General features: G+C 41.9%; 2 protein-coding genes across 2 annotated transcripts; one reads left to right on the top strand and one right to left on the bottom strand.

The window, feature by feature from the left end:
• Window positions 1–26,927: 26,927 nt before the first annotated feature.
• GSX2 (GS homeobox 2) lies at window positions 26,928–27,929 on the bottom strand (the record flags this gene model as incomplete). Its single annotated transcript, XM_082050977.1, has 2 exons — window positions 26,928–27,268; window positions 27,476–27,929. The coding sequence occupies 2 exons, from the start codon at window positions 27,927–27,929 to the stop codon at window positions 26,928–26,930; spliced, it is 795 nt and encodes a 264-aa protein (XP_081907103.1).
• A 16,083-nt stretch (window positions 27,930–44,012) lies between these two features.
• CHIC2 (cysteine rich hydrophobic domain 2) lies at window positions 44,013–76,129 on the top strand. Its single transcript, XM_082051495.1, has 6 exons — window positions 44,013–44,332; window positions 52,444–52,498; window positions 52,636–52,791; window positions 66,333–66,389; window positions 66,556–66,615; window positions 68,885–76,129. The coding sequence occupies exons 1-6, from the start codon at window positions 44,214–44,216 to the stop codon at window positions 68,933–68,935; spliced, it is 498 nt and encodes a 165-aa protein (XP_081907621.1). The 5' UTR covers window positions 44,013–44,213; the 3' UTR covers window positions 68,936–76,129.
• Window positions 76,130–144,179: the final 68,050 nt, after the last annotated feature.

The raw sequence follows: 144,179 nt of genomic DNA on the forward strand, positions 1-144,179 counted from the left end.
AACCTGGGCTCTGTCAGACCACCAGAGAGATTGGGTTTCTCAGCTGAAATCACTCAAACATGTGGCCCTGCACTGAAAAACACCCTTGCTCCAGCCTCCAGGAATGTGTATCTGCCACGGTTAGTAAAAGCGTCCCAGAATATCTCAGCGTTGCAGTGTTACACAAGAAGAGAGCCAGACTCTGAGGGAGACGCATTCAAAATGGGATTAGAATCAACTGCTGGCTTTCCACCCAGAAGCAAAAATAAAACAAGTGGCATCTGTGAGCACAGGCACCACAGGCTCCCACCACCCAGCTCCACAGCTCCACCAGCTCTGCAACTCCTGTGGTGTCTCCAGGAGCTGCAGCAGAAAGGAGACACCACAAAATCAATCCGTGGTGAGGTGTTCTTCAGGGACAAAAGCTTTCAACCTCTACAGAGGGTAAAACATGCGAGAAGTGTCTCTTTTGAGCTTGTTTGAATTCTGAGAGCAGGAGGTGAGCCCAAAAGATCCCAGCACTGTGGCTTTCCTTGGCAAGGAGTCAGCGCTGAGAAATCTGATGTCACCCTGATGTCAGAACTTGAATGTGATACATTAATATGGCAATGTATTGACTATATCCAAGTGGACTTGGGTCTCTACCATTTGCTGGGAACGCCTGAGGACCAGTCCCACCACACAATAAGCCTGCAGATGAGGCCTGGGGGCAGGACAGTAATACATTTGAGGACATGCTTGCTGGCATGCCCAGGTAGCACCCTGGCTGTCCTTGAGACAGAACAGAGATGGAAGGTGTGCAGCCACCAACCACACAGGTCTTGGGCTGCTCAGGAGGCCACTCTTTCCTCGTCATGTCTTCATGGCTTTGGAGCACGTAAAAGACCATCCCTGTGGCTCCAGCCCTAGAGCACCAGGAGGGTTCAGCTCTGGGGACCACAGAAAGGAGAGATAAAAGAAGAGGGATCTACAGAAGCTCTAACCTAGCCAAAAAGCAATTTTATATTTATGCTTTATGTCATTCTTCAGGTTAACAGTGGAGGCAGAGCTGAGACAGGGTAAGTTACAATGAGCAAAGAACTGGACCAAGAGGTTGAGCCTGTTTTCTTTGAAGTCACAGTGATCACCTGTGATGTTTTTCAGTTTTGGAAAACTGAAATGGTAATACAAAATATCTGAGAGTATAATATTATATGTAACAAACTGTGTCTACAGGGGTCTCCTAGATGTGTCTCAAAAAAAACGAGTGTTCTAAAGGTAGGGTTCTAAGAAAAGTTTTTAGTGTTTTCATTTGACTTGTTCGATCTATATTAAGAATACCAACAAAATGACTTTGTTTTGGAAACACATAAAAATCAGAGCCAACTTTCCACTTCCAGCATCTCCCATTCAGAAAGAATGTGCAGAAGACCTTGATATGATATGAATTAAAAGGATTCTGTTTTTGCCAGCCCTAAATTCCAGGAAGTGAAACACAGCATCCTCATCTGCTCTTGCAGGGAACATTTGTTTTTACTCTAGCCTAAATACCAGACTGTTTCCTAAATCTCAAGAAGTTGACCATTTGCTTAGATTCCTCAACCCCTCACAGCAGAGCAACAGGCTCTACACAGGCATGTCATGTGCTCTTGTAAGCCATCCAAAATCAGCTTCTGCCCCTGGGGATGTACAGGCGCCTCTGGAAGAAACGCAGTGGGATTCCACCTCACACAGAGCTGGTGGGACAGAGCTGGTGAGACACACAGGCTGCCCAGGGACCCCTCAGTGGCAATGCACAGAGTGGTGGGGCAGGGAGATCCCTTGCTATCTGAAGCCAGGTTAACCTGCCAGCTAATGATGCTGCAAGGGAGTAGATTTCATAAAGTAGATTCAGAGTTTCATTAAATCCTTCCATAGGCCTGCAAGGGCTGCTTTCAACTATTGCTTCTTTCATTCTTCTCCGTAGTGTCTTCCATTGTTCTACGTTCTGTGCACAGGCAGTGGGCATCCTACCTGCCTAGCACATACTCTCAAAAACGTGCAGAAATTCTCTGGCCCTGGCTTCTGAACTGGTGGATATCACTGAGCCAGTCCCTTGCTCTCTGACGAGCAACTGGGCTGACGCTCTCCAAGTGTGGCGAGCGTCATGCTAGCAACATCTGACACTCTTCAAAGAGGCTGTACACTGTATCTGACGGAGACGCTGGATTTGCTGCTATCATGTAGAGGAAGGATGCAGATAAAGAGGCTTCTGCAATCACCAGACAGATATGAAAATTTAGAGGTCCTGATCCTGAGGACAATTGCGACAATAAAAATCTTAAATTTGTCAGGACGCCTATGCCTGCTGTAGGCTGGTAAACCACATCCCTGCCTGATTCCCTCTCCTCTCACCAAATTCTGCTGATGGTGGCATCCCAGAAGCACAGCACTGGTGCAGCAGAGCAAATAGTTAAGCATGCTGAAGTGTGTGGGGTTTCTCTTGAAAAATAATTAATTAGACCCAATAGCATATTTTGGCAAGCATTGATATTTCCCAAACATAAAAAAAAAAAATTATCATTGTACTAACTACATAAGAATTAATCAGGGACTTTACAAGCATTTAGTCAAAACGTGTACCTCTGGATATCATACATAAAAAGTCTTTCTGCTTGGCTATACTACCTGGGACCTGGGTTGAGATCAATGTTCCCAAAACTCACTATAAGGTGTCTAAGAAACTTCAGCGTGCTACACCCATATATACATCACCTGATGTCAGAGGTTCTCTTTCAGCATCACTATGGAAGAAACTTGAGACAGTGAGTGTAGCTCAGTAGGGCATTTTCCATCCAAAATGCTTCTATGGCTAGCAGTGCAAAATCACTGCTTCAAATGGCCTTCTGGCAGCTAACATAAATGAAAAAGCTTCAACTAGCCAAAACAGGTCACTGCTTTTTTACTGGAAATTTTTAATAGACATTTGTGGGAGGGTTTTTTTTTTTTAATTTTCTCAAATAAATCTCTTCTTTTTTTGACAATATTAAAAAGGCTCAAATTGTAAACAAGAAAAATCCATTTAAACAGTCAGGCTCCCATCTTCCACATTTCTTTATTAATCTGTTTTTTCACTTTGTTCCCAGGGCATATGGGGGGGGGGGGGGGGGGGGGGGATGAGGAGAAAGAGAGAGAGAAAGAGAAAAGAGAGAAGAATGAAACCATCTCTGCTGTATAGTGACTTTCCCCAGCTCAAGAGCTGACACTGAACACCCGACATATCTCAACTCCATACTCCAGTTGGGCTTGTTTACTACTTTGTGCAATGGTGCAGTTGTGCTGGCTCACTTTCAAGCTGTTGCAACAGACAGACACATCCTGAGGCTCTTCCTCCATCTGTCTGTCTTCAGACTGAAGCACATTCCCATTTACTGGACTGGGGTCAGAGAAAAATTGGATCAAGAGAAAGATAGGTCGATGTTTGCTCCTCTGCGGCTAAACCAGTGCTGAGGCTATGAGCTGTGCTGGTGGCACAGGCAGAGTGGATACTGCAGTTCTGGACTGAATCAGGAGAAACACACCTGAGAGAGAAGGAAATTGTGGTGGGATTGGTGCATCTAGGGATCCAAGACTTCTCTAAACATTCTGAGAATAGACAGTGGTGAAGAACACGGACCAACAAAATGCAGACAGTTCCTTCCCAGCTCCTTCTCCTTCTGCCACCAGTATCATCTGAGTAGAGCTGATGTGACTGGGCATGGGTTCAACAGACAGAGTGACTGTCATCATAAATGTTTGTATAGCACATCAGAAAACAGGAGAGTTTGAAAAAATACTTAATTTTATGAAAATATTGATGAGCGTAATGGTATGCTGCCTCATGAAAATGAGATATGCAGTATTTTCAGTAATGTAGATAACATTCATACAAGAAATCTTAGAGGAATGTGACTACACACAATATTTAGGCTGATTTGGCTGATTTTTACTTAATTTGACAACTGCTTTGAAGAAAATAACATTTTAGATTGATTTTTCATTTTCTATACTCGTATCAAAGGATTTTGATGTGCAAAGGTCACTCATTTTACCAAAGGGTGTGGTGACATAGATCAAAAAGTTATATCATGACATTAAATTTGCTTCATTACAAACTTTGTTCACTATCAGGTTGTTATGATTTCTGTTGGAGGAAAACTTTGAAAAAAATCAAGTTCTGATAGCACAGTTTTGAAATGCTATCTCTAGCATTTCTTTTGAAATCCCTTTGAAATATTTTTGTCACATTATTTGTTCTTACTGGTTTGTTTTCCTAATCTTTGGGTTTTACATTTCACAAGGGTCTTCTTAGTGGAAAAAAAATATAATCTGAATAGTTCCCTCATAAAAGAGAAAAGATATGCCAAGTTTGTTTATTGTATTATATATTGCTTGTCACTTTGATAATAACCTAATTTGCAGACATGGGCATAATTTCAAGTTGGCAGCATCACCTTAAACTTTTATTTCAATAATATTATTTTATTAACATGGCTTGACAGATTCCCATAAGCCAGCAAAGCTGTACAATGCTGCTTCTGTGTTTTCATCCTTTAGCACACATCTTTTTTTTCTCAGAAGAGAAGGGCATTGCTACATTTCCAGAACAATGTAGATAAGTTTACAAGATGCCTCTGCTAGAGAAAGATTTCCATAATCCATTGTTTCCTCCTCTAGCTCATCCAGGAATGTATCAGCTGAGTAAATACGAGAAGGGAGAAGACTCATTTAAGGAAAAGCAAAAGAATATAAATGTGTTAACAGATATTGATAAACAAAATAACAGTAAATAAGTAAATATCAACCATGCACGTATTTAGGCTGGTGATCAAAATGTTTCCAAGCACCAGAGTGATGAGATTAGAGATGGTCCTCTAAAATGGTTGTGTGGTCACCAAGTGGCCTGCAGCAGCTTGAGAGCAATGAGGATAGAACTGTTCCTAGCTTCACCTGGGAGGCAAAAGACGCCTTATGGCCCTTGTCTCAGAGGACCAGGCTCTGTATAATCCTGAAGAGTATTTGTTTTGCCAGAAGAATGGGACCGCAAAGGCAAGTGGGCATCAAAACTGCTGTATCTCATTCCCAGCTTGGAGAACCAAGCCGTATGGCAATGGTTCCTGTTATGGGGAGGAGGCATCTCCCTCATCAGTAACCTCCCTTATATACACACCGGTTCTTCCCTTGCTGGTGGCTGCAGTAACTGCAGTCTGATTTTCCAGAGCTTTTAGTTACACAGAAGAGGCTAAGATATGCCCATGCTGAGAATTAGTGCTGAATTACGACAGTGCACAAACCACTGCAGTGCAGAGAGCGATACATTTATTAATTATGATATTTAAAGGTCCTAAATAAAAGGAAATAATTAATTGCCCTGATAGTTCATGAGTTGACTTGTTAGAAGCTCAGTGTTTTCTCAGGATTTCCTGAGTTACTGGGAAGATTACACTTTCCTGAAGCGTGCACTAATTAGCTGGTAGCTACAGTTTCTCCCCAGTATTGAATTAAAATTCTAGGGTGGGAGACAGAAAAAAGAACGGGAATGGAACCAAGACTGCAACCTGTTAACCCCACTGACACCTGGCACACTCCTCTGAGAGCAGCTCAGCACGTTGTTAGTGCATCAGCTTGTGAAGTTCCCTTCTCACCACACAACCCTTCAGAAGTTGGCTGGAGATGACAGAGTACCGCAAAATACCTTGACAATGTGTTGAATTGTCTTATTACACTGCCACAAGTAAAGGAACACTGTTAAGTCAGGCATAGCTGGAAGCTGTATTTGCAGAGTGATCTGGACCTCATGTTATTTATATCTGTAAAATGATTAACCCTTGCACTCTCCTTTCAACACATTGGTTCTATTTTCTTTTTGAAAATATAAAAGGAATGAAGTTTGTGGGTATATCCTAAGTAATTCTGCACACAGCTGCCATCATCTCTTGTTCTCAGGGGCTCTTTTCTCTTCAGCACTCACATCTAAGTTTCTTCAAATAATTGTATATAGGGGTTGGTACTGTGCCAGCCTCTTCTCACTTGCGTATAGTTGTTGCCTCTTGGTTGCTGAGAGACACAGAACAGAGATTTCCCCAAGGTGGAGGGAAATATTTCCTTCTGCCTGCTCAGGCTCACAGTGCAAATGCCACCCTTGCTTCATGAGTTTACCCTGTCATCTCTCATCTCCCCTTCTTCTCTGCTGCTTCCAGAAATGAAAACATTTTGCCTTGGACCAAACTTTCAGCTTTCCACTCGTTTTTGTGAATGGTGTAAGGGAAATTCCTGCTTTTCTTTACTCTAGCAATCAGTCAGATTTTTTTTTTCACAAAGCTTTGAGAGTATATACCTGAATAGGGATACTGGTTTACCCCTATGGGTGTGTGACTCACCTTCCACCCCTGGGGACATAACCTGTGACTCAGGGGGCAGAGACATGTATTTTGAAGCTGAAGGATGATAATTCCATTTCTATGCTTACAGTTGACTGAATTTTAGAAATAATTAATGTCAACCGTGTCCTGAGTTTGTGCCACATGGCTCACTAATATACCCACAAAATCTATTAGAAAAATACACTGGTTGACTGCATTGATTTAAAATGTAGCATGTTTCCTGCAGAGTGACAAATTCCAGTATTAACCAATGGAAAATGAGGTCTCTGTATCAGCACACATGGAGGCAGGAGGGGATTAGAGTCCTTTCAATAATCAAAAATGTATAAAGTTAAGGCTTGATTCAGAGCCTGAATCAGAATCCATTGAATTTGCTGGAATAAGTCCAAAGGCAGTAGGCTTTGGATTAGTTCCAGCCTGCAGAAAACAAATAGGTGAAATTTAATATCCTGAGATATATGAGAGCCCACATTAGATGAACTAATAATTTCATTTTGGATTTCAAGTCTGTGCATCTTGTCAAGTCTGAGGCTCTTTTTGCCTCATAAAAACAGTCGTTGCATGAATGGTCTGAAGAAAACACAGAGTAGACATCTACAGTACACAGCAGGAGATGTTACAGAGATCCCGGAGCCACTGCTGACTGCATGTTGCCCCTCAGCTGCATGGCACCATGCCCAGGCTAATATGACCTGCTGAGCAACTGAGCTTGCTAGCATCATAGCAGTTTGGATTTTAGAGCATCTCATCTCCTCTGCTCCTTTCACCCATCCTCACATGGAAACCCCATCAGTTCCTGTACTGTCTGCTCAGCTGCTCATGAATTGTTCCCTGATATATTTCTGATAAAACAGGTCAGGTTAGCAAAAATCCCCTCTTTAAACCAATTAAGTTAATCTGGACCATCTCTGTTGACTATAAAAAGGGAAGGGCTCTATGGGAGCTGCTCCACAGGCAGATGCAAGTGGTAGGGAGGTGGTGGGAGGATAAGGACAAACAGCTGTGCAAGGACATCTTCTGCCACCCAGCTGCCACCAAAGAACTTAAACCAAGGAATTTATCCCTAAGAGTTTACCCCAGAAGTAGTACCATGACCTGTCATCTAAAAATGGCTGCACCTTTTTCTCTCTTAAAAACAGCACACCAAGTCCTAAACATCTTATTTTAGGCAATGTTTGCAGCCTTCTGTAACCCAGACTCTCAGGCACTGACACAACTGTTTCATTTTTGAGCAAAGCTGCAGCTTAGCTTCAGGTCAGGGATTTGGGATTCAGTGTGATATTGATAAATAGGTATCAAGTGCACGTAGAACAAATACAAACAGAAAACTCCTTTACTGATTTATTTTAATACACTTCAATTCTTACAGGAGAGAAAGCCAATGTAGAAAAATCATTATATTGCTCCACCTGCTCTTAGTTTCAAAGCAGAAAAACTTTCCTGTCATCATAAACACAACCACCAACATGGTAGCATAACATTTTTCCCAGAGTTCAGTTTCATGAAGTCTCATTCCCTCCTGAGACAGTTGATTATGCTTCTATGCAAGAATAAAAACTGATTGCAGGATTCTTGCTAGTGTTGTTCTTTCTAAATATTAAAAGGCAGCAGTGGTGATTTCACTGAAAGGAGGTCTGGTATGTAACATTTTCCCATCATGCTTTAGAGCTGCTTTTAAAATGGAGCAAATCAGCACTCTTTTGCAAATTATGCCAGGAAGAGGCCGTAACTCTTAAGAACTCTGGAGGAATGGAAATAGCAGTTGGTCCTTTTACTGCAAAAAGCAGTATTACTCAAACAATTAATCATTTGAAACCTTTGCACAGCCCATTATAACAATATTTTAAATCAAACTGTAAGGGAGTTAACCCCATAAATCTGAAAATGGGCTGAGCCCTCTGGGAATGACAGTACTTGCTTGATAGGCCAGGTTCTGCGTGACTGAAATAAAGAAAAAAATTTGACTTTCCAGAGAAAACTTGTGAGAAATTTATGTTGTCAAATTTCACCCCATTGTTAAATGACAGCAACACCAACTGAACATATTGAATGCTGTATTATAGGCATTTTTTCTCATCTGTCAAAATATTTTCCTGAGCAGTTTAACAAAATGTTCATCAGCTCAGCATAAAGAGGTAGCGCTCTTGCCTACATAGGTCCAAATCAGGAGGAGTCGTCCCATTGCACTAGCAACACATCGCTGCACACCTCATGTATGAAAGGAGAATCAGGTAGGACAACAAAGCAGGTGTATGTTACCTACCATTTAATATAAACCGCTCCAGGAAATTTGTACTGAATTGAGAGTCTTCTCAAACTGAACACTTGTTCATATTAATTTTATTCATCCATACTATGTGTACTTGAAAAATAAAATCTGTGTATATATATGTGTTTGACATCTCAAAATACCATTTCCTTTCCATTTGAAAAAGGCATCGGTATTTTTCACCCATGACATGAAAGGTTCTTTTATCATCCCAGCCCTGATTTTGAGTGTGCAGTATGAGTTTCCAAACCTTGTGGTACTGCAGAAGTGCTCCATGAGTTAGCAGTGTTGAGGAAAAGGAAGCAAAGAATGCCAAGAAATCCGCCCAGTTTGGAAAATATACCAGCAGAGTAACTCTGGGGCCCAATAGGAAAACTTATAAAGATGACTTGAAACTGAGGTCAATATTAATATAAAGAAGTAATGTCATTAATAAAAGCACATTTATCATTTTATGCCGTGTGTGCTACCTTCATCTAGAACTGCTCTATATCATGTGTGAAGGTGCTTCTAGATAAAACCTCACAGAATCACAGTTTATGTGTGGTTACCTATATTATACCATTTTCTACTTCCTTCTCATTTTTCCTTATAAAGCTGTCAAAATAGTATTGCAGATATAAATCAGACCTCTTTGGTTTTTGCCCAATCTTTGCCTCTTCACCAAGGCTGCATGAGCTGTGTTCCCTCAACAGCTCTCAGCTCCATGATGGGGAGAGCAGAAATTCCCATCCTTTACACTGGCATCACATACCCGCCATATAGCAACCGAGCACGAGCTGCTCTATGAGCTCACTCTGAATCTCACCCCATGCTCTCACAGCCATGGTACAGGTTGGATGGGGATGGGTAACTAGGATGACCAAGGGGTTTGACCCACCTATCCCCTGTTTTCTCCCTAGGGGGTTTCATTTCTTGCCTGCCAAAGGGCTAATGTCGAATTACTAGCCCAGGCTGCCTATGCATCTGCCTATAATTTCTATTCCTAAGTCAAAGCTATTTCAGATTTCCTCTGTTAGATCCCCTAATTCAAAATAAAGCCTCTTTGAAAGGCTACTACTCACTCTAAGGAATAATCTTCCCCAGGAAGAACTGTAGAAAGTTCACAAGCTGAGATGAAGATGAAGATATGGAGTGAGGAGAGGGCAGGGCTGGAAATTAGACCTCATATATACATTAAAAAAAAATGCGAACTTGAAAATCCTCCCACTTCTTACTACATCACCACCTTGTGTGCAAATGAAAAAGGAAAAATCTAGGAAAAGTAGAAAAAATTCATCTATGCTTTTGTATGTCCCTGTAAAGACAGGAAATTTTCTGAGTTGGCGGGGAATACATCCACAACGGTTTTTCTCCCAGACATTAAGGGTTAACATTTAGTATTAAGAAAACAAATGGGGGGCCAGACAAACTTAGGAGCAGAAGGCACATGCTGAAGAAGCCTTCTGCAACCTTCAGAGCTCTGACATAAAGAGCAGCAGAACTTGCCCAGTAGAGTCCAATGCCAGCTTGAAGGAGTTTTTTTATGCTGAGAGTCAGAGCTGGAGGGAAAAACACTGGCTGATGGAGCTTGTCATATGGGATGGGGAAATGGGAAACTGTCCAACCTTATTTCAGAGCTATATCCACTGAGAAGGAACTTGGAGCAGGCAGCTCTGGCCATCTCCATGCAGGTACCCAGGCTGAGCTGGTTGCCTCTGCATTCAGTGGAAAGAGGGAGGTGTCTCCAGGGAGTGATTCAGGAAAACACTTCATCACATACTTAACCTTTGAAGTGTGCTTAAACGATATTGAATTCTCTAATTAAAAGCCTGGATACATTTCCAGTGTACAGCCATAGTGATGAGATTAATCAAGGGAAATGAAATACTAAAAGCACCAACCCACCGTTACCTCATGTTAGAAACTATTTGCAAGATTTCTCTTTAGAGCACGTATGTGCAATGTCTTTTGCTCATCCAGCAGAAGTGGGAGCAGGATCAGGTCTGTAAAGAAGTCATTAAATAAGAAAGTCTTCTGATTCAAAGGCTTGTTGGACTTCGTTCCCAAGGGGAAATCCCTGTACACTGATGAGTGAGATTAACAATAGCACTGTTGACTCCTCTTGTAAAACCTCTGCAGTACCTCTGAAATGGTTTGCTTGAAACACTATAAACAAGACAGCTCTTTGTGCTCCAAACAAGGGAACTGTTTGCTTCTAGTAAAGTATCTATCTCTCTCTGACACTCTTCTGAGTCTTTCAAGCTGAAATCCTCTATGCAGTTTAATGATTATGTTTCTCGAAAAATTTGAACACACTGCTGGGTATTCTAGGTACCTTAAAAATAAAATCAATCTTTTGACAATGTTGACATTATTTCATTACTAAAAAAAAAAGAGTGCTTAAATGCTGAGGCATACTTACAACACTTTACAAACATTACGTAGAGCAAAGGGTGAGAGGTTGTCTTGTCTTTAACAGTTCTCACATTTCTGAAGTCCAAATAAATGGGAAACAACAGGAAGCTCTGACACCCTGTAAAATATATAGCATGGCCAATTCCCATACTTCAGTTTTCTTCTGGCCAATGAGGGTTCATTTTGCCTTGCTTCAGGCATTCAGGCATCTAAGCTATTTATTTAAGCAGATTGGGATACTGTCCATGGAGGAAAATAATTGTGCTGAAGTGGCCCAAGCCTGTATTTTAGAAATGTTATTTCACTTTTCCTTAGGTTGTTATGCTTACAGTAAAATTGTTTTCAAATGTTTTCTTTGATTATTACTATTATTTATTAACATAAAATAATATGAGTGTACATTTCATCTTGAGAAAAAAAAAAAAGGAAAAAAAAAAAAAGAATTTCTTCCCAAGGTGCCTTACAACCTGAAAGTGTATTTGTGTTTTCTTTTTTGTAACAAATACCCCCTTCTTGTAGTGTCTTACCATCTTAAGACTGAAGACTGCAAGTTTTCACCCTGAATACCAGAAGTATGTTTATCTTTCTGAATCTGCGCTAAGGCTTTGGTAGTGTTCCTGAATCTCAAAGTCAACATTCTGATGGCCACAAAATGACAGAAAAACCTAACGTGTGCTGTAATTCAACATAAAAATTATCTCACTGAACATTTAATAAAGCACATTAATTTTTGCTGTTTGAAAATGTCTGAAATATTTGAAAATGTGTTTGAAGAATAATGTATGATTGAATGCATAGGAGAGTATCATAGAAGTAGCTGTCTTGTGTTATACTATTATAGAATCTAGGTTTTATACATTAAAAGTTCTTATGTCCGTCCATATTACCTTAGGAACTGACTTCGCAGTCCATGAAATCAAATAGTACTTTGTCACTGATTTCAGACAAACATACTCTAAAAGTGTAGGCCTTTCTCGAAATCGGACACCTTTTTCTTCCAAAATTTCAGGTAACTGATTGGAAGATGCAAAAGACTGGAATGGCAACTTGTTGAATGCAAAAGTGGGTATAGAGAAATTCAACAGCCTTCGCCAACATTCCTTCTTGTTGAGCTGATTTTGAGTTGTAACTAATATAGCCAACAGCATTTCCAAAATTTGGTCTTTGGTCAACAAGCTGTACTCAGTGGTACATTATTTTCATCCTCCTCACTCAACATAAGGAGGAATGTCAATAACTCTTCTCTAAGAAACAGATCAGGGAAAGATCCAACAAGTCATACTTTCTACTATTTCAGGAAACCAAGTATATTAAATAAATACATAAAATAATCTAAAGCAGCATAAAGGCAGTGATAGCTTTCCATTCATTTTTATCAGAGAACTATTTTGAATCAAGGTGCAGTACAGTCCTGCAGTTTTTTTCTGCATTGTGAATGCAGGAAAGTAGATTGGTTCCTTGAGGATAAACATTGGGCTAATAAAACCTTAGAAGAGTAGAAAGAAGAAAGCTGATGGAAAGCATCCCACATCACTTTTACTTTTGGGTTGCCCACAGCATGGCTGATGACGTGCTGCAATGGCTCTGTGAAAGTGTTAGCTCCAGATATCCTGCAGATGCCTAAAAGCAGTGCAAGCATCAGTCTCTTCATATTTACATTTGAACATAAACCTTTAGAAAGAACCCATTTCATTCAGACAACAGCCTTGCACCTCCTGCCATTTTATAAGCTGCGTATCTGGAAAATTATTTTGCTGTAGTGTTACTGAGATGCATGAATGCATTATGATCCATTCAAATAAACAGTTGTATTTCTTTCAGTGCACAGAACTTCAAGACTATTCCTTTTGTTCAAAATCTATCCCTTTTACTCAGAATACTGATTATAAATTTAAGATGAGATCACTGACTATACATACATGGTGAATGCTTTCCAAATACCAGAATAGCAGAAGGACAATAGGGTTCTAAAAAAGACAGCATTTTTAGATTATTAAGTACCAGAAAGTATTGAAAAATGTAAATGAGTGAAAATAATTAATTCCTCTGGGATAGATAATTAAAACAGAATTCTAGAAATAACTTTTGTGTTAGATGGAAAACCTAAATAAACCCTGAATTTGAAGCCATCACCCATCCCATCTTCTCATCTGTACTATGATTTTTTTATTAAAAACAATGCAAAGTAATTTAGAAACTTAGCCTGGGTGTATTTTCCCCCATCAGTACCTCTCAAAGCTGTCATTTGTTTGCTAAAGACACATAATGTTGAGATTTCCTGACTGTTCTGGTAAGGTGCCAAGAGTACATAGAGCGGTCATACATCTTCTAATCAGATTTGAAAAAATTCTGTTAACAAATATGAGTGTTCTACAAGACTATACCATAAAGAGTTAGAGGATCACCTAACTGGAGAGACTTGGCTTTCATCCTGACCATATTTACTCCCAGTCCTGCTATGACTTTGGCTTTAAGAATTAGCAGCTCTCTAACAGTTTCCAGGAACTTTTTCCATAAGGATTTGTCTGATCCTCACTGTCATTCACTCCTGAATTCCAGTTCTGCTTCTCTTCTAACTGGATACAACCCAGCAAGCTGAGTCTACAAACCAGCAAGATCTTCCCAGTGCTTTCCCAGGAGAGTGGGAAATAGCTAACAGCATGGAGTGGCCCAGGCAAATATCACCACCCTGCTCCACTTTCCAAAACAATTAAAGCAACATTTTCACAGTTTTCTGCTCCAGGTAGTGAGTTTGTGTGAGCAAACTCCCTTTTACGTGTACATCCTGCTTTGCATGTGCAAACACGTGCCTGCACAGACACTTCAAGGTTTGTTTGTAGGTCCAGTTGTGTTGCACATATCTGAGCCATGCACACAGCTTGAAATGTTTGTCTCTTGACCTTTTCTGCTGAGAATAAGTGCAGCCCATCTTAGACAAAAATCTAACTTTTGGAGTGTTCTAAGTGACTGGAATAGACTGATATAGAAAGTATTGCCTTAGTCACCGTAACATCACTTTCACTATACTCTAGAGCAGTTCAAAAACATTTATTGATTGGCATTAATGTAGTTAAACTGGAAGTTTCTGTTCTTCAAAGATGAAAAAGTATTTGCTAATGCACTGCTCCAGGGCTATGAGCATGCAGTTGTTCTAGCAAAGAAACTGGCAAATTGTAGAAAATAAAGAGACAAAGGGTTTTAGGACCACACAAGTGTACCTTGTTAGGACTGGAACGGGTTAGCTTTGTGCCATTCCCATTCTCATTTACAATCATTGCCCCTCGAATGGATTCATGTTGTGCCATTTTCTCCTCTGGCTACAGTAAGAATGAAGTTTTCAAATCCACGTCCTCTCTTTGATTTGATGGTCATTCCTGTTCCCCCTTTTATAGAGGCTGGCAGCTCAAACAGTAAAATTGCCAATGAATCAAAACACTCCCTTTTGCAGGGAATAATCTTGTTCTCTACTTTCCCTTTTCAGTTTTCACCTTTTGCCTTCAACATGCACTCCAAAGAGGGCCCAGATGGGAACCACCACCCTGCTCCCCTGAACTGACCCCAAATTTCAATTCTCTCTTTGGCTGCAGTGGTTTTCCTTCTCTATGAGATGGCAACAGTTCAAATTCCCTCTTGGACCAAATTGCTCCAAGGACTGTACTCCCCACCAAAGTCCCTCCTGGAGCTGGCCAAACCACATCTTCTTTCACTCCTTGTCTCAGGTCTGGATGTCACCCATCCCCAGCACTGTTAATTCTGTAGGCTTGCCAGCATCCCCTGCCAAAAACTTGCCTTTTACAAATGTCTACGATTTTAATGTGTAAATAGTCTTTTTAAATGCACAATTTCCTATGAGTTTCTATAGCTCCTTTCATTGTGTAAAAAGAACTGTGCATGCACTCTACGTGTCTAATAGAAAGTATGTGTATAAAACCAACAAATTAATTATAAACCAGTGTCCAATATTATTCCACTTGTTTTCAAAAGGCAAAGATGTTGGAAGGTGAAAGGGACCTCCAAAACAGCAAAAAGGGAATAAAATAAATCCAGGAAAAAAAAAAGAAATTTGTTTCTGCGTTGTTAGTTCTGTGCTCTGGTAGAAAACCTGGGGTAGAATACACGCTGCTTTCCCATTAAAAAAAAATAAAAAAATCTTTCTGCAAAGTATCACCTGGAAGGAGATTCCCAAGCTCCCTCAAAATAAGCTAAGCTTAATAAGATTAAATGGGAAGGTCCAGGTGAAGACAGAGGGGGAACATGCTGGCTGAGGACTATGGCTTGCTGCAGAACCTGGGGAAGCTGGAGCTGGATGTTCTAAATTATGGTAAAACAGAAATAGCTTTCAAACATTTGTATCACCTGTTTACTCTTTACACAGAAATTTCTCCTCAGTTTCAAATGTCAAATTTCTTCATATGCCCCTGAGCTTGTCTCAGAGTGCTGGGGGAACACTAACATAACAGTAGATCTCTTCCATTTCCCTTTAGAATTATGGGAAGAACTAAACAGAAGACTAACAAGGGAAAAAACAGTTATGAAAACAACAGATCTGTGCTGTCCTTTGCTCTAAACATGGATTATGTTTACTCACTCCTCTTCCTGCAGTTTTATGCAACTATTTTCTTTGCCGCTCAGAATCCCCTAGTTCTAGGGGCAAAGGACCACCAAAGCTTTATGACTGCAGGCTCGACATGTTCCTGTTGACATTCCTGTACCTCAAGCATTGTAGAAGTTTTCCTCTGGAAAAACTTCTTTCAAAGGCTGCATTTACATTGAAGGTTTTTCAAATCATCTCAACTTTGACCTAGCAACTAGGGAGTGTATTTTCTGCCAGCAGCTGATACTATAAACCTCATTTTTTAAAGAGATTAAATTTACGAGGGTAATCTGCCTGTCCCTCCTTCTGTCTGTCTCTCAAACTTGTCCCACCCACTCAGCTCCTCTGTAATTTTGAGATCTATTAGCTAATGTCCACAAGGAAGGGAGTAGAAATCTTAAAGATATATTGATCCTCTCTCCTCCCATGTAGGTCCAGTGCTGTAAACAGAATGACCTGATCATTTTCTGTCGTTTCGTGTACTTCTCAAGAAATGGGATGGAGGCAAAGGCAGAAGTTTCCACAGGAAAGAAACAAGTGCAAAGGCTGGGACGGCTCAGAGAAGAGGCAGGGAATGACAGGAGGCAAAGGCCGCCTTTTCCAGCAACAGCACTGGCTTCTTTCATGAGACTCCAGCATAAACAAGGGTGATACATATTGTGCTGGCTGCCTGTGCTTCTCATGATTCACTTTCATTTACTTTCACAGGATTTCCCTCAACATCAAAAGTAACATCATCCCCTTTGTTTTTCGGATGGACACAATGGCTGGTGCCCTCAGGATGGTGAGCTCCAGGACCGATGCTCCAATCTCAGCAGCATGGGTGCAGTCACAGAGCTCAGCACTGTGGCAGGAGATGCACGCTCTCCTACCCCATGGAGATGTGCATCTGCTGCCCCTACTACCTATACTGGTAGTATATGCCATACAGATGCACTCCAAGTATCAAGGTAATGATTTCAGTCTCTTCCAAAATGTTTCCAAAAGCATCAAGTCCTGAATCAAGATGTTTGAAGGACTCCACCTGTTTTGTAAAAGGTCTTCAACTAACTGGGGTGTTCTTTCTTCTCATGCTCACCTGTAACAACAGGTGACCCTGCTGGTCACCTGCAAGGCCTGAATTGTTTCCCTAAAACAAATTTCTAGCTTAAATTTATTCTGAAAGTTGGTTCTGAAGAGAAAAAAGATCTGCTCATTTTATCACAATGTGGGAGATTGCCTCAAGAGGCAATCTGTTGCTGAGGCAGCCTAGCCTGCGTAGACTTATGTTTGGAACTCACTGAATTTTATCTTTGCCTATGAAACAGCAAAAACTTGAAAGCTACTTTCTGTGCATGCAATCACTTGCTCACATTAAATAGCCGTTGAGAAAGAGAAAAAATTTAGACAACTGTACTGCAATTTGACAACTTTTGCTGAAAACCCAGTAGACTGAACTGCCACAATCTATTAAATTGTACATTGCCTAAGCACACTCGGTCTTACATTAAATACAAAAGACAAATCAGATCCTGAAATATGTTTTATGAAGAGGAAACAGGCAATACAAAAGCAAGCAAGCAAACCAACCAACCACCTCTGTTTTGTGAACTTTTAATGGCATCAGCATTTTAATATAATGACTTCAGAGCTGGTATGTTTTGCCTGTAAAAAATTGTCAGGTCCTCAAAACAAACGAACAAACAACAACAAAACACCACTTCCTGATGGCTCTTCTTTAATTCGTTAAAATCCAGCTTTCCTTTAACTGAGTAAAAAAAATGCAATCTCAAAACAAAACTGTGGGAGCAGGTGAAAATGATGATAGCAACGTGAAAATTGATGCTGTTGGCATCGAGTAGCATTTTTTTCTGCCAGTATCCCAGCTCTACCTCAGAGGTATTGCATTTTTTACACAAGCAAGATTGACTCACCAACCCAGTTCTCCTGTACTCAGTTGAATCACTCACATGTCTAAAGGCTTTGTGGTGTCTACTATTACTAGTTTAGTAAAAGCCAGCATAGGATCCATGTCTATCTTCTCCAGAATATGCATCAAAAGCCAGGACCAGCCTTTCAGGGGAATTGAAGCAAAAAGCAAAGTATCCCTCCTTTATAGTACCTAAACTGGGGGTGTCTACTTGGTTTTCTGTAGCAACATCGAGAATATGAGGCCACAACTGATTTGACAACTGTTATAGAAGAATGGGATAATAGTGGTAGGTTAATTAAAATCTAAGTCCACTGGGGAAAAATTAGAATACCAAATTTTTGTTCAAATGCATTGCACATGTCATATGCCAAGTATACTTCTTGGCTCATTACTATTTGCATCTTCTGCATGTATAGTTGACCACATTCTGGCCTAAGCTTCATCCTCTTTTGAGATGCACAGTTCTGTGGGCAGTGGCACTAGTTCTGAATGAAAACTCATCTGTTATTACAAGAGTTGAATTATTTAGAGTAAGATGACTACGTCATGTAAGGTATTTCTCAGACACCTTGAATTTTGGAGTCTGAAAAGGTATTTTCCGTGTAGCCATGCATATATTATGGCCCACTGGCTTCGAAAGGTAAAAATTAAGAGGAAACAGTATGTCTGGGTCAATCTTAACCTGAGGTCTCCAGTATTTTCTCTTCTTTGGCTGGCCTTCAGTCTGTCCTAGGGTTTGGTGCTCCTCAGTCTGTGAAAGCCCTTTGGCAGGCTTACAGTTGACCCCTGTTGAGTGACAATTAAAAAATAAAGAGAATTCTTAGGGAAAACCGACAACTTTGCTAGTGTATTAAACTGCAGTTTTACCAGAGCCTGTAGCCCTTTCCTGCAGCGTGGCAGGCAGCCTCCTTTGCTCCGCTATGCAAACACCCCGAGGCTGGCGGGGGATGCTCCTGGGGGACTGTGAGACAGGCCTGGGGCTGAGGGTTGTGCCCCCCGGGGCAGCGCCGCGCCCCGCCCAACCCCGCCCCTCCTCCTCCCACCGCCCCTGCCACCAAATCCATGCATAAATAACGGGACTGACACGTAAAAAAACAAACAAACATACCCAACACCCAACCCAGAACCGCGGTTGTTGGTATTTTTTTCACCGCCCCTTCGCATAATTAATATATTCGCGTTTCCTCCCACTTTCCCAATGGGCTACCAGCTGCAGAGGTCCTGAATAGCGAGCTTAATTGGGCTTTGTCATGCAGAATACCTCCATTTTCTATAGCAGGTTACAAAGGGGCCCTTGGCAGACGTGGCGGGCTGCCCTGGCTGCGGGCCCTGCCCGCCTGCGCCCACCGCCTCTCCGCACGTCGCGCAGGTAGCGCTGCCCCTCCCGGTGCGCGCTGCGGGGTCACCGCCAGCCCGCAGCTCCCCGGTGCAGAGTCACCTCCAACCCGCCGCTCCCGGTGTCCGGTGCAAGGTCACCTCCAGCCCGTCACTCCCACGGTGCCCGGTGCAGTCTCCACCCACACGCTGCTCCCGGTGCGGGCCACCCCCGAACGCCTCTTCCCGGAGCTGCCAGCCGCACGGTCACCTCCAGCCAGTCGCTCCGCGGAGCTGTTCCGTGCAGGGTCACGGCTCCTGTCCCGCTGCTCGCCGCGCGGCTCCCGAATGCCGCCAGGACACGCCGATCCGGCTGAGCCCTTTTCCCTTGCGAGCACAGCAAGGGTCTCAGCCAGGGTTTATTCCCGACGCTATCTAATGTTTTATTAAAACTCGGACTTCATGAACAAATGTTCACGTTTATATAGCAAATCGGGGTGATTAGGGTTAAGTGGCAAACCACGGACTCAAAACAGATTTGCCATTATAGGTTAATCATACATTGTCTATGTGATATAAATAGTATAGACGTAGGGTGTGGATATTGACAGCGAATTACAGCTAATTATTATTTATGTATCAAGCTACTACTTCTGCCCGTTGATTGGCACTGTTGCCTTCGGAGTATCTTTTTTCCACCTCTTGTTTCTTGTTTTGACAGTTTAAATCCAGGTCTATGTGACATAGAAAGCTAATAAAATTCTCGTTTCATTGTTAATCTGATTTAATCGCAATATAGGTTTTTACCCTCACACCTGCGTAGCAGGGTGTAATTCCATTAATAATAATAAAAAAAACCAACATATTCATTGCATGTCTTTTCCCTGATGATATATTGTGAGCAGTGTGAGTTGAAAAAGAGCCATTTATTCTCACCGTGAATGAGTCTGCCTGGAACTGAAGACTTCACCTGCCTCCTCAGTCAATTAGGAATGTATCGAAAATTCTACCAGAAAACGAGTTAAATTAACCGTTAGCTAATTTCCTTGTGTCCCTCCTACATAATCCCCCCTTTTCAGCTTGCCCCAGAAATTACCACATGTTGCAAGGTTCAAATAGTGCCTAATGAAACAGTGACTAAATGGTTCGCTCAAATCCACAGTGAAGCCCTTTAGCTGTGCCTTCAAAGACTGGGGGGCTGCAGCGGTCGGGGGTCCCCATCTTTTTTTAAAAAAAATAAAAATAAAATAATAATAATAAATCCTAGGGTTTGGCAAAAATGATAAGCCGGCGGGGCTGCGCCCTACTTCCCTCCCCGCCGCACGCACACGGGGGCTGCGGCAGTTCGGCTGCCCCCTGGGCAGGGGAGAGGTGTCCTCTCACCCAGAGCAACGCGCCCGGGGACCGGGGAGGGCCGGGGACCTGGGGGGACAAGAGCCTGGCCTTGCGCGGGTGAGGACACCCGTGAGCTGCCGGGGGGGTTACATACAACTTTATTTTCAACGTATCGCGTTGGTGTTTTCTCGGAGGGCGTAGAAAGTGGTTTTTAAAAAGCGTCCTCGGTATTGTCGGGGTCTGCCGGGAAGCAGCGTCTCCCCCCGGCATTTCGATATCTCCCCTTGCTTTCTTTACATCCACGGAGCCGAAGAGTTTTCTCGCTTTTTCACAGTGGTTCCATGTAAATTGTAAACCTTGCTTTTACCAACGTTACTCAGTTTGAGGACGAAAGAGCAGGCCCCGGTCGGCAATCTTCTTTGCAAAACCCGCCCTAAGAGGAGTTTTGCCCCGCAGTTACAAGCTCTTGTTCCTGTCTAAAGTGGCTTCACTGAAGTGTCATCTACTAAAACTCGGTGAATTCCGCAAAGAGAGTAGAGTCACTTATTTGAAACGGTGAGGCTAATACAAAGTCATCAAAGCACTATGGTTCTTGTCTTTAAGTGACAACCCTCTTTATTGAACTGTTTGAAATACGCCTCCTGCTTTTCAATGTCTCTCTATCCATCTTTGTCTGCTCTTCAGAAAAGTAGACAATATAAAGCAAAGCCTGGCGAGCTCCCCACGCTCTGGCATGGGCAGTGCCAACTTGAGCCTTGAAATTGTCACTCCTTCATTAATCTGAAACTAGTTGTTTTTCCAGAGCACACACCACACGCTTCCGATCTCTTCGTGTTCGCTTCCAACAGCTTAAATCCCCCCGGACACGCTGGCTGGGGTCGGGGCCGGGGGGCGGTGCATGGCCCGGAGCGGAGCCGGCTGGAAGGCGCGCAGCGGGGCGGAGAAGGGCGCGGAGCAGATCCTGCGTGAAATCGGGGCTTTCATGGCCAGAGCTGAGGGCCCTGCAGCACGGACACACGCCCCGAGGTTTCCCGAGTGGCACATTGCATTCAGGCTGTTTGTTATTCCGCTGTCATGCGGGACGCTCCGGCAGCTGCCCAGCGCACGGGTTTCGGCTCCGCGGAACGGCCCAGCCACCGGCGGGGGCCTGGCGGGGCGAGCGCACCTTCCCAGCGCCGGGGTCCCGCCGGGCACCCCCGGGCCCGGGCTGCAAACCCTTCCTGGTGTTTCTCCCCCAGACCGAAACCCAGAGCAAGATCCGCAGAGGCTGCGGGGTTCGGTTGCCGTTGAGTCTGGCGCTGAGTGAAAGAAAACCCGACCCGTCGGGCTGAACCGTGCGAGAGGGGAAGAGAGCCGAGCGCTGCCCGCGGAACACCCCAGTCCCGGGCAGCAGCCCAGCCCCGGGCATCGCTGCCGACGCTTCGCCCATCCGTGCCCGCAGGGCCAGCGCCAGGCAGCAGTGAGCCGCTCCCGGGCAATGTCCCAGCGGGGTCGAGTCAGCGGGAGGGGCGGGAGTAGGAAATTAGGACAAACTAAAGATGAAAGCAGAGGGATTAGATAAATCGTCCCCTCTCTTTTCCAGCTCCAAAATCGGAGCTGTTTGAGGAAGGAGAGTTTCCCGCAGTCCCCTGACCTGGATATCAGGATCCCTACGTTGTGAGCCCTCCTCTCCGTGAGCTCAGACTCTGGCTGGCGGACCCGAGCCCGCTCCATTCACCCCTGGGTGGACCCGCAGCCGGCCGAGACCGCTGAGCCCTTCGATCTGGGGATCCCTGGCCCTGAGGCACGGGAGCAGGACGGACGGATCCTGCCACGGTGCCCCGGCCACACCGCGGGTGAGAAGCAAGGAGCTGCCACCAAGGGCTGCGCTCCCCCAAGTTCAGGTCGGAGGTGCGAGACGGTCGGTGATGGGCGAGGCGGCCAGAGCTCCCGCAGTGGGGGAAGGTTTCAGCCGCGCCCGAGGAGACCCAAGGGTGGCACAATTGGAGAGAACAGCCGAGAGAGCGATGCACTCAGCACTGCGAGGTGCCGGCAGCCCGCTGCCAGCTCTGCCCTTGGGCAAACAGGTGCGAACGAAGCATGGCAGTGTGTTGAAACAGGGGATTCAGAACCAGGGAGGTACGTGCCGTGGATCTGATCTCGGCCGTGCAGACCAAGGGCAGGGAGACTCTTAAAGACCGACGTTTTCCTGCCCCGATTTTTGTAATAGGAAAGAGTTAAATCGAATTAAAGGAAGTAAATAAATTTCCAAAGGGAGAAGCTGTGTTGGAGGAATGCTATGTTTGCTCATTCAAGCCCCGAAAGGTTACAGAAGGTCGATAGCGGGGTCACTCACACAAACATAACTCGTATCCTCGTGCAAATGCAGGGGTTTAATTGCTGCCCTTCGTCTTGCAGCTCCCTGCCTGAGGGGCGGGAGTGGCCGCTGCGGCGGGCTCAGCACGGTGGGTTCTCGGGGGCCTGGAGGGGTGGCCGGGGCCTCGCCTTTGGGGCTGTCCCATACCTGAAAACCACCTGGGAAACACACGGCCGTATGAAACCGTCACCCTGGGGAACAGGCAACTCCTCTGCCGTCAAGTTATGTCAAGATGAGCGGCTCTAGCAGCAGCGGCCGCAGATAGCCGCTACATGCTCATCTTTGATCGCCCAGAGTGGGGCACATCTGGTGGATGATGCACAGTAAGTGCAGTGACTGCAGCTGGAGTATGTCGGGACCATGCCTGGGACATATCCGGTGCTAAAAACGGGAATAAGGCTGAGAAGTTGCATGGAGCCTCACGATGCGAGGGCAGTGCCGCAACGGCGATCTGAAACTCTCCAAGGCTTCGTTCTCGACCTCTAAGCAGAAGCGAGTGTATTGCTCCCACGGGACCGATAAAGATAAATACAGCCATGTTTCTAATGCTCTCAAGATTGTCGTGACAAGTACCAAAGGAAAATAAGAGGGTAAGATTTGTTTCTTGTTCACTGCACTTTAAACAAACATGCCTTGGGATCACACTGAATGGTAAAAGGAAAAATCGGTTACCTGGATGCTGTCTTAGGTCCCCCAGGTCCTCCAGCATCCTCTATAGCTTCTGTTCCCAGCCCTTTTGCTGACCATACCCTCTGCCTCAAGGTCTGCCTCCGTTATACCATCTTGTTCCCCCAGAAGACATCCTCCTCCAGCAGGCTGCTGGGCAAAAGACATGCCGCTGCCTCCAAGTTGAGGGTTGCCTGATTCCTGCCAGACTGGATGGGTGGCAGTTGAGGCCTCTCCCGGGTCTGATCCCCTAGCTGGGCTCTGCAGAACTCGTAGGAACTCGACGTCTTGGAGACCCTCGCAGAGCTATCATGTCAGCCGACTGGTTGGCATTGATCACAGGTTTTAAGAGGTATGAAGGAATGAGGGTTAAGTGCCAGACAGATAAGTAGAGTGCCTGTATAATCCGTATTTCCTTAGAAAACAAATGATAACAGGAATATTAAATAGGGAGCTGAACACTGACTTTCTTGGGTATTGAATGAGTAGGAGGAAAAACCTGCACCTTGTTGGGGGGGCGGGGGGAAAGAATAAGTAGAATTAGGAGAAAAAAAAAAAAAGAGGCAGAAAAAAAACCCCAACACATTATTATGCCAGGGCACAAGGTAGATTAATTTAATTTGCCTAGGTTTTTTGTTTTTTTTTTTTTTTTTTCTCCTAGCTGTTGAATGCTAGACTTTGAAATCCTACAATATGTTTACTGCAAGTTAGGGTACATACAACTTACAGCAGTGCTCCTGTCACACTGGCCTGGAGTTCCCAGTGCTAGGTTCAGGTTAAGCATGGTACTAGCCTTCTGAAATATGTTGGAAATATGAAAATGACCATCACGTCATTTCTCTTTTCCAAATTTTTTAACACAAAAAGTCTACTTTGAAATAAAAAGAAATCTGGTGATGACAGCAACTGTCTTGACAGGATAACTTGCATGTGATAATATGCCATTATTTCCTTTCAGCCCTTGAAAGATACGTTAAAACATTGATTACTACAAGAAATAGCAACTAATGTATTTTTATTTTATTTTCAAGAAATTGTTAAATACTGCCATTAAAACATTCCTTCTCACATATCTCTGGAGGAGGTTAATTCTAGAGGCAGAGGGAAATAGTCATTTATTCACTGAGCCTCATACTTCCACTGACTTAAACTGAGAACAGACACACTACCAAGAAATATCTTTGCAGTTTTAAAACATCTTTGAGTTCTGTAGTACCACCCATATTAGATTTGAAAGACCATGGTTCTTTTTCTCCCCCAGCATAGCTTTGCCTTCCCAGGCTGCTGCAGGCCTGTTGCCTCTCTCCTGTAAGAGGATGACATTGTCAAGAGGTTGGGCAGGACTTTCTGTGGTGAAAACTCCTCCTCCAGACCTTCTAGGTTGGAAAGGACCTCATGGGTTTATAGGAGCTGGGTAGACACAGGGGAACTGAATCAGAGGAACAACAGTTTCCAGATCAGATTTTAGGGCAAGAGCAGGTAGCCTCCTCAGCCAGGCCCTCCATGAGGTCCCCTGGAAGAAAGTCACTAGGCTCATGAGCCTTTGGACATCTGGTCTCCCCAGCCTGGCAAGCGAGGGTGCTGCCACTTGGGTGAACAAAATCCTCACCTGCTCAGCTGGGATGTGGGCTGCTGGGCTCTGTACAGGCCCTCAGCTGAGGCAAAGAGGTCATTGTGAAATGGAAGAGTGAGAGTTTGTATTTGTTTTCCAAATCCAGGCTAGAAACTTGGGTCCTTCTGCTCCTTCCCCCTCCTGTCACACTGCAGGTGTGCTGGGCACTGTCTCTGCCCCAAGCCCTGAAGCTGGTCCCAGGCTGTGGGGCAGTGGACATGCCAGGCCCCCTCCATCCTAACCCAGGCCTGGCCATGTACCTGATCTCTCCTCCAAATGTGAGCAGTGTGTTGCTGTGCTGTGGCTGCTCTCAGCAGCTCTTCTCAACTAACATCTCCCTCTAGCATCCAGGGCACTGGGATTACTCACTTTGCAATGGCAACAACAGTCAGGCTTATTGCTTGTTTTCTGATTAGAAGCACAGCAGGAAAGTGAAATTGGAGACCTACCCCTGAAGACGAAGGTGAGGCATCAAACACAAGAAATGTAGGGACTGTTCAGGGAATTATTTACCTAAAAGTTTTTGCAATAGTTTCAGACACCCAAGTCAAAAGTGCAGGTGGGGTTGGTGAAAAACCCACACAAGGAAAAGGTGTGAGTGGGGAATAGCACAGTGTGCAAGAGGCACTTCTGATCTGCTCATATGCTGTCTGCCAGGACTCAGGAACCAGGAAAGAAGGTTATAAAGAGGCTCATTTGAGACTGACTTGCTCCAGCCTCACCCTACTGGGCACCAGCCCCCTGCAAGGAGCTCAGGACGGACCACTCAAGGCAGAGGCAGGACAGAACCCACGGCCGGTTCTCCCCAGCGCAGAATGCAGAGGGATTCAGCCCTGTCTCAGCCTGACCCCACGGAGAAGGTCGGCTCTCGGATCTGCTCTGTGAGCCCGGCCAAGGCATCTGAACGACAACACCACCCAAAAGCCTGGATACTGTCCCGCCACCTGAGGAAAAAAAATGTGATTAAAACTGATTTCTGGTTAACACTATCCCGGGATAAGAGAAGCGAAGTTTCAGCCTAGCAAAAGGCTGATGTAAGCAGGCAGCCCCCTCAGTGGGGAAGAGCCGAACGGTGCCAGCCTTAGTGTCCGGGCGCGCAGCCCCTCGCTTGGCTCCGCTGTCGGGAGCGGCGGTCCCGGGCCAGCGGCAGCCGGGTGTCCTCGGCGCTGTGCCGCCGGGCGAGCAGACGGGAGAAAGCTGTCAGCCGCGGCGGGGGCGTGCGCTGGCTCCGGCTGTGAATTAACACAAAGCTGCACGGCTCAGAAAAGCGGGCTCATTTGCATCCCGCTCGGCCGAAGCGGGATCCCCCACCCTCCTCCGCCCCTCGGCCGGCCCGAGTCACAGGGGAAGAGAAAACATAGTCGGGTTAGTAGCCGGTGGCATTTATTTCTAGTTTTTAGGGAGGTCTGACACGTACACACCGATGCTTCCACTGTACAAAGGATTGTGAAGAAACGCACCCTGCCCCAACCAGCCCACCTTGGCTGCTTGGACTAGAGTGGCACTTGGAATTAGGGAGGACAAGAAAAAAAAAAATGAACTCTCGTCTGATCTCATTTATTTAAATAAATATAAATATAAATTTTATATAAAACTATTCACAAACAACCTGCCGTCCCAAACCCAAACGACTGATCTTTATTTCTTTTCTTATCTTTTCTTATTTTTGTTCATCCAGGAGGTTCGCAGCCTTACAAATTTTTGTTTGCTTTTCAGTTTTTTAATGTCTCGGTTTGTGGTTTTTCTTTTTTGTTTTTCTTTTTCTTTTTTTTTTTTTTTTTCATTCACATTCCTTGGGGAAAAGGCGGGGGGGAGGCAGCCTGGGCCATGCGAGTCCAGTCCTGTGTTACACGTTAGGAAGAGCAGGTGCCCGCTCCTGGGGTTACATAAATAACGTTTTAGTTGAACTCTTACGACTAAAACATTTACATTCCAAAAATATATTTTCATATATCTCTCTATTACTGCGAAGGGATGAAATGAACCTCCCGGCCGGCGAGGGCCAGCCCACTCCGGGTCGGCGGGCTGCTGTCTCCGGGGCAGCGGTGCCAGGTGAGCCACCGCCCCGCTCCGGGCTGGCATTCGGCGGCGGGAGTGGAGCTCCGGACCGGGCTCATAACGGGGAGATCTCTTTATCCTCGGTAGCCGACGAGGGGGATAGAGACTCTTCATCCTCCGACCTGGGGTAGTGCCCCTGGCTGGTGCTGCACTTGCAGCCCCCGTGCGCGTTGCGCTGGGTGCCTTTGCCTTCTTTCTTGTGCTTCACTCTCCTGTTTTGGAACCAGATTTTCACTTGCTTCTCGGACAGGTTCAGGTACGTGGCTATCTCGATCCTCCGCAGGCGGGACAAGTACATGTTGGAGGAGAATTCCCTCTCCAGTTCCAAGAGCTGGGTGCTGGTGAAAGCTGTCCTCATCCTTTTCCCGTTTTGAATTTGGCTGGAGTCGGACCCTCCTGGACGGGAGAGAAGCAAGATCTTCAGTGGGACGGGGAAAAGAAAAGGGGGGAAAAAAAAAAAAAAAAAAGAGAGAGAGAGAGAAAAGACGTTCTCCCACGTTCTCCCACAGCTTTCCGCCTCGGGGCAGCCGCTCCCCCTCGGGCACCCTCGGGGGAACCCCTTCTCCCGCTGCCCCCACTCCCCGGCAGCCGCAGGGCTCCTACCCATGCCGAGGCAGTGAAACCTCCGGGGGTCGCTGACGCTGTAGGTGGTGGCGGCGCAGGCAGGTGGGTGATGCGCCGGGTGGCCCAGGGCGGCGGCGGCGGCGGCGGGCACGGAGGCAGCGGGCGGCGGGTGCTGCGGCGGGTGGTGAGCGTGGCCGGGCCGCGGGCAGCACTGGGCCTCGCCGGCGGCGGCGGGGAACTGGCTCTTGAGCAGGGGGATGGCCCCGCCGCCGGGGCGGGAGGAGTGCAGGTGCGAGGTGACACAGAGCGGGCAGACGCAGAAAGCTCCGCTCTTGCGGGACGGGCAGCCCGGGCCCGACACCGACATGACGAGGGGGGAAGGCATGCTGAGGGGGATGAAGAAGTCCTGGCCGTGATGATGCTCAGGCAGGGACGGAGCCGGCCTCGAGGAGTCTTTGATGATTAAGGAGTCGACATAGAAAGAGCGGGACATTTCGGAGGGCTGCCGAAGCCGGGGGCGGCTCTCCCAAAGTCGTGTTTTTCCTGCTTGGCCAAGTTGCCACTGAAGTCCTGGCGAGGCGAGAAGGTGCTTATGTTTGAGAGCTGAACAAAAGGGTCCCTGGAGAGGGCTGGTCTTAAAGTCCCCCCGCCTGGATCCCCTGCGCCGGGGTTTTATATCAACTATTTAAACACGTGATGGCTGAAAGCCTCGCAGATCTAAATCTCCCCGGCTTCCCAGGCCAGCAGGAGAGGCTGCTGGGGGGGGGGGGGGGGGGTGCGCAAAGCGGGGGCCCCCCCAAAGTGTGCGTGTTCGCTCGCTGGGCGATGACTTCAGTCCTTCGCCTCCGCCCCAGATAAATTATAGGAGCGGGGAAGCCGGGGAGGGGCGGCTGCGCCGCGGTCCCGTAACGCGCCGCGCTCACAGGCACATCCCCCTGTCAACACATCCGAGGGGGTAAAATCAGTCGGAGAAAGTTTGTGGTTGGGTATTTTTCCCCCGAGGAGTTCTCTCCTTTCCCCTCAGGGAAAGAAGGAGAGAGGGGACAAGGTGATGCGCTGAAACAAGCGGGTCAACACCGACCCCCATCCCGGGTAAAGTGTGGTGCAAAGGGTCCTGACTTCCACGAAGGCGCGGGACCAACACCTTTCGCCGGTCCGATCCACATCCTGCATGCAGGACTCCTTCAGGAGGCCATTTCCACTACAGAGGAGCCAGGATCACAGATACAGACATAAAATTAGGGATCGCGGGGTGTTTGTACACACAGGTGCATGCAGGGTGGCTCGGGGTTTTTTGGTGGTGTGGGTTTTTTTTTCTTGTTTTCTTTTTTTTTTTTTTTGTTTATTTTTTACCTTTTTCACCCCGGGTGAATCTTGCCAAATTGGTAGTTGCTCCAACGGACAAAGCCTTCAAATATCTGGACACTTCTCAGCCGAACGGTATCAAAACGGAAAACTTCCAAGCGAACTTCCCCGCCCGCCTCAGGACTGCAGCGCGCAGCGCTAATGAAAGGCGAACGTGTCAGGGGGGGATTCTTTGATCTCCACCAAGTTTGCTGAAGCAATCATTCAAAGTAAAATTGGATAAACAGCTAAATACGGTCGGTGGCTCCGGAGTATTTCAGATTGTATTAAAAAGCCAAGGTATTCGCAGCATATTACACGATTTTCCAATGACCTGTTTTATGGGAGTTTAAGAAGAGACTTATCGTTAATAGAAGGGCGATCGCGTTCTTGTTTGGCAGATGCGAAGCGGCGTTTAAAACTGACCACGGATCCCATCCCACTTGACTCGGGAAAAGGAAGCGACAATTGTGCTCTAAAGCAGAAAACACAGGCTACGCCTGATTACCAGAGGCTGAGCAAAGCCTAGGGAATGAATCAATAGCCGTAACGTGTTTAGAGAGGGTTATCATGCACAAAAGCCGGATCGGAACGCGGACATTCTACAAGCACTCCCGCACACCCACTTTCCTTCTGTTAAAACGCAGCAAAATAAAACTGCTGCTCGCCTTCCGATGGATACGGCATTTCCTCGACCCCGGGACCAGTAAGGCTCAGAGGTGCAGCTCGAGCCCTGTGAAGAGAGGGGCCAGGTCTCGCCGTGCGGTCCGATCCTTGTCCCCAGCCTGCCGCGAGCCGTGTAGGGACCCCTCCGAGCAGGGGTTGGCTGGACCCCGCTCCTGCTCTTCGTCCCCGCCACTTCCCCGAGGGCCCTGAGCAGGCACGATGCAACGGTGTTTTTAGGGACAGTCCGCACTCGGCGATCTGAGGATTTATGGATGGCAATTAAAGTTTTATGAATTGCAGCTGAGGCTGGTTATGGAGCTATTTGAATGTGATTAGAATTCAATTAGAAAGTGTTTACCGGCCGGCGGGGCTGCGGAGTGTAAACAGACAGCTATTCCAGCAATGCGCTAATCCTGCGTCTTGTGACAACAATTAGGGACTCGCGGGGTTTAGGCGGGTCGGCTCCGACCTCACCTACTTTTCCCCAAACTGCTGCCCAGGGCTCAGCCGAGGCCCCGCAGCCCCGGGCCCCAGGAGCGCTGCCCGCGCCACCGCCGAGGCCCTGGGGGCCGCGGCCCCCGGGATGTCGATAGGTGCCCCTCCAGGAGGTTCTGCTTCCTGAGCTCCGGTGGGGCTGGAGAGATTTAATCATGGTGACAGTGCACAGGCATAGGATTTTGTCCAGCTCTCCCCGTTTGAAACATAGTTCATCTGGCAGAGATTTGAATTAATCTCTGCGTTTCCTCTCCCCCCTTTTTTTTCTTACTCCTTGCAAGAAGCTATTAAAAAACCCCATCGACCTCAGTGGAAAAAACTGTCTGCAGTGATAGAGCGGATCTGGGGAGGGGGCTGTCGTAAGTGAAGGCAGACAGAGCAAGAGTCGGATCAAAATTGCAATTTGTAATTGTTATAATAAACCAAGTGCAGTGATAAAAGAGAGGAGGGGAAAAAATAACCACATAGAAAAACCCACCCCTGAAAGCCAGAGCAAGAAAATAAGTCATTTGAAAGCAAAGATATCCCAAACCAGGCGGAATGATGTAAGGCGTGCGCCCACATCACATCGGCCTCGTTACAATTTTATTTTTCAATAATTCTGTCCGATAAAATTTCATTGTCCATTAAGTAATCCCCGAAATGAGAGCTCTTATGAGCCTATAATGAGCTCTAATTGCTACGACTGGGAGAGCCACGTGGAAGGATTTAGAAGGTATTAAGCAGTTGGGTACAGAGCACAGGCTGTTACCTAGCCATTACTTTCATAATTCAAGGAGAAAATTAGTCCTTTTAAGGGAAAATCCTTTGATTCCCTTCATTCTGCTCGGGGTGACAGAGTATAGCTTTGTCTGCCTTTAGTTCAAGACAGTGTAACAAATGAGAATGTAACGAAATTGCCCCCTTTTGAAAGTGGAGCAGTTCAAAAAGAACATCAGAGCCGCTCCCCTGGTCCGCCGAGAGCAGGACTGGGTGCTGGTCCCTCTTTTCTTCCAGATGTCTCTAACACCTTTATGTAGAAGAGATTCACAGCTTAAATCACAAAAGCAACTCTTTCCCTTCCCTCCCCCAAACCCCGCAGCTCCCGGCAGAAGAAAAAGCCATGGCCGCCCGCAGAAAGGGCCGGCTTTCAGGCGCACATCTCCGCCGAGTTCACGGGAGTAGCTGCCTCCGTGGAAAGCGTCGCAGCCCGGGGACGCGTTTCGATCAGAAAACAACAACAACAAATCCCACAACAACAACAACAAAAAAACCCAACACCCCACAAAACCCAAACCACAAAAAACAACCTCCTGCAGAGCCTGGTGGCAAACATCAGGCCAGGGTGATATGCGGTGGCGCTGGGCAGGATGCGCCCCGGGCAGGGTCAGTTCCCAGGCGGGAAAGCCCAGCTCAAAATAAAGCCCTGCTTGGGTAAACGACGGGGCGCAGGCTCCTGCGCTGTAATCGCATTTATTCGCTCATCTAACATCGATTTCTTATTAGTTTCCAAAGCGATCGGCGATCTAGAAGCTGGGTTTTGTGAAGGGAAGGCAAGCAAAAGACAGGACTTGCCCCCAGTTCCCTTTAAGGGGGTCATTATAAAAGCGTGAACAAGTCTATTAATGTTTTATTGAAAGCGCATCGTTAACTTGTATCCATCCTTTTCTGAAAGTGGCATTGTGATATTGCTGTCTGTGGCACATCTTACCCAATATAGCCCGAGATTTCTCCATTATCTGTAACCAAGCAACACTTTCTGAATACCAAAAATTGAAAAGAACCGCTTAGTCTTCAAGAAAGTCCTCAATAATAGTGGAAAAGAACAAAGATCCAGGAGACAACAAAATGCCACAGGGGTGACTTTTCATGAGCAATTATCTCTCATTAATCAGAAGAACAGCTGCAATATTAATTTTCCCTCTTTCTTCCTCTCTTTTCACAGTCCCCAACATTTGAATAATCATAAATTTTGATTTCATGGAGCAGCAACATTGCCAGCGACTTCGAGACACAAGCTACCTACGCAGGGCGCACGCTTTGCACATAGCTCTTATTTTAAGTCTGCCAAATAATAAAGAGAGGAAAAGTTTGGCCTGGGTTGCTTCCCCCCCCCGCCCCGCTCCCCGCTTTGCCTCGGAGCACGGATTAAACCAGGAGCCCCTTCCCTCCACCCCTGCCTTTCACTCATGGAAAGTAACGGGCAAATGTACCGAGTGTCTGCACTAGCCTAAAGCGTGGGAGTTTCAACAACCTCGCTGTCCATTTAACTTCCAAACATGAAGCCAAGCGTTGTAGATCTGTCCAAAGAGACAATCTTTGGGCGTAACACGCATTGTGAGACATCAAAAGGCCCTGGCGTTATATGCACTAAGAAGTGCATTCAGCAAGAAGGGTGCAATGCCTCTCTTTTCAGGGGCTCAGCCACTGATTGTTTAACAAGCGACGTCGCCGCGGCAAGAAATCCGCGCGCCTCCAGAGATAAGGATGCAACTTTAAAACTCGCTTTTTTTTGGATTTCAAAGAATCTCATTAAGGGCAGGGGCCGGCGACCGCCAGGCCGGGGATGGAAGCCGTGCCCCGGGGACGGGAGCGCGCAGAGCCGCTGGCCCAGCTCCGCGCTACCCGGGGGGCAGACCAGAACCCCTCTTAAACTCTGCAGCCCCACTTCCCGGGGAAACTGGACCATTTCCGAGGAAATGGAGGAGTTGACTGAGAGACCTGCGAAGCCTCGCTGCAAGAAAGGAGGACAGGTCACCGGCTTCCCTTCCCCGGGACACCCGAGCCCCTCTTGCCCATCCCGCAGCCCGCCGCGTCTGCCACCGGCGGGGCGGGGCTGCTGGCGGAGCCCCGGGTCCCGCCGCGCCGTGAGCGGCCGCTTCTTGCTGGGGAGAAGTCCGCCCGCTTTTTCACTCCCTCGCAGCCCTTGGAGAGGTGGTGCTGCTCCCGCTTCACCTTGTTGGTGCTTATCACTCATTTTTTTTGCACGCGATCAGATCTAATATTCCACGCGAGTCCTTCAGGGCAGCTGCGATCCCTCGAGTTTGAGTGAGTGCTTCCAAAAGACCCAGCAGCAGCCTTTGGGCCGCCCTCTCCCTTCACGGCCTGACTCTGTGTCTTCTACCTTCACCTGCGGGTCTACCACGACTACTGTCTTCAATGTAATAGAAAACCAGCAGGTCTTATTCTGCTTTCACTTTTTATTTGGAGTGGGAACTTTCATTAACTTTGCAAGATCCTTCCTAAATGAATCAGGTCTGAACTTAAACACATGGTTGGAAGCCTTAATTCTCTCCCTCTTCAACCCTCTTAAAAAGAGTGTTTGCTCCTTGATGGGTTCCCCTCAGTGTCTGGATGGAAAAGAAGCTTCTTGTTTGTGCCTTCTCACCCTAGTGAAGTCTACAACAGTGTTCCTGCATGGTCCTCCTACAAGAGGTCATGTGGAGAAGCCAGAGGAGGAAATGACCAGTGAGATTATTGTTACCTGCAGTCTTGCCTGATATTTCTGAACCTGGCTTTGCCATGTCCTTAGTACTCTTCAGATACGGGTCAACAATGGGCCAGACACTCCAGGCAGTCTGGGCCCTGGCTCAGTTAATGACCTTTGTCTAGAGCTCTAGCAGCTAAAATTGTTAGCTGCTACAGATGACGTGTATGAGGGAAAGTTGTGATGGTGAATCTTTAAATGGGATAAAGCTAAACCCCTGCAACAGCCTCAGTGGAGGTTTATGATGGGAGATGGAGTCAAAGCCACAGGCTCATGTGAGTCAGAACAAGGATACAAAATGCTGCTGTGGACTCCGGAACATGCCAACCATGGCCAGTTTTGGTTTTACATCGATGTATCACAAATCAACACGAGAGTGACACTTTGTAGTAATACAGGACCCAATCCAGCAAAGAACATCAGACTCTGTATAATAGTAAGTATCCCGTCTTCAAAATTCAACCCTCACACATTTTGATCCTCAGCAGTCATGCTTAGGCTGAAGCATTCTGTTTGAAAGTGACCAAAAAGCAATTTTCTGAATTAGCTGCCAGAGGAAATGCTGCCTGTTTTTTGTTTGTTTGTTTGTTTTAGTTTGATTTCGTTGGTTGGTTTGGTTGTTTTAAGCCAGATTAACAGAAATGGACATTAAATGCTGGGTATGAGAAACATGAAGCAGTCATCGGGCACATCATCTTATTATAGGAGCTGCCTATTTCACAGTTTGAAATTGTATACATTTGGATTTTGCTTCATCAAGCCTAAACTAACAAAATTATTATAATTTCTTTCTTTTTTTTTCCGTAATAAATGTATGGATGTAGGGTAGTTCAAGAACTGAAAAGTGGTGAAGGAACTACCTAAAGAAGAGATTATACCATTCCTGCAGATCCAGGAAGCAGAGGGGAATACAGTTAATGATGGAATTCCTTAGGGTAAGTCTCAGAAGCAGTTGAATTTCTCAGTTTAATTTGTTTTCTTGGCATAGCCAGAAGGACTTCACTATTCACAGGAAAGCAATGAAATCAGCATCTGTGGAGACTGGAGAGCCATACTGGAAGAACTGGATTCTCTGAGAAGAGGAGTGATAGAAGTGCAACGATGAAGTCAATACAAGCTAGGGGCTCCATGGCTGAACACGACATTGTGACTGAGGCACCTGGGAACATTAATCCATGTTTACAAAGCACCACTGTGGCATGGTCTGGTGACAGGTATGACAGAGCCTAACAGGCAAGGCCATTCCACTAAAGAGATGAAATACTAAAGCAACCATGCATAGGAAAACCTTGTCTAGGATAGCAGATAGTTTTCCATGTCCATCTCAGAAAAGGCTAAATCAGAGCAGGTCCAGAGAACAGTTTCAGGAGTACACTGTCAGAGGAACATGGACCCTCATGAGAAGACTCAAAGAGAGGAGACATGACTACTGCTTATACCAGTGAAGTAAATATCCAGAGGAGAGAAGAGCTATTCCATCTAAAGAAGAGTATCACCACAAGAACAGATGCATATACTCTGGCCACATAGAAGCTTAGCCTGAAAATAATAAAAAGCTTCCAAGAGAAATGAAGTTCCAAAATTTCCAAACTTGTGGAATTAACCATTGGGAAGATGAAATGGAAGCAGTTTTAAGAGAAAACTTGACACATTTCTGTTATATAACAGTTCCTGAAACCTGGGATATTTTTCTGGAGTGAAGACACACCAAGACTGCTTAATATCCATTTTGGCATAGTACTGACTTAAAATTAAGTTGTTGATTATTTGAGGGAATGTATTTTACAATAAAAATGCTGGATTAGTATTTCTAGAAACTAAGGTCCATGGATCAGCTAGAGCATGGCTGGAAGCAGCACTCTACTGTGTCTTCCCTGTCCTCTATCCTGTACCATCCAAGTTTGTTGCCTGGTTAGTGTTCTGGATACTGCCTCTGCTCCAATAGGAACTGTTGTGTTTTTTTGTTTTTGTTTTTGTTTTCGTTTTCCTTTTTACATTTGCTATTAGGATAATGGAAGACAAAAGCCACATGTGCCTAAATGGTAGTTTTGTGGGTTTGTTTGTTTGTTTTGGTTTGGTTGGTTGGTTGTGTTTTTGTTTTGTTTTTTGTCTTCTTTCTTTCCCCAGAACAAACATTGGTCTGATTGTGATATGATCTGGAAACCCCTACGAGAAATTAACCTACCATCTCATTTCTTCAGCTCCCTATTCACAACATAGTCTTAGCTTTGTCCAAGTAGCTGTTATGTGAAAACAAATCTCTAATGCATGTGGCTGGAAGCAGCTGCTTTTCAGTTTCATACTTTTATATGTATTTGTATCCTCAATTTAAAATAAAGGAACACATCCAAAAGTTTCAGAAAGCAGAGTTTCAGTGAAGTACAAGCTAGAGCAGGGGTGTCAAACTCATTTTCACTGGGGGACACATCAGCCTCGTGGTTGCCTTCAAAGAACAGAATGTAATTTTAGGAAGGTAAAAATGTAACTACTTCTACAGTACTAAAATTACATTCATCCCTTTCAAAGCAATCGCGAGGCTGATGTGGTCCCCGGTGAAAATGAGTTTGACACCCCTGGGCTAGAGGTGTCTTATTTCTTGCTTTGCTGCAAAGAAAGTAACGTATTAAAGAAGCACACAATATGAGCATATCAAAATATAACCAAAATGAGGGCGTGTATTAAAACAATACAAAAAATAGTTTTGCATAGCCTTCCTCTTCCTATTTATAATGAATACACTGTCCAAGCTTATATTCAAAGTTTGCTCTTTGAAAAATCATAGAAACAAAGTACTTTCACATATTTTACAATCTTGTGTAAGTATATTAGCTCAAACCTTATTCAGTCTGCTACAGTGTTGAGGCTATGTCAAAATCTAATGGAAAAAGAATGACAGAAGTCCTGTAAATTAGTTTATAAGGTTTAGAACACTATTCTAGTGAAAAGACATTAAAATGAAAAAAAAATACAGTATGAAGCTTCTGAAAAAGGAAGAAGTATTGTAACTTAAATGACCAGAAGACATAACCAGGAAGATATAAGCCACAATTTTAAAGTGCAAACAAAATATAGTAAGTATTATACATTGACCAGATGAAAAAACACCAGCCAAGAAAGAGTCCAGTGCTTGAAGAGCAACTCAGACTCAAGTATCTCCACTTCAGCAGTCTGGATTCTCTGTGTTACACTGCAGCTGAGCCAAAGAACTAATATTCTTATTAAGACAGCTATACATCTAGAATACAATTAATACTACAGTGTATAAGAGGTATGACTGTCTACACATTCGGACATACTGAGATAGACTTGTTACAGCTCAGAAGATCGAAAGGTTTGGGTAAAATACTACTTTCAGTTACAGAGCCATAAGACAGAGTTACTCTGCAGCTATTCTGAATGGTGCAGTGGGAGTAGAATTTGGCCCGGTGTTTTCAAAGGTTAGTTAAACAAAATATGACCTTTTTCAGGCTAGGGGAACAAAAGAGGTCAGCTCATTCTCCAGAGCTACAAAAGGTCTTTCAAGGGTACCAAAGAAATAAAAATAAAAGCCATGATCACACTTCCCAGATTCACACATAGAAACAACAATTGTATGTTGAGGTATCACCCAGTAAGGAAAACCCTGTGAGCTTCTCAATCAATGAGAGTCCTGCCAGTAGCTCACCCACTATGGGAAAGATGTACAGATTCAAACAATCCATTTTGTCCAGGGTCTCCCAGCAAGGTAGTTGCAGAACTGGGGTTTGACCCAATCTCCTATCTTTCAGCATCTTGCAGTAAATAACAGTGCTTCATCAGGGATCTTGCAGAATTGCAAAGAGTCTGCTGACTCTGATTTCACCTTAATAACTCCTTGGGCAAAGGAAGCCTAATGAAGCTTCCCCATTTCTTCGTGGGTAGCACTTTATACAAGTTATCCTCCTGCTTGCAAGGACATTCTGGTACAAGTTGTCCATTGTGAACAAACAGATCAGTTACCCAAACTTCACTGATTTTATTCTCTGTTGCAGGTCGCAATTGTTACTCTAGTCTCTTTCAGGAGAGAAAACAACTCTACTCTAACATCTTAACCAAGCTGCAACGAGATTTACAAATCTGATCACAGAGTGCCTTTGAATCACATACGCAATTCTTTCCTCTGCTGCTTCTTCACACATGCGTCAAGAATTGGTAGCATTCATATGGTGATGGGATAAAGCACAGATTTTCACTCTGCTATGTCAGGCCTGATGCTCAGGGTGAGACTGCCAGCAGCCAAAAATTAACTGAAAGAAGTAACTGGATCACAAAGAGAAGCAATTTCTAATTCTCTAAAGGCATTGTCTAATTCTCTAAAACATGTTATATGAAGGCATTTTATCTTAACAACAGATTAGTAAATCTGATTTTAACACATTCTTCATATGAAAGGTACTTCTTTTTATAGTGACCCTGAGATTCACAGTTCAGTTGCAATAGTTAATCTCTCTTGCTTTGAAAGGAAAGTAAGTTTATTTTCAGGTTGCAAATTATTCCCATCTCTCATGCTTTACCAGAGAGTTGTTGTTTGTTCTTTACCTTACTTGAGGACCTCATGCTCTAGGAATGTAACGTATTCCACTGTAAGTACTTTTTTCACACTTTAAGCAACTTCTTGGAATAAGAGCCTCTATTTTATTCGTGCTGATAAACCAACTGTGGATCATGCCTCATGCTATCAGAGAGAAAAATATATCCTTGGAAGCAGAAAAGATGTTATTTTAAAGGTGTTCAAAAGGAAACAAAATTGTCATATCTGAAAGAGACAGCTGCTAGAAATCTCTCTTTGCTTATATGCAATAGCAATGAACATGTTAACATGCCCAAATATTAATGAACATTCAAGCGTTCAGAGGAAATCTCAGTTGTTCATGTTTTGATGATTTTAAATGAAAGACATCCTTCTCTGTTCTCTTTAGATCAACATTTGTCACGGTAATTAATGAGGAAGTAATTATAATGTAATTTGTCAGAATAATCTGACAGGCAAAGAATTATGTTCTCAGTCCTAAAGGAATACATAGTTCTAGTTTTCCAACAGATTGGGTACATGTGGGTGGCATAGCAGAGAGTATTTGCCTTTAAGCAGAATAAAAACTTTGGTACTTTCTGCTTTCAAGCAAAAATGGACAGAGGCATTGTCTAATTCTCTAAAACAAGTTATATGAAGGCATTTTATCTTAACAACAGATTAGTAAATCTGATTTTAACACATTCTTCATATGAAAGGTACTTCTTTTTATAGTGACTCTGAGATTCACAGTTCAGTTGCAATAGTTAAGTAGTCACTCATTGTTTCTTTAAAAGATGCTGAGTAAACAACTTAGTAATTCAGTCATATTTATTCAGAGACAAATAACTGTCCTTAAAATAAACTATGAGGTGAGGCACCAAAGGATGTAAAAACAAAGAAACAACAAAAAATAAAGACAGTAAATGAAAATCCTTGCTGATGTTGAGGGGAGTATGATTATTAATTTCAACAGCAGCTGAAAGAGCCCCACATTTGTCACTGGCTTTTTGTTTGTTTTGTGTTTGTTTTTTTTTTTTTTTAGCACAGAAGATGACCACAGCTTTACCAAACTAACAGCATCTGTACCGCTAACAGATACAGCAGAGGATTCAGCCCACAGTATTCCTTGATACTTGTTTTCAACACTTCCAATAGATATGGTTCCTAAAGGTGATCTTCTGAAGAAAGGTTTGATACTGTGCATTTGCCATTTTAAGAATGTCTTAAAAAACCTAGAACTTGCTGTTCCATTTGTATGTTTATGTGACTTCGTTTATATTTGGTTTTAGTTATATTTGGTTATATATTGTACTTGCAGCATTGAAAACCCCTGTTGATTTCAGTGCTACATTTGTCTCACATAAAATTAGGAACAGAGACTTTTAGTGTGTTTCTGTTTAATTGATGTGATTATAGGAAAACAAAGCAAAACAAACCCAAACTCAGGAAGGATTCTGCTATATTAGATTCTTGTATTGATGGGAAGGGAAGAAACAAGTGACCATACATATTTCCTGTATCAGTGAGTTCTACAAGAAAACAAACAAACAAACAAACAAACAAAACAAACAAAACAAACAAACAAACAAACAATGTCATGTCTAAAAACAGCCAAGAATTTATCCTGGCTGTAGTTATGTGGAACGCAAGTAGGTTTTTAAGTCAAGCATATTGCAAATTCTTTTTGGATTAGGAGATTCTCTCTTCAATAATGTGTTGTCACGTGGTCCTTGAAAGAGCAGGAGTATCCAACTGCACCCATTCACAGTTTTAACAGACTCAATACTACAAGGACTCTATCTTTCATTTTGTTGTAAGTCAAGAAAATTATGAAAAGGAAGAGTCTGCTTTTCTCTTTACATGAGATCTATGCTTTTGGTACTTTGTGAGTTATAAAGAGTCTCTTTTAGAAATACTATTTTCTATATAGAGGTACCTTTTGAGCTTTCATTAGCCTCATATAAATGCAACATAGGAAGCTAGAGTGAAAGGAAAACAAAATAAAATGCTTGAAAAGGAAAAAAGGCTAATAAAAAAGTGAACTGGAGCTATTCAACATATCTTTTTGCTCTAAGAGCTCAATCAATTCTGCATCATAAAGTCGGCAACAAAAGTCTGACTTATTTTAATGGTTTGTTGTCAAGACATCCCTTTGCTTTTCACACAGAAAACCTTGGTTAGTTTACCTGTGGTTTTACAGAGATTTTGCAAAATAATCAGTTAATCAGCAAGAAACAACCCAACAAAAGTGGTCAGAGAAACGAATGAAGTCCTATGGCTCTAACAGTAAGTTCTGCTGTGTTACTTGTATCTGCCTGCTCCTTCCCGACTTTGCCTTTCTGCATTTCTGCAATATCGTAACTAAAATCTCATTTTCAGGTTTTGTTTTGTTGAAACTCGAGGGGTGATGGTGACTGATACCATTAGCAGGAACATTTACATTATGGACAGCACATTAGCCAGGCTTGTCGAGAGCAATGGGACATTGAAGCAGGACAGAAGAGCCAACCCAGAGATGAGAGGCTTTGTGTCATGGGAAGGGACCAACATGAGAGGAGGTCTTGGGGCAGAAAAAGCAAGGCACATCCTGAAGTGAGTATCCTTGGAGGCTTGCTACAGTCCCGTAGCTTTGCTAAACTCCCTCTGTGGTGTCAACGAATGGAAGCTAATAGTCCACTACCTTCCTGTCTCTTGTTTCTCTACTCTCCTATCCCCTCCCCTGCTTGCCCTCTTCCCTTGCTATCACCACCCACTCTTGTTTTCCTTTTTACTACCTCGCTTCTCTTAATTAATCAGGGAAAGAAAAACAGAAGCTGTTCCTGCCAGCTTTGCTTTGCTGTCAAGTAGTGGTAGGAGTTCAAAGAACAAGGTTACTCCTGCACCTGCTGCTTGTTCTTTGATGCCCTGTTGCATGAAACAGTTTCCCTCAGAAGTTCAACAACATACTAATTAACAAAGGAAAAGACAGGGAGAAACAAGCCAAAGAGTGTGGGAGGAATGAGGCCAGTGACAATGGAAAAGATGTGAGAGGGGAGCAGAGGAAAGAAGCAATGGCAAATGCCGATATGGGAAAGAAACACACAGAAAAAGGAGAGGGACAAATCATGAAGGAGAGGAAAATAAATAAAGCAGGTGGCAAATGAGAAAGAGAGGGAACTGGAATAAAGAGAGACAGAAAAATAAATGTGACAATGATTTAGACTCCCCTTCAGATTACAGTACGCAGCCTTTACAGAGCAACTCTGAGGACAGTGAATACCTTGGTCAGAGAGAACTGTGTGTGGCATCAGTTCTGCCCCCCTGAACTGCTAGGTGTGGTGACCCAATCCACTGGGTCCCTGAAACAACAGTACAGGGCTCTTCCAGGTAGACTTTAGGCCCACCCTCTTTTATTTAGATATAAAGAGAGTAGGTGGCTTTAAAAAGATGATCAGTACAAGCCTGGTGTTACTCTCACTGTTCCCAGAGAAAGGACAATGCACTGTAAATAGGTGTCCCACCATTTCCGGTCAGGGTACACACCAAAACAGTCACCAGCAAACACTGTGATGTGAAAGCACGGACCACGGAAGTGTATGGCTGGTGGGGGGTTCAGCACATGACAGTGAGGTGACAGAAGTGGAGAAGGAGTGACTACTCAAGTGATACTTCTTGAAATAGAGAGGCTGATGGTAAGATCTTATTTAGTGTGTGGCAGGACGCCAGCTGCACAAAACGGGGAGTTCTCTTACTGCCTGCAACAGTGGCCCAGTATTGCTGAGACCAGTACTCAATGTGTCAGCAAACGAGAAACAGCAATCTCAAGATTAAGGCAGTTAATTTCTGCATGACAAACAACACACTAACAGTGCTCATGTGAGATGATGGAAATGTTACTTAAACCGAGTTTTTTGTAGGTGGCTGCTGGCTGCATATACTTCGGTTTGAGTGCCTGTCCCAGAATTCCCTTCACTCAGCCCAGAAACATGGCACTTCCACTAAATACCTGCCACAGCTGTTTGTCTGTTAAAGGTCACCACATACTGAACATCTGGAAACAGCAGATGACAGGACAGGTACTTGTTGCGAAAGTAATGTACTCCTAATGCAATGAACTAGCCCAGGACCCTGGGACTTTCTTTCTCCCTGTCTTAGCTCAAACCCACCAGGCGAGCCAACCAAGCCACACAGCACAGGGATGTGGACCTCCAGCAGGACAGCTGGGCCCCACCACTGCCACCCGGACTCACCTGTGATGTGGGCAAGCCTGCCCCTTCAACATCATTTCCAAGAATTCCAGTGTGGCGTTGCACAGCAGTAACTCTGTCACCTGGCGGCTGCTGTGAAACGGCCATTTGGAAACCAACAGGTTATCAAATCCGTGAGCAGAGAGGGCCAGCACCAGGAGGCAGAGCTTCACTGGAACCTGCGGGTTTCCTCTTCCTTTGCCAGTACTAAATTTGGGCCATTTTCTCAATTTCGGGACTGTTAGGCAGAAGCAATGAGTCATCAGTCCCGCTAAATCCAATTTCCGTGTGTGACACAACTGCAAGAACAGAAACTAGGTAAACCCCCCCCCCAAAAAAACCAACCAACCAACCAACCAAACAAAGAAAACAAAACAAAAACCCAACGAAACAGTAAACACATAAACATGCTAGCATGAAAGCAAACTATTACTCAGGGGAATTCTGTGTTATTCTGTAGAAATCTGTTATTTTGGAAATGAAACCTGTTACAAGTAGCTCATAACACAAAAATACTTAGTTTTCCAATGTGACAGTAAAAGATGCTGCTTTTCTCCTTTACAGCAAAGAGAGTGTCACGGACTATCACACAACCATCACATCTTTGTATAGACTTTATTTCTGAGAAATACACCACCAAGATCTTTATAAGTAAAGGAGATTAAGTGGCAACGTAGTCTTTCAGAAAACAGCTGATCAGTATATGCACTGTAAGAAGACAGGAAAAAAGAATTGCCCGTTTCAGAATTAAAATGATCTAGCAGTGAAGATCTTAAATATGAAAAAGGTGTTATTGTAATTAAGATATATGGAGTGAAGCACTGAGGAAAGGGTAATGTAGGGTAATTCTTTTCACACTCACGAAAAGCAGGTTTAGCTCCAAATGGTTTCTTGAGAAGTCTTCCATGTTCCTTGAACTGCCATATCTATACAGTAAACACCGCGTAATACGTGACACACCAGTTCACTCTGTCAAATACAAAAGATCTACTCTCCCTTTTCAAAATGTCATCCTGCTACTGCTAAATTCCACCTCAATGCCGCCTTCCCCTGTTGTCACAACAGCCAATGGCCTACTCGTTGCTAAGACCATTATGCTCACACTGTCATTTTCCAGCCTTTACTTTAGGTTTTGGTTATGACAAATACCAAAACTGGAGAGAGAGAACAAGAGTCTCATCTATTTTTAGGGTTTTCTGGTTAGCTTTCATGTATATAGTCCTAAAAGTAGCTGTGCCTCTGCAAATTCACCATGTTTGTTTCCTCTAGACTCCATGCAAATGGTCTCAGCATGGTGCTTTTCATGGAGGTGTGAAAGGCTCCTGGAGGTACGGCAGACTAGGACACAGAAGGCACCGAGAGACATGCGAACATTTGGCATCAGCCCTCATCTGAGTTGGCCAGCCTTGATTACGTGCCGCTTCCCTCACATTCCCAAAAGCTAAGAACCCCTCAGCTAACAGTCCCAGGAATCCCTTGGTTACCCTCACGGACACCCGAACAGGGGCTCAAAGGAAGGGAAAGCAAACACCCGGCTCACACACACCAAACGAGCCGCACGCAGAGCGCCCCGAGGCTCCCGGCGGCGCAGGCCCCCTGGAGGGTACCGCTCGCGCCCGCTGCCCAACCACCGCCCAGCCACCGCCCAACCGCCAACTGCCGCCCAACCGCCGCCCAACCGCCGCCCAACCGCCACCCAACCGCCGCCCGCGCGCCCCCCCGCCGCCAGCTGAAGCGAGCGCTCGTCCCGCCCCGCGCGACCGGTGGGCGGGGCGGAGGCGGGGCGGAGGCGGGGCGGGCCCCGCGGCCGGATGTTGTTGTTGTTGTTCCTGCCCCGCCCCTCGCCCCCTCCCCCCGCGGAGGGTGACGGGCGCTTCCTTGCCCGGAGCCGCCGCCGCCTCAGCCACCGCCACTGCCGCTTCGTCGCGGCTCCGCCGCCACCCGCGCCGGTATCGGGGCGTCCCTGCCGGCCCTCTCCCGCCGGCCTCCGCGGCCGGCCTCGTCGCGTCGTCCCCGCTGCTCTCTCCCACCGGACGCGCGGGCCCGGCCATGGCGGACTTTGACGAGATCTACGAGGAGGAGGAGGACGAGGAGCGGGCGCTGGAGGAGCAACTCCTCAAGTACTCCCCCGACCCGGTGGTGGTGCGCGGCTCCGGCCATGTCACCGTGTAAGGGCTGCGCCGGGGCCTGCGCGGCCGGGGAGGGCGGCGGAGGCCCGGGCGGCGGGACGGGGGCGGCTCCGTGCCGGGCCTGGGGGCGGCGGGGCCGGGGGCAGCCCGGGGCGCGTAGCCGGCGGTTACAGTTAGGGGTACGTCGGGCAGGTGGGCGAGGAGCACCGGTCCCGTACCGCACCCCCCGCTTGCCCCGGTGTCCGTGGGATTGCGGGAGGGCTCTCCTCGGCCCCGCCGGGCGGCCGGTGCCGCCTCGGACGCGCAAACGGTGCAGAGCTCCAGCGAGGCGCCGAGGAAACAAGCCTGACTTGGGCTGCGACTGGTAGAGGAATGTGAAGTATTTGTCCAAAGTGATGAGTTGTCAGGAAGTAAGGTGCATGTGTTCCTGTGTGTAACAGGTATGTGCCAGTGCGTGACTGGCTGAACTGTTGCTTAGGGTTGTTTATGTATTTGATACCCACTCCCAGTTAAGAGGTGGCCTGAGGACTTTTAAGAAAGAAAAGGCATCCGTGAGTCAGACAGGTATATGAAAAATCATGTGAAGTTGTGATTGATAAACGTTGTTTCACTGCGTTTGACACAGGAGTAATTGAGTTTTGAGCTGTGAATGTTTGGCGTCCTGGACAATCTAGCAGTGAGTGACCATGCGTTAGTGTAGTACTTCTCAATAATGTGACAGATGAAAGTATCTTTTTTTCAGTCAGTTGTCAGGCTCACTCTACTGAAGTGTAGTGGTTGTCAGTTATGATGCACAGTTTCAGAGGCTGAAATATCAGTCTGGAGACAAAACTCAGCAGTGTGAACTTTTTTAACATTCGCTGTTTAACAGGACTAGGAATATCTTGCAATAGAAACATAAAAGTTGAAGGTATTGTGGTCTGTTGCTCTGAGTCCTGTGAACTCTACTGATTTTTGGAGACTGACCTATTCATAATCTGGCATTAAATTTAGAGTAGTTTTGTGAAGCTTTGGTGCATTCTTACCTTAATATTTGGTTGACATTATGTAATACTAACAACTGGGCAGTGCAGTCTGCTGTCTGGTTAGAAACAGGAGGTCAGACATGACTGACTGAGAGATTTGGAGGGTTAGAAGGACATGCATGGATGGCAAGAGGCTGAGAAGGCCCTGTAAAGGAACAGAGTCATGTAGGTGAAGTGTTCTGTGTATAACTCTGTCTATTGTGAACAAAGGTTGTTACTGTCCGGTGACTTATCTGAAAACAAGCTGGTAGCTTTAGTCTGTTTCTGGTAAGCAGATCAAAACCACAATTAGATTGTTGTCATATTGGCCAATGCAAAAGTATAAAGAACTGAAATGGAGGCAAGCGCTTGTTTCTTCTATACCGGAAGGTGAGTTGTGTGAGACAAGATCAAGGCCTGTTGGTGGAATCTAGAGGAAGCTTGTGTAGCATGTCTATGACTAGTAAGGGCATTGTGGTTGAAGAAGGATGTTTGCCTCATTAATTGTTCATTAATGGTCATTACCTCATTATTACTTTAAATACTACCTCAAATTATTTATTCTTTAGGTTTTGGGTGAGCAATGAAATATGAACATGTACATCAAAAATTAAGCAATTGATCTTCATCTACTTTCTTTATTGTGCTGTGAGCAGTTCTCTAAATAGCATCATCCACTCTTACCTTTGTACAGCCTATAACTTTTTTTGTCATTTATTGAAAAGCTTGTTACTAAAAGTTAGATCACTGTCAGAACATTCACTTGGTGGATTTAAGGAATAGGTCAAGTCCTATGTATATAATGAATTAGTCTTTCCTGGTATAAAACTACATATACATTTTTAAGGTCTGGCAAAATTATCAGCAGTTAAGTAAATACTGGATTGATCTGTCCCTGGCCCTGCAGTTGAAAGAGTTGCTGACTGCTTCTGCCATGTATATATTTAAACAGAAGCTCTCTTTTTGTTGTCTGTTGTCATATCCTCTCTGATCTTACATAGGAGTCATAATGTTAAGTTTGAAATATGTAATTTCCATGATTACAGATTAATGTCAGAAAGACATTTGGTATTACTTGATTTCATCCAACAGACAATGGAAGTGTGTGACAGTCCTTTCTAAACTGAGTAGTTAAAAGCAATTAAAGGAAAGCAGGTAAATATCCAAATAAAATGTACAAAGGCCTTGCCTTTCCTTGGAAAGTGGGCCTTTTGATTAGCACTAAGAGTTTTCTTCTCAAACTCACTGTTTGGAGCATGCTGCCCACAATTCTAAAACTTTTTTTTTTTTTTTTAACATTGCTTTTCAAATATTCAGTGAAAGTGTTTTTGCACCAGCAGAGTTTAGATAGCTCTGTAGTCAGGAGTAATATTTGACCTGGTTTCTCATAACTTGAGATAATCACTTCTAATGACAAGAAACTTGAAAGCTGAGAAAATATAGAACTTTACTTACAATTGAAATGGAACTCCAAGTTATTTCCTACCTTTTCCTGAAATCTTATTAACATGGAAAGAGTTTGAAATTGCATGAGACATATGTGCTTTATATATACCAGACTGTATTTATTAGTAATATTGGATTTATTAGTCTTTTTCAGTGCTGGAATGATGGAGAGCCATTGAGATGTGCTAATGAAGTCTTTCTGTGCTGTTTGTCATTGTAGCCTATTGTGTGTTGATGCAGTATGACTATGGAGGGGGAAAAAACTGACAAAATATATTTTCATCCAAGTCAGTTTCTTTAATATTAAACTTAAGTTTGCTTATATATTTTTGGACCTCATACTGTATCAAGGATATATGAGTGAAAACAGGGCTATATAAGAATTATGGATGGAGACTGTGAAGATCTGTGGAATATATTTTTATTTTGTAAGGATTGTGAACATGTGGAACTGAAGAGTGTGGTTGAGAGCAATGAAGAAATGGTTTAGTGTCCTCATAAGGAGAGGCCAAAGAGGAAGAGGATAAACATATGTCAGTTTTGTGTGTTAGGAAGGTCTGAGCTGCAGGCTGAGAAAAGGTGGTAGATTGGCTGTGTCCTGTACTGTAAACTTCTGTACCCTGAAGTTTCCACCTCAGTATTTCTTTATCCACTGGACACAAAGGCAGGAACTCAGCTGAATCTTTCAAACAGAGTCATGTTCAAGAAACACTTTTTCAGGTTGCAGGAAGGTTAAAGAAAGTACTCATGCATGAGGTGAGCATGGATCTGTGGAAACATGATGTAGAATGGGAAAGGCAAAGAGCAAGCAGAGAAAAGTACGTGTCACTGAAGATGGAGTATTGTGTAAAAGAAATCTAGTACTCTGTGAGGACAGCTGTCTGAGAAAATGCATCTCCAAAATATTGATTTCCAGTGTTTGATTTTAACTTTTTGCTGCTTTTTTGTCAGAGCTGTTATGTCTTTACAGTGAACATATAGTAGTGTTCTGTGGAGTTTCTAATATTTTAATTTCCAAATTGCAGCATGCAGTCAAGGGTGATAGTAGTGAGATCACATAATTGTTTACCAAAGCTTTTAATGTATGGAGTCACCCTTTTTTACTACCTGCATATGGTAACGAAACTGTAATATGGAAAGCTCAGAATGATGTTGGTAGCTTGTTGAGCTAGCTTTGATGTTTCAGTTTCGCTACCCCACTATGTATTAAACATTGCCACAAGCCGTGAGTATGGAGTCTCAGTCTCATTTGTTTATAACTTCACCAAAGTGTAACTGTATTGGTCAGAAGTTTCTGTGCCTCACTCTGCTTCAGCATGTTTGTAGGTTGAGATACCTCTAGAGCTTTGTCAGTAGGGTTCTCTTTGTCAGGCATGGCTTTTGCAATCTCTGTGAATATGTGCGTGTGTCTGAAGCTGTCAGCATTTGAATACTTGTAGATTGTGCATTCTCAAAAAAAGCCTTCTGTCTGTCCTTCTCCTTTCCGGCCAACCTTCAGCATGAGACTGAACAGTACTTTCCCTGCAATTACATATTTTTGTAACTTAAATGAGAGCAGGAAGATTTTCTTCTGCCTTTGCCTTATGTGCTCATGCATCAGAGCAAAGGACTTCCTCAGTATTCTGGGTAGAGGGACAGCTGAAATTCCGTCTCATCTCTTGGTCTGAGGCACAGCTTTCTTTTAGTTTGTGCAACTAGAGCTGCTTTACACTGAATTATCCTTGTAGTTGGCCATTTCTTTATTGTTCAAATTTATATTTAATTCCATTTTTCATAGTAAATCTCTTCTGGATGTTGAAGCATCAGGTACATGAAGATGATTCTTTGAAGAGACATCTCTTTAGACATCTGTCTCTGATGTTGATTTGATGAATTAATTATATAGTAAAGTGATGCTTAATTTTGAGCCTTCTTATGGCAGCTGTGTATCTTGAGCTTGGAGTGTTTCTCCAGGCTTGGCTGCTTATGAAATGTATATGGATCCAAGGGATTTTTTTTGGGCTTTGCTTTCCACTTCAACCTACTGGCAATTTTAAGTAGCTTAACTGATAGGGCATGACACTTGTTTCTGACATTTACATAACTTTTGCCTCAGCACTTGGTTTCACTCAGGATTTTGGAGAAAGGGTGGATGGTCCTCTTGTCATAGGGTATTCAACAGGATTTTCAATGGTAGAGGTATGTTTCCAGTAAGTATGGATTTTCTTTGTTTTTTGTTGAAGTGGTAAATTTGCCGTGTATTTCTCTGGTTAACAATTTTAATTTGTTACTTCACCAGTTTTGAGGGATTTGTAGGAGTTGCCTGATCTAATGACAGGTGGGTTGGACTAGGTGATCTTTGACGGTCCCTTCCAACCCAGATCATTCTATGTTTCTATGATTCTACTGCCTGCAGGCAGTGATAAGGGGGTGACATGTTTACTTAAGACCATAGGTACAAATCACCTACAGCATCAAATTCATAAACTCTCTAGCCCAGCATGCTGTTGCAAACTGTGGCAACAAGCATTGCTACTTATGGGTTGCATGCAAGTCTAGCTGTTCTTGGTGTCCATTCTCCTTGTACTGCCTGGCATCTGCGGTTGCATAGGGTGATGTATCCTTCAACAACATCTTCCCTTTAGTGTCTGTTTGTCAGGGAACTTGTGTAATCTTTCTTCAAATCTGTTGGCACAGCCTGTGTTGCTAACCTCAAGTGGAAACAAACACAAAAGTTTGCTACTTGCAGCTTAAAGAAGCACTTTCTTTTATGTGTTCTAAAACCAATCTCCTGCTAGTTTCAGTGAGTGTGGGATTTGGTGATTAACAGTTAATCACTCACCTTATGCACAGCCTTCCTGCGTCTTTGCACTTTGATCATACACCCCCTCAGCCTTCTTTCCCAAGTTAGAGTCAGCTGTGTTAGTTTCCTAAGGCAACTGCTTTGTTCCCTTACTTATATGAGTCTTCCTTCTCTCTGCTTTCTCTGAACTCCACCAAGTCCTCCATGAAATGTGGATGCCAGAACCACATCCAGTACTGATTATGCTGGATAAAAAACTGGTTGGATGACCAGGCCACAGGAGTGGTGGTGAATGAAGTTAAGTCCAGTTGATGGTCAGTCGCAACTGGTGTTCCCCAGGGCTCAGTTTTGGGGCTAGTTCTGTTTAATCTCTTTATCAAAGATCTGGATGAGGGGATTGAGTGTACCCTCAGTAAGTTTGCAGATGACACTAAGTTGGGTGGGAGTGTTGATCTGCTGGAGGGTAGGATGGCCATACAGAGGGATCTGGACTGACTAGATTGATGGGCTGAGGCCAATTGTGTGACGTTTAACCAGGCCAAATGCCAGGTCCTACACTTGGGTCATGACAACCCCAGGCAGCGCTACAGGCTTGGGAAAGAGTGGATGGAAAGCTGCCTGGCAGAGAGGGATCTGGGGGTGTTGGTTGGTGGCTAAGAAGGCCAAGAGCATCCTGTCTTGTATCAGAAATAGTGTGGGCAGTAGGACTAGGGTGACAGTCCCCCTGTACTCGTGGAATCGCAGAATGGTTTGGGGTGGCAGTGGTTAGGGTACTTGGCACTGATGAGGCTGCACCTCAAATACTGTGTTCAGTTTTGGGCCCTTGACTACAGGAAAGACATTGAGGTGCTGGAGAGAGTGCAGAGAAGGGCATTGAAGCTGGCGAGGGGCCTGGAGCACAAGTCTGATGAGGAGCAGCTGAGGGAACTGGGGCTGTTTAGCCTGGAGAAAAGGAGCCTGAGGGGAGACCTTCTTGCTCTCTACAACTACCTGAAAGGAGGTTGTAGCATTAAGGGTGTTGGTCTCTTCTTGCAAGTAGCAGGTGATGAGAGGAAATGGCCTCCAGTTGCACCAGGGCAGGTTTAGATTGGATTTTAAGAAAAATTTCTTCATTCAAAAGGTTGTGAAGCACCAGAACAGGCTGCCCAGGGAAGTGGTTGAGTCACTATCCCTGGAGCTGTTTAAAAGATGTGTAGATGTGCTTAGGGACATGGTTCAGAGGTGGGCTTGGCAGTGCTAGTAAGAGTTGGACTCAATCTTAAATGCCTTTGCCAACCTAAACAATTGTACATGGGCATATGAGGGTTTTATGGAGAATCAAAATGGTGCCCTCTGTGTTTGTTCTTAATCACCTTAGTGGTGCCCAGTATTTTGTTGCTATTTCCGATGGCTGCTGCTTGCATTCAGCTTACATTTAAGAGTATCGTGAGAGGTGATAAAAGATCTCTCCTGAGCTGTAGCTGCCAAACTTTAGTTGAATGTCACATAAGCACAGTTTAGCTTTCCCAAGATTCAGCACTTTTTATTTATCTACACAGAAGCTCATCTGCCACCTTTTGTCCACTGGGTTTTGTGAGGTACTTCCACAGTGGCTCCCCATTGGTACAGCAGTAACTGCCTGTTAGATTATTTGGGCAAAGTTCTCTGTTGATGTGCAGATCAATCAGTTCAATAAGGAAAAAAAAAAGCAAAACACCCCCACCCCCCAAATAAAAAACAAAAAAACCCAAACCAACCAACCAACCAAAAAAACCCCAAACAGACAAACACCAAAAAAAACCCAAGAACAACAACAAACAACAAAAAACCACACCAAACCAAAACAAAATGAACGCACCACCAACCCTGAGAAATGCATAACTACTCAATAAACGTATTGTCTAAGCAAATTATGTCTTTAAATCCTTCAAGTATCAGAGCTCAGGTAAGCTTTTCTGCACACAACTGAGCTGTGTGTGATAGTCTTGCTGCCAGTATTCAAATATTGAGCAGTTTAATTTCTGATTTGTGTTGTTTGCAGTATGTGATAGTAAAACTACTTCGGTTTATATTCAGAAAGTTATTAATGACAAATTACATTTTACACTTGCTGCTATTTACAAAATTACTAGCCAGTCATACAGTTGTATTAGTGACTTTGTTAGACTGTATAGTCTCTATTAGAAGTTATTTCCCAGACCAGATGCCAGAAAAAAATCCAGATTTTCTTTGAACTTCATCTATTCATGGACCCAATCAGCCAACTGTAAGATAGAAAACTTTTTTTTTCTTGTTTCATAGGCAAGATGAAACTCTTCTAATCTTTAGAGCTTCTGAAACCCAGAATAGTCAGTAACTCCAGCTCATCTCAAACTGCTTCATAGCTTTATGTTCATAATTGTTATGCTTCTTTCAAATGAGTTATGATTTAAATAATGTTTTTTTAGGTAGCATTTTGTGTTCTGAAATTTGCTAGTTTATTTTCTTCTGAATTAAGAAGCTGGTATCAATTCCATTTTTATCCTTAAACCAGTTATTTAGCATGAGGGGAATAGCACTGGATGAGCTTTTCTTCAAGATACGTCTGTACTGATGGAGGAGGCGGGTGGTTCAAACTGTGGCATTAACTTCCCCTCTTAAGTACTTCAGGTTTCGCAGTTATAAAGATTATGCTGAATTTGAGCAAGAGTCAACAGTATCAACAGAACTTTAAGAAGAAACTATAGCCAAGATGGATTCCAAAGTGTGTACAATGGTGTACTTTTGTCCGCTAGGATAATATTAGGAATTACTTCTAATAGCAACTATTTTTTTTTTTTCCTGAAATGAATGCTGTTGTGATACAAACCCTGAGAGTATTATGACGTGCTTGTGACTTGAGGCATGGATTTGGCTTATTTATAATTCTTGTATGGTCTTCATTTTTTTCTTTTTTGTAGGTTTGGACTAAGCAACAAATTTGAAGCAGAATTTCCTTCATCTTTAACTGGAAAGGTGAGTATCTGTGAACAGGAATTTGTAATTAGAGTAATATTTTGTTACAAAACCAAGAATTCCAGGTGTAGACCATTGTAGGAGTAATAAATCACACTGCTGTGGTACTAGATGGTGGTTTTTCTTTCTCTTTGCAGGTTGCACCTGAAGAATTTAAAGCCAGCATCAGCAGAGTTAACAGTTGTCTTAAGAAGAACCTTCCAGTTAATGTACGATGGCTCCTATGTGGCTGCCTTTGCTGCTGCTGCACTTTAGGTTGTAGTATGTGGCCAGTTATCTGCCTCAGTAAAAGAGTAAGTTGAACTATTCTTATAATTTGATAGAATTCTACTCGGTTCATTCTCTCTTTTTTTTTCTTTTTCTCCCCTTCCTTTAAAAACTGTGTGCTAGAACTTGTATTCAGTCAATCTGATTTAAATATTTTGGTATCAGTTGTCTGTCGTGCTAGTTAAAGTTACAACAGACAGAAGTCAGAACTTTGAGCTTATAACTTAATGAGTGCTAGTATAGCTGAATGTCTCTGCTAGAACCATCTACTGTACAGCACTTATTATTATTGCAGTAACTTTCAACATACTTTTTAAATAGCTGCATCTTTTCTGTGATACGCTTGGATTAACAGAATTTGACAGTGATTGAGTGGCAGTTTGTTGTGAGGAGCTTCTGATTCCACTGCTGCCCAAATAGCTGTGGTGTTTTCTTTCTTCTTTTCTTTTTTTCTTTTTTTTTTTTAATGGTTTGGATTTTCCTTCCAAGCTTTAGATTAGTAAGAGGTTGTTTTTTACATGAACAACTAGAAAGTAGTGGTTTGTCTGTGTACACTTGGCACTTTGTGTATTGCTCACAACAGAAGCTCATTGCAATTGCCTGTTTTTCACCTCTCTTCCCTCAGTGCAGTTAATTAGGCTGCACTCCCATCTCCTCTATTGTCATGTGCATAAAAATTGTTTTTGACTAGTCCTATTTCACTACTTTACAAGAAGTCTCTGTGCCTCCCTATCCTCTCCTCTCTGTTGATACTGTTCAACTTGCCATTTCATGGCAAAGCTTGTGTATATTCTCATATAATACCTCTTAGTGCCACAAATTGTGTACAGTTCTATACTCTGAACATAGTCGTGCTTTTATTTATTGAAGTCCTTGCTTTACAGGGTTGGTAAATCAAGGCATTAAAAAAAAAAAAAGGAAAAAAAAGTATAGAATGAATGCTGATCATAACAAAACCTGTACACATTTTTCTGTCATCTAACTTTCTGTGTTAAGGTGTGTTAATGTTTAGTCCCTTCGAGAGATTATTTAAGATTAGTTTTAATTGTATACAAAATAAGGTAGAAAAGCCTCCTGGTAATGTTGGAGTCTGTGGAAAAAATATTGTTGGCATCAGTGTGAATTATATCAGACCCTAGGTTTTATGTTTTTAGGCTGTCACGAACTAGTACGTCTGCTGTAGAATGATTGTATATTGTGAAAATCTGTTAGAAGAAATTAGAATTTGCTGATTACTTCAACAGATAAGTTGGTGACCTAACTAGCTTGCAAAGAAGATTACCTTTTGCATTCTAGGCCTAGCTCTGGGCTTTACGAACACAAAGGAAACCTGCGTTGCTACTGCCCATGTTTAACTTATACAGGAAAAAGCTTCTGGTGCTCTTTTATGTGACCCTTTTTGCTCACTGGGCTGTTGTAGCAGGAAATGATAACAGGATTTTCCACTGTAGTGGCTGATGCCACAAGCCCTCATCTTCTGAGCTGGTGTCTCTTAATTTACTACCATAAGTCACAAATAATCAACTTTGTAAACATTATTAAACAAAATCAGAAAAAAAGGCAAGGACTTGTAGTATCTAGGGCCAGAAAATAGGGTTTGAAGCTGAGGAAGGAGGTTGTGTGTGGCAACCTGGTGAAGCAACAGTTAGATAAGTGCTTCTCTTGAAAGTTGTGTGGGATAGGAGTTAAGGTAAGCTCCCTGACAAAAGGATAAATCTGGAAAAAATACATTAATACTCCATTTAGCTGCCTGGGGGGTTGTGTAGTCTCCTACTCTGGAGACATTCAAAACCCACCTGGACACATTCCTCTGTAGCCTCATCTAAGTGTTCCTGCTCCGGCTGGGGGATTGGACTAGATGATCTTTTGAGGTCCCTTTCAATCCCTAACATTCTGTGATTCTGTGATTTAGAGGAGGCTGGGAAGAGGTTAGTTCTGTAATTTTTGCTATAATATACAGACTGCATAAAGATAGAAGAGTCTCAGGGAATGAGCAGCAGGAGAAAAAACAAACTTGAGGCCGAATTTCCAGAAGTCATCCTAGAGGTACGGCCCAGGTTGTCAGTAAATGATGCATTTTTCCTGTTAAAAGTTGGTACACACCTTTTCCTGCACTTAAGGCTGGGTGACTCAGGCTGAAACTTGTATGTCCAGCATTAGTGAAATTGAGGGTAGGACTCAGCTGCCTGAACATGGTATCTTGTGCCATTGTGGATGGCACAATGGTGCTAGACACTGGTGGTACTGAATACCCGTGTTTTGGCAGTTTTTTCATTCCTCCAGAATGAAAATCCTTTAAGTCAGTTTGGAGACTTCAGATCTTGTAGCAGCATTTGTGCATGTCAGCAGCTCCGCAAACTGATATCTGCTTAGAGGGTTGTTTGTCAGGCAGAGAACTCAGTATTTGGTGTAGGCTGGGTATCTGGGGAACATAAGGTAAAGAAGACTTGACTGACTTGTCTTCTTAAGGGCAAACTGAAATGTACAAGAATGCTTTCCCAAACTATAACTCTTAATCCTGGACCTGGCCAGGAAAAACTTTATTTCTGGTAGAGGAGGTAAGGAGGAAAGCTGTGGAATATTTTAAAGGACATATTTGCAAATTCTAGTATAGGAAACAAGAATTTGTAATGACTCTATTCAAGGCTGCTACTCACAGAAAAGCAGTGAAAAGTTACTGCCACTTCAAATGCTTGAATAGAATGGATCCAACTTACTTTTTTGTAGACGCAGTTCACAAAGTAGAAAGTGATTTAAATCCTTTAAATCCCTTTTACCTGGAATTACAGGTTTTGTGCCCTTAAAGATACCAGATCTGAATTGCATCCACAAACTGGCAGCAGTTGTAAATATAACCTGGTTCATCTAGATTTCAGTCTGTAGTTTGCTCAGCAGATTGCAGTAGAACTGTGACAAAGAGCAACTTCATATTCTTCCACAAAAAAAAAAAAAATTAATCCATAGACTATTTTGGTTTGCTGCTAGTGCTGCAGTTGTGCTGATACATCGCAGACTAATGTATTCAGAGTGAAGTAATCACTTAAATTTGAACTCTTGTACTGTACTGCTCGTCTCTGACTTTACTGTGTCTTGGAAGAGGGTTGTGTTGATCAAATGATCTTCAGTGCCTTGACTTCTTCAGTTCTTTCACTGGCCAGACTCCAGCCATAGGTATAATCACAACAGCCACAATTCACATCTTGAGGAAACAGGGTTTCAGGATGACATGTGCCTGTTTTTTCCCTTCAGCTTTTAGATACAAAGGGTTATTTACCACTGACACTCATAATGTAAAACAATTACAACAAATGAACAACAAACAAAATGTTACTTATTTTACAGTACGTGCACTTGACTGAGAAGTGTTGCCCAGAGAGCTTTGCTAATTCAGCCCAGTCATAAGTGATTCCTAGTGAAAGGACAGTTACTTGGAACTGGCCTGTTACATCCTTTGCTGCAGTGATCACAAAAGACTCCCAAGACTATATAATTAGAGGGTTTGATTTCTGAAAGCAGAATAGGAGTGTTCCCATGTAGAAGTGAAATTTGTGTAGTACATATTTTAATCATGCAATAAAAATATACCAGCCTTCATCTTTCCCCTTTTCTACTGAAATAAAAGACTAATAAATTTGCTTTGTTGAATTGCATGTACAGTGAGCTAACAAGTGGGAGTGTTTATCAAGTTAAGGATTTTATTAAACAATGGTTTCAACTGTACAATTTCTTTCTTTTAGTAAAGGGTAGTTTTTCTCAGAATGACCAATTAAGAAATTCCTGTTTTAATGAGGCTGAACCAATCTACCATGTTCTTAAATTGCTGGTATACTTTGTAAATCTTTTTCAGGTAAACACTTTTTAAGGTTCATGTAGACAAAACGAAAGCTGCAGCTCCAGAGTTTGTGAGGTTACAATAGTTCTCTTAATCTTTCTCTGTATTCTGTCTTTTTACTGCCTTTCACTGACTTTTTTTTAGTTCTAATGTGGGAAAGTTATCACAAGTGTAAGTATGATTTTTGAAATTACAGACAATTATTGAAAGTTTGTGTGCAATGGGAATATATTTTTTTTGTTACAGTGAAAAATAACTTATGGGTTTGTCTTCTTAAATCAGCAGGTGCTTCAAACTAGAAATTTGTTATGTCACAGACATTTGTAAGTTTAATTGTTAATTATATCACTTTAATGCATTTCCATGGAATGAAAGCTTTCCCTTCACTCTATTTTTCTTTTCAGTGCTTTGTTCAGTGCTAGTTTTGGAAGTCTTTGTACAGTATTGTTTCCTTTCTTCTTTTGCATTGAGGTATTTGGGAAAGAGCCTGTTACTCTTCACCAGTAGAATAAATGTTTAATTTGATTCAATATCTTATTGTCTCTTTCCTTTTATGTGGTTTTGATTCAATTTTAATGAAAAAAACTACAAGAAATTACAGGAAATACAGTCCCTCATTTGCAGATTTAGATCGTCAATGATCTTCAGTGGTTTTACTCAGAGATTGTACCGTCCTTTCTGGGACAAGCTCCAGATTTTACAGATGAACATTAAGTCTTTAAGTTACTGTTCTTTAAATAAAAAGAATGACACAGTGAATTATAATTCAAAAAGCGCTCCAGGCTGAGGTGCCCATTTGAAGCCACTTTTTCAAATGAATTGACACTCATTTTCACTGTTAACTAAATGCTGTGGTTTCCGATGTGTAAATAGGATAAATAATTTCAACAGAAGCAGTGACAATGAAAGCTATGATAGAATTGCAGTACTGTTAGATTTCTTAAAAGCTGGTATTGTACGTGTAAATTGCATGTTTCAGAAGGTCCATGGGCAGTCTCTTAAAACGAACAGAGCGAGATATTTAAGAGTGATCTGTACTGACACTTTCAAGAGCTACTTGTTTGTTTGTGAATTCACACAAAGCTGATGAATGTTGCTTAAGCCTCATCATTAGTTGCCACTTATGTAGCAGTTTACATCTTCAGAATGCTGTATAAACATAAGCTAATTATGACTTCCAAAGTATTGATTAAATATGTGGTGTAGGAGCTGCAATGAATTTTCTTAAATACGTAGTCTTGCTTTTCAGTGTATGATACTGATGGTAAAATACGTTAGCTTAGCTTATTTAAGTTACAAATACATTACATTTATTTAAAAAATGGAAGGAAATATCGATTTCCTTCTGTCTGTCTGTCTGCCAGGGACTTGGCTTTGGAGACATTCTGATACCATAATGCTTTTCCAAGTAGTTCCTCAAGGCAATTACGTAAGACTGAAGGTGCCTTGTTTTTTCATGTCTCTGTTGTGGCAATTTACATTGTAATTCAGTTTGGAAGAATCTTTACAATTGTAAAGTATTTATTAGGTTTATCCTAACCAGAATACATGTAGTGTCTATATTGGCTCAAGTCAGCTTAATAAAACTTTTTTAAAGTAGAGCTTGTATATATCAAATATGCATTCTTGACCATTGTTTTCAAATATATCCAGAGGTCTTTAAAATCATCTCTCTTTTAGTATCATGAAATGAAAAAAAAAAACCAAAAAAACCCAAACTTTAAAATAATCAGGAGATTCAGGCTTGGTATATAGTTATTTAAAAAGTGTTCACGATAAATTTAGTCAGAAGAATCACTAAGTGGCACAGCTCGTAGGACGTTATAAATGTGAAATCATGATGCATATGGCTCTATGATTTTTTGCTTCTGTCTCTGAAATTTCCTTCAAAGCACCTTGTAAAGGTGTATCAGGTTTTCATGTGCTTTCCTAAAGCGTAGTGAGTTGGTGCATAATGAGGTGTGGGAGCAGATAGTTGTCATGTCTTTTAATTTGCAAACCTACTTGGGGAGCGGGGCAGGGCAATAAAATTGGCATGAAGAACACTTACAAATATGAGTAAATCACAAAATATTAGTTTGCTTCTTTATAAATCAAATGCAAATCCTTTAGTATTTAAAAATATGTATTCTCCAGTTAAATTTGTAATTTCATGTATTCTTAATAGTAGGCTTTATATTAATCTTAAATGCAGCCTATATCTTTGGTTTGTATAGTGAATATTCTAAATGCCATTGCATTTGTAATTAGAATGATATCTCTGAACATTCTATCAAAATAATACATGTAGGATTAACATTTTCATGTTAAGTGTCCTTTACATTGTGATGGCTAAGGTGTAAGGAGAGAGCTGTAAGTCATGCAGTGGTTTGGTTTTAATATTGCTTTTTGTATTGCTTTTCATGTCCAATTTGACGTGTTTCTAAAAAAATGAATATGAGCTAGTTGAAATTTGCATAGAGCTATATTGAAAGAGCATGCTAAAAATGATCTGGCTAGTTGTCAGATTTGTAAGGCAGGTTAGGAAGGCTCACTTATAGGATTTTGTCTTTAGCAACCTGTAGATGATGCCAAATAGGAGCATATGCAAACACTGTTGAGGAAAGAATTAGAATGCAAACTTATCTGCAATTCATTTTATTAAAATAAGTAGAAAGCACGTCACTGAATAATAACTTTCTAGACTGTGTTATTGTAAAACAAACGTGAGACTAGAATGGGCTGCTGGCAAGTGTGAGGTAGTGACACTGCTGTACCTCTTTTCTTTTTCTCAAAGTAGTCTTGCTCTGGAATGTATTCACTTTTTCACTATATTAAACAAACCAGGGTAAAACATATTCTGCATAAGTGGAGCACTCTCAGTAACTCAAGTGCTATGTATAAATACAGTAACTTGTTATTTAACAAAAAAAAAAGTAGTTCAAGGAACGTGACTGCTGAAAAAAACAGTTGGGAGGATGGGGGGGCAGTTTTTCTACAAAAGAGAAGACTGAAGGAGTTGGTAAGTCTTCTGCCATACCAAACCTACATGTGAACTGGAAAGTGACTAATAACTTTTCATTTTGTTCTCCATAAAATTATTTTTGCTGAAATTTGGATTACATCCTGAATTTACAATAATAATGATGGTGGATTTTTTTTTTTTTTAAGTAGCCAGATTTATTTTTTCTAAATTGGTTATCCAGCTACAGGATCAACCTGTGTGGGATTGTGTAATTTTCTGGTTCAGTTCTAGATGGGCAAGACACTGTTAGCATGTCCCTTTCAGAGAAATCGTTCCGTTCAGCGTGCACACTAGCAAAGCATCGGATTTTACAGGGCCTTCTGGAGTTATTTTGCTAAGTTGTGCTGTCTTTTAGTCTTTCTGGTCCTATAGCCTCTCTTCCATTCTTGGCCCCTGCCCTTAGACTCTCCTAACAGCAGGAGTCAGGCTTCCTACATACCAATAAATGACACCCAGGAGCGTTCCTAGGAATTGATGCTTTATAATTGGTGAGGCTCCTGGCAGGCTCTGGATGTGTGTTGTGTAACAATTCCTAGGCATTACCAGAATACTCCAGGTACTATGAGTGGCTGGGAGGTTATGAAAACCTACTGATATAGATGAGAACTTTCTGATACAGATGTCAACTGTTCCCTGCCAGCTGGCTTCAACTGAATGGGAATATTTCTGGCCACAGCTTCATGTCCTAATAGAGATGTAAACTGAAATTCTTTCGTTTCTGCACCTGCACTGACCGTTAACTATGTTCCATGGCATTGTACTGGATATTTTGGAAATAAATGATGGAGACCCAAATTAACATCTCTGTAACCTTAAAAGAGAAGATGGAGGTGGAATTTTCATTCATGTTCAGTTTATAATTTCCCACAGTGGATGATACTAGATGAGTTGTTTGGACATTCAGTCCTATTTTCATCCCTGCTACAGTCAATTGAATCTTGTGTTTTAATTTTCTGTGGCCTTTTCTGTGAGAATGTCCTTCAGCAGGAGATGTATGCTTTAGATTGTCATAGCCAGATTTGAATAATTTGTTTGCAGGGAGCTGAGCTTCATTGGTTTTGTTTCATTATGATGACAAAGAATCAGAGCTAGAATTTAATCGTAGAACAAGAGAGTTAAAAATCTTTCTTTACAAATTAAAGTAACATCATAATTGTAATCCTGATACTTCATGGATCAGTTCAACATCTGTGTGCCTGTGGAATGTGTTTTTCTACATCTCAACTGGACCTTCTCAAGGGAAGTGTGTTCATTCTGCCAAGGTCAAGGCCATTTCTTCTGCAAGGCTTTGCCATAGTGTGAAGTTTCCACCATGGTCGGCTCTAGTCACTGTCATCTCATTACAGAAAGTAGCTAGCCACACTTCTTTGGTGACTTGGCTATTAGAGGGGGGCTAAAATACCAGTGACCGTAGTACCTTGAATCTTTTGGATTGTCTGTATTTGAGAGGAAATTTATGTAAGACTTTTGTAATCAACTTTTAGGAACTTGAATTGATAATTTGTCTCTGCCACATGTTTCTACCGCAGACCAAAATGACTTTGGAAAATCCTCATCTACTATCTATCAGTTAATACACTGATCATAATACAAGATGTTTCTCCATTGCACTCCTGCTTAGTGCATATGGGTTTTTTGCGTCTGTCCACCTTCTCCATTCTCCACATACTTCATGGCTTTAGTGCTTGCTTAAACACTCTAGAAGTTTGAGAATCAAGGTAACCAGAGTCTCTGAGGAATTGTCTTCGGCTTAGATATTAAAAAATGTTGTATGCAGTCATGTCAAATAATGCTGCTGTCCTCTTTCAATCAGCAGCCAATTTGGTGGAGGAGACCTTTCCAGAAAGTAGTTGATCTGATTTGATTGATTAGGCTTTAAATCTATCTTTCTGTGATGTACCAACCCAGGGCTGAGACCTGTTCAAATTAGGTCAGTTTATGACTCATGAGGATATTGGATGGTATCCTCGGGGCTGTCTTTTAGAATGGGAGGTTTCCTGAGGTCAATTTGATGCTGTCCATTGTTCTGCTCCGAAATTCTGCTGGTTATATTTCTCTTCGCCTGATCAAGAGCTTTGATCTGTGCTTTGGTCTGGATTCAGTTTCTGCCCAGAATCATCTTAAGGTAGGTCAAGGTGCAGCAATAGTAATCCTGTTGTACAAGGCAGTTATTTCAAGATCATACAGAAAGCACCAGAATGCCACATTTATTTCCAGATATTCTTCGATCTGTGTAGTATGGATTTCACTTACTTTCTTGTATGGATGCTGCAGTTCCTTCTGGGATGAGCACCCTTACAATAGTCTCCAGTAAGAAACATCCTAGCTACTAATAGGAAAAATGATGCAAGATACACCTGTGTGGTTGAACAGACACCTTTTCAAACTATGGTACATGCTGAAGCAGGTATTCCGGGGTGTCAGGATCTGAAATCAGCTCCAGTTTCACCTTCATCATCCTTCACAAACAGAGAATTCCTCAGTAAGAAGGGAGTGTTACCAAGTTACAATTTCTAAAGAGTTTATTTGGGGTACAGTGTTCAAGGTGGAGACTTTCTCAGCACAGATAAAGAAATGTGTAATTCAGTTATGCATGTTCCGAGTACAGCTTGCGCATTGTCGTGACACCAATATGGGCCTCAAAATTGACTTGAGGGATGCTCTGGCATGTTGAAAATGAGTGTACAATTATGTGACTCAATTATCTTCTAACTTTATATTTAATTGTTGGTAACTAAATTACTTGGGTATAAATTTTGTAGTAAGGTATGTCTTTGTTTGGAGGATGAACAGAAATTCCTGCTTCCATCATTTCTCTCTTTGACTGAGTGGCGATGGTGTAGTTCAGACCTCTGACAGAATCCTTCACCTTTCTTCCATGGGGTGTAATACAAATCCTCATCACATGAAAATCAACAAAAATCTGTTTAACTTTGTCTTCTTGTATTTTGAAATTTGAGCATAAAGTGTATTTTTTTAGGACAATATTAAAAGTGATTAATACTAGATCGTGATAAAGTTTTATACAAAGTAATTTGAAAATCTCCACATAGTATATATTGGACTAATGTTGCACTACATTTACGTATGTTTTGGAGTTTTCAGATGAGAAGTCAAGATCAAATGCATGTAGCAAGAGATTATTCTGTTGTTCCCAGACAACTACAAATAAAATTCATAGTGGAGGATTGTGTTGTTACTGTCCATGTTGTTTCCCTGCTTAGATAAAGACAAAGGGAGGTACTCAAATTAGCACCATTTTGGAAGTCATGTAAGATCCTTTTGTTTAATATTGTACCAGTCATTCACTGATTTACAGCAGGAGTTGAGGGGGCTTTGGCCCATTCACTAGTATGGTTTAGTGTAGCGTGCGTGTTCCAGGTCATGCACTGCGAGAGGGGGCCCTGGGGCTGCACAGCCTCCCAGCCCACAGAACTGCAGCCGGAGTTGTGAGCTAACTTCACTAGACACTGCAAAGACATAAGAGGAAGATCTTGCAGTTGGCAATACAGGTAACACACTGTTTGTATTCAGTATTGCCTTGGTTCTGCATGAAAAGTTCATACTTTTTTTTTTTGGTCTTCTGCATTTAAAGGCAAAACTTTATTTTACTTAATTGGGAGCAATAAGCATTGATGAAAGCGTATTCCAAGCTGGGCTTTTTTGGTAGCCTGATTTTTCAAAAGACACTGCCAAACACGAATATCTTTAAATAGTCAGTTATTTTACAGGAGTGTTTCATTAAACATTGCATCTAGAAAGTTGATTGAAGAGGTTTATTTCACAAAAATCTGTGGATAACATTAAAGACACTGCTTTTTTTCAGAAAGTATGTTACAGAGCATACTTGCTTATCGTTGATATACTAAAAAGTATACTTGAATTGCAGTTTTAACTTTGCTCAAATATTGGATTGGGTTTTATAAGAAAAAAATTTAAGAGCTGGATAGTATTAAATCTTCCTAATAAGCAAGTTTCTCTTCCACTTAATTTGTGCTTTTGTTGTAGCTAACAAATAATTTGCTGTATGGGTTTTTCTGTACACCATTGATAGAATATATAAGCTTGTCATCCTAGTGTGCTGGAAATGCTACACTCAAATCAAGTGTTCCTTTCTGGTTTTGTATATCCTCACCTGCTCCTCACTGTAAATCATTGAGATGTCAAGAGCAGTGATTAATTAAGCTGCACGTGCAAGTGCTTTTTTTCACCTGTCAAGTAGGAAGAAAACTTACTATAGTGAATTGTGTGATGCTGTTTAATTAATTTCTTTTTATGCCAAGCTCTGAGGTTTTCAGAAATATGTTACAGTCTAATTTTCATTAACATTTCTGTATTGATAATATGGCGCGATTAGGGAGCTGTGACTATCTTAAATTATACTACAGGCAGATTGTATTTAAGGCTCAGGGAAAGTAAATAACTCTGGTCTTGGGCCTGTGTGTATTTTTGTCTCACAGTAGTCAGATGACTTTAAACTGGCTTCTTATTTAAATAAACCAATTAATAGTACATAAATAAGAAATTGATAGGTAGTTATGTGTATGTATTGTAATATATATGCAATTTTATTGGAATTGGAAAAGCTTGCATGTTTTTCACACTCTTTGGGGCAAACAATGAAATTAAATTGTATAGTGATCTTAATCTATTATTAAAAGGTCCTGGAAAGGAAGATTACAAGGTAGATTCAGGTTTTGAATCCGTTTTGCCATTGGTTTAGCAGCGGGTGGGCAGGCAGATGCCTGCTCAGAGTAGAACCTATTGCCATTTTTCACCATTGATAGAGTAGCCTTTCAGAGTCAATGAGCTCTGTCAATGTGAGCTTGTCAAGGCTACAACTTCATAGACCTGAGAGGCGGTTTGAGAGGTCAGCCCTTTTCAGGTTTGCTGTGATGCAAATGAACTTTAATGCTTAAACAACTATTGGAATTTTTATGTCTGCTCCTTGTTCTTTTTTCTTCACAAAGTCATTGACGAGACATTCAGTGCTTTTTAAATTGGAAGTTGCATTGTGCTAAAGACCTAGTACAGATTTACGGAGGGCTGAAAGCAGTTAGATCATGTTCTTTTCATGGTGCGATTAGAATCAAATCGATTTCCCTACAGCCTTCAGCATTCAGATGGCAATTTTAACAAAGCTTGGGGGCTAGACAAGGGACAAAACGACTGAACTGAATGTTAATTACACTCTGCAGCCTTATTTTCTTTTGATTTGGAGCTGACTGGCAACTAAATTAACAAAAGTGTGACCATAACTGCTGCCCTATTTTCATTTAAAAGGAGAGCAGACTCTAAAAGGCTATCTTTACAAAGAAACAAGTGAGGTCTACTGATTATTGTTAAAGGGCACTGTCTTTAAAAACATAATAATAACAATAACCCCAGAAATACTCAATTCCCAATCGAGGTGATGAATTAGTCACTAGCACATCCACCACCTTCTGATAATTCCATGGCTTGCACTTTTTAAAATAAAATGTAATAAAAATTCAGCGTAATGAATACTTATAGATAGCCATGATCTAATTTTTAATCATGTGACCACAGTACATGCTTAGATGGGTTTCCCCACAGCCGCTTTGGTGTTAAGCTAGAGAGAAACTGATGTTTGAAAACCAAGATGTTACTATTTGGTGGGAAATGAATAATTTGTTGTCTAATTTTTATTTTGCCCAGACATTCTTGTTTCTTGTGAGACCATTTACTTTGATTTGTTAAGGTTCATTTACAGTACTTGTATTTTGTAGTAATAACAGCAAGATGCTTTCTCATCCCTTCCCCTCACCCCTCTCTGCCTTGTAAGGAAGCTGCAGCTGCACTAAGTTGTATTTGATCCTTGTCATTGCTCTGTCCTTTTGCACCTGCAGCTCTGTTGGTCTCATCTTAACACCTGGCACCATGAATTATCCTCTTTTTATTCATAGTCAGTGGCAAATCCCCTTTAGAGCTAAGCAGTATATATTCTGGCAGTCAAATGACCATAAATGTCAGAATGTATTTCTCAAATGTAAATATAACTGAATAATTATATTCAAAATGCTGTGAAACTTTACAGCACAGAATGTCCTTTAATACTAGCGTGCATAATCTTTAAAAGCTGTGCAGAACAGCTTTCGGGATCCTCTATCTCAAGTGTCAAGTGTGGACAATATAGGCAGTAAAACTTTGCTTTAGAGTCCTAGATATTGGGTTTACTCTCTATACAACTCACAGCTTTAGTAATATTCATTTGTGCGATTTACTGCAACTTTCTGCATTTAGTTTTCAGTCTCTAAAATCTGGATATAAAAGTAACAAAACCTTCTCTTTTGTTCAGAGTACTGCATAGTTGTACTTGACCTACAGCACTGCAAAACAGTTCACAACATTTGTCGGTTTAGATGCCGACCTTAGAAGCCGTATGTTTAGACCACGGATACTGGGGGAGCAGTGTTCCTGCTTTTATACTTGGGTCACTTCAAAATTTCTGTGGTTTTCAAGTTAGAACTGCTAGAAGAACCAGGAAGCAGGTTCTGTTCCAGAGTAGTGTGAGGGAGCTATCCGAGTGTCATAAAAAGTTGTTTCTGTTCTAGTTACTATTTAATACCAGAGAGGTTTTGATAGTATTACAGACCACCCTGTACTCAGTCACTGTCCTGTACCTCTCTCCTTTTCACACAAAAGCAGCTGCAAAACAAAGTTTTTCTAAAACCAGTCAAGAGTAAAATTATTTCTCATTTGTCTTCCAGACACGAAGATCGATTGAGAAGTTATTAGAATGGGAAAACAATAGGTTATACCACAAGGTGAGTGCCGCAGGGAGCAGCTTCGTACTGTTGGAGTTTGAATTGCACAGTATGGAAACAGATGCTTTTGTTGAACGAAAAATATGAAAGGTGGACAAATGGGCTAGTCTGTGTGCTGCAATAAAATACAGCTCATTTTTCTTCTTTTTCTTTCCTCCTTGTCTAGCTGTGCTTGCATTGGAGACTAAGCAAAAGGAAATGTGAAACGAATAACATGATGGAATATGTAAGTTAAAGGGCTGTTTTGTGAGTTTCTCTATTAAATGATCATTTATTTTGCTTCTGATCTTATTCTTTTCATGATTATTAATCAGTAAAGGTGTCAGGAGCTTAATCGCCTGAGTGCAAGGATTTTCTACGGTTCACAGATGCATGGTTTCATGTGCAGGACTGATTTATAAAGTTATGAATGACTTGAAAACAAGGCTTCACTGTGTTCTGAAAAATAATAAATTAATTGCCAAGATAAAATAGCTTGAGCATGTGCTGATGGAGTGTGAAATTTTAGATGCTGTATAAAGAATAACCACAACTTTGGTTACGCAGCAAGTCAGATATGGCTGTTTTATATAATGCTAATGAAGTCTAAAAGTATGGAAGAAGACCTTTCAACAAAGCTGTTGGAGCTTAAGAAACCTTTAGCCTTTTTAGATTTCAACTGCCCCTTACGTCAACTATTTTCAAAGTATCTTTATCTCCAATTGCTGTCACTAAAATATTTTTAAGTCAGTCTCTGGAGTTCTAACTTATTTCTGTCTTTGAGACTCCATAAGCCCATCTTGGAAATACACAGTGAGAAGTGGTTTAAAATGAATGATGACCAATGTGGGACTTCAGTTTGATGAGCCTGCAAGCTTTTTGCTGTTTTTTTGGTACTGTTTTTATTTCCATTTTCAAAATATCTTGGAGGTAAATAGAATAGGATGAAATTAAGCTGCTGAAGTGTAAGAAACATTAGAATTTGCATAATTTCTTTTAATGCTTTGGGAAGTAGCCGATAGGGTTAACTTTAAAAAAAAAAAAAGATTAACCCTTGAGCAATATTTACGGTATTAGTTCCAGCTTGTCTGTGATCTTTCATTACGTGGTACTTCGTCTGTGCTTTGAAACAACAAAGCTATCATGCATATAAGCATTTAAAAAATAATTAAATAATAGTAAATTATATTAAAATAATATTTTTCTTTTTGTCTTCCCTTTTTTCCTGTTTCTACATTAGATCTTTTTTATAACCTGAAACATAAAATATTTAAAACATGTTTTTTACAGAAACTCTTCATTTTGCTGCATAAGTAGACTCTTTGTAACATCTGTTCCACAACTTTTTTGTTTAGATATATGAAATGTGACTGAAAATGGAATAAAGCAAATTGCAGAAAGTAGATTTTAGGTTTACCTAAGTGAAGGGTTTTTAGTTCGCTGCAAATTTTGTTTTTCTACAGGAAAACATTGTCACATCTGATGTTTTGCAGATTAAATTGAAAAAAACCACATATAATACTAGTTTGTAAATACTATGGCTCAGCAACACTTACAGGTGAACATTCATTCTATAAATACAATTTAAAATCAACTTACCTGCTTACATTGGTAATATGTAAGCATGGGCATATAGTTTTACAGGATAAAGGTCAAAGATTTTATTTTCAGTTTGTGAAATGTCTACCATACTACCTCTGGGTATATTTAATGAGAAATTTTTTACCAAACTTCTCTGTACCATTTTCTCATTTTCAGCAAACCAAGTTGCTAGTCCTAGTCTCTTGAAAACTGCCAGTAACATTTTGTTCATGATTTAATTTTAAATAATAAATACATTGTCGTCTTTTTTTAATACAGATCATTTAAATTAGACTCTGGTACCCAAAACTTAGTGCTTTGCCAACATGATGTTCTAAATCCACTGTTGTAGATACTAAATTAGATAAATAATTAAATAAATTAAATATATTTTACACCTTTGGCTTAAAGACAGTGTTCCAGCTTTGCTTCTTGCTCCCCTTTGGAAACCTTGCCTGAGTATCAGAAGCCCTGGTATATCAGAAGCATTCAGGGGTTGACTCGTATCAGTGATCAAGGGATTTTGAGCAGTTTGCATCATTTCTAACAATAAGTAACTTCTGACTATCTCTAAAGATAACATCAAAATCAGGTGTATAAGTTTATTTCAAAAGAGTTTGCCTTAGAAATATAATCAGAGACTTACTACTTTTCTGATGTTCCGTATGCTATCAGAGATAGAAGTGTTTACCCTCCAAGCAGCCAAGCTGTGTTCTCCTTTACAATCAAAACCAGTTAAAAATTATTTTTTAACTTCTTAGAAAGGCAAGCTCCCCTTACAAGTAAATAAAATCCTTAGCACTGTTGCCTTTAATCGTCATCATGACTTGATGTACTTAATAAAAAAAAAAAAGAGCATGTGAATTATCATTTTGATAGATAATAGGATTGCTGCCAGCTTCCATTTAATATATATTTGTTTTCTTTTTATACAGGTCATCCTTATAGAATTTTTACCAAAGACACCGATTTTTCGACCAGATTAGCATTTGATTTATTTATAGAGACTTATTAAAGTATGTTGTCTTTCCAATGGTGCCTTGCTTGGTGCTCTCCTGGTGGTGACGTAGCATTGGTTCTACAGAATCTTGTGGTGTTTTCGTTATTTTTTGGTTTGTTTCATTTTTGTTTGTGTGTTGTTTGTTGTTTTTTTTCTTTCCCCCTTCCCCCCGCCCCCTTTTTTTTTTTTTTTTTTTAATAAGAGCATGTCAAAGTGCATTTGGTCAAACTGCAAAATCATTTCATGCAAATGTTAACTACTGCTTAAGTTATTGTTATTTTACTATTTCTGTTTATTAACGTATCTTAATTTTCAAAGAGTCTTTTATATGTGTGCGCGCGTATGTGTACATATATATTACTATAAATACACAGCTGAAAATGGTGTACAAGTGAGCAGGTATTTTTTTATCCCCAAATGACACAATTAATTGACTGTACATTGTTTAAGTCCTTTTAATCATTCGTTTACATGCTGAAGTACCTTCGAAGATCTTCCTAAACTTTTGTCAGTGACTAGTCAGCTGTAAATATTTTTATTTCTTTTTTAGGATATTGGCTAGCTTCTTCCAGCAAAAGGAGGAGATAAAGTTCTTTTTGAAACCCAGATGTCACTGCATTAGTAGAAATCTGTGTTTTTCATGAAGAAGTCCTGTCAGCTGGTTCTGAAAAAGTCCTAATTTAAAGGTTAAAAAATAAAAAGCAGCAAAGTAGAATTATATTACTTAGACTAGGAGAATCACTGAGAGAATTGCATGCATCTGGTTAGTAGGATTAAAGATCACAAAAATATATTAGTATTACAGTTTATAATGTAGCTGTTTTAATTCAGGCTAATGCCACCTATCAGCTTTATTCCTATTGTTTACAAGATCCTGTACACAGGGGTGCAGAAGGACTTGTTTTATTAAAAACTATTGTGCAAGAGGACCTTTCAGGGTGGGTTTGTTTTTTGTTGTTTTGAAGCCACATAAGCAGAAAAAAGTTATTGAAGAAATTGTGAACAGTACAGCTCCAGAGACAAATGCAGCATACACTGGGCAACAGTGTAAGTTTAAGTGTGTTAGATAACTATTTATTGCACCCTTGTTTCTGCTCATTTTGGTTTACAAAGCTTATTTTCTGCACAAGTATAAGACTTTTTTTTTCACTGGATATATGGTGTATGCTTGGGTCAGGCCAGTTCTATTTAGTTTCTTCTACTTGTATCTTAGTTGTACATATCTTAACACATTATAGTTTTTTAATTGCAACTCAAACATTTTAAAGTTTGCATTAGATATCTAAAATTACTGTACATGAACAATAATGTAAGTTAAGAATATGTTCCTTGTACAGTTGTGGTAGCAAGCAATAATGTGAATATATGACAAAACAGATATATTCTGCTTAATATTTGTATGAATGAACAGATGATACCACTACAAGAATAATCTTCTCTTTTTAATCTTTTAAATACAAGTTTTATTTCAAGGTAATACATTACAGGTACCCTGATGCTGTGAACTATTTTTCTATGTCTTCAAAATATTTATTATCTGTAAAATATTCTCTAGTGAGTATTATATTCCTAAATTGTTGACAGTGGGAGTGGTCTGGAAAGTGTTAAGTTTTCTTAAATCTAAGCCCTCTATATCAGTTCCCAAAACTCATCCTTTGCTCAGCTTTTGTCTGTGGATTCCTGCTGTTTACGTTGAAAATAGCTCAGCTCTGCTTTTCACACAAGCCTACAAGTGTGTTTTTTTGACTAGATGGAAATATGTTTTTAAATTAACAAATATCGGTTTTGTGCTGCCTCAGTCTACTGTGTCCCGCAGCCGTTTCTCTCCAAAGTAAGTGGTTATAATTTTTTATAAATCAATTTCAGCCTCTTCTTTAGCACAAATCTGGATCTGCAGCGCTCCTCCACTCACCCAGAGGCTTTAGCAGCAACCAGCGCCGGGGGCAGCTGGGGTTGTGGAGGATGGAGGTGCAGGGGAGAGGTTGCAATTGAGCTGGTGATAAATACTGATGAACAGAAATATATGTTGATTTCTTCAAGTGTCAGTTTCCAATAAAATGACTGTTGACCCATACAAGGCCTAGATTTTATTATGAAAATTTTCAGTTGACTATGCAGATAGGTTTGTGTCACGGATGCAGTTTTCCACTGGTAGTTCATTGGCATGGAGGGGTAGATTTGATGTGACTTGTGATACGTTCATAGCAGCACCGCATTCAGCGTGAGCTATTCACCTTAGTTTACTACTCAGACTTTCCAGACTACATTCTGTGACACAACTACCTTGCCAGCAGCGTTCAAACCTACCTACAGTCAAGCTAATTTGAGCATGATATGTGCTCAAACCAGAGCAGTGGATAGAGTGTGGCTTGCAGGTTTACAAAGAGTATCTCGTTAGTAAAGCTTCCACATAAGCACCAGTGCTGTTTTAGATCTTGTCTACTTTTAGGTGCACGTGCAGTCATGTACCTGATTAGCAGGCATTTTGATATTTTAACTGTTTCTCTCTAAGACTTCTATTATAGGGATCCAAAGTAGAGCTCTGAGCAAATAAATAGTTAACTCCCCTGGTAAGGAGCCCAGACTAATCACCCCTTAAAGCATTTCTGATATCTTGTTGAAACAATGTCTCTGACTTAAAATGCAACCAGGAAACTTGAGAAACTGTATATACATATATATGTGTGTGTGTGTGTCTGTATGTATGTGTATATATATATGTATATATATACACACACATATGTGTATATATATATATGAGTTTTGCTCAAAAGTGTTACTCTCTTGATGAGGTACTACATTCACCTAGTAAGAATGTTATAAAACATTTTCGTATAATCCCTTTCGATTCATTAATTACAATGATAGAAATTGAACATGGCAGGAACTTTAATCAACTGTTTAATGCCTGCAGCAGTCTTCAGGATTTTCCTTTGATGTTGTTTCTAAAATACTGAATCTATTTATTTTGTACGCTAGTGAGAAGACATATATTACCTTCTTTTTTTTTTTTTGTCCAGTTGGCAGAGTATGAAGTTGCAACAGTTTGAGCAGGCCAGAAGCTGTAGTCGGACCTCCAGGGCATAGCCTACTCTTTGCTGAAAGAAGTATTACGTTGTGCTAACTTGTTCAGCTTCTTGCAGCTCAGCAATTTCTAAAAATAACCTTTTCTATTTCCAGTTTCCTTGAATAGTAAGAGTTAGGTACCCACTTGATATTAATAATTTAACAAATGATGCTAATTATGTCCGTTTTACCTTTAGCCTCAAAAACTAATGGTAAAGGCATCAATGGCTCACTGTGAAAGCTAATTATTATTATTTTTAGTTACAGTGGCCATTAACTGGCCAATAAAAAATCCTTTCTAACTGAAATACAACCAAATTAAATTATTTTTAACCTTTTAGTGATATGTAGAAATAAGTAGAAATAAGTCCTAAAGGAGAAAGGCTTTCTGTCTGACCATACATGAAGAATTCTGCAGAGCTCATCTGTTGTTAAATAGCTGTGATTTGAAGTTTATACTGGGTTGGGCAAACTACACCAGAAATTAAAATGTTTATGGAGATAGTTTATTAAAAAGACTTCTACTGAGCTATTATAAAAAAATTACTACTTTGTGTAACGGATGTATGCAAATGCAAAATTCCCCACAATACTCAAAAACAACTAGATTGTAAAAACTTTTCATAGTACTTAAATTATAATCTCTGAGTCAATTTGTTAAATGATACATTTTTGTGAATCTCAAGGCCATGGTGTTTAAATGTAATACTCTGTCTCCAAGATACATGCTTACTTAAAAGTCAGTTTTCATTTTGTTTTTCTCGATGTCATTATTTAACCCTGAAGATTGTAGGAAGAGCTTTAAAATGCAGTCTGTAACAAGCCAGAAGGCAAAGAAAAAGAAGTTGTCCTTATTCCCTTCCCTCCACCCCCACCCCAAAGTCTTAATTTTAAATTGGTCCCGTTGTTTTGGGAGCCATAGCTTATGTTTTTAGAGCAGCTGGCAATAATGCAAATTGTGCACCAAAAAACCCCATTTGAATTCTGAACAATTTAAAGAGATCACTTTAATTGAAGAGGCAACAGACTTATTAAGCGAAGAAAATCCCTGGTTCTTTTTAAGTTCTCCCAGCACTGCTGTTGAGTAATTAAAAGAAGGATCATGATGACCCTACATTAGGTCAAAATCCAGATGATTTTGTGTAAAGGAAATGTTCAATTAGAGACGTCTCAGAGCCCCAAATGTCTCGGATTCACAGTAGTGACTTATTAAGGGTAAGTGTCGCTGGCTAGTTTTGTATCTGTGACTAAAATCATTTATGTTGCTCTTCAGCAACCTTGCTTATGAAAAGAATGCATTTTAGAAATAAGATCTATATTAATCACTGCTAATTTCCTGTAATTTCTGTGCTGCTTCTCCCTAAAGCCACGTTGCTTTTTTATTGCAAACAGCTAAAAATGTATGATCGTTATAATGCCTTTAATAGCCATATTGTAGGTAGAAATATTAACTTCTCAGGGACTAATAGGAAATACAGAAATGGAGTTAATGAGCTGAATGCCTAACTGCATGAAGGCTTACTTTGCAAACAGCACCCTAGAAAACTTCTGATTGTAATGTGCATGACCATTATGAATGTTACCAGTATACAGCTATGACAGCTCCCTTTACCCTGTTTTATTAATCTGCTGAATGTCAAAGTATGTTGTATAAGGATAAATGAAGTTTGGTGGGGTTTTTTTGCTGATTTGGATGGAGTGATTAGTTCTAATGGTGCTACGTTCTTAATTCCTGTGTCTATTCTTTGTAAAGCTCTCTGCCGGCTGGGTGAATTGAGTTACTTGTGTAATTCTTAAGCAAGTGGAAATGTTTCAAGGGGAGAAGTACTCTAGAAGCAAAAAAATTCACTGCTGAAAACACCATGCATTTATTCTTAATTACTTACAGATATGCATTTGGGTTGTTTTGTTGGTAACAGTATTTTGCAGTTCATTAATTTTTGAACTTCACCTTTTTTGCATGCTGACGTTTCAGTCAGCGTGGGCTGAATTAGAGGCCATTTTTTTTTTAATGAAAAGAAAAGAATCCTTGCATGAAACTTCATATTTTGACACTTGTTCTGCTGGTGTGTGTATCTCCACTATATGACACCTGGGTAATACATATTTTATAAACTACATTGTATTGTTTTCATAGAAGATGTCCTTTTAAAAGATTATTCTACTTTGTTTAGCTCATTAATATTTCATTAAGATTTACCTTATTGAAAAAAGATTCGTAAATGCTTGACTCCTCAGAACACAGCAGACCATTAGGAAAGATTTAGTGAGGGAAAAGATGAAACAGGAATTAGGAGAAACACCACCCAAAGATTGAATTTGGGAATTAGGTTTGGAATTTTCTGGGTGTGATGGAAAGTAGTTTTGACCTGAATGAAATGGTATCGAATAATGAAATTAAAAGCTAGCAATCCCTCTAAGTAATTATACAGGCTGTTGTCTCAGACATTTTTTTTTTTTTTTTTTTAATTTTAACAAGTGTGTTACTGGTTTATTTTGATTATGCCCTAACTTATAGACAGTTCTGCTATTATGCAGATTTTGAGGTAAGCTTCCTTCTAAACTCAGCATCTCTTAGTTAAAAATATCCAGATCAAACCAGAATTGCTGATGAGAGCTGCGCAGAGATTGCAGAAGAGTCTTTTCCCAAGCTGGAGCCTGCAATGCACGGCTAATTGTTCCCAAAGAAAATTCTTGCCTTGTCCAGACAGCTCCTGTCATGTGACAGTGTATCTAAGGCCCAGGGGGAGGATCCAGTGAGGATAATTTAGGTTCAGGTGAGTAAGAAAGACTTTTGTAGTTAGTTGTAGCTTTTATGGTGAAGGGAACTGTTGACAAACGTTCCCTTTTGCAGGGCAGATAGTAGATTTTGTAACGTTTATTGAAACATGCTCTGCACCACACTCTCCCCCAACCCCCCCAAAAAACAAACAAACAAGCCCAACAAACTTAATCATTGAAAGTTTCCTTACCTCATGCTGAAAACCAGGCTTGATAGTTACCTAAAGATTTTTGTCTGTTACAGTGTTTTAGGTTTGTGAATCCAGTTTTTAAATCGTGTGTAGAAAATTTTCGAAAAGTCAGATATCCTCATGCCATATAACTGGTATTTTTAGTGGCTCTGTGTTTAAACTGATTTCATTGTACCAATATAAGTACCTCATCCACTCTAAATGTTTATCTCTGATCCTTCTGTGCTTGCAACAGGCTTTCTAACTTGTTAGTATATGCATTGTGCATCCCTGTTAATGTTGTCAATGGACAGTTTGGTTCGGTCAGGTAACAAGGAATTGTTCAAATCAGTTGCTCCTGATTTGAAAAGTCTGACTCGGATTCTTGTTTTCATAAAAGACTGAGTATGACAATCAGAACACCGAACTAATTCCAACAAAACATTTTAAAGAGAATGGTAAACAACAGAACAGTGCCTACGTGTTGTATGCTGAATTGGCCCTGTGTAATTCATATTGCTTTAAAAGAATTCACAGAGAATTGCATTGGATTGTATGTGCTTGGGAAAAACCTGTTAAATGTACGAAGCAGTAATGATAAATAAGTTGCTGAAGGGATGTTATCTTTCAAGAAAGCAAACTTAAACCGCAATATTTTGGAGTATGTTAAAAATCCATTTCAGGCAGAAAATGTGTAAGCGGTAATTTAACCTAGAACTGGATATTAAGGAAGCTGCTATTTACGGATACATGATGGTGATTTTGCCTGTTGGGCATCGTCTCTCATACAGAGCTTAGGAAGATAAGGTTGCTGTGATTTCCGCTATTGTAACATTCCTCTTCGAATATTTTAAGTCTGGGTGAGAGACTGAAAGCTTAGAGGCCAGTACTGTGTTCACAGGGTGCTTGGCTTTGGGAGAAGATAGGAAGAAAAGGACTTTTTTTTTTTAAGTCTGCACAATTGTATATATGCATATTTAAGAGTATTTAACCATGTCTGCTAAATTACTGAAGTGAATCTATTGTTGAATTCTAGAATATTATTTAATACATCAGCATTGTTTTTTCCTGACCTGACCCAGAATTGGACTCCAATATAATTTTTTAAAACCATTTCTTAAGCTGTATGTATTATAAACTAATAAAAGAATTGTTAACCTATCTACTAAGCGTTACCGTTTTTCATATATCCAATATGTTGGGGGGGAGGGGGAGCATGGTAGGGAGAGGAGGAAAAAGAAAAACCCTAGAAACTTCTGCCTTGCAGTACAATGGTCTGTTCTAATTTCCAGTTGATACTTTCAGTCTAAATTAGGAAAAAGAAAAAAAAAAATGGTTTGGGGTAATTTAGGTGACTCTGGGGCTAGAGTTACCAAATTCAGAGGGATTGCCTGCCTGAAAGTGTTTCAAACTGGCTTTTCATTAAGTTTGTGCTTGGAGTTCTTGAAGCTTTTCAAGCCCTAATGGTAGCAGGATTTATTATATGTATCACCACTAGGGTTGAGCAGTCATGTTGAAGCTGTTTGCACGTGTTTTCTTTATTCACTAGTGCTTTCAAACAAGATATGCTTTCAGCTAGTTAAGGCAGACACCATTTATTGATACACTTTATTCCCATCTATGTAATTTATGTATTTTTGAGACTATCAGAGATTAAATGCTGGTTAACCTGAACCTTACGAACAAAAAACTAACCCTGCGCTCTCCAGCGCTCCAAGGTCTTGCTTCCCATCGACCAGCCGCTTTTCTTTGCCTGAAACATTTTACAGCTCTTTGGTTACCCTGGCATGGAGATCTCAACAGCCGCTTCATAATGCATGCGTGTATAGTGTGTGGAGTGTCCGTGGGTGCTGCGTGCAGCTGTGCGGTGTGTGTGCGTGGGGAGGCTGCTCTGCCCGCTGCTGGGAAGCCGCATTCCGGCTGTTGTAATTTGTGCTTCCAAAGCGGTATGATACAATGTTGCTGAGCAGAAAAGCGCACGATAGATTTAATGTAGCCAATTGTGTACTTTTGAAAAAAAGAGTAACTGTTCAGTGTGAGTTAATTTTGGATTTTTTCAGCATCTCTCTTTTAGGCTTTGTGCTGCATTCTTCTAGACAAATGCGTATTCCATGTGGGCCACTGTTCTGCTAAATGCTCTCAGTTCTCCTTTTGCAATCAAGATTATGTTGCTAAGGAGATTTTGCTTTTATTGGTGCCATTGATTTGTGTTAATACGTTTTGAATACCTCTCGGTATTCTTCCGTAGACAAGGCCAAAAGAAAAACTTCCCCGAGTTTCCCCATTTACATTACAAATGGAGCGGTGGTGTAATGAAGCCGATATAAAGTGGGCAGTTGAAAGGGAACTAAAGAAGGGCACTCAAGTGAGAAATGAAGAAATGTGCCGAGAGCGGTCTGCGGGCCGCCTCCGGCCCAGCTGCGGCAGCGGCCTCGGGCCGGCGCCGGGGCCGCGGGGAGAGCCCGCTCCTCCGGCCGCCCGGACCACCCACTCGCTGCGCCCGCTCGGCGGATTACCCCGCCGGGGCTGCCGGGGGACCCGGGGCCCCCTCCCGCCGCTGGAGCTGCCACCGGGCCCCCTCCCGCCGGCCCCTCCGGGCTGCCGCGCTCGCAGTCGGCCCTGCTTTTCTCCTCCGCGCCTGGCTGCCCCTTCCAGCCAAAGGCAGGGCCGGTCGAGGGGAAGAGGAGGGAAGGCTCTGCGGAGCTGCAGAAACGTGGCCTCAGGCTCTACAGTGATGCCCTGGGCGCCTGCACAGGACCCCGGCTCCCCGGGGCTCCCGGCCGGGGTGCAGAAGCGCAGCCTGACCTGCTTTCCCCATGCACTGCTATGGCCAGGCTGAGAGCCCGCTCCCGGCCACTCCAGCTTTGTGCTGCCCTTGGCGAGGGGCACTGGGATTGCCCGGGCACCTCCCGAGTCCCCCAAGTCTTCCTGCGCTTGTGAAAACAAACAGTCCCCCTCAAAAAAAAAAAAAAAAAAAAAACAAAAAAAACCAAGCAAGCAACAATCCCTCACCAAACAAGAAAAGACAACACTTTAATAATAATTAAAAAAAAAAAAAATCCCACCGAAAGCCTTTTAACCTGGTGTTCATAGATGGCTTTGTTGAAGACAAGCCCCAGGAGGATATCGCATGTGTATGTGGATAAAGGTCTCCTTTGGCTGTTCTTGCTCTTCCATGTTGCATGGATGAGCTCCTGAAGGACTCAAAGACCTGGTACTTTTTATATGAAATGATTATTCAGAGAACATTCACACCAAAAAGCCAAAGAGTGTTCCCATCTGCCAGGATTTGCCATCACACAAATCTTCTACCTGTGGTGATCTAAGCCCTTGTTCCCTACTTGTTGTCGGGATGGCATGGAGAAGACCTTGGTCTATGTCCACAAGCAAGGTACAAAAACCTTTGCCAAGTGATGTCAGTACTTGCAGAGCACCTTGGTGCTTGCACTGCAGATATTCAGAGACCAGGACCTCTGTTACATGGCCCCCCAGGGTCACAGGGGAGCAGTGTGAGCCCTGTGCCTGCCACATGCTAGTGAATGAGTTGGGACAGTAAATGGCTTCAGGCACCTCATTCAGGTTTTGGTTTTCCCCTGATACAGGGAGATGACCCAAAGTCACAGTATTGCCTGACTTGTGATCCAAAGGATCAAAGGTGTTTTGAAATGGAAAGGGTCGCTCTGCCTTTTGCATTGGGATCAGCAGTCTGCTTTATGCTGTGTGTTACTTGTGAAAGTGTCCCATGGCATTTACGTAGGCTCAGCTTGCTTCTTCATGTTGCTCCACGTTGTTCAAGCCGGAGGACTTCATTCTTTGGCTGTTGATCACATTATGTGTAGCATAAACTTCGCTTCTTGCACTCTCACTCTCTGCAGTATTAAGCCCCTGCCAGTAGGATGGGCACTTAGGACTGCTGAATAAGTGGGAGGAGTAGAGAAGCTCAGCCTCTTTACTCATTCTCTACGTGACCTTTGGAGGACTCCAGGTATTAAGTGACTTATTCCTGTTTGTGTGCCTCAGAAGGTCTGGATCTTGAGTAGTTATTTAATAAAATGAGAGAAATGCGTAAGGATAGCTATTTGATCCAAGGCATGCAAAGAATCATTTTAGCAGTGGGTCTTACTCAGGATTTCATGCCATTCTGTATTAATTTCACAGTTCTAAGGAAAATCCTTCATCGTGTTTCAAGAGCGTGTGCCCAAATGCATTATCTTTAATATGCTTTTTCATACCTTTTCCAACATGCTCTATGGAAAGGGCCTGTTTTTAAATGAGATAATGAGTCTTGAGGTTAATGAGGACAGGGCCTAGAATTCCTACTGCATTATGTGCCATTGAGTATACAGTAGAAATAAATTAAGAGAGCAGACAGTGTTTTAAAAATTCTCTTTCACTTAGGCATTTTGTTTAGCATTCAGAACACAGCCACATTACATGATTAGCTGATTTTAATGGGTGTTCTCTAATCAGTTACATGAAACTGTGTGAAAAACCTAAAAAGATTACTTTATATTTGCAAAGACAGTCTGTTTACATTGTTATACCTCAGCTAAGAGGATACTTGGCATGTATGGTGCATCTAAGAGAAAAATGTGGAAGGCCAAAGAAACCTTGAAGACAATTGGATCCCGCCCATTCTCCTTCTCTCCACAATGCAAGCTCTGATGACTTAGTATTTTAATTAATGTCAACCCTTACCATCAGTGCTCATGGGAACAATCATTAAACCAACACAAAAACATTTTAAATGGCTGGCAACCTACCAGATATTGAGCTAAACATTCCCATGGTAGAGTGGATGGTTTCATAGCCAATTCTGCACTGGATTAAATACGTTCTCTAGCAGTACTGGCTCAAAAGGCTATTATTTTCATACTAAACAATGCAGTATGGTTTCTAAGTTCTTCTATTTTAAAATGTTTTTATATTTACTTCCTAACACTAGTATCAATGTTATTTATGTGGATGTGGTTGAATTGTACTCTTTGTTGTTACTAAAACTTGCTTTTCTTTTTCCTCCTGTTCTCCCCTTTTTTTTTTTTTGTTTTTCTTGCTGCTAAACCAAAACCATATTCTCTTCTCTTTCAGATAATTCACATGATCAGTCACAGCCTAAACCAACAATAAGTTTCCCATGTAGCTCTAAAAATTGCTGGCTGAGTGAATTTTAAAATCGGACAATTTATATATATTTGGTTTCATATGACGTTACTTTTGCGTGGTAGGAACTGGGTCACATCTCTACCTAGTAGGTACTTTGCTGTCCTCACTGCTGCAATATTTGCTTGCCAAGTGAACTAAGTAGCCTGATGTTTCTTATTCCTCGAAGGCCTTTTTCCCTCCTCCCATCTTCTGTGTTTGCTGTTTGCTCAAATTGTTTAAACATGGAGCTCAATGACAGGCTATTAGCGCTGACTGGAGCCACACATAATGTGGCCACATGTTGTGTAAGCTTCACAACTTGTCTGCTAATTCGCCTCAGGCCTGACCTGAAATACCCTTGCTATTCTAGCTCTTAGCCCTTCCCCAGCAGCCAGACACTCATGTGAACTCCTGTGACACATTGGTGGGGTCTTTGATTTTGGGCTAAGGCTTGCCATGTTTTCTGCTGGTGGTGGTGCCATGGCAGCCGGTGAATCTGCCTGAGGAGGAAAAGAGGACAGAGCCAGTTGTGTCCTGAGGATGGGGGTGAGGATGAGAGCTCTTACCTCTTCTGTTGCGACCTGTTGGGAGCGAAAGTGTCTGTGGTTGCAGCACAGCTGGCATGAGAGGCATTGCTGTCCTCTGCCTGTGGCTCTGGGGCTCCCACTGATGGCTCCCTGGGGAAAACACGATTTCCATAGGAAGTCCACAAGCTATGAGGAAGGAACAGGGTGGGGAAAAACCAGGCTGGCAAGCAGAGAGTGTTCTCCATTTCATTCTTGATCTCTGATGGTGGGAGATTTTGGTCAAGTGGGCAAAAAAAAATGGCAGCCCATTTAGGAAGAGGATGAGGATACTGAAATACATAGTGAGGAGATCAGAGAATTTGCTTGTTAGAATAGGTGCTTATTGGACAGAAAGTAAATGAACCTGTAAAGATCTGAACAGTGGGAAGTCAATATAAAAATGTTTACGTGTAGCACTAGTATCCAAAAAAGAAATTAGTTGGAGAAATGGATTTCAGATGTCAAGGTAGGTAGATTAGGAAGGAGGGTGCACAGCAGATTAGGCTATAGGATTGATGTGTTGATACGTCTGATCAGAGATTGGAAATAAATAGAGGAAACCTTAAAAAGACCATAGAAGCCTCAGCAACAGTGTACAAACAGTGTGAAAAAAGACTGTAAAGCCAAAAACAGACTAGAAAAAGGAAAGAAGAAAGGGAGGGTGAAATTTAGGAGAACATGGAAGGGTAAAGTTTAGTGCAAAATAACAAAATATGACAAAGGGAAGAAAAACAGCACAGAAATAAAAAGCAAAAGAGGAAACTGTGAAGACCAGGAGGGAAAGGATTTAGAGGTAAAAAGAGGAGTACTATGTGAATTAAAAGCATGGGGGAAAAAAGTGATGTGGTCAGAGAGAAAAGGGGGGAAAAAAAAGGAACAGGAGGAGTATACACAAAATGTAGTCTGCATGCAGTCTTTAGGAATGCCTTTAAACCTTCTAAAATGTGGACAGCTTTGGAAACAGCAAACCCCATGATCACCAGCTCTGTTTTAGTGTGTCCACGGTCACCCTGCAGGATGAACAATTGGGAAGCTCTTTACCACTCCCGTTTAATGAATGTGCTGTCACTCTCAGGAGGTGTTTCAGTTACAGGAAGAACTCTTGCCCTGTTTTACTCTTCTTTTTGCATCCTGAAACACTCCAATATTCAGTCCATCATCCATCTCAGAGACCAAGACCCACAACAAGCTCTTGCACTGTGTTTTAAGATCCTTGTTGAGCTTTTCCTCATTTACATCCTGAATTCCCTGACCTGGAGAGATATGAATAGCAAGGGAGGCTGCATTTTACCCTTAATAAGCTGCCACAAACATCTTTTGCCATTGAACTGTGATTTTTTTCCTGAAGATGAAGGGTTGTTTTCAAAAGCACTGTAATGATCTACAGGTTTTTTTTTCCTTCATTCAGTTTATGACCCATGTTACAAATGTAGGCTGTAAAACCTTCAGTTGCTACAATGTCCAGAAAGTCTCTGGCAAAGTCATCATCTGTTTCATAAAGGTGAAATTTTCTGGAGACAGATGAATAGAGTTTCCTTAGTTGAGACATATACATAGAGCAATAGAATTTTCATGAAAATTCCTCCCCTAGGAATAATGAACAAATATACAGAATTCAGTATGTCATGGCAGACCAAGGGCTAAGGACAAATGTTCAAAAGATATATAAAAAATTGAAGCCAGGCAGCTAAAAACAATTTAAAGTTGATATAACCAAGATCTTGTCTTTTCTTGAAAGGCATGTGTGAAGTGTGTGATGCTCTAATTTACGTAACAAATAAGTATTCCTATTTAGATAGTAAAGTTTAAAAGTTCAAATTAGGATAGTAAGCTTGTTTTCCTATGTGCTGTACAAATATATGTGCTAGAGATGGACCTTGTCTCAATGAACAAGCTAGTAGTTAAACAAGAGAGGCAAACAGAAAAGCTGAATACAAGCAAAATATCTTGTTAGTTCCCTTAGGAATAATGGTGCTGCTTCATCATTTCCCCCTACTCATTTCAACCGTGCCAAAGCCAGCCTTGCCTGTTGCATACCAAGCATCCCCTGTCGCCCCCCAGCAAGGATTTAGTTGGGGGAGAGGTGTGTGACAATCAAGAGTATTCTTCTATGTTGTTTGGGGTTTTTTTTGGTTTTGTTTTGTTTTTCCTTCTGAGAAGCAATTGTCTTTCTCAGGTCTGGTATGAATAAAAAGAAGGAGTAAAACCAGCGTAGCTGACACAAAAACCTCAGGGCAATTTGATTTTCTTCCCAAAAAGACAAGGCATCTCACCCCTGAAAGGTTTTGCTTCTGTCTAGCAGCGTATAGATGTCTTGCTTTTCCCCATTCAGGTTAGTTGAATGTTAAAACCGATTTTCAAAGATTCTTTTTCTTTCACTCTAGTCGTCAGAGAACTGACTCAGCATCCCAACAACAATGCATTTAGAGCAGGCATTAGTTTTGAAAATGTTGTTTCAACTCTGTGAGAGACCATGGCAACAAAGATAGGATGAAGACCTTTGAAGAAACCTTTGAATACTGTTTAGAAGAAGGAGAATGGATAGGAAAACAGAGGGAAAGAGAGTAGGATTCATTTGCTGCTTAGTGATGCTACCATTTTAAGGGGCAGTACTAATTCCTATAATAGATTTCACTCCTGGGCAAAGAATGCTACCGAAAAGCCCCGAATGAGTGCCACTTCCCATTGAGATAATGTCTAGGGTTGTACTGAGGGTTTTTTCCCCCTGTGTTTGTTTTGACAAGTAGATTCTTTTGCTTTATCTCTCTTAAACAAGAGAAGTTTTAAGGCTTAAAGATTTGAGCCCTCTGAGAAATCAAAACTTCAGTCTTTGAGATTGTGCTAAGTATATTTACTCAAGATTTATGACAAATCCCACAGAAGTAAGGAGAATGCTTAATACAATTCAAATAGGCTGGAACTTACCATCTAAATAAGGACTAATCTACTGCCTGCCTGTGCTTCCCTCGGAAGAAACACCACCACTCCCAGTGTAAAACAAAAGAGGACTTTAGGGAAATAGAAAGTCTGAAAATCCTCATAGTCTATTCATGGGCTGTCTCCTTTTAACTGACCTTTCAAAAGTTATGCCCGCTCATGACAAATGCACGTTTCAGGTTTTGCAAGTTTCGTTCTTTTTATGATTTTTCAGTCCGTGCTAAGAAAATCCTATAATACTTTATCTTGTTCTAGCTATAAACATGGAAGAATTTTGATCAAAGGAGACTATTTTAACAGTTGTCTTTTGAGGCAACATGTGCAGCTCTCTTGGCAGCTTCAGCTAGTAAGGTTTGAAGAAAACAGAAGTCCTTGCAAAGTCTTTGCACATTTGAGGTGTCAAAAATATTGGATGTACTGCCTTTGCTTAGTGCTTTCTGGGATCTCAGAGCCATGGTCAGGCAATAAAATACCCTGCAGCAGGAACCCTTAACTCAGTTCAAAGAGATCAGGATGATTGCTTTTGTGGCCTTTTTTTTTTTTAGTATTAGTAATCTGTTTTATCCAGCTATTTGTCAGCAGAAATAGAATTTTATTTTCTTGAATAAATATGGTCTAGGATTAGTTACAGGAAAAAAAGGAGGGACTGTTGCTCTTTTTGCCAAAACAGAGAAGAGGGACTCCCCTCCCATTACCTTTTCACCGGCAGGGAAATGAACACTTCCATTATGCTGGACAATGAGGAGCAGGAGTAGCAGGTGGTGACTGCTGCTAATCAGGAAGTTAAGTAATAGCCATACTTGAGCACTTTCTAAAGGATTATTGTTTATGGGAAGATTTGTCCCCTATTTGGGCACCACTGGGAAGGAAAGAGTGAGAAAGATGAAAAGGTGCCTATTGGGTACAGATTTTCCATCCCCTCCCCAGCTCCACACATGAACACTCACTGGCTGCTGCCCTCCCTTCACTGCCCCAACCTGTTCAAATGGCTCCAGCAGACAACTGGTAAACCTATAAGAATAGATCCTTTACTTAATTCCATCCCTGCTGCTACGTTTCTGCTTAGGAAAAGGCCAGTCTTTGCCTCAGCACACAGGCTCCTGCCCCTCTGAGCTGTCGCTTGGCTATTCAAAGGGAACATTGACTCTTCTGGGGTAGGCTTATAAATCTAAGGCCTCTACTTGTAACAGCACTTCTTGGCAGGGAAGGGAAAGGAAGTTATTACTAACATTTTTACTCCAGGAATTACACATTTATTATCTGACAGATGCCAATAAAGAGGCCAAGATTTGCTAAAGCGCTTTAACCATATGTCCAAACCCTTCTCTATGAAGTACCACAATGCTAATTCTCCAACATTAAAAGAATTGTAGAATCACATAATGGTTTGGGTTGGAAGGGAGCTTCAAGAAGCCTCTAGTCCAACCCCCTTGCCAAGGGCAAGGACACCTTTCACTAGACCAGGTTGCTCAAAGCCCCGTCCAGCCTGGCCCTGAGCACTTCCAGGGATGGGGCATCCACAGCTTCTCTGGGCAGCCTGTGCCAGTGCCTCACCACCCTCGTGGTGCAGAATTTCTTCCTTATATCCAATCTAAATCTACTCTCTTTCAGGCTGGTCCCACTGATCACCAAATCTTGTCAGTTTTATTGTTGAAGACAGGAGTTGTTTTCCAAATCCTCAGGTAGGTCACAGTTTGAATTACGTTGTTACAAATGTTTAGTTTTTCTCTCATACTTTTACCTGATCTTGAGTCAACAATGGCATGCATCCCAAACGTACACATGCAAAAGTAGATCAAATTTGGTATACAAATCAAAGCCCCAGAACTGCAGAAGTCTCATCACTCTCCTAACATCTCTCAGGCTGCCCTCAGGACCCAGGCTGGGATCAGGAGCCCAGGTGCTTTGCTGAGCCTGGACCCAGCAGCTGTCTTGTTAAGTTCACTGCTTCTCATGCAGGGAGGAGATAGGCACAAAATGATACAGCACTGTCCCACATCTTGCCAAGGAGAGCCTAGCTTGCATATATTTTGTGTGCCATCATCTTGAATATGTCCACAGGTCACAGCTACCTCAACCGTGTTTGGTAGTTTTGGTGTGGGTTTTTTGTTTTTTGTTTTTTGGTTTTTTTCCTTTTTTTTTTTTTGGGGGGGGGGGGGGGAGGGAGCGGGGGCCCTAGGGGGTGGAGGGTAGGGGTGTGTGTGCCATTTTTTTAGCCTATGCTAGGTAGGGCTGACATTTTTTAGTTTTTGGATCAATACAGGGCATGTCATTCCTTCAGGCAATGAACTGCAGTTTTTCAGGTCTCCCCTCTGGACTAACGCAATTAATACAAATTAAGTATGACCCGGTGGACCTTGCTATACTGCCAGCATGTCCTGGCAGCATAAAAGAATATCCTAAAATCACCAAGTACAGAGCCTTCTGAATTTGCCACAACTCCTCCAGGACAAAACCTTCCTTCAAATACTGTTTGCTCCAGACATTTCAGTACCACTGTTTGCTTTCTTATCTGTTGACATGGTGGCTTAGCTTCCTCAGAACATTTTTATCTGAAAGATCATTATTTTCTTTTCCAAGCATCCCATGAACAAACCAATTGTACTTCATCAATTTTAAATTTTGACTGTCTGCCAATTGCTTTCAAGTCTAAAGCCAATCAAAATTTAGGGAGATTCAGAAAACAGTGAAAGAGGAGCACATCCACTTCAAAAAAGGTTACTCAACTGTTTGTTATTGTTGTTTCATTTTGTCTCAGACTTTATAATGATGGCTTTCAGCATCTTGGCTCTGCTTATGTGTCCTTGTTTAAAAACCAGGGCTGTGCCTGCCCTTCCCCAGGCTCAGGGCACACAAATGAGCTGCTGTGTGGTTCGTCATTCGCATTCGAGCCTCTGCCGACTCCAGAGTCCGGTCTGATGAATAACTGCCAGGAAAGATGCCTTCTGCATTTATGCAGAGGGGCTTCACTTTCGCAGCTGCTGATTATCATAAATAACGTGGCTTGGAAACACCATATAATGTCTGTGGGTTTTTATGGGCATCTAATTTTGCTTGTTTCAACAGACTAAAGATAAGCCTGATAGTGGGTTGCAGATATTTTATGAGTAAGACTTTTAAACTAGCTGCATGTCCGGGAACTAATAAATGCTGTCAGTTCCTAGAATAACTAAGGCCCAGTGCTACTTAGCTTCTCAGGACTGAAACAATTCATGCTACAACATCTTTGACATCAGTATGATCCCAGAAGGATGAATCTGCTGAAGTTTTCTTATAAAATTGGAGACTTCAACAGAATTCATAAGAAATGACGTAAAAACCTACTGCTGCCTCTCAGGTGTTCAGGTTGTGCTGCTTTACTGACCGCAGGGTCTGTATCCTTGCACAAGCAGACCTGCTGACCTCCACCATCATCAGGAAACCTTGTACCAGTAGGCGGTGGGAGCAGATGGCTTTCGGCTTTACAGTGACATCCTGATTTCTCTGCTGTCCCAAACTGGCACCCGACTGAGAATCTGAAAAATGAATGCTTCACTGCAAGAACTTGTGGTTGGTTTTCATTATCCAAACTAAGGCAAAAATGTTTCGTACGGACAGCTTTGATTTTCTCGAAGCCACTAGTCTTTGTACTTGTGATTGCTTTGTTACAACCAAGCATTTCAGCGCTACTCACTTGAGACTGAAATCTTTGGAAAAATATTGGTTTTTGAAGGTTCAAAGAGTTACTTTCCTCCTCCTATCAACAACAGGAATGGTTTGGAAAGTACTTTGGCTGTAGAGGAAAAAACAAACAGTAAAATGTAGTTACTACTTATGTAAGACAGGATTTTGTCATATTCTTCATGTTTAATAAAAAAGAACAGAAAACAGAAGACTAACATTACTAGTGTTTTACTAATGAACAGTACTGATAATTAACGCTGCCTTTACTACAGTAGTCAAAGGTGACAACACACACTTATGGGGTTCCATTTTGGGACCATAGGAAATAAAAACTAATGGAGGCAAATGGGTTCACTCTGTGCTCCATGTACTTTGTAGCGGCAAGGCAAAAGGAGTGTTAGGAGACAGTCGCAGCTCTAGTAAGTCAGGTTTTGTACACAGGAGGCAGGCATGGATGCTGAAAGAGTGGAATCAAAGTTAAAAATTACTTTTCAGAAATCAGCTCAAGCCATAAGACTGGATCTGCATCCTTTGGGGAATGAAAGAAGAGCCACATCCTACTTCTTCTGCTAAACTTGAAATGAGAAATGCTGCCCAGAGCAGGTGCTAGTGTCTAGAGAAGGATTCCCAGGCTGTGAAGCTCAGTATCAGAGAGAGGAGATGCACACAAGCTGCAAGGAAGAGCATGTGTCTCAGAGAGGGCTGAATACAACCATATTCCTTTCTCTGGAGTTCCCAAGGTGTTGTCTTCAGCTTCTCTCCAGGCATCGTGCTGGCGGTTGCAAGTCCCATTCAGGTACTCCTAACTCTCCCTTTACAGTGTGTTACATTATTTTCTGCAGGAACTATGGTGTCTAACTCAGGAATTTAACTCTGGAAAACATAAGCTGAAAGTTATGAGTGGCAATGAAGAATATAACCCTTGCGGTTTGGGCTGTAAGCCAAGGTAGTTCTGCTGTGGCTGTGTATGGTTCATTTTCCTAGGAAACCAGTCTATCTCTCCTTATTTTTTCTTAGTGTTGACAAAGTTTAAGAGAGAAATAGTGGAAGAGTATAAATACCTAGCAAAGTGGAGGGCATATGATTTTAGTTACAGTTTAATTTTTAGTAAAACAAATGAAATATGAATGAGTACAACTTATCTCCTAAGTATTTCTATACTTAAACTGATAGTTTGTGGGATGACATTTTGAAGTGCTAAGGTGAAAAGATGACTAAAGCTGTAAATTGTTTAAGATAGTGATTTTTATAGGTCTAAAAAATACCTGGAAGGAAACAACTTTTTTCATAAAATTAATGGACCTCTATTGGGGGTAAAGAAATCTTCGTTTCTCTTCATTAACTTTGTGTAATGTGAACAGATTTTGTATAGACAAGGCAGAATGCTAGAGGAACAGAAAGGTTTGGTTTGTTTTCTTTGGAAGAGCCAGTTTCAGCCTGCCTCTGACAGAAAACAACCAGATTGTTTAGGTTCTTGTTCACTTACTTCACTGTTGGGGTTCTGTGCTCTTTCCCTCCTGGGAGAGCTCTTGTGTTCCCTATTGCTGCTTCTCAGGCTGTTGATAGCATCATTAAGCACAATAACATGGTTTAGAAAAAATAGCAGTGAAAATCAGATATACGAATCTGTAATGTTTCAAGCAGTGCAGGTTCTTGTCTAACTGCATTGCCAAGCTAACCAATAAGATATACCTTTAAAGTTTACAGGCAGGGCTATTTTTAGTCAATATTCAGTATGTCGTTGTTAAATGATGTTTTGCAATACGATCTGGGAAAGTATCTACCCTCTAAAGTAACTTTGTGAACATATGAATAGTAACTATATGAGAAATCTTAGCCTGCTTTACTTTTGTGTGAAGTACAAAATATAGTTTTAGGTGTGGTTTAGGTAGTTATGAGTATGGCATATCTGATGGTGACATATGATGAGGCTAGCTCTCAATAGTACCCACACATTGAGAAAAAAATGTGTGAATCCTACACCTACAACCTTAATTGAAGTTAAAGGTTGCTAGCCTGCATGGACCACCAGTATCATCTAAAGCAGAAGAAAGAAACAAATGTTTAAGCCATTGAGCATCCCGCCCACACTTGCACTCATTAGTTCCACTCAGCCTGTACTAACACTGCAGTCGTGCATCAGAAGCGTACGACGGCCATCTGGCTAACCCCAGAAAGACATGTGGGCAGCTTATCTTCAAAGATGAATACCGGCATTTAGCAACAGCACTAACAGCTGTATCAGGCCAAAGAATGGAAAATAGATCTCCTAAGTTCATCTTCTTCCATAAAGGAGCAAATGACCTGGGTTTGACAGCACAGCTTTAAATGGAGACACTTGGTCAGATTTGCATGTACTTCTCTGTCTCTTTGTAAAATGTGCTATACAGCTGATTACAGTTAAAGACTATCAATTATGCCTTGAATCCATAGGCTATATTAGCAGATGGATACTTTTTCCTTGCCTAGTGGAAAAGAGGAATACTCTATGGAGACGAAAGATGGGAAAGTTACCCTTAACAGTTCATATGATCTTTAGCTTTCTCTTCCTAATAAGCTCTACATAATCACTGTGAGCTGTTTGAAACTCTTTTGAGAGATGTCTCCTTTAACTCTTACAATTCTATATCTATGACATTTCAGAAAACAGTTTTGGACAAAGAAGTAGAATATTTTTATTTCGAATCAAGGCCATGTATCCCATTCAGCAATGAGAAGTGTTGCGTTGCTTCCTGGATTACTCAGTGTCTTCACTTCCTGCTTACCTGTTGTGAAACTAATGTGTTCCAGAAAGGACAGTTACCTGAGCATCTGAATTCCTACAGGGAGTGTGAGGACGAAGTACTTTTTAATTGGTTTGACTCTACAAATGATGCCAAACCAAGTACATGGAGCAAAGACACACCGTGCAGTGTGCTGCTACATTCATCACCCTAAGAATGAATTGTGAATCATGCATACAAACTGAGATTTGATTCTTTTTGCCTCTTGGCCATGATATTATTTTTCCCCATTCATTTTGTGTGAAACAGGAAATGACTTGTCTTCTCCCTGAAGAGAACACCTTCATGTCATCTGCTTTGTTAAATGATTCCATAAGATTTATTTTCCTTAGGAAGGTGTAAACACAATAAAGATACTGAATGCATACTTACCACCAGCAAAGAATAAGGATCATGCAGAACAGCCGTATTTAAAATAAAAGAAAAAATGCTTCTCACTTTTTAAATGGGAATCCCACTCTTATCTGAATATATACGACTGTGATATCATATGGTCCTGAATTCATCATAGTGCTGTGATCTTGCAGTGGTTTTACAATTACCTGGTCATCCATTATGCAGAAGTATGAATACAAATATATAAGTGTTCTTCATACAAATGATATTTCCAGTGACAAACCTGCAAAGAGATCATGATACAGGCAAGGTCATTCCCTGCACATAACAAAGAGACAGAAAAAGAAGAAGATAAACATTCATAATACTTTGCTAAGCGGTTCTTTTCATCTCAACCCATTCCCTTTCTGCTAAGCTCCATTATTAGCCATACACATGGCAACTACAGATATAGTGCTGTGTTCTAGGAAGATATAGAGCAGGTAGAAAAAATTCCTCTGATCTTTTCTTATCCCCCCATCTGCATGGTGCCCTGGAAGAAGCAGATGGAATAAACAAAATACACAGATCCATCTTCAGACTGGTTTTCCACAGTCATGACTATCACCAGGCTCTTGTTGGTGTTTCCCAAAGAAACCATGCCTAGCTCACACATCCAAATTCAGCATCTGCTGTGATAACACACTTTGTTTTGAACTGAAGATACTCTCCCCCAGCACTTCAGCAGGGAACCAGAGGGCCTTGTAGACTGATTGTCCAACTGACAGCCTTTTAACTCTACACCTCCCTTCAGCATCACTTGTTCACCCCCATCCCCACTTCATCATATAAGACCCAAAGACCCTCCCTCTCCTTGTTTGCTTTGTAAAGGTGACTCGGGAGCTGAATCCAGCTGCATCTCATTTCTGAGGTAATTGCCGGCATTGCTACAGCTGCATCAGGGATGGGCTGAGGTTTTAAATGGCTACTGGAAGGGCTGGTTTCTTCTTCTCCTGTGTTTCTGACCTTGTGTACTGATTTCTACTGGCAAAACAATGAGTGCCTCACTGGTGAGGAGAAAATACTTTGGTCCCAAGCACCACTTCTTTTTCAGAGAGCAGGAAGGGATTCATCACATCTGCAGCAGAAAAGGTACATATTAAGGGCTGGGTTTTATTGTGCAGCGTATATTGTAATCAGGCACACAGGGCACATTCATTTAGGAGGTTAACTTGCAAACATTTTCATCACATCAACTTGCTTTAGCAAGCTTTTGGTCACAACTGAACTTTATCTGAATAAAACTGGAAGAACTGCTGCCTGATTATCAATATATTTTATGTGGTTTGAATTGTGTAAAAGAGTTGAAAGACCTACATTAAAACTGCAGAGCCAAGCAGTCAGAAGATTGACTTAAAATTGCCTGTGTGGCTGTAATTTGGTTTCTAAGTGCACACTTGCTGTCATGTTCTCTAGTGATTTATGGTTGCATACTGTTTATTTTCTACTTCATCTGTGCTCAGAACACTTTTAAGAAATACTTTAAGCTGTTTAGTGTGAAGTCTTGTTTCATGTCAGGACTTTGAAGTAGAGACAAAATCCAGTGTTCCCAGTGGTATTCACTAGCTTTAACTGTAACTATCTTTGCTCTTGCACTTATCTCACGACAGCAGCTTTTCGCATGGAGTTCTGCTGCACTGTAATCATGACTGCAGTGGGTGCATTAAAGCTTCTAAATGATTCTGTATCAGAAATGGCTTGTGCTCTGCTGACTCATAGTGTGGAAGAATCAGTCGTATGGCTCTATGTCCTTGCTCAGTGGAAATCTGGGCCAGGACATGGGATGCTGTAGATTCAGTTGTATGAAGAAGCTTTGCCTATCCAGAACTATGCAAACATCTGTCATTGTTTAGCTTTGAAAAAATAAAACATTCATCTGCAGATAGTCTCCCCATTCTCCCTAAGTTCTTCACTCTTGAAACCTAGATCCTAGGGAGGTTGTTGTTTAAGAGCCACAGGCAGAGCTTTTAGGGTGTCACAGGGTGTAGTTAGGGTGCTGTTTTATCTGGGTGCCTGCTGAATCAACAGAACTGCAGACCTGGCCTGTTGTGGGGTCAGGCTGGTGTCTGCCTGCCATGGGAAGGGAAGTGGGAGAACTGCAAAGAGGGATGCTCCTGTGGTTCACTGCTCTGATGCCAGGGAGGTTTAGCTGTGCACTTTGATAATGGGACTTCTGGTTTTCTTCTGTCCTTGGTTGTTTGCTTTTTTATTTTATTTTAATTTTTTTTTTTAAGTAGGGCATGTTTGATTGTAGGAGTTAACTGTTCTTAAGGCCATGGGTATTTGGGTGAATACTGCAGAGCTAAGTACGTACTGAGAAATGGCTTTGGTTTGGGAGAATTACTGAATACCAAAATAAAGACCTGCCATGCGTGTTTTTGTGGAAGTGTCATATGCCATGCTCTATCACAAATACAAAGGATCAGAGAAAGTCTGATGGGTACTTTAAAGACCTGGTTGCTTCCTTTTGTGTATTAACCAAAAGATGTTCGATACACTCTTTTTTTTTTTTTTTTTTTTTTTGACATTGACAGTATGGAGATGGCCATGAGTTCAAACACTGCAACAGGGTCAGCTGGCTGCTAATTCAACCCGTTCAAAAAATTAACCCTGATAGTGAAGCGCAGCAAGTTTATTGAGAAATTCTGATAAGGGAAGGAGGATTTTTTTTTTCTTTTAAAATATCTAAGTCTCTTGTCTTGTGGTCTTTTTTTTTTTTCTTCTCTTAATACCTCTGTGTATTGGTGTGTCTGCTTTGGAAAAGAGAAGGGCCAAATGCATGTTCGTATGGGAAGTCGTAAGGTAGCTTATATATAAGTATTTTATCTTAAGTACTGAATAGTAAGAAATACTTCTTTGACTTTAAGTAATTACTGCCAGTTTTCTATGCATGGACTTAAAGTCCATATATGGACTTACAAAGGAATATTTTCTGCAGATCCCTTAATTCTCAGTGGCTTGTGACTGTAATTTTGTCTTCTTTTCACAATAGAACACAAAATTGATTTTGAACTCCTGATGTTTGTTGCACTGACTTATTGATACCATTTCCTACTAGAAGCTTTTTCAGAAGCAGCACTGGTGTAAGCTGAAGCATTTTTGGAAATGATAGCAACTATCTGATTTTGTACGTTGGTCCAGAAGTGGGCTGGTGGTGTGGGCAAGTGCTTTACCCTCCTTTATTAGAGGAATATAAGGAGTATGTACTGCCTGGTTTTAGGATGGCATATTTTTAATTTTCACACCCCTGAGAATATGTTTTATTTCCCCCCAATAATTGTGAACATAGTCTGGTAGCATCTTTAGTTGCTGTCTGTGAACATTCTGCTTTCTGATACTTTAAAAGATAAAGGAAAATTAATTCTTCAGTAGGTGAATGGACGTTTTTCTGTTAAGTAAATCTATGAAAGAAACACTTTAAATTCTGGGGCATTTAAACCTAACTTGGTCATTTATGTATTCAAGTTGGTGCAAGCCAATGGAAATTTCACTGCACTATATATATGTATCTAGGTCACAATGTAATTAAACACTCAATTTCTCTTCTAGTTGATTGTTTTTGAAGGTCCTAGCTAGTTTAAGGTCCTAAAAGTTGCTTTTCAAAGTGCTTTTTAGTGGACTTGTTTTACACTGTTTGATACTTTACCCAATGAGTGTCAATACTGTGAAAAGTAGTGATTATATATTAGTCTTACCTGTATGCACAGAGTAAAGTAATTAATAGCAATATCTAGTGCAACTTGTCACCTGCTGTCCATACATTTGTGTGAATCCTGTTGCTTGAAGTAAAAGGCTTCTGTTCTCCAGGCATATGCTTCTGCCTGCATATGGTAGGCAAATTCACCACTGGGGAGAAAAGAGAATGAATCTCCAATATCAAAACATGAATAGTTTTGCTCTCAAGCAGCATGCATCTGACTAGTAAACGCCTACTTGGGAATATCAGGCAGAAGAAGGCCCTTCAAAAAAAAAGCCCAAACTGTGCAAATGTACTCAGATTCTCCTATTTTTGAAACAGATTACTTCCATGTGTGTTAAGAGAACCATTTCTAGGTGGACCTCCTGAAGTTATTCCAGTATAATTCCCTTCCAACTTATATAATACATTAAAAATATCTCCTCCACTAGTATATGTTCAAAGTGACCCAGGACTGCACATTCGAGACCACTTTATAAGGAAAACTTGGTTGAGCAAAGAGAAACAGATGTTTCCTGTCTAAGTTGCATGGAGTTAGTGTGTTGGACAGCCCTCTAAAGTTAGTGGAAGGAAATCCAGGATTGCAGTTGCCATGATATTCTCCCTAGGCAGCTTCAAGACTACAGATTTTTAGCAGCTGTAGGAGGAGACCAGCATCCACTGTAGATGCAGTTACAAAAGCAGAATGAGAGATGGGAGACAAGGATTTCTAGATCAGGAATCAGCAACAAGTGGTGCTGACTAGATGAAGATTCTGGTTTTGCTTAATGTCAGTCCTTGGGGTCGGCCACCACACCAGATGGTGGCATGGGCTGTAGGGCAGCACTAGAGGTTCAACCACGGTGTCTCAGGTGCCTGTGCCATCAGGATGCTGTGTTGTGGTGGTTTGTGAGCTGTCAGTACCCCAGCTTACTTCAAGCTGTCTTGCGTGTCTCTCCCTGACCAGAGACCTACTGGGAGTTCTTGAAAACTCAGACTAATAAGTTTTCTGGCAACAAAAATGATATAAGAAACTAAGTGGTGGGGTTGGGGTAGAGCGGGTGGGGAAATATCGCAGAAGGCCACCTGTTTCTCCAAAATGCAAGGCAGCTGTTGTCTCTCCTCTGGCTAAAAGATTGTTTTGTTGTTTGTTTGTTTGTTTGTTTTTTCTCCATTATGTCCTCCATTTGTAGGCTACTCTTTTTCCCAAGGCCACTTCTGCTGTTCCTGGACTGCTGTTGATACCCTACCTGTAAGGTGATCCGACAACATCACTGCTTTTCAATTTAATCTTACAAGGTAGAGTAAGTGTCTGGAAACAGAGGCTCAAACCTCTTATGTAAAGCACAGGTTTAAATCTGCATAACCTGCTTGCATAGAGAGTGCCACAGATGCCTGTTTATAAGCCACCCCCAATAAATTCACTGTAACATCTCAGGATGCGTGGAAGAATATTCAGAGTTCCTTAGGCAATACAGGAAATGTTCATGAGGCAACAAGGCATGGAGCTGTGCATTTGTCCTGCAATGGCAAAAGGCTTGTGTTTTATGCCTACTCTTATGACTCTTTCTGTATTTTATTGCATCAATAATTTCAGAAAGACTATCCTTCATTTACCATTGAACTTACTGTTTAACTTAAATAAGCCTATGTAGCTTTTTCTTTTTGCCCTCCCTCCCCAGAGGGAGCTTTTACTCCAGATTATTTCTGTGATGAAATAGTGCATATGGGTTCAGAAAAGGTAAATCTTGGCTTCATTGGTGCTGGATGCAAATGGAGAGACTGGTGTAGTCTGGAGCTCCTTCCTAAAGGTATCATGCAGGAGGCTGGTTACTGGAAATGGAAAAATAGAAAGACAGTGGGCAGATCAGCACCCTATAATCACCGCTTGAGCTGATTTCTAATGATTCTGGGATTTCTGTCAAACTCCTCTTCCCACAAGGCTCCCTGACAGAGACTTTATAAAGTGAAACCAAGGAAGGGACAAGAAAGTTACTGAAAGCATGTGTGTGAGGGCTTTTAGCTAATGATTGGGGGTATGGCTTGTAATTAAACTCTGAAAATGGTAAAAAGAAACTGATACAATCATGTGGTGTGTGTATTTTTGTGTGTTGTTTTTTTTTAACAATCTCTGTTCAGAATGAAGCAAAATCTATTTTGACTTTTTGTATTATTTTATTGGAAAAAGCTTCCGCTTTTATAAGCAGTCAAGCAACTATTACTTGCATTGATTCATGGCCATTTCTAGTTTTAAGAGTTGAGCAAAAGGTACATGGGGAAAATTGTAGATTGCAACTATGTTATGTTGAAACTAAGTCTGACTTAGGAATGAAAATAGAGAGAGCTTTGTTTGTTTTATCTGTGAACATTGGAGTGCATTTGCTTTAGTCATGCTACACTGCATAAGGAAGAAGTAGTTGGGAAATTACTTAGTGGGATTAAGAGACTGGGAAACAGTTATTTTTAGACTCAAATTTTCTGTGTTTTCAATATTTTGTCTGGGCAAGAAAACTGGAAACAAATTGAACATTAGGGATTCATGAAGAGAGGAGGCTGCTTCTAACATCCTCATGGGACTGATGAAGTACTGTGAATTGCTACCACTTATTTAGCTTGTTTGAGTTTCCAGGGAAGGCCAGTAGATGTGAATGCACTTTTAATGGGCTGCAGCCTACACTGCTGTTACCGCCTATGTGCATATGACCTCAAGGTCTCCCACCCCCATAGTGGGGAGATAGTTGCCTCTGAGTTAGCTGATCCGTGCAACTCCAGAATCATATTCTCTGGCAGATTTATCTTTTCAACTATCATATAAAATAGGTGGGAGGAGGTGAGGTACCTTTCAGGTTATGGAGCAAGGAGGAGGTGGGAGGGCAGATGACATGATGGGAAAATATACACCTTTATTTCCAACCCTGGCTTCTCAGTAGCACAGTGAGCAACTGAATCCAGTAGACACCAGTTTGTAATTTGTGACAAAAGCTTGAAATACAAATACAATAAAATTTTCTTACAACTAACTTAAGGAAAAATATAGTGGCATTTTTTGTTAACTTCCAAACCTTGAGCTATTACTGTGATTGCACATACACTTCTTGCTCTCAAAACAATCCTGTGTACTGTTATGGTAGATTTGTCACAGTGTTTTCTAGTTCTGATTTTCTTTGAGTCAGTGACTGAAGGGACATCGGTGGCTTTTGTTGGAAAAAGCTTGTATTTGGTTGAAATGTGCTGCAATTTCTTCTACAGGTTTATTCCCAGGGGTTCTTGTGATTTGTAATCTTAGGATGGACAATATAGCTGCTATCTCGACAGGCTGGTGGTGGCTGTTTTTTGAAAGCCACTGTTTCCCCCCACAGTCAGGGTAACTCTGGTGTTCTCTCCAGCTGTTCTCTGCTTCTTTTTTTTTTTTTTTTCCTAGGGCCTGACAGCTCTTCTTCAGTGACTTCAGATCTTATCTCTATCTTTTGATTCCTGAAACTTCTTCATTCGTCACTTCTGCCTGTAAGCCTGCTGAGAAGGTATTCCTAAAATAATTCATTTATTGAATTCTTAAATATTCCAGTGACTCTTCTGCTAACTTGTTTGCATTTGCATAAATACCTAGAAGGAAAATGTCCTCAGCTGAGCTCTCCTGTCTGTCTAATCCCAGTGCACACAGAGGTTGGTACGTTACTACTGGTGGAGTTGTGCAGCAGCTTTGTTAGGAGTTCATTGTGGCTGGCTGAGATAGGTATCATCCATCTTGATTGCAGAAAAGAAACCTTAGGCTGTGAATATTGCTGCTGGTGCTTTTGTGGAGGCAAGGATATGGGCTTGATGCTGCTTAAAACTGGTGGCAGTGGGCATGGGGGTGCATGGGAAGGGGGTGAGGGATTTGCCTGGAACATGGCTCAGTTCCGTGCAGTGGCTGCTGTCGAGTCATCCTCCTCATGCAGGGGGGACCAAGGTGGTGGCACCAGCAATCACCCCAGCCCACACTGATCCAGGAATGGAGAAACTCTTCCAGCAGCTCATGAGAACATGCCTGTGAAGCCCAGATACTGGGATGGGAGGATGAAAGGACTGTCTAGCAGAAACATTGCTTTTAGAAAGGTGTTGGTAAAGGAAATAAGTGTTTTATATTACACAGGGTACATGAAATCATTAAGGCCTGTGCACCATCCACACTATACATCTTTAGAGCCATCAGGGTTCTGGTCACTTAAAATGATATTGATCCTGCATTATTTAGGAACAGTTTAAACGTGCAACAGAGCACCACATTTATGACAGTTATATAAGTCCTTCAACAGATTACTGCAATTAAGTGAAAATTGTCACTTAATCTAGTCAGAAAACTGCAAAATTATTCCAATACTTATCATAATTATGATGACATGAAGTAATTTCTGTTTGTTTTTGTTTCTTTGTAAATGAGATTTAAGTATTGTATCCTACGAAGATGGCACATCTAGCTGCATGACTCCCAGGTGCATGAATTCTGTTTGTCTGCTAATCCCTTGCTGGCTCTGGGCTCTTTGGCAGCTAAGCATCTCCTGGGGTGCACTGTAATAACCGGCAGATGTCCCGTTAGTTCCACTGAAAAAGGAGATAATATGGTAGACAGCCTTTACTTTCTCCTTGCTGTTCCTTGCAGTTCTCTAAATTGATTCAGGTAACTGCTCTTAGCAGATGATGATGTTCATGTAGAACCAGGGTGGATTTCTAGGGGGCAAACTTACAAGCTATTGGCTGCGGAGGAGGCAGTGTGCAATAGTTCACAACTGAAACGCATGTAAGGAGTCAATGTGTTTGTTTCAATACAGCTGAACTTTCCCACTGACTTTTATCTGTGAGAAGACTCTGTGCAATGATGAACAGGCTCTTCTGGATTCTGGGGATTGAAAATGAAGAGCGTATTGAATGAGGTGTTGAGGTTTTTGGTTGTCATTTGGTGTAGTGTCTTGCTGGAGTCTTTCCTATCTCCTCTGAGAGGGTGAACACCCCAGCACCCCTGAGAGAACCCAGCCTTTTTTGCCCATAATAGAACTTAACATTAATACCCACGGTGACACAGAGCACTCTGTGCTGGACACATGTCAGCTGCCATCACTTTGGCTTGAACTCCTCTTCTTGAACCACCCATGCAAAATAGGAGGTACCCAGGGCTAATCAGTGTTTTAATGCTTTGATATGTCTAGATGTCAAATGTTATGAGGAAATATTATTTCAAAAGGCACAGTACTCTGAATCTAGCCATCCTGGGTTTGATGCTGCATGGAATCAGTCCTTCGATTTATGGATCTTAAGTAGCTAATCCTGATTACAAAATTTCTTCCCAAGTAAATAATTTCATTTAAAAAACAGTCTATCTCTGTTTTCATCCACAGGCACAAGCAAAGGTCTTTTATGCAAAGAAATTATTTATTTGCAAAATGTGTTTCCACATCTCAGACTATCTAACTTTTATATATCTCTCTGAATTTAACTGTATCCTTTGCACTGAAGTGAGGTAGTGTGTTGCATTATCCCTTGGGCTGTACCTGGTGACTTTTACAGAGTTATATCCAAGTCCAGCTCATCTCCAGGGCTGCAGTGTAACAACTGACTTCTTAGGACTGCACATGGCTAAACTACTGCTTTAAGTACCCTTGGATCATCCAGATGGAAACCATTTCATGAATTATTGCTCAGTGGTTATCCTTTTATCAGGTCTTTTGATGCTTGCACTTTTTCCAATGTACTACTCTTTTCTAAGTGTAATGTGTAGGATGGTGTTCAGTATCATTGTAAGCTATAGTTGTGCAATAACTGAAGCCTGTAAAGCAATGATGTTAGCCCTGTAGCTATTCAGTAGGAAAGCAGTTCTGTCCTTTGGAAATTAATGTCTATCTTTGTATGGGATTAACTTGTCTCTCTCTAACATGGACTTGATTTTTGTCCTGGAAACTTAAGAAAAATTTCTTCATCTAAATGTTTAGGACTACTTCTCATTTCTTAATTCCTCCCAACATAAGTTAACTTACTTGAAAAAAAATGGACACCTTGTAAGCATACCTGTGGGCAGGATACAATTCATAAGGGGGAGAGGGTGGGATTTCAGCCAGATCTGACAAATTGGTGGAGAAGGGAATCATAGCTGACTTGCCAGCTACTGAAGTCCTTGAAGTTGATTTAATCCTGATGTCAAGCACTCTTTCCAGTGTGGGCAAACAGCCCATAATGTAAACTCTGGGGATGAAACTGAAATTGGTGGTCACTTGCGTGCCTTGCAGCATGAAAGCAAACTTGTGGTTAAAGCATCTGTCAGGGGATTAGGAAGGTCTAAAGTTGAAAGCAATGATCTTCTAGGAAAAAATAACAAGCATGCTCTTAGTAGAAAACATATATAAGCTGCCCTGCTAAACACTGGCAGTGCATATAATTGCCTTACAATGAATGTGTCAAACCCTTGGGTGGTGGAACGTGACTCTCCTGGCTCCATGCAGCAATACCAACTTAAACCACCCAAAGGCACAATCTGTTGTGTGCTGCTAAATGCGGGTCTGGCGTGGGCTGGTGGACAAGTTTCATCTTTCTAACAGCCCTGCAACAGGCCACTCTCTCTAACGGTATCCTTGTTTGATCAGAGACTGCAAGACAACATAATTCATTTTTGGATAGGAAAGATGTCTGCTAGTAGCTTGCGGTTTCCCAAGGAGCACAGTGGTGGGGTAACAAAGTCCTGTTGCCCCTGAAGGTTGCGGTGTGTCTGTCACCTCCTCCCATCTTGGGGACAGCCTTTGAACTCCTCTTGTAACTCTGCCAATGGCTCAAGCATGAAGTTAAAACTCACTTTTTTGAAAGTTTGTTTCCATTTTGTTTTGTCAAGCTCTTAGAGGAGCTGAAAAACAACTTAGGAAAAAATATACCTGAACTGCCCGGACTTTAGTCTTGATATGAAACGAGGCTGAGGAGATCCTAGGTACCTCAAACTTGCATGCTTCTTGGGTCAGTATAAAACCTGCTTAATGATGTGGGTTAAAACCTCTCTGTGCTTCAGTCTTACTCCCATGTGAAACAGAGCTCTCTGGTCCTCAGTTTTGCAGTTTAAATTTCATGAACACCTCACGGGAAAATGTGTGATGCTGCTGTTACTGGCTCCAGGACTTTGGGGGACAAAAGGGGAGCAGCTCAGATGGACTTCTTGGGCATTTCTCCTCAGCAGAGGAGCTGACAGCAGTGGTGGCAGTGAATTTGAGACAGAATTATAGAATAAGGATTTTCTTGCTTTTTAATGTCTTGTGGCTATCCATGCACAGGTGTTGGTCAAAATCCACCTTGAGCTTTTGGTATCCTATCCAACTACCCAACAAGACTGCGTTTGCTTGTTAATTCGTTGACACTGTGTTCTGTGGCTCTTACAAAATAGTTGAACATATTTTACCTTATTTGCACAACTTCCAATGGAAAGATTAGATACAAAGAAAATCTAATGCACTAATCTTGTTTCAGGTACCCCAACCAAACTTCATTAGAAGCAATTATCTTTCTTTTAACCATGGTGTTTTCCAGACTATCCCTTTAAAACATGATATGTGTAATGCTGTGTTTCCTCAGTGCATTTTCTAATAAATTTCTAGTATTTTTGTATTAGCTGAGTCTCACAGCTCTAAGAGAAGACTGAGATAAAAAGAAATGACTGCACCTACTGTGAAGATTTATTATAGAATAGACCTTTCTGTCACGTATCAGAATATTATATGAAGGTTGTGAGCCATTGTGATACTGCTGTTACAAAATTTTCCCTTCCAAATCATTCTGTTGAAAGAGAAATTCAACCAGGACAGAACCTAGCCCAGTGCCCTAATGGCCAGCATGTCACAGCCTCCAGCAGTCAAAGGGTTAAGCTTCAGCCCAAAGAGAGCACTCTGCTATGGCATTGCACTGAGTGCCTTGCTGCTGGTGTAGAGGTGAAAAGGCTTACCTAGGGAAACGTCTGAGTTTAGCAGTGCCCACAAGCCTCTGGGGGACGTTTGATTTGCAGCACCCTGTTCAGTTTGTGGGTGCTGAGATCATTACATCAACAACCCCGAATGGCTGGCGGGCAGTGCTTGCTGGTGGTCTCTCTTGAACTGGCTCGTCTGCGTGTTTCCAGCTGTTGACTGCATTACAGACAATTGAAAATTTATGGACACTTTCCAAATATTACTTATCCATGTAAGACACTGTTCTGGTTGCCAAAAAGATGTACTGGGATCATGAATAAATAGAGATGTAGCCTGTGCAAATGGGATGGGAAATTTCCACAAACCAGGTTTTTTTTGTTTGTTTGTTTGTGTGGTTTTTTTTTTTTTTTTTTTTAAATTTATTAAGATTGTCTCTATACACTATATCATGTTGGGGAATACCCATATTATAAACTGTGATATTAATGGAGTGTATTGCAGGGATGCTGGTAGATAATATCTAGAGTCGGTTGGCTGGCCATTGGTATTTGGTGGTTATTGTTTCTTTTTTGTTTTTATGACCCACTCTGTGGACTACACAGATACAAGGATATTCTTTAGACAGCAGATCTGGTCAAAGGCCCTCTTGACCAAAAATGAGACTTCTATCAATGTTTTCCCTAATGCACAAAGCACTTTGCCTTCTTAAAATAAACAAAAGAATTATTTTTTTTCCTGGGCTTTTGTGAAGCCTTCAGGCTTCAACATATGCTGCAAGTTGGAAAATGATTCTGTAATGTGATTCAAGCCTACTTAAAGAAAATCAAACAAATAAAAAGCTGATTCTTGCAGGTTCTGAGGAGGATGCAGACCTCCCCCTTTCTGTGTAACAGGTTCAGGGGTCCCTTATCCCAGGCTTTAAATATCTGCTCATTAGTATCTGAGTTTGGGAGAAGATGTGTGGCCTTTGAAGGCTTTTTGACATGTTCTGGTGTGAGCACTCTACAGTTTTTTAGGATGGTGGCCCTGGTCATTTCAAGTACTCTATCTAAATTGCCACTTGCTAGTTGATGCAAGCCAGAAATAACACTTTCCTGAGTGAAGTTGCTGGAGAGATGTTTCACACAAGTAACTGCCTAATTTCAGTTCTCCTACTATTCCTCTCCAATTAGCTAGTTTCAGCATTGAAAGCTATATGAAACTGCTGAGCCAAATTTATCTGCCTGTATGACTTCAAGTACATAGAGCAGTTTGGTATCTGGCACTGGGACCTCTTGGCCAGAAGTTTAAAAATGGCACTAACAAAAAGAGTATGTCATGAGAGAATGAAGAACCTTCTAGCTGACTTTTAGCCCTTCAATTCTGCACCTTTCAATGAGGATAAGGGAATGCATTGTAAGAGTGACTGTGGAGTGAAGGATGAGCTGTTTCTCTGGATCACTCAGTAGTTAACTCTCCAAATGCAGAACTACATGGATTATACTGATGTAAAGTGGTCAGAAGTGTTTTCTTCCATCATAGAAGAGAGAAACGACAAGCTATGTCTATGTAATACCACCTCTGATGCTGGCAAATGTTCAGAATGGTTAAAGTAGGTTTTGTGCAAACCCAAGGTATTCTAAAGCAAGCTAACTGTGCTATGTCATCTAAACTTCCCTGTACAGATAAGGTCTGTGATCTCTCACCACAGCTTCTGAAAGCCAGCTGTGTTCAAAGGCAGGCACTGCAACCCATTTGGACTCATCTCAGGCTCTGGCTGATGTTGATGGAGCTCTGTGTGGAGAGTTGATAAGATATGTCAGTCTCTTGTTTCCCTGCTTTACATCTGAAAGCATGTGGTGAAGATTTGCTTGTAAGGCTATGGAAAGCATTTGATTTTCCCAGATGCTTCACAGCAAGAGTAGAAGGGAGTAGAGGTGTATCATATCTTCTCAGCACCACTGTTGAAGGCCCCCAAGAGTTCATAAATAGGTGAATTCAACTGAGACAGGCCTCAACACAGCATTGAGGTAGGAGTCTTGCGGACTTCCACCTAGGTAGAAAAAACATCCAGTAAGTTTTTACAGGCTGAGACTAACATTCAATATGAGTGTTCTGCACAGCTGTATTATTGCTGTGCCACACAATTACCTGAGATGACCAAGAACTCAGCCGAATATAAAAATCACATGTGTGACTTGAGATTACATCATTCCACCAACAGAGTAGAAGCTGAGATCTGGATCTGAATGTAGGAGCTGTTGTGTCTCTGTTGCTTTCATCATTGAGTTGGCTGAATTGCCACCTCTATTAACTGTATGCTATATACAGCATGTGTGCACATATATGTCACTGAGGAGAAAGTGGAAAGAATGAACTGCATTCCCATCTCAATTTTCATGGTAGGGTTGATATAATCCCCTGAAATTCAAGATCTAAGAAACACTGAATGTTGTATCAACATCTAGAGTAACAGGTAATTTTGCTCTATAATAAAATCTGACTTTTGGAATAAAGTCTCAAAACAGTACTGAACTATTTATTAAATAATATCTATCCCCTAATGATGAATTCAATTTCAGTTAATAACAAGTCTTTGTGAAGTATAATGAAAAATACAGTGCCATGCATAGTAAACTGGCCTCTGTTTTCTTTGACAGCATGCCAGTTCCTCAGCTGCAGCACTACTATACTATTCATCTCCATAAAGGGCTCTTTCGAAAGCATTATTAAACAGCAGGAAGGAATGGTGTATGACAACTTCATTACTCACTGGGAGCCAAACCTGGCCACTTTCTGCTGGGAATTATTAGCACATTCCAAAACATCCCTGGCTTGATGGCATCCAATTTTTTTTTTTTTGTGAATTTTTGGAGTGTGGCCAGCTCTCAGTTTGAAAATCCTGGAATGGCAGTCATAATATCAAGTCCTTTCTGGATGAGGTCAGGCTCTGTTTGCAAGGAAAACATGGACTTCCCAGTCTCAGCAGTCCAGAAATATTTGCAGTGGACTATTTGGGTTGAAATACAGAGACATAGGAAGCTCATTTGTGCAAGTGCAGAATGTGATCTTGCTGAAACTGCAAATGCTCCAGCACCATTACTGCAGGCAAATCTCTATGTGCCAGATACAAACCTTGAAGATTTTTTTTTTTTTTTTTTTTTTTACATTTCTGTGTAGTGTTCACGAAAGGTGAGTCCAGCAGGCAGGATGCTCTGATACGTTAAAGATGTTCATGGTCCCATTGAAACCTCCCATGTACTGGTCTCAAGCTAACACAGTGCTTCAAGCTCTGCATTGTTAGCCTGAGATCAGCTGTATTTAAAGTGAGGTGCTTCTGAATCTTGCTCAACAAGAGCCTAAGCTACAGGATAAACAAGAGGTGCAGAATCAAGCTCTTGTGTAAATCTGTTGCATGATTTATTGCTCTTTTGAAAATATCACAAGCTGTTTGTAAAGTGAATCAACTGTCTAAAAAACCAGAAATGAACAAAGCCTGTGAAAATCTTGCTTTTAGCATGAATGCTTTAGCTAGCTTTGATTCCAAGAAAACACCACCTAAAAGCCAGTTCTTTGGTACTGAGGCTTTGCTGAAAAGTGAAGTCCAGGGAATTGATGGAACTCATATTAAAAACACAGTATACAAAGAAGTATTTTACAGTTCAGCTGTTGTTAATTTCCTGTATATTTGTAAAAATAAAATTATCCCTTAATACATAGTTATTTATGATTTTCTACCCACATGGAACCTTCTGTGAGTATTTTACAGGTAACGCCATTCATAATTAACAACAAGCCAACAAATGCCTGGTGCTTGAGTGATGACTTAATGTACACTTGCGAGCTTATCCAAGACCCTGGTGTGACTGAACCAAATGCTGGAGAGGAGATTGTGCAAGAGCGTGCCTCTGCGTGCTGTTGGAATTCCTGACTGTGGCTATCTCTATCGGTGTGACCGTTCTGCTTGGGCTGCTTGGTGGACTTGAGCCCAAGCAATAGGTTTGCCTCAAAGTTCCTGAAGGCTCCAGCTCTTGCTGAGCTCCCCTTACAGCCTACACTGGGCCATTGCATTTGCACAAGCGTGCAAGCTTCAGTTTTGGTGTCTCCTGTTGCCAGTAACAGCTGAGATCCTTCAACACAGAGAAGATCACAGGATGCAATTCTCTTCCAACTTTTTTTTTTTTTTAACATAGAATATCTGGTGTGAGAGTCAGTTCTCATGATTCTTGGGGGCTCTTCCTTGTTCGTGCTATCGCAATGACAGCCTTGAAGCTAAAGTGCGTTGGCCCAAAAACCTTGTGGGGGTTTACTGGTAACAATAGCTGCAAAGCCGCAACTGAAAAGCTGTGTGCTTAATCTACAGGATTAACACAAACAAGATGTCCTTGAGCAGGATAGGTTTACAGCAGCCTAGCAGGAGTAGTTTTCTCCGAGAACAGAAAACAAAACCTTTACAGCCCATGCCTGGGGAGACAGGAGCGGAGCTGCCTCCCAGGGTGGCTGTCAGAAATGGGCTACTGGCTCTCCCCACTGCTAATCCAAATGAGCCGCTCTCCGTTTCGGTAGCGTGCGTCTCCGTGTGTGTGTGATGCTATGATGAGGAATTATTTCCAGTTCTCTGCAAGCTGGAGTCATTGCTGCAAGTGGTTTTTAGTGCAGTGTGCTCTGAGGTGCTGGAGAGTAGACCTTGGGTATGGACTGTGAAGTACCTTCCCCATACACTCAATTCACTCATGACCTTTCTGGAAGCCAATCCCTGTTGAATTACAGGATTTACTGCTAGTGGAAATAATATTTTGCTACTGAACAGTGGAGGGTTGGAGAAGACGGTGATGCCCACTTGTGAATCCCACCACAGTGTACAGTTCCATTCCAGCAGCAACACCAGATTTCTTCCCACAACTCATCTTCATTTCTCCCCTAATGACTTTGCAGTTCATTTGTTCACTGGACTTTTGTTTCTGCATTTGTTTTATTTGCCTTTGCCCATTTGTTCTTGCTGTTGTGCCTCTACTGAAAGCCCTCTCTAAATATAATGGGAAGCCATGGAAGGGAAGAATGTTTGATATTATTGTACTCTTTCCAAAGCTACCACTTAAAGTGAGCTCATCTAAAAACTGATTTAAAAGTATTATATTAACCCCTTTTCTAATCCTCTCTGATAAAGATAATACCTCTTGTTGATATTACTCATTGAATCTCTGTAGACTCAAAGTTGTCCTGATTTATACTTTCAAGACTGTCTACGCATCTAAGAGGACTAAAAATTAATTGTGAAAAATTAAAATATTTCTTTTGAGGTTAAAGAGAATCCCTAACATGCATGAGCTAAACAAATTCATCCTCTCAGAGAAAACAAAAGCCAAAATACCATATAAATCATTAATTGTATAATTGTTTTTCACCGGTGGGAGGGATTGTGCTTATTCGGAAAGGCTGTATTTACTGAGGTAGCATGGGCTTACAGCAGCTTCCCTGGTAGCTGTGTTCTGCAAGAACACAAAAGGACACATGTGTGTGTATGAAATGTAATCCTACCCCAGAAGTTTTAGTGGACTCATTGTCTACGGGCTGCAGCTTTGCAGGTGTGATGGCTAAATTAAGTTTCACAGCACTCCCTTGGGATGGTGCCCAGGGAAAAATACTAGGCCTGGAGATTTGAAGCTAAATCCCCCTGAATAATTTCAAAAGCAGATTGGTGGCACTCTGGAGAATAGTGAAATGAAGCAGGAGAGGAAGGGAGGGGGCTGCTGCCATCCAAGCAGGACCAAATCAGAGGGGTAGGGAAGGGTGTACTGGCAAATAGGAGAAAGGCACAGGAGGCTGAGTTAACAAGTGACCTGGGTGACATTAGGGAAAAGATTATTTGCTTTTGTAGTGCTAGGAAAAAGACTGATCATTTCCCAGTGCTATGTGTAAAGGCAGATGCAGCAGTGGTTGGTGAAGAAGGCAAGTGTGGAGAGGCAGTGGGTTTCCCTGAGTGTTTTACATCTTCCTGTTTCAAAAACTGCTTGTCAAAGACATTAGCAGAATCTGTACGCTCTTTTGAAAATGATTCCAGCCTTTGATACCGTAAGCATAACTGCTTTGTACAGTGAAATAGTACATTACAAAACAAATCTGGCTTTTCTTGCTGTGTGTTCCCTTTTCATTTACAGCTTTCTGTCCAACATAGCAATTACTATGTACTTGTACCAGTTGAGTCTCAAGTGATAGTAGTGTAAAACTGTGCTTGTGGTGACTCTGGAGAATCATCAGAATATTTCACTGGCAGGGCTTCGGTAGACGTAGGCGTAGTTCTCCTTAACTTGAGTTGAAAGACCATATATTAGATCAATTTTAAGAAGTGGCAAGAGATGATGTTAGAAACACTGGTCAAGAAGTATCCAACTTCATTCCAGTTATCTGGCCGTAAGATTTCTGAGCTGGGCTTATACAAGATAGAAATACTAATTCTGTGAAGGATTTCTGCCATCCTCTGAAAGTACCTAGGTTGAGTTTGGACTCAAAATAATGTCTGAAGAAGATTTTGTCTGATATTTGTCTGCCTTAATCTATTGACATGTAATACATTACCTACTACACTGACATATTAACTAGCCTTCTAGCTGAGGTGCCATAGACACCTTTATGCTATTTTATTGCAACAGCTATGAATAATTTTGGAGCACACTCACTTTTTTTTTTTTTTTTGAAGAGGCAGCCAGCATTGACATATCTGTGAGCGTTTTGTCCAGGTTTCAGATTCACTGTGCTGCACATGGTTTGGACATGGTTGCCCCACAGCCAGTCCCAGGCACTATCACATCTCCATCTCACAGCTGAAAATGCTGATGGGACATTGAAGTAGTAGTGCATGTGGTCAGCCCATGTCCCTGTGTTTGGTTTCGTAATGCTGGGTGGACTATTAATAGATAGAGCCCTGTTGGAGTCACCCAACAGTTTGAGTCCCTCTCCAATACCCATAATACATAAATATTTTCCAGTATGTGGAGCAGAGTAGCGTCTGCTCTTCTGGATAATGTAGTTGGTTATTTCTGAATGATTTCTTCTCCATCGGTTGTAAAGTTAACCAAGTATGTGATGACATCTATTTATTTTGAGAAGGCTTAGGAGGAGACTGAGGCCAGTACAGTAGCATTCATTTAACAGCATAGAAAATGAAAACTCAAGTGCAGTGCATCAAAGACTTTGCTTCCATTAAGCTCTGACAGTGCTTCACATGATCTTTCTGAGTGGAGAATGATGAATACACAATTTGAAGTGTGGGCCCAGTATCTACATACAAGAGTAAGCTCTCCAAGGCAGAAACAGCTTCTTAAGCCAAAATGACCTCTCAAACGAGACTGCAGGGCTACTGTGCAAATGGGTGCCAGCCATCTGCTCCTCAGCTGGCAGACATTGACTGCACTTCAGGAGCTGAATATTCCTCTCATGTAGTTAATTTCTTTCCTGGCAAAAAATGCTGATGTACAGTTTTGTTTTAAATAATGAGAAGAATAATGAGAACTACAAAAGCAGTCAGAGGAGTTATGTTTTTCTCACTTGGCTCAGTCCCTAGCCCCAGCCATTGCATTGCCATCCTGGTTGAGTTCAGGAGATACCCTGCCTGACGCTTCTTCCAAGGTTGTCTGAGAGTTAGTTGGTGAACTGCACCAAACCAGTGCTGCAAAGAGAGTATCTTTCCCTGAAGAGGGAGCAAGTTGCTCCACTCATAAGAGGTGTCTTTCTTTTTGGCCTGGGGATTACTGGTGTAAGGTCAGTGATTGCAAGGATAGGGTCATGAGGTCCACATGATCAGCTCCATTCAAGGACTTGGGGCAGCCTTATGCAGCTCCACGACAGCTGGAGACACTTCGCTTCCTACTGCAGCCTTGCTGGTCAGAGGGGCTTACTGAACCCCACACCATGCACCTGATATATTGAGTCACTAAAGTGCACGTGATCTATGTAAGTGCTTTTTAACTGTTTTTAACAAAAATATGTACACCTTTGTCACTTTCTCCCTATTATTATGCTTTATACTTTGGATATTTATTGTACAATTCAAGTATTTGCTTTAAAGAAAATGTAATTTGATGTTTCCCCAAAGGTTTGCTGCTCCCCATAAACATAGTCTAGAAACATCTGCTTCCCTCATATGGATCTCATAATTTGTGCTTTGGATTTCAGCCAGTGCTCTGTGAAAAAATGATGCCTTCCAGAGACAGAAACCTGATTATGAGAAACCTCATGGACAATAGTGAGAGCCTTTGTTGTAACTGATTTTGAAGAGAGAGAGAGAAATTGAGAGGGGAGAAGCAGTTTTTATAAAATGCTTTTTTTTTGTAGGGACATGCCACACACTCTTTTAGTCTCTTCAGGCAGACTCAGCATAGTCTCAGCCTCTTTGGATTTTTGACTAGTCAGTCATCTCCAGCCACATCTGACAGATGGGAGGGTTTCAAAGGTAACCATGTTCTTGAAGTTTGACCAAAACAGGTGGGTGTAAAAAGAAAAGGGCCATTTTCTCTGAGTGCCCTGACTACAGCATTACATTGTCAGGTATCAAAAAAATCTACGTAGCAGAGAGAACTTGCAAAGAATATGAGAATTTAGCAAACTTTAGCTAGTCACAAAATACAAGCTTGCAGGACACCAGGCTTTTTCATTTCCAGTGTTGATGGACATAATTGGAAACAAAGCATCTCTAGACTCAGCCTGAAAAACAACCTGTGCTATGTCCTGTACCAAGCAGGGACTGTGCAGCCAGCAAGAGATAGGTCTGATGTTTTTCCTCTTCATCTTGTTTCACCCCTTCTATGGCTGTGGAAGACGATCCTTTCTGCAGAACAGCAGTCAAGAAGGAGGTGGAAGAAGCCCTGCTCACCTGTGTTCCCTTGTACCAGCTGATGGCGCATAGGAAGGATAATGTGTTCATTACCAGCCTATGTACTTTCGGGGCACAGCCTTTTTGGCACTCCTCAGGCCTTGTCCTTGTGGTGAAGAATAACAGCTTTGGTTATATAAACCAGATTGAAAATAAGTAGTGGCAAAAAAATGGTGAAAGGAGGAAGTTACCAGAAGAGGCAGGAATACAAATTTCATTTTGGGTGTTCAGTGTGCACATCATATGCAGCTAGCCATTTGTCTTTGCACACATGATTTGAGGAGGAGATGATAGCCATTACATATGGATCTGGTGGTTAGAGTGTTTACCCAGGGATGCAGAATTCAGGTGTGTCCTCAGCCTGAAATGTCTGTGGTCCCTCACCTCCTGCTTCCCACACCATCCCCAGGACAGTGCTGTAAAGTGTTTGGGTGTGAGTAGAACCATTTTGCACTACTGTGATTAAAATCTACACAACAAAAATTCGGTTGGACCAAATTTGCAGTTAGTCAAGTCTTTTATTGGCTTCAGCTCTGCATTTAGCTTTGCTCCGCGCTCTTTGTGGAGCTCTGTGCTCTTGTTGTATTGACCTCCTAAACATGTCGCAAGACTTAATAATTCAGCCTGTGGGAGCAGGAACTTAATTTATGTTTCATCCAGTGCCAAATCCTTTGACAAACATTAAGATATGGTCCAAGATTTCCACTGTCTCTGCACAGGAAAGGTTTTACCTCTGCTTGGAGAAGTGTTGAGGGTCCACCAGGCTATATGTGCACTTGTGACATCCTACACTTCTTGGCTTTTGGTAGCTGCCCACACCCTTCCCTTGTGTTTGTTGTAATCGGTTACATATGTTGGTTTGTTATTGTACGCGTCCTGACCTCAAATCGGAACAGGAAAATCTCTCCTTGGGAATAGCTGCGATGAGGTACATATCCTTTGTATCATTGCTCACGATCCTTGGTTGTTTGGTTTGGGCTCACCTCCCTGTATGCACACAGCAGTCTTGCCAGGCCCCTGGATTTTTTTTCTTGTGTTTTGCCCAAACCTACTCATAGGGGGAGGCTTGCCTTCTTGAGCAGTGCGTTTTGGATGTTCTCACATGCTGCTATGTCCAAATAGCATTTCATAAGTGCATTTACACAAATTGTCTGCTTAAAATTGCTGGGGTTGAGGCCTTGGTACCATGCAAACTGGACCATGGCACATGTAACCATTGCATCTTGACTGAGTGAAAGCAACAGCTTAATCCCTCCACCATCTTAAAACTTTTATTATAGTGCCTTATTTCTAATTCTTCATCCTATGGTCTCCTTATGTTTGAGGAAACTTCTATCTTCTCATCCCCATTCCCCACCCTTTACCCAAGAACCTTAACACAAAAGGGTCCATTACTATCAGTGGTTTAATGCTAAACTAGCTGTTGCTCTCTCATTCCATCTTCTGGTCCCTCCTGGGTGCCCCAGAAGAGTGTGCCTGGGTACAGGTCACTGAGCAGCCCCCAGCTGAACAGTGCAACCCTGCAAACATGAGCAGTAACTCCTTGCTCAGGGATCTCCTGGCTCCAACTGTGTTCCACGAGGAACAGAGCTGCCAAGTTCCAGTCAGAGCGTGGAGAGAGGTCAGTATTTATGGTGTCTGAGCGTTACTTTGTCACAGGAAGAAAAATAGAGTAGATTATGGTTACCAGTCCACTTCTGCTGCACAGACACACAAGAAGCATCATTAATGCTTGAGTTCAGCAAAGATCTGGTTTGTTTACAGCATAGCTCACCATCTTACTCATTTCTGGGGAATAGGTGTCTGCTGTTTTAGTCAAACAGTCACCAAATGGTACACTTAGTAAAGAAAGAAAAAAAGTGAAACAGAACAGGAATATGAGTACAGCCTGCCTTTTCAAAATGCAAATTGTGCTGAGGTAAAGCACTTCCCGGGACAGCAGCCATCCCTGGGTGGGGTTGTTTTGGAGCGGGGAATTTAAGTAAGCATGGACACAGATGAGGCAACTGCTGCAGTTTTCCTGAAATCTGAATGATGTTTTTAAAATTTACATCCTCCCTCAGAGCTTGGGGTTGCCATCTGTCTCTGTTAGGCAGACAAGTCTCAGCTTAAAATCTAGCATAAAGTTCATGCCCAAATGGTCTGCTGGGTGTAGTGAATGTCAGCTAAATGCTTACTGGTTTCAGTGGATTTGGACCATGCATCTGTCTCTGCAGGAGCCCGATCCTTTCCTCACTGCAGTCCAGCCCAGCGCCTGTTGCTGGGAGGGAACAGGCTCTGGGTTTGCAGTTGGATGCTATTGCCAACTGATGATGATGTGGTTTGGTTTGGGAAAGGCCAATATACTCCATCCCACCCTTCCTGGCACGACTCTTCTTGCTCATCAACCCTACTCATCCTTTGTTTGTTTTATTCTTTGCAATTACTATTATTTTTCCTAGAATTTAAGAGGTTCCAGGTGGCAAATGTAGGGCTCTCGGGCTGCCCTCTCTTGGGTAGCAGGGATGGTGTTGCACCTTCCCAAAGTCCCTGAGCAGACACTTGCTGGGAGGAGTTTCCTTGCCGAGGTTTGGGACATCAGGGACACAGGACATCGCCTGAGCTCATCCTGTCCCCACTGGGATGCTGGAGCCCAAGCCTTGCTCCTGGCTGGGCATCCAGGAAGGGGATATACTGATGTGGCTCTCATGGAGCATATAGAACATCTGAGCCCCAGGCAACCGCACAGCTAAAGCACCAAAACTTTAAAGGGCCCATCTTTATCAGTGTAATGTACCTGCTGCTCTGAGCCCAGGAGAGGTAAAGCTTGGGGCATGCAGTCAAACAGCAGTGCAATGGAGCAGGGCTCTGCTGTTCCCTGTGTGGTGTGGGGTTGTGTTTTTTTTTTTTTTTTGTTTTGGTTTGGGTTTTTTTTGTTTGTTTTGTTTTTGTAACAAAACCTTATGAAATATATTTTGCCACCCTCCGGACTTCAGAAACAGTGTGGAGAGAAGCCCTCCAGGTCAGTATGAAAGGTGACTTTTAAAGGCTCGCTATTTATTTGGAGAGAAGGCAAATGGAGCTTGTTTGCTTGCTTTTGTTTTTTTGGTAAGAGTGTTGCCCAATATCTAATCTTCTGCAGAACACATAACTTCTGTTTCCTGTGTTATGAAATCCTGGAAACAGCCCTGAATTTTAAGGAAACCAAGCACACTTCTACAGAGAAGATGCAGCAAAAGAGCTCCCTCTTTTGTCCATTACATGTTTTGGCCAGTTTGCTGCAATTTAAGTGGATCAGGTTAAAACCAGTGTGAAACTGACATTAAATTACATGGGATTGAGAATCTATCTGGAGGATTCTGCTTTATGTCAGTTTAATTCAAATATTTGGAAAAAGATGAGTAGCAAGCATTGGCATTCAACACCCAGCTGAAAAAAAGCCATCCAACTGTTTTTGATAAAGTACTAAAATATTACTTCTGAAATAAGTCCTTAAAACACAGTAGGAGAGAGATCTTTCATGATATCTATAAAATATTCAACAAAACATGGTTTTGATTATATTTTTCTCATCAGCTTTCATTACCAGTAAAACTGCATTACACGGGGTAAAAAAAAAAAAATCTCTATAACCCTCACTTTAAGGATCAGATTGGCTGGGCTGAATCTAGTTGCCATGTCAGTCTAATTACAAGATGTTTCAACAGGAGCTGTTGAGCCTCACCTATTTCTAATGCTTAATTACTGTCCAAAGCTAGAAAAAAAAATTTGCAAAGCAGCACTTTTTCAAGGTATCTCTAGCAATCTTCAATGTCTGAAATAATGGCTTTCTGGGCACAGCTGTAGTAAGAGTTGCATGTTCAGTGTTAAAGGCTCCACTTAATTTGTGCCATACTTCGTAAAGACAAGTTACTGCATTTGTGTGCTTGGTTTTCCAATCAGAAGCTTGCATTTAATGGGAAAACAGCTATAGTAAGAGGGGAGTTAATGATACAATGCTGCTTCTAAACTGTAAGTGTTCACTGTGTTTGGAATACGTTTTCTGTTATGAAACACATTCTCACCCCTAGATTTAGTGTCCTGATTAACCGCATCACCACTTTTATGACTTCATTTTTTTATTTTTTTCCTGCTGAAATAAGTAGATAATTTTTTTTTTAGAAGTTTCAATCTGAAAGCTTTGCAGAAAATCACTCTTCTGCCTTAGGAGTAGCCAAGTGTTTTTTGTTGACAATTCATCTAATGTGACAAAGCAATTGCAGCTTTCTGACAGCCTTGTAACTTCTGCCCTGCAAGAAGACAGAAACCAAGCAGTGTATAAATCTGCCTCCATTTTTTCCTTTAAGTTCCATGTACTCTTACCTAGAATGTCCTATAGATTTTCCCTGAATTCTCTTCACTCAAGGCCAGCCTGATGTTTGTGAAGACATTTAACAGCTATAGCTTGGACTGAAATCTAGCAGTCTTATCAAGGGTGGGGATACAGACTTTGCAGAAGGAGCTGAATGACTGTGAACACCATTAAATGGATCTCTAGTACTCAAGATAAATGATGTTGCCTTAAAACAGTGGGCAGAAAGGTCTTCAAAGTCTGAGACAGGGATTAATTAAAGAGGGAAAACAGATCTTCCACCCAGCTTGGTTTCTTGCTTTTCTTAAAGAAACATTTCACTTAAATTAAAATCTGATGATACAATGAAAAGCTGATTTAATTGCCTTATTTGAAAAGACTACTTCAGCAACTTCAGGTTTCTTGTTACTTCAATAAGACCAGGCATTTCAAATTTTTTTGGTGTGTGTTGTGGTTTTTTGTTTGTTGTTGTATGTTTTGTTGTTTTTTCTTTTTTTTTTTTTTTCCTTCTGTGTATTATTTATTTTGTTCAGTCTTTTCATTATATAATGTCAGATTTTTAGGATGGTACTTCCACAGTATTTTCAAAGCACATGGTGAGTTCTGTTACCTTGGTTTTAAGTGTTATACAGGCTCATCTATTGATAAGAGACAGATGAGTACAAGCTGAGAAATCGCATGCATGTTAAGGAAAAAAAAAATCTTACTTTAGTAAACACAGACTATGCAAAGGTAGCAAAAAGCAGGTCTTTCCTAGAAAGGAAAACACTTTAGCGTTGTGATGAAAAGGGTGGGAACTTCTTAATATGCTTGTTTTCAGAAGTTTTAGAAAACATTTAATTTGTCCTTTTCTAATTAAGGCCTTAAAACACCCTTGTGTTTCTCAAGTGGGCTGTAACGTAATGGAGATACATAGCAGATAAGAAATAAATTATAGAAAACAGCCTGGTAGTTTTAATGTGTTAGGTCCTCCAAAGAGGAAGCAAAACTTCAGCTGAACTGTGATGTGTTTCCCTTCCCCTGGCAATGGCTTATGCTGCTGGGAACCATCCCTGACAGAGGTGGTTAGAGGAGATGGGCATCCTCGCTGGACCACTTCTGCCTCTCCTCTTTATCTCCTGTTGTCCCTTTCCAAGGCTGCTCTGAACCCCCACCCCTGCCTCCTGGGAAAGGGTGACTTTCTTCCAGGAAACTCAGTTTACTTCCAGAGATACCATGTTTGTTTTGAAAGTGACACTTAGCACACTGAAAGTGGCCTTGCCAGACTGCTGGCTACTGTTTTGTAGAGGCTCTAACACTCCAGAATCCTCCTGATAAATCAAGTAAAAAATAATAATGAACTAGAACAGATACCTGTTTAAAAAAGGAGAGGGGGGCAAGAGGGGAAGGCAGTTTGTTTAGCTGACCTTCACGCAGAATCCCAGTATCTATCAGGTTAAACTACTCAGTCTTTGCTGGTTCCAGAATGGTTTTGGTGGTATTGTTCTCTGGGCTCCCAACACTTCCTTTTTTTTTTCCATTTAAATCTCTATGAGTTACTGTGTAAATAAATAAGGAGCACAAGGCTGCACTGTGTTTCCAGAGCGCTTGGTGATGCTGTGCGTGGGGCCAGTGCACTGGTTATCCACCACCTCTCCGAGCAGCCACCCACCCCAACTGACAAAACAGATCTCCCAGCCTGGCTTTGAGCTTAATGTCAACAGACAGAAAAGTACAGGAAAAGGGCTCTGTGGGGCAGAGACCCCCAGCCCCCGCCAGGCTTTGCTGTGTATTTTCCTGCAAACCACGGCTAACGGCACACGAATTTTCTGAAAGTGCTACAGAAAAGTATTGTGATATTGATTTCCAAAGTGGTGGGTTTTTTTTTAGTTTTTCCATACTCATTTGGTCTTAAACAATTTGAGGAGAAATTCAGAAGTAAACAAATGGCAGGATGCTCTGGCTGAAGCTCTCAGGGGGGCATGCTAGTTGTAAGTCAGCTCAAAACCAGTTCAGACAATGGCTCTTTTTTTTTTTTTTTTTTTTTTTTTAATCTAAAGAAAGCCAGCTCACAACTTTAAAGGCTGTAATCCATATAATAAAACACAGGTCGGGCAAGGCAGATTCGACAACATCTGCTGAAAAGTCCCACACCATCCAGAATGTACAATAATGGATACTATCAGACGGTGAACTCTCATTTACAGGGCCATATGCTTTACAAGGAATGTTGATAGGTTCCCCTTATCTCTGTTTGTCATCACTCCTATCCTTCATTTCACTGCTTCCAAAGGAAAACACACTAAATTGTTAGCGTTCTCTGCTGAGCCGCTGTCATTTCTTATTTCTTATGTTGGTCCTTCCTCCCTGGAGTTTCTACCCCCAAATCTGCAGTCCCTCATTGTTTCACTTTAAAGATGAGCAAGAGTGGTTATACACATGCAGTTGTCTCTTTATAACTGAGTATCAAGCTTGTCACCTGCTGCCAACATCTGAAGACAGGAACTTAGGAAAACAAGGCACAATAAAGCACACAAGCACATAAAACCACACTTAGTGATTTGTCATGCTTCTCTGCATACTGTTAAAAATGGGCCCTGTTTTCACCATCGCAGTCTGAGGGCTGCTCTGTTCCTTACAAGTGTTCCCCATATAAACCTGATGCTAGCCTTCATACATGCCAGCAAACCCCACAGCAGAGACCCCTGCTATTTTGGGGTGTCTTCACCTGCAGGATGGTGCATCAAGGTGATTTGCCCGGTGTCCTGGAATGCAAGCAAAGAAATGGGACCAGCAGGACTCTGCTGTGACTGTGTTTGCTAAATACCGAATCCTCTGCCACGTTATAAGACTTCTTTGATAATGTCATCCCTTCTCCAAAGCAAGAAAGTCAAGTATGGTCCCATGGGACCTGGAGGGAACAGTGGAGAGGAGGTGTTACCTGGTCTCCTTCCCTGCTGCTTCCTCAGGGTGTGTGCAGGACCTCCTTGCACAAGGACCTCATGGGACTGGGTCTCGAGGAGCCTCTGCTCATGGGTGCAAAGCCTGGTCAGGGGAGGACTGGTCAATCAGGCCTCAAACCACCCAGCAAGAGGGAGAACAGCTGAAGCTGTGGGTTGGCTCTGGATTCACTGGTTCTTGATCAATTGTGTGTGGTGTACATTGATATTTTCTTCCTCTGGGTTTTTCACGGAGCAAGGACCTACCAGAGCACCTGGCAGGGGGCATTCCTCTTCCCATTCCTTTAGGCTTTATCAGTTCCTAGAGTCACTGAGGTTTCCAGGTGATTTTGCATTAGGAATGATGCAGACCTGTGGACAAGGACCTGTGCTGCCCTTTGCCGTTCTTGTGTGTGAACAGAAAACAACAGCATCCTGGTGCTCTCTCTGTCCAAGGGGCCAGGTCTTTTGCTGTTTTCTTTAATGCTGGTTTTGTCTGTTTCTTTCAATTCCATATCCAGAGTATTTTCTTACTTGAACCACTTTTTTGTCCTTACCTCGCTCTTTCAGGGAAAGCAGTCCAGAAACTCCAGCTGTCTAGTACAGAGTGTGAATTAAAGCTTGCCCTTTACCACTGCAAAATGCCCGTATTCATAAAACATGCTTGTTTTGCAAAAATAAAGAAATGGGACAGGTGTTATTGCATGTAACATTTTGTTTGACTTTCCAGTGTTTTATTTCAGATGGCTTTATAACATCAGGAGAGTTGCACTTCAGGATGCGTTGCAAGCGGGCTGATGTACAAGCCTTGTAGGAAAAGATTGATGGCTAGATTGGTTGTTTTGACACATCTGAGAGTCTCATCTCCCATGTGTTTTTAGGAGTGCAGAATGTGTAATTTCCCTTGTTACATAAGGGCTCAGAGGATCTGCTCTTCTGTGCCTCCTCTTTCTGGAGCAGATTTCAGTAACACAGCTCAGATATCGACTGAGCTTATGGTCATGCCTCAGCCGCCTCCTGGGGTTGGATCATTGCAAAATTTGGAGAAGGGGAGGTATGGGCTGGGGGCAGCAGCTGGAGATACAGAAGGAAAACTGTTAATATGGGAGAGATTACCTGTAAGAAAATAACTGCAAAATAATTGGAGAAACTGGGATTCCTTTGCTGGAAAATTATTTTTGTCATCTTCTCTGATGTCCAGCTACTTAAGAAGAAAGTAGTAAAGAAATCTGATGTACTTTTTCCCACCAAACAAAAGTGCCTTTCTTCCTTAACAACATACCGAAGGTATGTTGTTTGTTTGTTTGTGTGAGGCAAACAGATCTTTCTGTGGAAGCACAAAACTGCAGGGCTCACAGCTGTGCAAATGGAGGGCACGCTTGCAACTGCCCAGCACACGCAGGACTGCTGTGTACCGGGGCAGGGGTAGAAAAAAAGAGGATTCAAAGTTTCTTTTTTTGAGGGTTTACCTTTGTTCACAGTTAGCTCAAAGCTAAGCAGGGAGCAATGCTAAGCATGTCTCTTCTTATGCTGGGGGTTTACACATCTTGCCTTATAGCAAATAGGGGCTTATGCTGTTGTACAGGAAAAGCAACTATATTTCATAACGGCAACTGCTCTTTCCAGAAATGTGGCCACGTTCCAGTTCTCCCCTCTCAGCTCCCTCAGGCAATCGAGGTGCAGGCAGCCGCCACTCTGTCCCCTGAGAGACTGCATATGCTTACATACTCCAAGATGCAGCACCACTACTTCAATGGCCCAGGTGTGGGCAGCTCTCCCATCTAAGCGCTGGAGGTGATGCCATGCACAGCGTGTGTGGCTGAGTCTCGTTTTCTTCTCTTGCTCCTAGTCTTGCTTCCTTCTCTTGATCAGGTCCCTGGGCCTCACTCAATGATGGACTGGTCCCACCCTGGGACAGTGTCTCATATCTCAACCTTTGCCTTGTAGTGAGCGTGCCCTTCCTTTGATTTCTTCGTTTTTTGACTTCTCTCAGCTCCCACCCTCTTTTCATGTCTTCATGCTTGTCCTGGTCCAACTGTTCACAACCTGGCTGCCATTCCCACCGTTGGCCTTTGCTTTGGCAAACACTGCTGTAGGTAGTGTGACCGAGGAGCACAGGAGGCTACTAGAAGATGGTGAAACAAAGGGCTGACACATGGCGAAATGCCACTGCAAAAAGATTCCCCGTGGCGAGTGCAGTGGCCCGGAACAGCCTCAGCCCCAGGGCTTGGGGCTTGCTTTTTCTGTGCCATGTTGACTTAACTTTGTAAGAAGCCCATCTTGACCACATCTGAGCATCCCTGTGGAGTTGTCTCTTTGTTAACTGTGTTATCAATTAAAGCCTCGCTGTAATCCGAAGAATCTGATTACCCCTCCTGGCACACTTTTTATTAGAAATAGCTCTTGCTCATTCTAGCTTACTACTTCTCCTGCCGTAGAAGATATCTGAAGCTTTTCTTCCCAGTTCAGAGCCTCTTTTTGTCAGTCTTGCCATCCCAAGGTACAAAAGGAGCAGCTTACCTGCTTTCCCTCAAAGCTGGCCAACAGGGAACTGCAGACCTCGGGCTTTGTTGCAGCCTTGTCTGGTATAAAACAACAGAAATCCAGCAGATTGGCTTGTGTTTGTTTTTTTTTTTTCCCCTCCATGGTGGAACATTTTAGAAGTCAGACAGGAAGCTTTTCCCACGTGTTGGGCTGTAGCAAAGATAAAGATTCCTGGTCATTTTGGGAGAGCTGCTGGGTTTGGAGAATTAATTTCCATTGTATTACTTAATTCAATTTGCTTGTGCTCAGTAAATGTATTTTTGCTTTACTTCTTCTAGCTTAGGTTCGTATAGCTTGATAGAAAAATGGGGTCTGGCTTCTGCAGAAAAAACAAAACCCCAACAAAACTCCCCTGTCCTTTGAGAGCAAATGTTCATTCATCTCCTTGCCCTCGGTGCATTTTTCTGTCGAGATCCCCATTCTCTGAGCTCATTACATTCCCCATCTCCTCTCCCCTCCAGGCCCCAGCAAACATCTCCCACTAGCCCTGCAGTTTGACCTTGCACCTCACTTGCTCTCCCTAGCTGACCCCGGCTGTGGATCCTGGCAAACCTCCAAGCTGGGGAGCTCTGGGAGAGAGGGGGAGAGGGACAGAAGTTTGTCTTTCTTGACTCCTGTTCTCCCTGAGATGCATGGCAGCTGGAATAAGAGGTCATCACTGGGCACGTGGTTTCACGCTTCCTGAAAGAATAATCTTTTGGGGAAAACCTGCCCAAAATTGAGGGCCAAAGTACTTCTGTTTTCTGTACCACTTTGTAAGAGCACAGCGATGCAACATCAGGTTTTGGCACAGTATCCAGAAATTGTAGGAGAGCTGGGAGGGATGAGGGAGATCAAGGGTTTGGAAAACAAGAGACAAGAAGTCTAAGTGCAGCTTAGACATTCAATTATGTTTTAACCTAAACCATAGCTTTTACCAGTCACCTTACTGCTTTCAAGAATGCATTTTCATTCCTAGCTATAAATCAGTTTTACTCAATAACTAGCAGTTTCACCTAAAAAGCAACTGGCCAGTGTGTGGTAGAATCCAAATAGCAGTTGGAGGAAGGGATGATATTAAGATACAATAATGAAAGTTGACATGTTTGGAATATCTGGGAACAGTAACCTACTGGTTGTCTCTCTCTCTCAGTAATTGTAACAGACAGGCTGTTGCATTTGCAATAATTTAGGAATACTACAGGAAAAGTAATCCAAAAGATATTTTGCAGGAAAGTCTTGTGAAAAATTGTCTCCACACACACTTCATTCTCTGGGAAGTTGAGTACAAGCGACTCTATTTGTATTTTTTGTGAGTGTAATACATCCCTTTAACCTTAACAAAGTTTAAAGGATCTTTGAGATTTATGGTGAAAGAACAGCGACTGCCTACAGAAAATGGTATTTTATACTTCTGGAGTATTTTGTCCACTCTGCTGGCCTTTGGCAGGGTGTGATCTGAAAGATTCACTACTATAATTAATACAGCTTGTGAGGCCTCATTTTCTCAAAAATCGCAGAATTTTTTTCCAAACTACAAGAAGTTCAGATCTCCTAATAGCAAAATGAAACCTGAGTGAGTGGACAGTGAGCCACAAAGGATGCTCTGAACTGTAGAAACCAGCCCGTTTACCTTAAGAGCGTTAACACTGAACCCTAATGATATTTTTACAGATCATTATTACTAGCTGTTTCTTCACTGAGTTTACAAACAGCTATTCAGTATCCCAGGATAATGGATTGTTTTATTTCCAGGGGAAAAAGGTAACCATTTGGACTTTTTTTTTGCCTTTGGACTTTTTTCTCTCCTTCCTCCACTCTGATGCTTACTTAGTATGAGGAAACAACCTAAAAAAATATATCTGCACTGAATAATGTTTTCTCTGAACACTGGGATTAACTAATAAACATCAACATCCTGGTCAGATATTAAAATGAAGTCCATACTGTGGCCATGTCTTTGTGCTCCTGACCTGAGCAAGCAGCTGATCAGTATTTTTAAATCAGGTACCAGTGTAAACATATGGCCAGTGGTTGCTTGACTGTGGTGGTATCTGTACAGAGATGTCAGAGGAGTGGATACAGATGAATAAACGAACTGGACATGTTTAAACATATTTCTGTGGTTATATAATATAGATTTTGAAAAACTTACCTACTGTTTCAATAGAATGGGGACAGAGAGTCTCTTGGGTAAAGCTGGGCTTTGCCCAAATGCCAGTTTGTGTGCTGAAAACCTCTTTCAGAAGTATATTTTGAGTTAGATTTTCTGGGAAACATCACAGGCAGCTTTTCTATATCACAAGGTAATTCTCAGCACAGCCAGGCATCACTCTAGTTTCCTTCTCCTGTAGTACCTTAAAATTTTACAACTGCTGTTCCTTCAGCAGGAAAATCAAGCAGACTTGCTGTCACTCTCCAAGGGGAGCTGATGTATGCTGCTATAACATACAATTGCATTTAAAGCAGGGAACCAAGAAGCAATGTGGCATTCCTGGGAGTCTGGGCCCACCATGACTCTGTCTCAAAGAGAAATCCAGGTGTGCACCTTGCTCCTAGCAGAAAGAAATGCATATGCATTCACTGGGAGAGGGCCAAGCTGTCCCAACAGGCCCCAGTCTGGGTACAATTTCCTCAGATTCACTCATGAGGCTGGGGACAGATAAAAGAAATTAAGATTTCCTAATTGATCATTTATTCTGTACCACTTTTCCCCTCTGCTGGAAAGTGAATACTGCCTGAGATCTTGCAAAGAAATTTGACTGTGGGAATATGGATGCTACTTGAACGCAGAGCTGTCTTGCTCTGGAATTTGTGGATCGGTGCAAATAGCTGTTGAATATTAAACATTCTGTATGTGTACATGTACTTATGTATACAGGGTCTTTTAAATCACAAACTCATTTTAAACCAAACTTTGAAAAGGATTTTGCAAAAGAAAAAAAATAGTGAAAACATGGCTATAAATAACACAGCCAAAATTTGTTCTCTGAATAATCACATCAGCAGAAGACTTGATTTATTGTTTAAATGTTGTTTTATATCTGGATAGAGATCATTCTCAAAGAGTGATCCTTTAAAACTCTTTTAGTCTGCCCAGTAGCTTTGTGGCAGGTACTTTGTCTGAGATGAAACAAATCACTTCTATAAATCAACTGTAATTTGGGAGGGAGTAGTATATTTTTGTGGACTTGGCATTAGTTCATTCTCTCACCAAAATTCTAAACCCTTTGAAGTTTTATTGATCATTCTGCACAGCTAAACTCAGTTTTGTTGAATAATAGTTAAGGATTTCAGCAATGTTATTTTCTCCCTGCTGTCTATAAAAAAGACAATCCCCACACTAGGACCAGTGCTCACTCTTTGCATTGGAAGTTCTGCCTTTAAAGAAAATATCAGCATTTCATTTGAATGTCCATGTGTTAACTCCTTCATGAGGCATGTCTAATCTAGGTTTTTCTTTCCCATCAGAGAACCTGAGAACAATAATTTCTGGTGAATGTTTCATTTTCCATGGTTTCTGAATGAAAGTGAACCATTTGGGATTTAGCTACTAGTTCTCTTCTGTGCTTTTCCTAGCCTTCCATGGCCCTCCCATATAAGCCTATCTCGGATTAGAAATGGATTTATTTTTTGCTTTTCCATTTGACTGCTCTAATTTGTTCCAATGTCACTGCCCCTTAGAGGCCAGTTTGGGATTATCACAATAATTTGCTTGTCCCTGTGTGGTACCACTTTGACGACATTTCCCCAGCAGCGGCTTTGCTTGCTTATCTGGTGCAGCTTTCTAAGGCACTTTAAATCCACCACTTCACATTTATTGACTATTGCTGTTGAATTCCTGGTTTCTTTTGTTCTTCAAGGCTGTTACATGGAGAGGCTACAGCGAAATCGTTTGAAATATGGGCTCTGTTCTGTAGAAGAGAATCAGGGCAGGGGGAAGAGGGCAGAAGGAGGGGAAATATCTACTAATTTCATGAAAGAAAGATTAACAGCAATGACTTTAGCCTTTTGAGTTCTGTTTGTTTGTCTAAGCTTCATTATTTCAAGTGGGCCAAAGCACTGTCTCCAGCAGGAAAACCTTATGGACATAATTAGTTCAAGGCATTTGGCATTTCCTGTCAAAATGGCAGCCATTCATCAAGCTGTGAAGATCACTGAGTTTCATGTCTACTTGGGGCTGATGCTCAGACAATTTTGCTGGCATATGACTCTGTACAACTCACACATCTCTTTGTTTTGAATTATTCCTCCACAGCCAAACCTGGCTCCTCAGTCTCTTCAAAACCTCCTGTCAAACCTGTTGCTATGACCTTGCCCTGCTCTCTCCTAGGGCATTGGTGACTCCATGAGAGGTGGCTGGAACTTACCTGTCTCCTCATGCCCCAAGAGGAGCAGTGGGTCACCAGCACATGCTATGGGGATGCTAGCCCTCCTACCTTTACTGTGGTTGCAATGCCTGAGCAGGGCAGGGGTCTTGGAGTCATCCCATGACCTTGTTGCTATTCACAGATGGGCTGGCAAGGAATCTGCAGCAAAAGGGGTGTAGGAGTAGGGGGACAAATAATGAAAAACAAGGAGAAAAGAGCTTTGGACAGAGTTTAAAGGAACAAAGCCTGTGGCTACACGGCTGGGTGCAAGCCAGCTCCAGGCTTTCAGGCACATTAGCAGAAGAGCATTAAACAACACTTAAACAGCAAAATAAAGGAACCTCTTGGCAGCAGGACTCTTCTGCGGGGTGCTCTGCCCCCCAGGAAACCCCCCTGGCATGTATCCGCCTTGGGCTGTACAGACACACCTGGTGACAGGGAAAGGCTTGGCTACGAATAAAACCAATATATTTAAATACTTACGGGATTTGTCAGCATTTGGATTCCTCCTTCAGCTTTTTGTCTGTTCTGGCTCTTTGTGTATGGTCACAGCTCTCACACCGCGGTCTGGAAGACATGGTCTTGTATTTTTCACTGCCCCCTGTTACAGCAGAAATGGAGTGTATCACTCAGAGAACACATCCGTTCACAAACGTTTGTGTTGCAAAGATTAAATCTCAATGAAAGAGTGAAATGGTTTTCTGATTTGTCAGAAGTCCAGCAGGTTAGATTTTAACTTAGCAGAAAATGATCAAATTAGACGTGACAGAAGCACAAGAAGTTCATAATATAGCCCTTTCTTGTAACTACACTGAAATTAGGTGAACAAATCTGATTGATAATGGTTTTAGTAAAGTAAATGTAGCATCTAAATTTGACAGCTATGTGGTTGAACTGACATTATAGATATGGTGATTATTGTTGGCATGCATCAGAAAAATAGAATTACATTGTGTTTAATCAATGGGACCTGGTCTGGGATAAGCCTTGAATCTTTCCTCTACATGAAAACCAGCCTTTAGAACAAAGGAAGTTCTGCAAAATGTTATTTAGTCTTACGAACTACTAACTGTATGTCAGAGCCCTGATGAAGTCATTGCTTACAAACCATTAAGAGATAGCACACAATCGATGCGATATACTTTCCTTTAGTTGCGAGACATGCTTCTGGCAAGTAATCAAGTGATCAGGTCCAGTGTGCACACACAAAAATTACCAACAAGCTAAGGTATAACAGACAACTCCCTGAAGCTTTCTGCCACCCTAAAAAGAGTTTTCTTTTAAAATGTACTGTAAGACCACTGTTTGTGTTTTCTCTCGTCTCTAATGTGAGTCAGAATAGTAGATTTGTGTGAAAGAGAAAATCTCCAAGAACTAGTTTGATATTAGAGAAAATATGTCTTCTGGCCTCCTATCAAAATTTAATAAGCATCTAACACTGACACTAGTGGTCAAGGGAAGAAGTGTATGCTTTGGTTAAAAAATTGTATTTCCTGCAGGAAACGAGCCCTTGCAGAATGAAAACTACTGCCAGTAGAAATATAATGAGCCCTGACATATTTGCTGGGGGAAACATTTTAATTTAGTCACACAGTTGATCCCCACTCAAATTCACTAAATCATGAAGGTAAGCTGACTCACCTGGTACCAGGGGCTGTAGCTACAAGAGCGCAAAGGAGTGAGGAGTGTAACGATGTCAGTGTCACCCATTGCCTATCACAGAATAAATCAGGGCTGAAACCTTTCTTTTGTGCAGTTTGGAAGGCTCATAGGCCTTGAAGACAGAAGATTTGGACTAAAAGAGAAGTAATTTCTTTATCTAGTTGTAATTAACTGCAGGTGGTTTTTGCTAACATGATTCAGATTTGAGTCTCATTTGTCTTTTTTTTTTTTCCCCAGAGACAATGTAGCTCTCCCATTTTTGGGAAAAGTCAGAAGAAAAAATTAATTATTTTCTTATTACGGCAGATCATATATTTCTGTTTGAATTCTTGGCTGTTTTTTCTTTCTTTTGATAATGATAACACTACCTGTCACTCTGTGACAGATGAGCTGAACATGACATGGGACAAAGCAAAACTGGTGAAGGCCAGGGCCAACATCTTTAAAACGGAATCTTGTCTATCAGAACAGCTATGAAAATAGATGTTCCTACTGGTGCATACGTTTCTCTCTCCCTGCCAATAAATCAGTACCGTCAAATCATTTTGCTCAGTCTTACTCTGCATTTTGTAAGAGAAAGATTCTTGAGTGATTTCTTCCTTCTTTCTTCTTGGCTATGTCAGCTACAAAACCCTGTAGCCTTGACACATCTCTTTTTCCTCTCTCTCTTTTACATCAGTGTAAATCAGGAATAACTCACTGGAGAGGCCAAGGTGGTATAAAGCTGCTGGGACAAAGCTGGGGCTGTTGTTTCTATTCCAATCGTGTTGCCTGAATGCTGCTTGTAATCATATTCCTCTCTGGAAACTGGATCCTTCTTAAGGGAGGCCAGAGCTCTGGATATTTGGTGTCTTTCTGGTCTCCTTAGTCTCCAAAGAGAGAAAGAGGCTCAAAGACCAACGGGAAGATTGAGAGGTACAGTGAATTGAAACAGGGTAAGATCTACATGGACTTTGTATGACTTGGGATGTAAGAGTTGTGTTACACGGTTCTGCAGCAATGGCTGAGAGAAGCCAGGGGTAAGCTCCAAGAAGGAGCTTGTCTTCTCCTGGAGGGGTAAAAATGTTGTGTTATTCTCTCCTTGTGCCACAGCTTAAGCTGGTTCAAGTGATCTGGGGCAATAAGGCTCCTTAGCACAAAGCAGGCAGCAGCAACAGATGCTGGGAGCTCTCTGAAAAACACTTCTATGTGTCCATTGCAACAGCAAAGAAGGTGGAATATAAAACTGCTCCCAGACCCTGGGTTTTAAGGAAATATCAGTCTCTGGTAAGTTTGGACACCTGCAGCAATTGACTTATTTCCAGCACAAATCCAAAGGCATATCCAGCTTCCCAGCAAGTCATTTTCTCCTAGGGAAGAGGCATACGAGAAGGGGGAAATGGAGGGAAGTGAGAGAAGATAATACAAGGACAAAATGTTTTGAAAGCAAAATGCTGTGCAGGCTGCGGGCTGGGAGGAAGGAAGAAAGAAATAGAACATGCAAGACAAAGCATATGTTTGAGGTAGCTGCAGCTGTCATGTTTAGTTTCAGTAGTGGGTGTTATCTTCGGGAAAAATGGTGAGTGGGAAGATGGGCTAATAGGTTAATGCTGTTAAGATGGGGTGGAAAGTCTCAGTGATGCGGGGTAGATATCTAGTTGAGGCAGATCATTTTGCCGTTTCTTTTACCTCCCCAAAAACCAGCAATGAGACTGAGAACTGAATGTACCAGAATAAATTCCTGTCTTGGCTACTTGGGAGAAATTCCAGGACAACCCTTCTAATATAATCAGGGTCAGATTTTGGCCAGAGCTGTAGGATGCGTTGGGAGACTGCTGCAATAGTCCCCGTGGGCAATGGGTCAGCTCATTTATTACCACACCAAGGGGTTCCCCCTTGCTTAACATGGGTAGAGACCTTGCTGTGACTTTGGTTATAAGCAGGGTTTCCAACTATTTAGTTTCTTTTTTAAGCACTTGTGTTATTTTTGAGAATTATGACCTATTTTCATGCTTGTATTACAATTTTTATAAATTTAAAATCAGCTTCCAAAACATTTTAGTCCAAACTTTCCTGATGATTTTAATTTGTTGGTTTTATCTAATTCAAGAATCTACATACTTAAATAATTTAACTTCTCAGTTAAGATGCTTTTAATTTAATTTATTTTAATTAATTTTAATTTAACTTCTCATTTGAAGATGCTAACTGAAAACTTTGAGTTTGTTTCAAGTCATTTTTTTTCTGAACAGCTGTGCTTTCAGCAGTGCTTGTGAGGTGATGTTATTTAGTTTTTCTTCAGTTGACATATCCAAGAAACTGTGTTTGTCTGACAAATCAGCATGGAAATCAATAAGGGACATAAGCAAGTAGATGATTCAATTCCCAAAGAATATTGTATTGTATGACACGGATAGGAATAATATATATGCATGCATACACACAAAAAGCATTATAATTGCTTCCTAAACTGTGTACAGATGCATTGGTAGCCAACAGTTAGTGACACCAAATTAGATTCATAAAGTTCCTAGAATGTGTTAGAAAATAAAAACTAAAAAAAAAAGGTGGATAAATATTGAAAAACATGGATTTAACGGCCAGTATTTGCAGAAAATCTTTTACTTTTTGAAGACAATAGTTACATGTTTACAATGGACTTCTTATGAAGCAGAAGTTATTCAGTCTTCCCAACTGCACTAATTCACACAAATATGATTTGTTCTTGAAATTTGTAGTGTATTAATGGATTTTAAGTGGTTCCAGCAATTCCATTAAAGGAGGATGGAATAAATAAGTGAGCAGTTTGCCAAAGGTGGAGACGCCACAGTTGTGAAACCAGCCAGTGGTTTATGTCAGACACAGTCATTTAAAAAATATAGTGGTGAATTAAAGGAAAAGTGACTTAAAGATTAGGTATTCTAAAAAGTGTTGCTCTAAATGAAGACAGGGGTATGAGCAGTAACATCTGGATGAAATAAAGCTCCATCTGAGAACTAAAGTAAAATAACATTGCTACTTTGAACAATTTCTGTTAGAAAGTAAAACCTAATACCAAGAACAAGAGTCTCTGGGAGTTTTTGGAAGAGGGACAAAAAGTTGACAACTGATACAAAAATTTCAGCAGCTCTACTGTCCATCTTAAATTAGATACTTTTCAGCATTTGCTTATGTTCATTGCCCATCCACCCTGCCTGCCTTGGGCATCTTAGAGGTGTAAAGTCAAGAGAGGGACTCGTAAAGCCAGCTGAAAAGACATCAAGGGTGGCACAGAACTTAATTGTAAATGCATTGTGAGATAATCCGTTCTTTGTAGCTCCTTCACCTGAGGCCACACAGGGACTGAACGTATGTGTGTGCTTTGGCTTGTTGAGAAAATATATGTAACAGCCAAGCCTAGGCTTTCTTTTGTTCAGAGTTGTACTACTAGAGTGGTTTTAGCCACTATGGAGGTCCCACATGCAAAGAGGTTTTTACTTTCGTAAGAACCATTGTCTTGCATGTAATATTTTTTTTTTTCTTTTGGCCAGCTTCTTCCTCATTAACCTACCATAGATTTATACACACCAGGGTTTATTTAGATGATCTTTTAAGTGTTGTTCCTGTTTATAGAGTGATTGGCCATGTGCACCAAACAAAACATGAGGCCAGGGAGTGGAGGATACCATGCTAACAGGAAACACCTTCATGTAAATAATGGTGATGCTTCACTCTGTCCAGTAACTACCTCTTCCTTGTTTGGAAACAGAACTATTTCTTCTATTAACAGGATTAAGCAAAATGAGAGATGGCCATATTTGCTTTTAGACAAAAAAAAAAAAAAGGCAAGTTCTGAATCAAAGTATAGAGGTTTTGCTTTGGGTTACTGACGCTATCATATCCTTGGGAGAGTTGAGCATTCCTTTGCCTGATGGGCTGAGATAATTCCACCTTGATATTATTAGCCTTGACCATATGAATGAACCTTCAAGTATGCACTGGGGACAATGGTGCAGGTGATAGAACAGGCTCCTCTGAGTAGTACTGTACTTGCTCAGACATCTATTATTCCTAGGGTACCTATTAATGGCATGATTATATCTGTTGTTATTACTATATTTGTACCATTATTTAAGGACACATATGGATACCAGAACAGAGACATAACCGACATAAAGTCTTGCCGGATTACTTTCTGAAAATGAAAGTGTCTGCATGTTCAAAAATTCTTGTCAAATAAAAAAGTGAAGACAAATTTGTTAGTTTTCATTGAGAAGGATTATAAGTTTTTTCTGCATCCAAAATGGACCTTGGTGGTCCCTCAGTAGGTGACAGTTGCCTGTGACCTCCAGTGGTCCCAGGCCTGGATATGGTGCACTGATCCCACCTACTCCCAAACAGACGAAAAACATGATCTAGAAGCTCCTTGGTGGACAAAATTAAACACTGCAGGTCAAATGGAAATCAATTATAAGCTGTGCAGAAGACTGTGGAAGTCAACATCAGCGCTCAGCCATGAACTGGGATGGAGGCAATCAAATGTTAGGTCAGCTCAGGTCACGCTGTGGCTCTGGTGTTCATTTTTCACTCAATATAGGGTAAGGAACTCTAAACATCTGCAACAGTGGAGGAAGTTAACGGATGACTTGGACATACTGATAGATCCTGTGCTGAACACATTATGCCAGTATAAACAAAATTATTTAAGCAAAAAAATAGCTCTTTTTGTAGTAAGCACAAGCACAGTCACGTCCACCTAAACAAAATCTCCTAATTTTTTGCATTTAAGGCTTTGTCTCCAGTTTATATATGAAATCTATTTGGTATCATCTGCCTAACGCAATTAGAGTGTTTTCAACATTAAGCCTGTCTTAATGTTTATATGAACACAGAAACCTTTTTCCTCCACAATAATAACAATTGGCAAGACTTTCAAGAAGAGCACCTAAATGAATTAGAAGTTCAAAACACACTCACTTCTGCTTCTATATAGCACAGTGCTTTGAAATGAAATATCTTAAGATGTTATTTTTATGCCACTAATCTTTGAAAAAAACCTGTGAACTGAGATGACATCAGTGCTTCAATTTAAATTGCAAGTTGTGATTTCTTGTAACACTTATGTTACATATCTATAACATGTACAAATGTATCCTGAATGAAAAAATGGATTTTTAGTGAATCTAGTGGTTATTGCAGACTTCTGGAACTATGACAAGACAGAACTCATAATAAACTAACTTTACATCTTGGCATTACGGAGTTATTTCAACCTAAGTTGGCAATCAGAAGTGCAGGGTATTGCAGCCTGGGTCAGGTGTACAATTGTGACGATGGACATGGATGTCTTCACCACTGTACATTTTATTTCCAAAGCATGTACTAAAGTCCCACAGGCACACATGGGACAAAACAAACCAAACTTAGTTTAGCAAGCACCTGACCCAAAAACTGAGGACTATCCTACCAACGCTTTTTTGACTCTGGGTGACTTCAGTCTCTTTCTCTGTGCTTTTCTGCTGGTTTTTCCTGCTGGTTTTTGCTCTTGTTTTCTTAAAAACCCACCCTCACACAAACCCACCCTCACACAAAACAAGGCTCAGCACAGCCCCATCACACTGCTCATCCATTCCTGAGCAGATGTAGGGCATGCAACCTACTTCTGTTTGGAGTGGTTGTGAATTCCTGCATCTTAACATCTCTGGGCTTTGGTGTCGGTAACCCATAGAGAGGCTGCCTATCAAACTGGTTGAGAGTTGTGAGCGTACCCAGATTATAATTCTTTCACTGTGTGTGTTGCACTGTGTTAGTGCAACTGTTAGTGTTATGTGTGAGCTTTTGGACTGGCTTGTTTAGATTGGCATTTTGGGACAAGAACTTTATTTCTTGTGCTTGGTACAGAGCACAAGTGCTTGAGCACTTAAGGCATGTAACCAACAATGATAACCTTGGAATGGGGAACTTGCTAGATTTGTCTGTGATTTGATTGTTCTTTTTTCCAGCAATATTGCAGCAGTTGTCTCTCAGTCATGGATCATGGGATTAACACAGTAACAAAATGTAATTTCAGCCTATGCAAGATGAAAAGCAACAATACTAGTAAGTCTACACATTCATAAGTATCTCTATGCTGCATTTATTTGAAGAAAGGCTTCTCTTTCTCATAATTATTTTCTGTGCATAGAAGACTATGGTATCTCATGTGAGTCTTACCCTGTCCAGGAGCCCCAGAGGGAAAAGTTAATTTGTATAAAATCAAATTGATAACAGAATCTATGCTTTTAAGATAGGTACGTGTCATAAGGAGGTCCTGGGTCAGATAATTAAATATTCTCACTTGATCCCAGGGGCTTGGCTTCAGTCGATTCTGGGTCCCGAAGTCTCCATTGGTGGGTGACTGCAGCTGCCTGTAAGGACTCTCAACTGCGGAGTTTTATGGCCTGCATCTGGCTCTCAGCTCATACCTTAAACATCCTCCAGGGAGATGATAGTCTCATTTTTGTTCTTAAACACAGAAGAACAAAATTAAAATGAAAATCTAAAATGTAAACCTTTTTCCCAAACCATGTGGAGGTCAAGGAAATAACCTTTTCTGCAAAAACATCAGGAAAACACATACAGAAAAACAGCTATCACAAATAAAAGTAAGCAGCTCTTATAACACCACTAGCAATCTCCTTTTTAAACTGGCTAGCAAGTGTGGAAAAGTTGAAAATGTTATTTCAAATGCCTTCCAACAGCAAAGGATAGGATATTGCACTAGGCAGGATATTCTAGCAGGTGGGTCCCACTACCTTCTGCTCACACGTGTTTTCCATAATAAGTCAAAGCAAAGAACTGCTTTCCATGTTTCTGTTTTCTAAAAGTGAACTTTCAAAATAAAATTCTGCCTAATGGCAGTGATGGGGACACATGCAGAGCCCTGAACAGAGATGCTGATTATGTTCTTGGGAACAGGTCTCCCTACTTGCCAGCAGGCCCTCCATGAACTGTGTGAAGGGCTGGAGCTTGGGAGTTTCAGCCACGAGTTCCTGTTTATCAGGAGGCTGTTTCGCAGCAGTGTTCCCACACCCCCCTCAGGCTTCTGAGCAATGCAAGGGGAGGTGATTTTTCTCTGTCCCGACATGAGCCCTGGCACCTACTCCCTTGCACAAGAGATACCATGGGAAGAAGGACAAGCAAAACTAAGTGTGGACAGAGATGTTTCTGCCAGAAGCTTCTGCAACCTCTCCCAAAAGCAGCTGCCACCCCATGTGCCCTGCCTTGCCCTCAGCAGCTCTCAGTTGACCATGTCTCTGGCATAAGTGACAGAACCAGGACTCCTTAGTTGCCATAGCCAAAAGCCTGCTCTCCCTGGAGCTAGAACCAGTTCTGAGGCTGCCAGGGGCTGCCTGAGTATAAACGCGTTTGAGTAGAGAAAAGCAGCCTCTCCCCCTACCCACAGGTCAGGAGAAGTTCGATCCAACAGCTCTATCAACGTGGAAGAACAATGATAGTTTCATTACGCGCAGAATGAACTGCTGGCCAGTGACTCAGAAACCCCAGGTCTTTGTTGCAGCATTTGGTGCTGACTGTATTTCTGTGTTTTTTATGATGCATACATAGACTGCAGATCAAAGGCTGTTTCTAGGTCATTTTACCTATAAGATTATTGAGGTTTCCTGCTAAATCACTGAGAACAGTGAAAATTTGCAGTGTTTTCTTTAAAATTTGTACAGTCAGCACACAGAAAAATTAGAAGGTATGTCAACTTGGGTATAAGGACCTCAAAGAAACCAAAATACTTGAAAAACCAAACAGTTAAACAAAAGTCAACTTATAAATCTCTTGAAAAGTCCCAGAGACCTCCCAATCTGTCTGCTGACACCTTCTGCCTGTCTCTGACCCTCCTAAATCAAAGCATTTATCTAAAGTACAAAAGTTGACAGTTTGCATTTAATAAAAGTTGCTTGTCTTGTCAGTCTGCAGAATTCTTGTTCCCGCTGGCCGTTTCCTTGATGATGTGTTACAACAATGCAAGGGCCAGCAGCACTTAAAGAAATAGATGCAAAAAGTGGCTTGATTAATTTTAAATATGTACATTCTTGAATATAAACTGTAGGTTGTAGCAGAAAAAGAGGGGAGGGTTATATGGAGATGCTGTGTGTTTCAACTCGCAGAAGTTCTATTTTAGGGGAGTGATTACTGTTCCCAGTAACACACCATAGTACAGCAACAACAACAAAGGACCACATTTTGCTCATAGGCGTTTTCAAGGGTTTTGTGTTTAACGATAATTCCGAAACAGTTTCAGATTCCTGGACACAATTCTACTCATCAGTAAAGTTAAAGGTCTATTACATTTGCAAGTATTAGAAAAAAACTTTTGTGTAACTATGTGCTGCTTTTGCATTTCTGAGGTTTTAGAGACTTCCAGTCCTGTGTACTTCCACATGGGGCTTTTTTTTACCCAAACGCTGTAAGTGAAACATTTGCCTGCATTTAGTAGAATATAGACTGGTGTCAGTTTGTAATTTTGAGAAGTATGTGTTTGCTTGCATGTCTTGCACCATGTCTTCTTCATAAGGTAATGTTAGTATTTAGCGCTGCGTACCCCACCAGCCAGCCCAAAACAGCCTCCTGGTCTTTTCTAAGAGTATTGAAATTAATTGGTTGTACTTAGTTTTCCTCTTGTTTAGAAGAAAGGTCTTTTATGATACACTGTTGAATACACATCAGATGGAGGCAGTGTAGTTGATACTAAACAGTGTTCATTTGTTTACAAGCATTTGCTCTTCCCTGTACTGGAAGGGGACTGTGGAGCCTTCTAGTGACTGCAGATGGCTATGTCATCTGAAACAGGCTCTGAAATTTTAGGCTACCTCAGGACTGGAGACTCTACTCAATAGCTTGGAGGGGAAAGCCAAGTCTGTTGGGACCAGTTTAATCACCAAGCAAGATCAGGCAGGGTGTAGAGAGCACCAGGCTGCTGTCAGCAGCCCAAGTTTACCAGTAGGTCCTGCTGCCTATTTTTCCTATGCTGAGCTGTTGCACCTCCTTCAGGGGACGGAAGAGGTAAAAGAGAAGTGGGCAGGCATATCCAGGCCCAGTAGTAAGGAAAGATAAGCAGGATAGCTAAGGAAAAGCAAACCCAGCTGAAGACCCTCAGCCTCCCCTTACCTGCAGACCCACACTGATGCCTTTCAGGAAGGCTGGGATGGGGTGTAGGGGAGCAGGTGTTTTAGGAGAAGTGGTGGCATGGCAGTGTGGATGGAAACATGGCACGGCACAGACAGATGTGGTGAGACCAGAGGGTAGTTGAAGGCATTTGTGTATAATCAACGTGTGTAATTCCTGGGTTCATTTTTAACAACAGTGTTCATTGGTAACTCCAGAAACATCCACATAAACCTCGGTCTGGGTCAGAAGAAACACTAAGGTGTGCCCACTTCTGTTTCTCGAGACTTCCTGGTTGTCTTCTTCTGTCCAGCTCACAAGTACTTTTTGAGAATTTATTTCCGTCAAATGTAGATGGCAACAGAGTTAATACTTTTTTATTGTCCTGGGCTGTCAGAATAGCTTTAAACCTATGTATTGGCAACATCGATCAGGTATTTTTACTTAGCATAAATTCGGTTCTAATGTCTACTTTATTAGAAGCAACACGCTTTAAATGCCTATTTTCTACCTTTATTTTATGGACTACACTCTTCAAAGCAAATATTCTCTGGGAAAATACAAAAAGGCAAAGTCTGATATTTTATACCTTTATCTTACTGTTGTTGCTTTAAAAGGACCAAAGTAATACATATGAGTTTTAAAAAATAATTGGTTTTGAAGTGGGGTTCAGGCCTGTAAATTGAGTTCAAGTCCAGATAATTATGCTGGAGTTGCATGGAAAAGCCTGGAAGGAGGTCTTTCAGAGAAACTTACAATTTAAAATTGAAATAAATATTGTATTGAAAAACTAAGTATGCAGACTGTGGCATGAGGCTTAGAAAAACACAGCTGAGTTTCTGTTGACAGAAGTGGAACGCAGCTTTACCTTGTGCTCCCCTACTCAAAGACACTTGTGGGAGGGCCAGCTCATGAATCTTGCTGTTGGACAGTGCTGAATCCTGATCTGCGTATGGTTATAGCAAGAGTGATTCTTTGGACAGTTTGAAATTCATGACCCTTTGCTTCAGAAGGCATTTTTAAATAGCAGCATTTTGGACACCACAAGTGCTTCAGTGTGGAAAAGCATTTCTTTAGTTCGTTCTTCTCTTAAGGAACTCTGTTCCAAGCCAGCAATCACATCTTCTGGTCCTGGTTAAGGCATCAGACAAGGGAGTCAGGCTTTACAGTCAAGCTTATGCAAACACACGCACCCCCACGCATCCTCATTTGTTTTGTTATAAGGCAAGTGAGGGTTACTCAAAGCTTCAGCCAGGGGAGTTCAGAGCCTTAGCCCTGGCACCAGCTGCTGTTGTAAACAGATGGAGCACAGCAGAGTTGTGATTTAGTTGCCTGTGGTGTTAGTAGTTTGTTAGCTGCATTTATGGAGCTGATGAGAGCTCGGGCTTTTTTGGTATCTGGTCTGCAAGGCAGAGCAGAGCAGCGGGGTGGTTTCCTTGGGAAGGAATCTGCCCTTGGACAGTAGCCCAGGATGTGCAGATCCAGGTCAGCACTCACCTGGGTTAGCAAGTGTCAGGATTTGGAGTAATTAGAGAAGTCAGGTTGTGAGATACTACCTTTCCTTTGGGAGTCCTGAAACCAGCACGGCTGGTGAAGCTGGGGAAGGCCAGGAGGAGGCTGTGACCACCCTCCTGCCGTAACACAGAGCCCCTTTCCAGAGGAGGTCTGCAATGTGCCCCTGCAGTCACCCGCCTCCCTCTCTGCTCTGCAGAGGTTTTCTGAGCATGGCTTCCAAATCCTGCTGTCTGCACTGACCACGTAAACCACAGCCTTAAACCCCAGGCTCAGCCTCCAGAGGGAGAGTGTGGGGGTTTCCTCTGGTAGCAGAAAGCTGTGTTAGCAGTGTCTGTGCCAGGCTGCAGTGTGGAGGGAGTGTGTGAAAATGGTCAGTGCCAGCTGGCTCACATGCCCTTGGGACCACTCTTCTTTTTTTTTTTTTAATAATTTATCGTATGAAAAATTATATTAGCATAGCTAAGAGTAGCCCTGAGCTCCTTGATTTAGGGATACTTTGAATAACTTCTGGGAATCACAAGCATCCCTCTGGAGTCTCTAATTCAGAGAGGCAGCAACCAGCTCCTTTGGATCATCATTTCTATGCTGCTTTTTCACTGGGGATTGCAGACAGCCATGCTTACTGAGGCAGTTCCCATTGCAAAAGCTAGTCTGTCAGAAGACCAGATTTCTGCTTGCAATTAACCCGTGATGGCTTAACTGTCCACCTACAGACTGCAGGCTGGACTGACTTTGGTTTTAGCTGTATTTCCAAATCACCCTAATAGGTTATATTAATATAGATATGTATAAATATATATGTATAATGTATGTATTACAGTCAATATCTATAATCTACATCTTATATTGATATAATGCTTGCTTTTTTATATAGATATTTTAAAAACTGTTATTTCCACTGTCAATCTTACCGAAGAATCAGTTATAGGCTTCCACAATGTGTCAGTCAACAGAATACTCCTGACAAGGCAGTGGCCTGGCATTGATTTTAAAATTAGATTCTTCTTTAATAACAGACACATGTTTGGTATTGACAGCATTAGGCTCTGCAGTGTCTACTAGAACCACGTTGTTCTGGTTACTTGCCAGATCACTGACCCTATTGTTTCTCTTACACCTCTGTATCAAGTTTTTATGCAGTACTCAACTCCAAAGGACAAGTTTTAACAGGACACTGAGCCTTCTATTCTTTCCACTTCTCTCTGTAACTCCAACTGCAATGCACTTTATTTAATTCACTGTAACTGCTTCTCCATTAATTGACCATTTATAACCCACTGGAACCATAACAATGACCTATGCGTTAAAATGAGAGTAATGGAGTATCCCACTGACACAGAGTCAGCCCACCTTGAAAGCCCTGACATTACCACCACCCCACCGGATTAGAGGAGATGTGGTTTATATTAGTGACCTGAAGAAGGTTCATGCCCTCTGGAAGAAGGCTGTTCCCTGGAATGGCAGTGTGATTAATGGTTTATTTACAGCACTGACATCAAGGCTGTCAGGACTCTTCATCGGTCTTTGATGTAAAACACACTAAGAGGCCCTAGGTCATTCTTATCTGCTCAGAGAAGAGAAATCAGAAATAAGGAGTGGTTCAGCATGGCCACAATTCTGGTATTAATATTTTCCATGATGGCAACAACAGAAGAAAAGTACAAGGTGACTTCTACTTCACTGGCCTTACTGGTGAGATGCTGTGACCACAGAGAGACTGTAGCTTCTCTTTTTTGCCTGGTGGGAGGGCAGCAAGAGAACACTAGTGACAGGTAATGTTATGAGAACATACAGATGCCTACATCAAATCCACAGGACATTGTTGAGGGATGAGTGCTTCAGTTCTGCACAAATCACAAACCAGGATGGATTTTTCATGTCCAGGGTAAAGCTGAGCTTAGACAGATATTTTTAGCGATTACTGTGTAGTCCCCAGCACTATCATGTATAGACATTTACAATTTTTAATATTTAATACTTTAATACTATTTCAGAAAAGACTTCAATTCCTGAGAACTTCCTGCATTTTCTTGCTGAGTTGGCTAAGCAGGGTCTGATTTTCCTCAGTTCTGTGTGCTGGTTCAATCCCACGCAGCCTGCTGCTCTCATGGCCTGGCTGATCAGTGAGATAATGTTGAGGCAGCGTCAGCCCTTTCCCTCAGCCCACTGATGGGAACGGGCTTGCTGACACCCAGCACATTTGCACGGGCAGCCGCCCCCTCCCCTGCCCATCCAGCTCCTGTGGTGCAGGACTCTTGCAGGAGAGCTTTAGACTTGGGGGTGTTACTCAGTGTTGTGCCTGTGGTACTTCAGTTCTGCATTGCCCTCACAGGGGACTTGTTTAAAAATGACTAAGATGCCTGAGAAGTTCTCCTGGTCCCAGTTGAAATAATAACTGGATGAAGACCAGTTGCTGAATCTGAGCCAGACAGTTGAAAATAATGCTGAGAGGGAAGAAAACTATGTTGGAGAGCCTCAGCTTCCCCAGAATTTCCCTTGGTTAAGAGGTCTGGCACTTGGGCTATCAGCGTGTTCCAACCCACTTGGCTTGGTGTGGGCTCCTCATTGTTTCTTGGTGCCTGAGCAGCACAACCTCATGAGATAGCTCTTCTGCCTACAGAAGGTAGGCTGCATTCTCTCTTATTGGCTTAAGATCTACAGATAGCAATCTGTGACTTGCAGGAATATGCATAGGATATATGCCTGTGAATCAAACCATTGATCTTAATGGGGCTCTGGTTTGTTCAAAACCCCATTAAGAAGCTTGCTTGGCAGACTTGGCTTCCACTGCACCTTTTGCTGGGGCCTGCTCCGTTCTTGGCTTCTTGTAGAGTACTGAATGGAAGTTAGCATACACAGTGAGGACCACCCAAAGCAAATTATTTCAATTAGAGCTAACAAGACTTTAAACACAAGAGTGTAGGATGTGCATGCAACAGGAAAGTGATTTCTTGACAGCAAGTGTCACTTACAGGAAGCAAAAAGCCTCAGGATGTATTTTAGTAGTAACAAACCACCCAAATAAAGCAATCAAGAAAAAAATACAGACGCAAATTAAAGTTTGCACACAACAAAACCAGAGCCAAGCAAAAATGTACTTCTCTGTCCTAACTTCAGTCCTTTAAAAGGCCTTTAGACATTGCAGTAGATGGCTGCTAGCCCACATGCAAAGATCCTAGCTACCATTGGACAAATGACTGTAATGAGCAGTCTAGTTGATTTTACTTCCTGAAAGTGCAAATTGCAAATAGTTCAAATACTTATTGTTTGATATTTCTTCTAAGTTTCTTAGGGGAGTAATTCTCAGCTGTGGACCATTTACAAATATTTCATTCTCAACATTTGATCTTTTTCCTGTTGGCAACATAAAGAGATTTTTCTTTCTTGATTGAATGCCCATTAATTACTTGAAACCTTGTATGCCAAAGATGATATATGAATGTAAAACCTTAGATTCCCAGGTCTGGTTAAGCAGGTAAAGATGAACGATACTCAAACACTTCCACTAGAATACTCCTAAGAAGCACATACAAACATCAGTGTTGAAAAAACCCAACACCTTTTGATGCAAACATTTCACACAAACATAAAAAAAAGGAAAGGAATTGTTTTTTAAGAAGGTGAAACATTGCTTTCCAGCTTTACCCTAAAAGCTGTAGTATTTTCATGACAAGTGTTTGCATTTGATTAGTATGGTTCTGTGTACAGAACCCAAACCAGAAAGACTGGATAAGACAGGAGAAAAAAAATACACAGAAAACAAGTCTTTGTTGATGACTTTCCTCGTTTCTCTTTCACCCTGTTTCACTAAAGACTCAAGGTAACAGAAGTTTATGTGGCTGCTGAGTCACAACCAACAATCATTATACTCAGTACACCCTATATATATATTTTGGTATTTTCCAGCTCCCAGTGAAAGTTGCATAATTTTTTAAAACTTTCCCAGACCACTCCCTTTGTAAAATCTGTTAAAGGGCTTTTAGCCATTTTGTGGTCAAAGCTTTGTTGTCCTTTCAGCGTGCTAGTCCCAAAGTACATTTCAGTAAATTCAGAACAAAGCTGGACTGCTCTCAGTGGTCCCCACTCCCTTTCTTCTCTCCCTCTCCCTTCTCCATGCTAGAACTCAAAAGCCTAAATTATAAAATGCTGCAGGGTTTGTTGTTAGTGATGAGCAGCTTCAGCATTGAAATCAACAAGGGAAATCTGGATTTCCTGGCACCCATCTTGGGAAACACCCAGACCCTCAACCTGGTCCCCTCCCACCGCTCTTGTTTCACTGTGGCTACCTGAGGTTCATCCCTGGCCACGTGGGCTTTTGGTTCCCTCCATGTCAGCCAGAGAGATGCCTCCTCTCTGTTGTCAGCCTGCCTACCTGCTGAAGGGAACATCTGCAGCCTGAGCTGCTCGGGGCTGCCTCTTTTCGTGCTCCAGTCCAAGTGTGCTGGGTGAGAAACCAGAGTGTGAGGGAGCACTCCAGCACTAGCAGCCCAGCTAGCAGCAGGGGAGATCTGTCCTCTGAGTGCAGGCACAGGGAATCCAGAGCTGGTCTGGGCTGCTGATGGTCACATGAGGCTAGGGAGCTCCCTGTTTCTGTCAGGCTCTTTCCTGCCTGCAGTGCCCTGGTGGAAAGCAGAGGCTGCCCTCCCCTCACAGGAAGGGCACAAGACTCCTCGCAGGGAGAAGCAGGTGATGTACTTGCATGTTTTAGGTGACCAGCAACCCAAGAGTTAAAACACAGCTTTTCCACAAGCTCTGTTTTAGGTACAACTCAATAAATCATTAGCAGCTGAATCATGTCTGCTTCCCGGATCCCTTCCTAGAGGGAAAGGCAGCCCTGCCAGCTCCCTGTGACACACAGGAGGACCTACCGGTTTGCTGGTCCTGCTCTGTGCCCTGGAGCCAGCTCCCCACCCACCGTGCATGCAGAGGGAGGTGCAGAGACTTTACCAGCAGCCAGTGCAAAGCAGGAACAGGGGACTGTAGGCCCTGTTACCACTGGCATAGGTTAATGGGATGGGCCACAGCTTGTTTCTAAAACCTGATTTCTGCAGCAGAAGTCACAGCTTGAGCAAGCCTCTTTGCCTGCACTCGCCCCGAAGCAGCATGGAAAATTTCTATTCTGTCTGCTGTATACAGAGTCTGATATTGCTTCTCCAGTCTGACATAACCTGCTTTACATTTCATAGAGTTCTTGCTGTAGGATATATTGCAGGCTCTGACAGTCCTTACATTGTATGTAACAGTTCTTCAGGTGCCAATTTTTTCCAGTTTAACACGCAGCAGATGTGCTCACAGTCTTTTTGGAACTGTTTTTAAAAACAGCTACAGTCAATCTATTTTCAAAGCTGGCTGGATAACTAATACATCCTTGTTTAAGGATGAATATTTTCATAACTAGCCTCAGGAATGGCTCGTAATTTTTCAGTGCTCTGTCTATGATGCACTTCATTAATGGCTATTGAAAATCTACTGTCTGATTAATTTGTTGATATAATATGTTCTTTAAAAGTTTCTGCTTCCAGCTGGAAAGGTGATGGTTAATAGTCAAGCTTTGACAAATGCACTTATTCATTTTTACAAAAAGGTATCGTAACTTTTTAATTCTGTAGGGTTTCAGTTATTAAATGCCTGTGGGTTTGGACGAAGTGCCTGAAACATAGCAAAACTAAAACCTAAATGGAGATACAGCACTGACAAACTGAAGAGCAGAGCAACCACAATACTCCAGGCACAATATCCCCTAAGAGTCGTAACAGACTTCTCTTCAAGAGCGCAAGCGTGTAATGGGTATAATGCTGCTGTGTCACAGTTAAAGACAAAACTTCCATTGACTTAACTGGGAACAGCATCAAAGCCAAGCAATAACATCTGATAACAAAGCAAATGGAAACCTTCTTGCACTGGAAGATACAATAAATGATGGTGTACTGCATTACTGTGCATGAAGTTTTGTTTGACAAGAACTGAGTGTGAGGCATCCAGTCTTGTTCCGGGCTCACAGAAAGAAACATGTTGACACTGGAGTTTTTATCATAATACTTTGGAGCTGTTTCTCCTCCTGTCAAAGCAGGAACACAATAGTGTTAGCTAAATTAGTGTCTTTTTTTTACACACCAGACTGCAGCAGTGGTTTTCTGCAAGAGTGGGCTGTACTGTAGTCAGGATACAGGAATGGGGCTCTGGTATGAGATGATTGATAGTGTTTCTCCCCATTGACTTGCTGGGACATTTTTGGCTGTCTGAGGCCTGGATTGAGAGGCGTAAGATAGCTTTCAGCTCCTCAGTGTGGTGTTCGGGTTGTCGTGTGATGCCTCCATGGTCAGGTTTTGTGCCACTTGCAAGTGCTCAGCCATAGCAAGTTGTGTTACCCAGCCTAGGGAGACAGGACCATTGATGTCCTGGGCATCACATGAACAGATAAGGCTGTTGCTTGTTCTGTCTTAGGACAAGCCACTTATGATCAGATTGATGGAGGAACTTTCACAACTTGAGCAGGATCTGGCTCACATATAGGAAGACCAAGTCCGTGAAGACAATCCCCAAAGACCCTGCTCGGCTACTCTCCCAACCTGGCAGCACCCAAATGCCATAGCGCTCCCCCTTTCTTTGGGTTCTTCAGGCAATTAGGGCTCCTGTGCTTTCCCAGTAGTGCTCAGCTCTCTGCTTCAGGGCTTTGTCTGTGCTTGGATCCAGGACTAGATGGTCCTCTGCTGAAGTCTCCTGAAGTATCAAGCACGACACCCTCGCAGCAGATGCTGCTTCTCTCTTTTAAAGGCTGGCAAGAGATGGAGAAGCAAGTGGCCTGTCACTTTCCATTCCTGCTCTCCCTTGAGCTAGGACACCTGCATCTAGCTCTTTCCTCTGTTTGAAGGCAGTCAAGC

Source organism: Streptopelia decaocto (genome assembly GCF_964273445.1).
Source record: "Streptopelia decaocto genome assembly, chromosome: 4".
In the NCBI taxonomy this organism is placed as follows: Eukaryota; Metazoa; Chordata; class Aves; order Columbiformes; family Columbidae; genus Streptopelia; species Streptopelia decaocto.

Bases quoted from the DNA above. Each gene is read 5' to 3' on its own strand.
- CHIC2 (XM_082051495.1), top strand. From the start codon at position 44,214: ATGGCGGACTTTGACGAGATCTACGAGGAGGAGGAGGACGAGGAGCGG. The intron at 52,499-52,635 runs GTGAGTATCTGT...TTCTCTTTGCAG, and splicing joins CTTCATCTTTAACTGGAAAG to GTTGCACCTGAAGAATTTAA. The intron at 66,616-68,884 runs GTAAGTTAAAGG...CTTTTTATACAG, and splicing joins CGAATAACATGATGGAATAT to GTCATCCTTATAGAATTTTT.